Source organism: Cynocephalus volans, chromosome 13 (assembly GCF_027409185.1).
Source record: "Cynocephalus volans isolate mCynVol1 chromosome 13, mCynVol1.pri, whole genome shotgun sequence".
NCBI classification, from domain to species: Eukaryota; Metazoa; Chordata; class Mammalia; order Dermoptera; family Cynocephalidae; genus Cynocephalus; species Cynocephalus volans.
Window position 1 is genome coordinate 82796104 of NC_084472.1, and position 144179 is coordinate 82940282.

General features: G+C 37.6%; 1 protein-coding gene and 1 non-coding gene across 2 annotated transcripts; both read left to right on the plus strand.

Annotated features, from left to right (window-relative positions):
* Positions 1 to 45050: 45050 nt before the first annotated feature.
* On the plus strand, positions 45051 to 91551 carry NEIL3 (nei like DNA glycosylase 3). Its single transcript, XM_063077508.1, has 10 exons — positions 45051 to 45206; positions 54271 to 54398; positions 68349 to 68483; positions 69030 to 69243; positions 71475 to 71549; positions 73143 to 73309; positions 82247 to 82413; positions 83874 to 84294; positions 89711 to 89885; positions 91369 to 91551. Exons 1-10 carry the CDS (start codon positions 45051 to 45053, stop codon positions 91549 to 91551), a joined length of 1821 nt encoding a protein of 606 aa, XP_062933578.1.
* A 42143-nt stretch (positions 91552 to 133694) lies between these two features.
* Positions 133695 to 133769, plus strand: TRNAI-GAU (transfer RNA isoleucine (anticodon GAU)). The gene has a single exon. It is a non-coding gene; the product is annotated as a tRNA-Ile (tRNA).
* Positions 133770 to 144179: the final 10410 nt, after the last annotated feature.

Sequence of the window (144179 nt, forward strand, 5' to 3'; positions counted from 1 at the left end):
TTGCCAGTCACTGCCTGAGTGTCAAGACAGTATGAGGCTAACGATAAAAAGCTTTGAAAAGCTGTAAACATGGGGTGTATCTCATGTCACCAGGTGGGAAATGTGGGTTAAAGGCCAGAGGGTGAGGGATAAGAAGCAGAAGAGATTAGTGAAATATATTTGAGCTTTAATTTCCAACATAAGTGCTTTCCATCATTGAGAACAGTTTAAAAAAAAAAAAAAGCAGTTCCTTTATACTAAATTCTATAAAGAAAGGAAACATACAAGAAAGATATGCTAGATTTATTATAACTTTTTAAAGTTATAATAAAGTTTAAAGTCATTCAGATGTAATTATTAGAAATAAGAAAAATCATGACACCTATGAAATAGAAGGCACAATTATATTCAATAGCAGTCACATTCTGCAAATGTTCAGGTTCTTAGTGAATTGTTATTTAAGTGTGTGGGAGCATCAAGCTTTAACAAGTATTTGAGAAAATAAGTATGATACAGAAAAGCCATCTGCAATTGTAAAATACAGAGGAGAAACAGAGGATTCTAAAACTAGGAAATAAATGTGCAGTTTAGCAGAAATAATGCAAGAGGAGAATGAGGCTGATATGAATAAGTATGAAAATTATGAAAGCCCTTGAACAAAAGTAAGAAAGCATGTGTCAAACATAGTATCACAGTAGAAATTGCTACTAAAACTAAGAAGAGTTAAGAGCAAAGATAAATTATTGGAAAAACTATCATTATGATGGAGGACTCATTTATCAAGTAAGCAAGAAGAATAAAGATGTAAATATGTTCAGGGGGTATCAGCCATATTGAACAAGAATATAGGGTGATATTTCCACTATATTTAAATAACGTACTACATAATATACTTTGAAAAAAATAATAAACCTGGTTCCTGAATTCTGTTAGACGTTTTAAATACCTTCCTTTACCTTGTGAAAGCACTATTCTTCCTCATACACGGTAACCACTGATGTCAATAAAAGGTGTGAGTCCTTTAGAATACTCTACATTTAACTGAGCTCACTAATGAGGGCTGGGTTTTGTCACCTCTCGGCAAAATATTATAACATTTATTAAAGGACAATACACTGTAGTTGAAAGTTAATTAAACTAGAACCTTCAAAGGAAGATATATGAATGGCTAACCGATACATGAAAAAAATACTTGACATCACTCAATGTCTGGAAAATGCAAATCAAAACCACATTGAGATATCATCTCACTCCAGTTAGACTGGCTATTATCAAAAGACAAAGACTAGCAAATTATGGTGAGGATGCAGAGGAAGGGGAATGGTCCTACACTGTTGGGGGGACTGCAAATTGGTGCAACCATTATGGAAAATGGTATGGAGTTTCCTCAAACGACTACAGATAGAAGTGCCACACAACCCAGCCATCACTCTGCTGGGTGTATACCCAAAGGAATGGAAATCACCATGTCGAAGGGACACCTGTATGCCCATGTTTATTGCAGCTCTATTTACGACAGCCAAGAGTTGGAACCAACATAAATGTCCATTGTTGGAAGACTGGATAAGGAAAATGTGGTATATTTAAACAGTGGAATACTACCACATAAAAGAATGAAATACTGCCATTCGCAGCAACATGGATGAACTTATAGAAAATTATGTTATGTAAAATAAGCCAGAAACAGAAAAAGAAATACCACATCCACTTATGTCCTCACTTATATGTGGGAGCTAAAATAAACAAACAAAAAAACCCCAGGTAAATAAAAATAAAAAAAGAAAAATGCGACAATCACAATAATGCATTAAACTTTCAAGAGAACAGAACAGAACTGAAGTTACCAGAGATGGAAAATGGGGGTGTCGAGGAGGGAAGGAAGGAATTGGTAAAGGACCACGAAAATCAATTATATTGCATAATGAAAATTACACTAAAGTTCCTGATTTGAAAATCACATATTGCACACAGATATTGATATTCAATGCCCCACAGATATGTGCAATCAACTATGTTCCAATTTAAAAAACAAAACTAAACTAAACTAAAAAAAAAAAAAAAAAAAAAAAACAACCTAGGACCCAGGTTCAAATTCAGTTTTAATTTTTTACCAGTAGTTTGACTTTAGGCAACTAATCTATTTTCTTTTAGCATCAGCTACTTCATCTACAGAAATGTGTGTACTAGTTATTCTTTCAGAGGGATAACTTAAGAATTAAATATAAAGCATTTAGTATTATCCCCAGGAATGATAAATATCACTCCTCTTGCTTCTTCCTTCAAATCCTGATGGTTCTGGCAAATTATTGCTGAGATACATGATGAAGAAAATAATACTTACTAACAGGCATGTTGAGCAAAACTATTAATGATGAAAAAACTTACCTAAAAAGTGGTAGTGTCATTATTCATCATGATTCCTTTAGGGCATGTCCACAGTACAAAAAGCTTTAACTTTAGGTAGCTGACAACACTAGACAGTATTGTTTGCGATCAGAGATTAGCTCAGTGTGAACAGAACATCCAATGATTTGGAAGCAGAAATAGGACAGTAAACATTATGCAGAGTAGAATGCCATGCCCCTTTGGGTATTCGAAAATATAATCCACGGTGATTATGACAATGATGAACAGGCAACCAGGCCCCACAATCAGTGTCTAAAGCCATTAACGAAAAGCCACACACTTAGGAGGAGGGAGGCTGCTGCCTTTGCAGCTCTGGCTGAGTACATTTCCACGCACCAGGTTCCAGGGCAGGGATGTGAGAAGTGTAGGACTTTGAGAAAATAGGAAATGGTCTGTTTTGTGACCCGAATAAAATGCTGACAGTCTGTCATGAAACCACTTTCAATCTGATCTGAAGTCTTATTTACATTTTTTTTTAAGTTTTCATCTTAGAGATACTAAATTTTCCGAGGAAAAATGTTTTTGCAAGTTATTTGTATCAGAAAGCTAGAAGGGATAGTCTGAGTGCAGTTTTGTTTACAATTAATTGATCACAACCAGTGACAGACTTCGTTTCTTCTCTACTCCCACTGCTTCACTTGATTGGCCTTAGGTGGAAAAAAAAAAAGCTAGAACATAAGGACTTAGCTTGGAAGTTGCTTCAATTATCAGAGGTAAGGCCAAGAAAGGCACTCACTTCAAACAAGGTATTGACTGGAAGAAAGAGGAAAAAGGTTAAATAAATAAATGGAAGAAAAATAATTGAGATGCTTCTCTATTTTCTAATTTTTCTACAGTAAGCATATGGTAGAAACTTCTTGTCCCTTGCCACTATCTGTTCTCCCATTCCTCCTTGCTAATAGAACACCAGTTTTGTTGAAGGTGATCATAAATGTTCACAGCTTAATACGTAAATGTATCCACATCCTCAAAAGCCTTTGCAGCTAAAGGAAGCCATGTTGCCCAGTTCTGGCCAATAAGATATAGACAGACATGCCTGAGGACAGCCTCCCTTCTCAAGACAAGACAAAGTCCTGTGGGAAAGCTTTCTATACCTTTTCCTTTCTTTCTGCCTGGAATGTGAATGGAATGTCTGGAGAGGTAGCAGCCATCTTGCAAACATGAGCACTGTCTTAGTCTATTCAGCTGCTATAACAAAACACAGTAGACTGACTCACAGTTCTGGGGGCTGGAAAGTTCAAGATCAAGGCTCCATTAGATTCAGTATCTGGTGAGAGCCAGTTCCTCACAGATGGCACCTTCTATGTGTCCTCACATGGCTGGAGGAGCAAAAGAGTTCCTTTGAGCCTCTTTTATGAATGCGCTAATTCCATTTATGAGAGTAGAAGCCTTATGACCTAATCTCCTCCCAAAGTCTGCACCTCTTAATGGTGGATTAAGTTTCAATGTATGAATTTTAGGGGGACATATTCAGACCATAGCACGCACAAAGGCCAAACACTGAGGAAGGCAGAGTAGGAAAACAGGAGTTTGAATCCTTGATGGTTTTGCAGAGCTTCAGATACAGGCCTGAAATATCATTCTCCACACTGTAGTGCACATGAGAAAAATAATCACTTTCTTTGTTTAAGCTACTGTTTGTCAGGTTTTATATAGTTCAGAGTTAAACATGAAAAAGTGTAGAGTATGTATTATTAGCAGAATTGTTTTAAAGATTAAAATATGAAAGGCCTGGAAACCTAATTGGGATTGGATAAGTCCTAATGGAGTCTTTCACTTTGTCAAGATTCCAGTAAAAGGAGCCTGCCCAAAAGGTAAAAGACACGGAAAGTTCAAAGACCTCAGGAATTCGCCCTTATTCATTCCACAGGTGACTCTGAATCGAAAATCCACTTAAGGATATAGTGTTGTCCTCTCACGGAGATTAACTTAAAAACCCTTGCCTTATAAAGCCAAAAAGAGTCTATCTAGGCCTAACTGGAGAAAAACAATCTGAAACACCAAAGATAGAAAATGAAGAGGCATTTGTTTCAACTAACCGATGTAGTATGAAAACTAGTTCCTCCCTATGGTTGAGTACTGACACACAGCTCATTTGTCTGCAATTCCAGTCCTAATTTGATTAAGCCTCAACCTGGCCTTGTCTAGTCACCTTGCCTGACTTTCTTCCTGGAAAAGTCTGCATTGATGGCTGGCATTTGCCACTAACCTTGATTCTGCCAGTTTCTTGGCCTGTCTAAATATCTGCCTGCTCAACCACTTAACCACTTAAACCAGTCTGTGCCATCATGGCTTCAAGCTCCCGTGAAATGGATACGCTGTTCTCTTATTCATATTCTTAATTTCTTTCTTTTTTAGCTGAATAAGATGAAAGTTCAGGAGAGAAAAAGCAACACGATGTCTTAGCTGATAAATATAAAAAGGGGCAAATTAAGAGCTTTTTAAAAATTAAGCAGACTTTCAGGAAACTCCTTAAAATAATCACAAGGCTCAGTGCTGAAGAACCCAAAATAGCATTTCCAGAGTGTGTTTCTTGGAACAATTTTCAGTGAGCAAATAGATTTGGGAAACAGTGTTCCATACTTCCTCCGTGGAGATTCACAATGAATAACAGCTTATTAAGACCCTTAGAAGTCTACACAAAAGAAACTACTTTTATTTTTCTTTATTTAACCCAATGTTTTCTAAAAATCTATGTTTCTTGGAATACTATTTTCAAAGAACACCCTATGAAACACAATTTGGGAAACGCTAGCCTAATTTTAAAATAATTGAGGGAAGGGTGTCTTTTGATTTTAAGCAGGAGTTAAGATGAATTAACTCTACAGTGTACCCAACAACTAATGTCTGAACTAGATTAAAGCAGCTCAAAACTAGTAATAAAGATCCTGAATAAGACAGTACACATTTGTTTCCTAAACTCTTCTCTAAAACTTAAGGTTTAAAAGCAAAGTATGTGTTCGATGCTATTTAATTCTAGTTAGTTAAATATCACTTTTTAATGTGAAAATTTTTAAAATTCTATGGTTAAAAATCTGAATTTCAGAAGAAACACACTGTGACTAGTAGTTTGGTACTTGTGACCAATGTTCCTCTGTAATCTGGTAATACTATTCTAACAGCAGCAAACATAGGAAGAAAATGGCAGCAAAAGTAGTTTTTTAAGGACTGATGCTACACACTTATGATTGCAAAAGAATGCCACATTACTGTACTATTTATCAGTGTATAAATACACACACACACACACACACACACACACACACACACACACACATATGTGGGGTCTTCTAAAACTTCATGGAAAGATTTGTATTATCTTGTAATTCCATTTTTCCATAAATTTTTTGAAGTATCCTCATATATATGTACACAAACATTTCTTTAATGTGTACATGTTTCTAGATATTTACTTGATACTTGCATACACATATAAACACTCAGGTTTATTTGATTTGTTCACACCATCAAAGAGATATTTTTAAATAGGTATGAAAAAACACTATAGGATGAGCAATACAAATCTGAAACATTAAATAGGTATGTCAAGAAGTTAAAGATTCATGTATAATTTATGAATCATAGAGTGGGGGGACTGATGTTTTCAGGCCAAAAGCTTACCAAAGGAGTTTACTATGTCTTTAATTTCATGCTCTTCATTTTATTAAATAAAATAATCTAAGACTGTATTTTTCAAACCTCTTTAATTCATGATCATAGACACTTAAAATCATAAAGTTGGAGGGGACCTGAGAAATCACCTTGTCCAAACCCTCTGATTTCATGGGCATAGGCTGCAAAACATAGATGACCTGAGGTGCCAAAACATAGGTGATCAGTTTTCTGCTGAGAATACATCAATAGCTGAGCTGAAACTAAAGCCATTTTTTTCTAATTCACAATCAGGGCTCTTTGTCACCAGACATACGGTAGTCAGTGGATTTTCCAAGCTCAGAATCCCTCTCCTGCAATGCAATTCATTGCATGTATTGGCATCTGTCTGGGCCCATTGGGTTACCCCTGTAGAACTTGAGATTGAGGAGAATAGACACAAATATGTTGATAATAGTGTTTCTTGTTGTCTGTGAGCAATAAAGTCCTTTTTCTCTGACCCAAGAGTCTCATGTCTTCTACCAGGCTCTATGAAACAGTAACAAGCTAGGTTATCGACTTGTGAGTAGGCCTGACAAACCCTAGACCTGACAAATCCTAGACCTGACATAGACCTCATAGAAGAAGTTGGGAATTGTTAACCTCTTCTATTTTATGTGAAACTATCTGTAGGATTTGCAGTCTTTCTTTCTTTAATGTTTGATGGAATTTACCAGTAAAGCTATTTGAACTCAAATTTTATTTGTGGGACGATTTTGATAATAAATTCAACTCAATTATGAAGCTTTTTATATTTTCTATTGTATCAGTTTTGGTAATGTGTTTTTCAAAGAATTTGTCCATTTTATAAATTGTCATATACATTGGCAAAAAGTTGTTTGTAATATTCCTTCATTATCCCTTTAATATCCACATTATTTGAAAAAAAAAGCTCATTTCTTCTTGAAAATAATAGTTCTGGGGTTTTTTAAATTTTTTTTTTTGATCCTTATCAATCTAGCTATAGTTTTATAAATTTTATTAATCTTTTCAGATAATCAGCTTTTGGCTTTGTTGATTTTCTCCACGGTTTGTTTTCTATTTGATTTAAACTCTTATCTTTATTATTTTTGTCCTTACATATTTGTGTTTAAATGTTTGCCTTTGTCTGCCTTCTTAAGGTAGAAATTCAGTGTGATCTTTGTCCCGACCTGCGGGATATTCAATGCAGACCCTGGAGGGGGGAGTGGGAATTGGATGGGACAAGAGACAAGAGAAATGGAGACAAGACAGTATTCTGATCAAGTCTCGTTTATTAGCCAGAAGGTCACAGCTTATATAGCCAGCAGGAGGGAATCAGCAGATAAGGAAGTATGCAGATGTTTTCTGGGAAAAACCACAGGGCAAATCATTCTGGGAAACAGACCATTTCTCAGCTATCTAAAGCAATGCAGCGGTGATCTACGCCTAAGGCTGTGTAAGCAGTAAGAAGGAGAAAAGAGCAGAAAGGTCACAGCATTTATATCTTTAGTGCCAGAGGGCTATTGGCAGGGCTTCATGACCCTGGGCAGGCTATGACCAGGCTCTTTGGCCCCGGACAGGTCCCCCTTTTTTATTTTTTCAAGCCAAGAGAACCTCTCGGGAACTGTGCCTGTCTTAGGTTGGGGTAACCCATCCTGAGCACGGTACCTGCCATAGAAATGGGTTGCCATTAATGGCAGCCTTTTGCTTAGGGTGGTGCGGGGGACTTACCCTCTTACCGGTCTTTGGCTATCCAGTTCAGCTCACAGAGGCAGCATTGGTTAAGGTGAATGTGGTGGTATATAGGCACCACTTTGTTCTTGCATCTCAAGGCGTTGATAATGGACCTGTATAGGCCTTGCCTGAATAGCCTCAATTTGTTGTTTAACAAAGGCTGTGACTTTATTAAGTAAAAGGGATCCCAAAGAAAGCAAAAGAAGCAAGCCCACAAGCGGCCCGAAAAAGGGTAAGAGATAAGGCAGGAATCCATTAAGTCCAGTCCAAAGCGGGTTTTCTGCCAGTTGTTTTCTTCTCTTTTCTAAGTCATCTTGTAGTTGTTTGATACAGTCTCGAACTATCCCGGATTTGTTGGCATAGAAGCATCATCTTTCCTGTAGGGCTAAACAAACACCTCCTTGTTCTGCAGTTAGTAAATCGAGACCCCTTCTGTTTTGTAAGACTACTTCTGCCAGGGAATCTAATTGGTCTTGGAGGTCCTGTATAGTTTGGGAAAGGGCTTGCACATCCGAAATCAGCTGGGTAGACAATTTTGTATATTGAGATAGAGAATGGGTGAGACCGGCAGTTCCAGTAGCAACTGCTGCAGAAATTCCCAAACCAGCAAGTAAAGGAATAAGTTGTACAGCCCTTTTAGATCTTCCAGCTATATGCTCAAAAGCAGGGACAGGGACGGGTTCACTCCCAGATATAACATCTACACCGGGCAGAAGGAGAGCCAAAACACATAACCCTGTCCAGTTAGTGGGTAATTGGGTATAAGCCTTATTGCTACTGCAGACAAAAACTGAACTGTTATGGGAACACAAGGAAGTAGAAATGTTGATAAACGACTGACAATTTGCAAATGTAGCAAACCCAACATTGACCTCAAAACTATTATTAACTGAAGGGGAAATGAAACAAGTAGCATTATAAAACTGTAAAGGTTGTACCTGCAAAGGGAAAGTTAATGAACACTGATGACCATTAGAATAATTAAAAGACAAAGTGGGAAAAGCAACAGGGACAGGCTGTCTTACTATCAGACAGAGCCAACAATTTTGAGCAAGATCAGGATTGGTGGCATTAAGCAACTTATGAGTTGCATAAAGAAGGTTGGAGGTCTGAGGATCAAACTCTAAATCACCCCTGATCTTGGGCAGGGCCAGGGGGTGATAGGTAAGTTGAGGAAACAAAATGTCATGCATTTCTTGAATTTTTATTTCCACTTTTAGAATTCTAGTTTGGTCTTGAGGGCCTCCTCCATCAGATATGTGAACGAGGAGAGTGGTGGACCAACAAACAGGTTGACCTAGTGAACCTGTACAAGAGGCTTGGGCGTACTTATTCAAGGTAAGCCTGACAGCAGAAGGAGGACCTGCAAGATCCCCTCCAAAAGTCCCCACATAATTTTTAATCAGGGTGGCTGTAAAGTATGTTTGGTTTCCAGAAGTGCACAATTGGTATGAAGAATAACAAGTGCTATGCATAGATTCAGCAAACGTGCTGCAAGGACATGGCTTAAGGCTACCACCACTGCTGGCTATGAACTTAGGTTTTTCAACACAACTATAAGCGGGAGATGATGAGGACAAATAAGCTGAACGGGTGTCACAATCTACAACACATATGTATGATGTAGGAGGACTAGAAACGGTCCCACCCTTGCAATCACATGGTTTTCCATACTGTTTGTTCACCAATTGGCGAGTGAGTCCAGGATCTCCAAAGCCAGACTGGACCTTGGGCAGTTGACCAGACAAACCAACAATCAGGAAGCAAATGCTGGTTGCCATGGCCCCTGTGGAAAAGAAAAGAAAAAGGCATTCTCAGGGATCTACCGAATCCCTGGCTGAGAGGTTATGATCAACTTGTTTAACCAGCCATTCTGGAAGCCATCTGGCCGAGTTAAGAGTGCGAGAAAAAACACAGACTGAACCTCTACCCCAGATCAAAACTGGATCTGGGCCATTCCAGGAGTTATCTAGGGGGTCCTTCCATTTGACCATGGCAAATTGTGATTGGGACTCGGAATGCCAAAAACGGTCAGCTGCTGATTTGCTGTTGACATCAAGATTTAAAAAATTAAGGATGAAAAGGGCATGACTTAGTAAATTCCTGGGGGAGCCTCTTGTGGGGTACCATTCCCCCTTTTTTATTTTTTCAAGGCAAGTTTTTAGAGATAAGTGGGCTCTTTCAACAATTCCTTGGCCTTGAGGGTTATAGGGAATGCCTGTAATATGTTGAATTTGTAATCTAGCACAAAATCTTGGAAAGCCTTGGAGGTATAGCCAGGGCCATTGTCCGTTTTAATCTGTTTTGGGATTCCCAGGTTTGAAAAACAATGTAGCAAATGAGTAATAACACGTTTGGTTGCTTCTCCTGTCTGTAAAGTGGCAAGCAAAAACCCGCTGTAGGTGTCTATGGACACATGAACATATTTTAGATTACCAAATTCTGATAAATGAGTAACATCCATTTGCCAAAGCACATTTGGGACAAGTCCTCGAGGATTTACTCTCAAATGGGGAACAGGCAAGAGTGTAACACAGGAAGGACACTGTTTAACTATCTGTCTAGCTTGTTCTCTAGTGATTTGAAACATTAACCTAAGTGTGTGAGCATTAATATGATGAAGGGAGTGAGTAGTTTGTGCCTGTGTAACAGGATCAGTGGTAATGGTGGCTACTGTTTCAGTGGCCGCATCAGCCAATTTGTTTCCCATGATGAGAGGGCCTGGGAGGTTGGAATGTGCTCTAACATGACCTATAAAAAAGGGCTAACGTCTTTGTTGAATCAGTTTTTGGCATTGCAAAAAAAGCTCAGTGGCAGTGGAGGTATGTTTGATTTGGAGAACTGTTTCTAAAAGGGGGATAGAATTGGCTAAATAGGCACTATCAGTATAAAGATTGAGAGCCTGATTTGGGAAGGTTAAAAATACCTGAATAACAGCTTGTAACTCCACAAGTTGGGCAGAAGTATAACAAGTAGTAAAGCAGACTGTGTGATTATTAATGGTATAAGCTGTAGTCCCTGTGGATGAACCATCAGTAAAAACCAAAAGGGCATTAGTTACCGGCAAGTTCCGAGTAACTCGGGGAAAAACAAAAGTGTGTAAGTTACAAAACTGAATAAGTTTATTGGATGGATAATGATTGTCTATTGTGCCTTCATAATAGGCACAAGCCACTACCCAAGTATCAGAATTTTGTAAAAGCCAGTGGACCTGTTGTTGGGTGTAGGGCTGGATTAATTTGTGTGGTTCAAGCCCAAAGTACTTTCTACTATTTTCTCGACCTAATATAATTAAATCTGCAACAGCATCAAAGTAAGGAAGCAAGGCTTTTTTTGGTGATGAAGGTAAATGAACCTATATAATAGGGTTGTTCTGCCAAAATAGCTCAGTAGGGACAAGAGCCATATTGAATATAATAAACGTTAAGAGTTGGGTATAATCCAAGTAAGAGACAAACAGAGCTGCAATAGCATTTTCTACTTTTTGTAATGTAGTCAGTGCTTCTGGAGAGAGAGATCTGGAAGATTTAGGGTCAGGATTTCCTTTTAAAATATCAAATAAGGGCTTTAGGTCTCCAGTAGCAAGTTTTAAATATAGACGGAGCCAGTTTATATTGCCTAAAAGTTTTTGAAAATCATTAAAGGTTTGCAATTGATCTGTGCAGATGGAAGCCTTCTGGTTAGTAATTTTGCGTCCCGTCATATGAAACCCCAAAAAGGTATAGGGATCATGAAACTGTATCTTTTCTGGAGCTATTGGTAAACCTGATAAAGCTAACTGCTTTTCAAGCTGGATAAAACATTGTAAAACCCTATCTTTTGAATCGCCGGCAAGTAAAATGTCATCCATATAGTGTATAATGTACATATCTTTCCACAGATCTCTGATTGGTTGGATGACTGCAGCCACAAATTTTTGGCATAAGGTAGGACTATTGGCCATTCCCTGGGGCAGGACCTGCCATTGGTATTGTTTCATGGGTTCCTTCAAATTTATGGAGGGGAGACTAAAAGCAAAACGTTTTTGGTCACTAGCATGTAGGGGAATTGTGAAAAAGCAATCTTTGAGATCTATAACAATTTTAAAAGAGCCTGAAGGAATTGCCACTGGGGATGGCAAGCCAGGTTGTAAAGCGCCCATAACCACTATTGTGGCATTAACAGCTCTTAGGTCCTGAAGCAGTATCCATTTTCCAGATTTTTTTCTAATAACAAATATAGGAGTATTCCAGGGGGAGTTACTCTCAACAATGTGTCCTGCCAGTAACTGTTCCTGTACTAACTGTTGGGCGACACATAATTTTTCTGAGGTTAATGGCCACTGATCAACCCAAATGGGCTCGTTTGACTTCCAAATTATGGGGTTGGCATGCCTTTGGGGTACAGGCTTGTCAATGGCCGAAATCAAAAATTTCCAAAGCCCTGTTTGTTAAGTTGGTCTGTTGCCTGAATGGGTTGTAAAATACCTTGTTCCTGTTTTCCTAAACCTTTGCCTGGACTATATCCTTGAGCCAGCATCTATGCTGTAACTATTTCATTAGGGCTGCACATTATTATTTTCATTTGTGAGAGCAGATCCCTGCCCCAAAGATTGACAGGCAAGTAACAGATGACACACGGTTGAATAAGACCTGAATTATTTTCCTTATCTGTCCATGTAAGAAAATTAGAACTCTGTTTAGGATTGTGGCTTTGTCCAATTCCCTTTAGATTGATTAAGGTATCACAAAGGGGCCAAGTGGCAGGCCAGTCCTCTTGTGTAATGATAATAACATCAGCCCCAGTATCTATCAGGCCAGTGAATTGTTTACCATCCAACCATAAGGTAAGAGAGGGTTTTTGACGGGAAATCTGTTGGACCCGGTAAGCATCTGAGGATCCAAAATTGTCTGCACCTCTCACAGTATTATGGGCTTTATTATTTGTTTTAACTAGGGGAAGTAGGATAAGCTGGGCTACTCTTTCTCCTTGTGGAATCGTGACAATGTCAGTAGTTGCTTTGGCCAGAAGCTTAATTTCTCCAGTAAAATCATTATCAATTACTCTGGGAAAAATTTGTAGCCCTTTGAATATTGAACAGCCGCAACCTAGGACAAGTACAAAGTTACCAGGGGGCAATGGACCAAAGACCCCTGTATTTAAAATTTGAAGTCCCATTTCAGAAGTTAATACTGTGCAGGAAGTGGAACAGAGGTCCAGTCCTGCACTCCCTGGGGTTGCTCTAGTGAGGTTTGAAACGGATTGTTGTTGTTGGCTGGGACAAACTTGATAGCCCCACTTTGGTTCGGGGCCTGGGGCTGGCCCCTTTTCCCATTTCCCATTTCCCTGAGGGAGGGGTAAGGGATTTCCTTGAGCATCAGTTTTGGATCTACATTCATTTGCCCAATGTTTTCCTCTTTCACATTGTGGGCAAAGTCCAGGAGGCTTGGTGACTACAGCTTTTGTCTGGTTTTCCTGACAGTTTTTAGCAAAATGACCAGGCTTGCCATATTTAAAGCAACCTTTATTATTTTGGCCTTTATTAGCTAAAAAATCCTTTACTGTTTGTCCACTGAGGGCTGTGGCCATGGCTAGACATTGTTGATAAGAGAAGCCAATGTCCGAGCAAAGATGAATATATCCTTGAAGGTCAGTTTTATTTTTGCGCGGCCTAATGGCCGCCTTGCATGCACGATTAGCATTTTCAAAAGCCAATTGTTTTATTTAATCAAGATTGGCATCCACATTGGCTAACAACCTATCTGCTGTTGTCATTAGCCGGTTAACAAAATCCGAAAAAGGCTCTTCAGGCTCTTGTTTTACTCCTGTAAGTGAAGCACTTGAATCCCTCTTAGCTGGGACCCTTCTCCAAGCCTTTAAAGCGGCTGTTTGAATTTGGGAAAATAGACCTGGGTCATAGTTTTTTTGTTCCTCAATACTAGAATAGTCACCGGAGCCAGTCAACATATCAAGACCCCAATCTTTATCAGCCTGAAGGTTTTTTCTAGCAATGTCTTTGCAGTTTTCAAAAAATTTGGACTTCCTGAGTAAGTGATCACCCCCCGAGAGTGTGGCTCTGACAAGGGTGTTCCAATATATAGGAGTGAGCCAGCTTTCAGCCACAGATTCAAATATAGCAAGAGTATAAGGCGCTGTGGTCCCATTTTGGGAAATGGCGCTTTTTAGCTCTTTGATAACATTAAGTCGCAGCCTGTCATGTTTGCGGGTAATTCGTCCCACGTTATCCACAGATTCGGATACTGGGAAGGCCTCAAGTTGGTCAAAAAGACTTTGAACTACATGAATGGGAGCTCTTTCTGTGGGGGGGCGCTAACTTGTTGTTTAATGGAGGGCAATAGCCAGTCGCTTTAGTTTGACATGTTGTATTCTTATGTTTTGTTTGTAATTCTTGCAGTTTGGTCGTTAAGACCCGGAGTTTTTCCTCTAAGAGAATTTGTTTTTCTAATTGTTGAACTTTTGACTCTAAATTTTTTAAAGGATCTGATACTGTCACCACCGCAGGAGCGGAGGGCAAATTGTAAGGGGGAGAGTGCGACAAAGGCTGAGCCAAGAATGCATCATCTGATGCATGGTATTCAGCTGCCTCTGTGTCTAGATAGCTCCAATCCACCTCAGAGGGATCAGAATTTAGAGGTTTCTCTTTATTTTAAAGTTTCAATACCAGATATTTTGGGGGCATTTTGGGTTTAACAGCAGGTGTCGTGGCCTGTTCTGAATCATCCTCTAGAGATATGAGATCTATGTTTTCGTCAGGAGATGGAGAAGAAACTCAGATGTCTGTTTTGGAACCTGCCTTTAATATTTGTTCAGTCTGGACCGTAGTTTCAGAAACTTCGGGGAATTTATCTTTATCTTGGATCATATCTTTAATTAAATTCCAAAAAGAAAAGGCAGTTACAGGGACTTTTTCCGGCCCAATAGTTTCAAAATAATCTTGCAAGGCATCACTTACTCTAACCCATTATTTATAATTAATAGTTCCTTCCTCCAGAAACCAGGGACAAAGGTCCTTCACAAAAATCAAAGAATTTAAGCAAATCACTTGACTTAATCTTTACTCCTCGCATCTTTAAAGCCTTTTGTACCTGTCTTATGTAGACGTCATGACAACTTAATTCTTGTCCCATTATCGGGCGCGCTTACTCACCTTATCCTGATGCGGCAGATTCCCACGGTGGATGAAGGTTTTACTCTTTTGTTTTCAGTGGTCAACCCTCCGATGCACCATCTTCCTCATGGTATCCCCCGTATCCAGTGCCCCACGTTGGGCGCCAGAAATGTCCTGACCTGCGGGATATTCCACACAGACCCTGGAGGGGGAAGTGGGAATTGGATGGGACAAGAGACAAGAGAAATGGAGACAAGACAGTATTCTGATCAAGTCTCGTTTATTAGCCAGAAGGTCACAGCTTATATAGCCAGCAGGAGGGAATCAGCAGATAAGGAAGTATGCAGATGTTTTCTGGGAAAAACCACAGGGCAAATCGTTCTGGGAAATGGAACATTTCTCAGCTATCTAAAGCAATGCAGCAGTGATCTACACCTAAGGCTGTGCAAGCAGTAAGAAGGAGAAAAGGGCGGAAAGGTCACAGCATTTATATCTTTAGTGCCAGAGGGCTATTGGCAGGGCTTCATGACACTGGGCAGGCTATGACCGGGATCTTTGGCCTCGGACAGATCTTAAATCTTTTTTCTTTGTAATTTTAGAATGTTCTTTTAAATACGGCTTTAGCAGTGTTCCACAAATTTTCATAGGCTTTATTTTTAGTATAATTTACTCAAGTTTTCATTTTCTTTGTGATTTTTTTTTCTTTGACTTATTTGATATTTAGAAGGGAGGTTTTTTTAATTTTCAAATTGGTTATTGGTTTCTAATTTAAGTCTTTTATCAGTTGACACACTTTATAATATCAAGCTTTTTAAATTTATTGAACATGTTTCATTTCCCAACATATGGTTTATCTTGGAGATTGCCCAATATGCACTTGACAAAGGGTATTAAAATCTCCATTGGATTCGTCTATTCCTCCTATTAGTTCTATCAGTTTTTACTCTGAGTATTTTTTGTATCAACATAATATATCCTTTAGGTTTCAACTCTCAGCAATCACAGGAAGAATAATATCAGACTTGCTTTTAATTTTTTTTATCAGTGTTTCCAGTCTAGTGTACCTTCCTGCCCTTTTTGCATGTATGAATAATTATGTTTTTGTTATTGTTTTGGAGGACTGTGGAGGAACGAACACTTCAGTGACAAGCTCTCAGGATGTCTTTATTCCCTGAGAACATCAATTCTGTGCACTAGAAGTATTTTGCACAAAATCTACTTCTAGTCATGCAAAATAAGGATAAGAAGGTGTGATGTACAAAAGAACTAACAATCAGGATGTTACAGGCATCTACCAAAAGTCAGAATGGACAGTGGTAAATATGTTGAAGTACTTTGTGGCAGAACATGTTGACTGCCTGCCCAATATCCATTCCCTCCTTTATTTTTACTAAAAGAACCCCCATTTTATTTTTATTAGCAATACAGCCAAAACAAAACCTAAAGCCAGCACCTATTTCTCAGGCTTTATTGCACTAAAGACTATAAGATATAGTCTGGTCAATGAGATTAGCTGAACCCTGTCAGGAATTCCCATGTAGCTTTGTTTTCCTGACATAGGCACCAGCCCTTCCACCTCATGGCTTCCTTATTCCTCCTGCCCAGAAAAGAGAAGAGAGGCTAGTGGTAGAAAACACAATCCTGTAACCATGAAGTAACACTGAGGATGAAGGAGCAAAAGACAAATAACTCCAGGATGTTGATGAGATCATGAAGCTACTACACCAACCTTGCGTACCCAAGTCCAGACTTAACATCTGAGAAAAAGAAGCCCTTATTTGGTTAAGCCACCATACTGTGTTTCTGTTATACCTTCTTCAGCTGAACATGATCCCTAATATCAAAAGAGAAAGTCTTAGAAAATGTATGACTGTATCAGAACCAAATTCAAACTTCTGAATGAGAGTTATACTTTGATATTTTCTATTCTTCTAGAATAGTTCCCATAAAGAATACACTTTAGAAGTTTCTATGTTATGATGCAAAGAACTCAGTGTGGATTTGCTCCATTATGCATGATTTTAGTAATCCTCCAAGCAATGTTTTTCTCTCTTTGAAATATCGCTACTTTTAATAAAATGAAACATTAAATCCAGGCTATACTGAGGAAGAATGTTGACTGCCCTTTGGTGAAACAATTTAACATCTTACATAGTTTGAAACACATTCTCAAAGTGAAATTTGTACAAAATTATTTTCATATCTGTTATCTCTGCAAATGTCTTTCTGTAAATGCCTTGGCCTAGTCTATCTGAGCTGAAATCATGCTTAACTCTCCCTTTTCTTAGGGGGAGTTATTTTTTGTTTTTGTTTTTGTTTTTGTTTTGGTGACTAGCCAGTACAGGGATCGAACCCTGAACTTTGGTGTTATCAGCACCACACTCTAACCAACTGAGGTAACCAGCCAGTCCCTTAGGAGGAATTTTAAATTCCCAGTATGCAGTGCTAATCCCTTTTGTATTATCACTCAACTTCAGAAGCAAGTTCTAACATGCGTGTGCTGAGGAATTATCAAAGCCATTTATAATCAAGCTGTCACATAAATGTCTACTGAAGCTAACTTCTACATCTAAGATAGACAGTAATTCCAGCTGGCATTTAGGATATGGCTCTGGATGTCCTAGTTGAAAGTTAATACGTGAATAGAATGCAGTGTTTCTCAGCTTTGCTAATCTAAATTAGAATATTTCATAAAGGTGAGTGCTTATTTCTGAAGGACTGTAAAATATTGCTTTGCCTCCCATGGATTTGTCACCCCTTTTCCCCTGGGTGACGGCACTGCCAAAGATTACTTAAAGCCCATCTGTTTTGAACAGTGAGAAGCCCTAGAAAGGGGTTAATATCCCAAAACTTCTTCAAGCACTAGGAGTCATTTCTTCCATTTGAGAAATTAACCACGAATTGGGGTTCTCTTTCTGCATTTATTCTCCAGACCAAGAAGTTACAGGAAGAGACGTAGGTGGGGTTTTGCTAAGTACAGTTTAACACGTTTTAAAATAAAAGCTGGTAACATTCAGTAAAAACAAGTCAGATGACATTCTATTAGGCAATTAAGTGATCCACTAACAAAGGCTTGATTTAGCCAACATTCCTTTTCCCTGTAGCAGCTTTTTAGTAACTTTACATATCAATTAGTAACTTGTCTGTCTTAGAACCAGAAGTCTTGCTGTGTTACTATTCTTATCTTGCAACAGAGACTCAATGCCCTGGGGGAAATTTCCTGTCCTTTTCAAGGTCAATATTTGAAACTGCAAGGCTTTGGAAAACCAGTCCCTGTGAGGTACATTTGCTTTATTAATCCTCTACAGTAAAACATGTGCATGAGCATACACACAAACACACACACACACACACACACACACTCACACACACACTCACACACACACACACTCACACACACACTCCTTAGCATTTTCCTATTGCTTCACAAATGAAACCAGTGGAACAGGAAAAAAAAAAAAAAAAAGACCCAGGTGTCAGTATTTAGCAAGTAAGCAAAAACTCCAGAATTGTAAATGCTGGATAGGTTTGGATCTGACAAACCTTTCAAGTCCATGAGATTAATAATGGAAAATAGAGCCTATTGTGGCTTAATCACTAGTTTAAATTAGGTCCGAGCCAAATAAAAAATAATAATAAAATAAACGATTTCAAAATATTGTTTTTGTTTTTGTTTTTTAAATGGGTTCAATACATCTACAAATTACATACACTGAGTTTTTCTATTGACTTTGGTAGCTGATTAAAATTAATATGCTAAAAGTTTGGGCAAGAAGTGATCTTTAATTTGACTTCTGAAACTGACCTTTCCATTATATTAAGAATATAAATTCATTTTATTATATTATAACCATTGTGTTCTCATTAAGACATTAAATTCAATAGATTGGACTCAGTCACCTCCTAAGATTTCTACTTATTCTATTACATAGGTAGAGACGGATGTACACATAACTGACAAGTTATCTCCCAAGTGTATAACTATGATTGAAGAGGCTGGAGCATGCCCGACTGCCTTAACCAAGCATACTATATTTATATCTGACCTTTAGTTAATGACATAACCTGCTTCTGTATGGTCTGTCAACCTCAGGATTGAGTATTTTTGCTTAAACTTTGCACACCTTTGATTGCTTCATGCTAGCAAGGTCCATCTGTTGCTGTCATTTCACAGCTTTCAATTTCAGTGTTACCTTGCTTCAAATCATGCCTCTATACAATCAAGCTGAGCTGGGAATGTCCATAGAGTAGATAATGTGGCATGATGACATAATTCACACATTTCTTTTTCTTAAAACTGCAGGTCCATTTTTAGGTGCAAGACCTTTTCGGTGCTTTTTCATTTTTGTGGCAGTCAGGACTTACCTTAGTCTCTGCTCTTCCTGTCAGCTGCCACCTCCTACTCTGTCCTGAGCTTCCACTTCTTCAAATGCCTTGCTGTCCCTAAAAACAAACACAAAGTTTGTTTATGTCTTAGGAGTTTTCCAGTTATTCATTATGTGAAACTGGCAATCATTAAAAGTAGCAACAATAAATCTGCCTGTAAAAAGATTTCAAACCTCTTACAGTCTTGGTCTTTGATCTAAAAATGACTAAGTGCCTGCCTGAGATGCTAGCAGAAAGCTAGTAAGATTTCTGTTCTGAGCTTTTATTTCTTAAGGGGAGCTCCTCACTAAACCCTTTACCCACATTCAGAAACTCAATCTAGACAAATAATAGTTGCCTCTTTGCCTCAAGTGGAAATTCTGATTTTTAAAGAATGAGCACCTTGACATATCTTCTGACTAGAGCAAACGTGATCACCACCAGAAATCTAATTTTTATAGTAGTTACCTTCCAGGACCTGATCTCTTTTTGTCTTTCAATTTTCCCCAAAAACATAGCCTATGGTTACTGTGAGGAAAATAGGATAATTTAGTCAGTCTCCCTCAACATTTCTTGTATACAAGTTGTATGTGGGTGGAGTTGGTGTGCATGTGCACCCATGTACCTTTCTAGTTCTTGCTTTTATGTGTTCTGTAGTTTGTGAAGCAGGCTGGCCTAGAGAGCTCCAGTCTAACAATAGAGCATGTTTACTCTGCTGGCAGCTGCTCAGTTTCAGTTTTTCTTTGGACCTTGCTGGTAGCAATTGAGTTTCTGAGTTTCTCCCTTGTACCACCTAACTCTTAGTGTTGTGTATGCTGGGTAAAGACTATTCCTTCTTCAACCAAGGCTCCAAGAACCATTTTGTCTGGTTACCTAGCTCGTAGACCTGCACATGAAGGGTTTGTGAATGGGTTTGAGGGGTCTGTGAGCTTCAGACCCTCGCCCTAGCTCTACAATTGGTGTCATCGGCAGGATTATGCCACATTGACGTAGTTATTTACATTTTTTACATTATCTGACAGGGATTGTTGGGGAAACTGTCTTCTAAAACAGTTGGCACCCACAACAACAGTGTCAAATGAGGCAAATACACAAAAGTGCTAATGTTCTTAAACCTTTTAAAAATTTCCAAATACTATGAATTTTTAAATTCTGCTGTGAAACTTTATAGCTCACTCATGATGAATTACAGAAAATATCTAAATGACTAAATCAGCTTCCTCTACAAAATGTCATGACACAGCTTTGGTATCCCTCCGTTCTGCCTGTTCAGTAAAAATTACAGGAGCCATCGTTTTGGACTGAGTTTCTTCACTAGGCCCCAACACAATAGAATAAAAAGCAAAATGGAATCACTCACGCTAAAAGTTTCACATCACCAAACCCAAAATAAGTTGCTACCTGATCTTCTGAGAAATCAGGAGAGAGTGATAACAGCCAATTTCCTGAACATGCCAGTTTAAATCTTCAATAGGCACAGTAAGGAAGTTTTTTCTGTTTTAATCTGTACACAAAAGAAGTAACTTTGAGCAACCTAATGTTAACCAATTAATTATTTTTTCACTGTTCTGTCTCCCTGTTCCCTCCATTCAAGGAAAGTAACTTTGAAATGACCAATCGCTTTATGTTCTTTGTTCCTTTTTAATCCTTTCTCTGTCTATAGAGCCAGGCTCTTTTATTCAGCTCATTGGAACACATATTCTAGAAAACCCAAGAGAATGACTAAATCAGTGTATTTAATGAAAGTTACATGAAATTGCTGGATATAAGGTACATTTTTAAAATTAATGGCATTTTTCTACAACACTAGTCTCAAAATATTAGTTTCTCTAAAAGTTGATAAATAAAACTTAAAATTATACAATTCTTATTGTTAAAAAGCAAGACAATTGATTTTATGAGCCTGGTTTAACCCCATTATTTATTTATTTATAAGCTGCAATTATGTACTTCCCATACAACGTAGTATAGACACTAAGAGCAAGATTGCCTGGGTTCAAACATTGGTTGTGTCACTATCTGTGTGAATTTAGACACTCTCTGCCCTGGTTTTCTCATCTGCAAAATGAAAATGATAATAATACTTACCACTCAGGATATTATGAAGATTAAGTGAATTAATACTTGGGAAACACTTGAATAGTACCTACCACAAAGTCAGTGCTTCATAAATATTAGCTATTATTTTAATGATAAAACTAATGCGTTAACACATTAGGAACTATTTGCTTAAAAATTAAAATATTACAATAAAATTAAAAATAAGCATGTATAAAAGTGCTATATATGCTTAGGAAGTGCTCAGTTTCCCTGGGCTTGACTTTCAGGACACACTTCTGCATTTCAAGCCATTCTCCAACGTCTCAGGCCCCTCCCTTAGGCCCCCACTAAAAGGAAAGTTACTGTTGCTAATTAGACCTATTTTCAGCACCAACAGGGGAAAATGAGACCACAAAGGCCTGGCTTATGCAAATCCAGTGGCTGGGCATACTCCTAAAAAGGGGTTATATATCCCTGGTAGTTGGGCATGCTCAGTAAAGTGGAGCTTATCCTCTGACCTTCCACTAGAGGTGTTAGAGGCACAGAATATTCTTGAATATGCCTGATGCATGTGATAGGATTTGACCAATGAACATGCTCCAAGAAGAGACCAACTGAGCATGTGCAAGACTATTTTACATAACTGGGAACCACCCCTATAATTGAATATGCATTAGAAAAAGAAACTATAAAAGCCAAACCCCAGCAGAAGGCAGAGTTATTGCTCACTTTCCCAGGGCCAACCCACACTTTGCTGGTTGAGGTGTGTATACTTCACTTTGTATCCAACTTACTTTCACAGCAAGAGGCTGCTCACTCTCTCAAGCTAGCCTGCACTCTGTACTGAACTTAAGTGTATATTTCTTACATATGTATTAAACTTGGTGTGGGCCTTACCCAGTCTCTGGAGCTGTGCTGCACTCTCTCTGTTTTAGTCCATTTTGTGTTGCTATGATAGAAATACCTAAGACTGCATAATTTATAAAGGAAAGAGGTTTACTTGGCTTACAATTCTGGGACAGCTGCATCTGGCATGAACCTCAGGCTGCTTCTACTCATGGCAGAAAAATACAGCAGGCAGCTGGCGGCTACAAGCAGATCACATGGTGAGAGGAAGCAAGAGAGAGAGAGAGAGAGAGAGAGGAGGTGCCAGGGTCCTTTAAACAATCAGCTCTCGTGGGAACTAATAAGAGTGAGAACTCACTCACTACCCCTCCTCCCCCAGGGAGAGCATTAATCCATTCATGAAGGATCCACCTCCATGACTCAATCAGTTTCCAACACTGCCATTGATTGGAGATCAAATTTCCACATGAGTTTTGGAGGGGACAACACATCCAAACTCCATCATTCCACCCCTGGCCCCCCAAAACTCATGTTCCTCTCACATACAAAATACAATCATTCTATGCCAACAGTCCCAAAAGTCTTAGCTTGCTCCAGCACCAACTTAAAAGTCCAAAGTCTCATCTGAGAACAAAAGCAAAAGTCCTTCCAGCTGTGAACCTGAAAAACAAAACCAAATTTATCTACTGCCAAGATACAATGATGGAATAGACATTGGGTATACATTCCCATTCTAAAAGGGAGGAATAGGCCAAAAGAAAGGAAAAACAGGCCCCAATCAAGTCTGAAACCCAGCAAGGCCGACATTATGTCTTAAAACTCCAAAATAATGTTCTTTGACTCCAAGTCCTGAATCCTGGGCACAAGTGGGCATCTGGGCCCCCAAAGCATCAGGCAGCCTTGTTCCCACAGCTCTGCCAGGCACAGCTCAGTGGGCCACACTGGTGCCTGTGGCTTTTCTAGGCCTGCATTGCACATTACCAGTGTCCCTGAAGTTCTGGGGTCCTGGCGGCAGCCCTGCTGCATTGGCTCTACTAGACATTTCCCTGGTGGGGGCTCTCTGTGGGTGCTCAGACCCCACTTTCCTGCTTGGCATTGGTCTAGTAGATGCCTCTGCAGTGGCTCTGCCCCTGTGGCAAGTCTCTGCCTGGGCACCCAGGCTTTTCCATACATTCTCTGGAATCTGAGCGGAGGCTGCCATGCCTCCACTGCTCTCACATCCTGCCGGCCTGCGGGCTTAACACGATGTGGACGTCACCAAGGTTTCAGGCTTCTACTCTCCAGGACTGCTGCATGAACCACACTTGAGGCCACTCCAGATGGAGCAGCTGGGATGCAGGGAGCAGGATCCTGAGGGCAGCTGCACCCCAGGTCTGTCCTCCAGGATAACTCAGTCCTTCTAGGCCTCAGGGTCTCTGATGGGTGGGGTGCCCTTCCAGACTTCTGAAATGCCTTCGGGGCTTTCCTCTCATTTTCTCTGCTATTAGTATCTGGCTGCCTCACTGCCAAGATAATGTCTTTAGCAACCAGTTTATCTGCTTCACCCTTGCATTGTTCTCTGGCTCTCAGCTTTTTTACCACATGGCCAGGCTGCAAGTTTTCCAAATGTTTATGCTCTGCTTCCCTTTTAAATTCTGGCTTTATGTCATACCTTTGCTGCCATAACTCAGAGTAGGATGTTAGAAGCAACCACACAGCATCCTTAATACTTTGTTGCTTAGAAATTTCTTCTGCCAAATGCTCTGGTTCACAACTCTTAAGTCCCACCTTCCACAAAGTCCAAGGGCATGGACACAATGCAGCCAAATTCCTTGCTATGGTGTAGCAAGGGTGATCTTTTGTCCAATTCCCAATAAGTTCCTCATTTCTATCTGAGACCTCATCATCTGCATGGCCTTTACTGTCCACATTTCTATCAGCATTCTGCTCACCACCACATAAGTCTCCAAGATTTTCCAAACTTTCCCTCATCTTTTTCTCTTCTTCTAAGTCCTCCAAACTCCTCCAACCTTTGCACATTACCTAGCTCCAAAGATGCATCCACATTTTCAGGTATCTGTATAGCAGCACCCCACTCCTCAGTACCAATTTTCTGTTTTAGTCCATTTTGTGTTGCTATAACAGAAATACCTGAGACTGGGTAACTTATAAAGGAAAGAGGTTTATTTGGCTTACGATTCTGAGACAGCTGCATCTGGCATGGGCTTCAGGCTGCTTCTACTCATGGTGGGAAAAAACAGCAGGCAGCCGGCAGGGACAAGCACATCACATGGCAAGAGGAAGCAAGAGAGAGAGAGAGGAGGTGCCAGGGTCCTTTAAACAATCAGCTCTCACGGGAACTAATAGAGTGAGAACTCACTCACTACCCCTCCTCCCTCAGGGAGAGCATTAATCCATTCATGAGGGATCCGCCCTCATGACTCAATCAATTTCCAACACTGCCGCATTGGAGATCAAATTTCCACATGAGTTTTGGACAGGACAACACTTCCAAACTCCATCATTCTCTGTGGAACCTATATTTCTTATCTGCTACATTAGATCTAATCTCATTTTCTACTATGACTCTGCTCTTGAATTCTTTCCTGTGGCAGAGTCAAGAACCTGGTGACAGGATGGGGTGGGTTGAGGCCGACTAATGGGCCCCCCAGTCCCTACCTCGAACATCAGAAGTGCTAATATTTTTTTCTTCCCCAATTGGGTATATACATTTCACTTTGGAGTTCAGTGCCTTACACAGAAAAAACCAACTAAAAATAGAATAGAAAATAATATGCCATTCAAAACACCAATCCATACTAAATAACAGGGAATTAAGCCAGTAAAGAAAGCACAATATCTTTCTAGAGAAACTTATAAAATTTTTAAAGTTAATCAAATGAGGCTTTAATAAAAGATGACATGTTAACATTGTAAAGCTATTAATTTTACCCAAATTTATCTATACATTTAATGTATTTATAATTAAAATCTCAGCAGAATTTCAGGAGGAACATGAAACATTGATTCTAAATATATCTTGAAAGTTTAAACATTCAGAGAAACCTAATATAATTTTGAGAAGGAAGACTAAAAATGGGAATTCACCTTACAAAATACTAAGACATATTATAATACCACAGTAATAAATATAGTATAGAATTGAGGCAGGAACAGAAAGACCAATGAAACAAGAGAGAGACCAAACAGACATATATAAATGCAAACTTTGCCTATAACAACGATAGCTTCATAGATAATAGGCCTAGCTGTAAACATAAATGTTTTAGTCAAATTTTATTAGGTTATGCTGCATAACAAACCATCCCAAAGCCTCAATGGCTTCCAACAATAAACATTTTATTTCTCACTCACAAGTTTATGATCAGATAAGAGAATGCACATTCAATTGACCAAAGGTAGGCAAATGGCCTGTCCTGACAATGGTGTAGTGAAGTATATTCTAGAAGAAGACATGTCAAAGATGGGGTTAATAATACAGCTCTGAGGAAGCAAGTGGATAATTGGGTACAGTAATCAATCTGGCATAATAAAAGAATATATAGAAAAAATGTAGGAATATAGTTTTATGACATGGAGATGACCTTGGATTGTGGGAGAGACTAAAAAAGTCATAATATAAAATACTGATAAATTTGAATAAATCAAAAGTAAACATGTATTTTCAAAAGTAACATATAGATATTACATATGTATCCTGATATATGTTGGATTGGGAAAGAAAGTTGGCAATTCACAAGAGATTATTTTCTAGAGTATAACAAGAACTCATGAAAGTCACTACATTATAAACTTCAAGATAGCAGGAATTATTTTTTTCCTGCTTTTGTCAGTGTCTTATCTCTAGTGCTCCCATGAGCATGTGGCAGTACTGTTACTCATTACTGTTAAACCTCCTTACTACTTTTTGGGAAAATAGAATAATTTGGTCAGGGCCCTCGCCTTGGGTCCAGCTGGGTGTGGTTCAGCATCATTTGTAAGCAAATTGTGTGTGTGTGTGTGTGTGTGTGTGTGTGTGTGTGTGTGTGTGGGTGGGTGTGTGGAGTTAGTGCGCATGTGTGCCAGTGTATCTTTTTAGTTTTTTTGCTATTCTTCTGTTCTGAGAGAGAGAGAGAGGAGTTTTAGTAAAGCAGGCAGGCAGGCAGGCATCGGCCCTGGGTGTCCTATTGCTCTGTAACAAATTACCACAAATTCAGTGGCTTATAACAACACAGGTTTATTCTCTTACTCTTCTGGAGGTCAAAAGCCTGAAATCAGTCTCATGGACTGAAGTCAAGGTGTCAGCAGGGCTGGTTCCCTCTGGAGGCTCTAGGGAAGAATCTGTTTACTCGCCCTCTCTAGCTTCTAGAAGTCATCGACATTCCTTGGCTCCTTCCTCCTTTTCAAAGGCCTCAGCATCGCATCATCACATCTCCTCTGCTGACTCTGCTTCTGTGCTCACGTTACCTGTCTGTCTTTGACCTTACTGCCTCCCTCTTTGTTTTGTTTTCTTGGTTTTCTGTTGGATTTTTTTGCTGCTGGCTGGTACTGGGATCCGAACCCTTGACCTTGTGCTTGACCTTGGCATTACTAGGCTGTGCACTAACCAGCTGAGCCAACCAGCCACCGGGTAATGCAGGATAATCTCCCCTGTCTCAAAATCCATAACTTAATCACAACTGCAGAGTCCCTTTTGTCATGAAAGTTTTACCTTTTCACAGGTTCCAGAGATTAGGACACAAATGCTTTTAGGAGGCCATTACTCATCCTACCACACCAGGGTTTCTCAAACTTGGCATAACTGACATTTTTGGCTGGATAATCCTTTGCTATGGTGGCTCGTCCTATGCGTTGTAGGATATTATCAGCATCGCTGCACTCTGCCCATTAGATGCCAGCACACCCCTTTCCACCAGTTGTGACCAAAAGGGCAAATCCACCACCAGTTGAGAACCATTGCTTCACCCTGCTCTGGTGATTTTGTTGTTGTTGTTCAAAGCAAATCTAATCATGTTAATCTCCTGCACAGAATTCTTTATTCATTCTCATCTGATAAACTCTTATTTACTCCTTTTCAAAATCTATTTTCGATGTCCAGGAATCTAGGTCCCCTTCCTATGTGTGCTTTAAGCACTCTGAAACTCACCCTTTTTTAGAGAACTGGTGTTTATTTCCCTTCCCTTGCCTTAGTCTGTGAGTTGTTTAGATCTCTGACTGTTATCTGTATCCATGGGTCTAGCAGTCTTCTTGGAATACGTTAGTTGCCCAATAATTGTTTTTGAATGACTGAGTAAACAGCGAATTTCATGCCTCAACTTGAATACACTCTGCAGTGGCTAAGACTGGTAAAGAAGGTTGCTACAAGATATTAACAGAAGAAAACACTCTCTCACCCTCTCTCAAGGAGACAATCCCTCAAAAGAAATTATGTTGGCTATTCAGTTAGCATTTTTTCCCACAATTAAGGTTCATGATCAGAAGCTACTTTTACTTACTTAATATGTTTAAATTTAAAAAATAAACTACAAAAAAAATCCCTTCCACGGAGAATTTGGCAAAACAAAGCTAGAATTAAAACAAACACCACATAGATTTCACAACACTACGAAAAGGCTAGGTATGTCAGAGCAGTTTCCTGTATCAGGAGGGCATGGTTGATTTTGCTATTTAGATTTTGGCTTTTCAGGGAGAAAACTGTCACCTGGACACTTCCAGCCTTCACAATGTTACAAAACCAACTGATTTACAAAGTTTCAACATTTGGTATGAGTTTTAAACAATAAAAGTGTCAAAATGGTTTCTGTTGCTGTGCATTTTATTATTCTTCTGGTAGTCTAATGTTACTAGTTTCTCTTAATGTTTAGAAACTGGAGACTCTTTAGTAAATATCACCAAAAACACCTGCATATAATGCTTACTAACGACAGTTTCCTTGATTCAAAGCTCAAATTAAGAGGGTGTTGAGAGAGGCTGGATGCTATCTCTGTACGTGTTAAATATATTCAGGTAATTTATGTAAAGCAAAGAATTTAATTTCCCCCATGCTATATTTTTCTCATTCCAGTGAAAAATCTATGCACAGATCTTGTAAGGAGAATGGTATAAACAAAGTTTCATTATCCAAAATATGTCAAAACATAATATGCTAAATGAAGATTTTTAAATTGTCTTTAATTCCCATATAAGACTCACTAAAAGGTTTTCCTGTCCTCTAAACCAATATTTCTTAAGTTGCTGCTAGAAATATTTGGCTGAGAGCCAGTATAACATAATTGATGTTGCTGAAAACATTTGGCTGAGACTACCACTGGCTTGGTTGAATCCCAACTCTGTAACCTTGAGCAAGTTACTTGATCTCTCTGTGCCTTAGTTCCTCTCTTTGTAAAATGAGGATAACAATAATCCTTTCAACCTCAGAGGATTCCTGTAAGGATTAAAAGAGTCAATATTTGCAAAACACTTTGAACATTGCCTGGCACATGTACTAAGGTCTCTTCTTGGCATTTTGCAGGAAATGGTACTGTAGGGCTAGAGCTAGGGTCTGGAGCTCACAGACCCCTCAAGCCCATTCACAAACCCTTCACATGCAGGTCTATGAGCTAGGTAACCAGCAGAAAGGTCCTTGGAGCCTTGGCTAAAGTAGGAATAGTCTTTATTCAGCACACACAACACTAATACCTTGGCAGTCCAAGGAGAAACTCAGAAACTCAACTGCTACAGCGAAGTCCACTGAAAAACTGAGTGGCTGCCAGCAGAGTAAACATGCTCTATTTTTAGATGCAAGCTCTGACGGCCAGGCTCTGCTTCCCAAACTCAAGAACACACAATAGCAACAAAACTAAAAAGAAACATTCACGCACATGCACACTAACTCCACCCACACAACTTGTTTACAAAGAATTAAGAATGTGCTGCTCGATCCCCAACCAGACCTGAGCCTAGGGAGCCTGACTAAATTATCTTATTTTCCCCACAATCCACCCCTTCAGGGTCCCTCACTGTATAATCTACGCATTAAAAATCTCCTGGGATGCTCCCTTAGGGAGGATAAATGACTGTTTTGTTTATACAACCTATTGTCTGTTTGATATGGCTTAAGGCTTGTCCTTAGGGCTTGTCCTGTAGTTCTGTCCTTTAGTTGCACATGTCCAGTTAGTAGTCATCATTGGTGTGATTTTCCACGGGAATCTTGTAGTCATACTGATGTGAAGTTCAGTGCATATTCAGTAGATGATCACACCAATGTATGTATGTACCCAGTCAACTCTGCTGCAGTGCCTGCAGCCAGAACACTATGGGCAAAAAGACAGAAGGGTTATTGGTACCAATAGCGGAAGTTCTCGCCACTCTGGTAAGATACATGCCAGTTTGCCATCCTGAGAAAGGATGGTTGCAGGAATAGGTATCTTACCTGGTCTGGGGCCCCACAAGGCCATACAAACAGAAGGCCAGTAACTCTGACTTCAGCAGTGGTCTCTCAAGGTCCACCTGCCACCATGTCAGGGGCACCCTCACATGAGTTATCTGCCCATCAGGGGCACCCATCTGCTCATCAGGAGCACATCTGCCCATCAGGGGCATTTTTTCTCAGGTTTATGCAAGCCATCGACCACCTGGTCTTGCAGCCAGCATGCTGCATTCTCCAATGTAGCCACCCAGCTACATCAGCTGCTGGAGCTCTCTCCAGCCACCTTACCTTAGCCAGCGTATCAGCTTCATCATTGCCAACTCAACCTGAGGCCTCTGGTCCTTGCCTGCCCCCAAAAGGCAAGTACCTTGGCCTGATTCCTAGTCAGAATGGAACACTTCATCCGCCTCCTCGGGAGCAACCAAAAAATCCTTTAAATCCACTTAACATACCTTGCTACCTTTTTCCAGATGTTTAGTGAAAAGCTGTTCACAGTGCAATTGCTGACACAAGGCAAACGGAACTGCATTTGTCTGCTGGTCAATTTTCTTTTTATCAACCTTGCTGCAAGCAAGTCAAGCCACATCTGCTTACAGCTAGTCTTGCTTGGTCCCTTTGGGATAAAATCCCTAGCATTTCTTGGGGGTTTGGTCTTAGCCACCTTTCAAACCCCTTTTGCTTGTTTGCCATCCTCTACTTCACCTAGGCCGGCTATCGTGATCGTTACCTCATGTATAGGACGCCCAATGTATGGGGCCATTGTGGCCATCAGTGACCCAAAGGACGTTTTGGGGCATTCTGCAGCACTATGTCTCTCATGCTGCCTATAAAATTATTATCGTCCGAGCCATGGGTGTTCACATTAAACATGGACTGCCACACCCCCAGCTCAGCATATGTTTGCCATTTACTCACAATCTTGGGCAGTTCTCCAGCATTTGCCCACACGGTTCAGGCAGCTGCATTTACCCAGTCCATCAAGGAGTGATTACCTCACCCTTGTGCATATCTGTGGCTATTCTGCACCTGCTGCCTCAGGGACAGGTGCATGGTAATGGAGGCCAATTTCTCCATCTCCTCACCAGAGTACATCAGGCTATCCACCCCTAGGTCCCATAACTGCAACAGACAAACAGCCAGGGGCTCTCCCTGTTTCTGCCTGAGCTGTCTTCCCATGTCACCTAATTCAACCTGTGTATATGGGACATAGGTGGTAAATTGGGTCACCTGTGGATCGCCCACTTGTTGTCTGTCTGGTCCCATAGGCTGCTGTGTCTCAATTTCTCGTACACAGCGGGTCATGCCTGGAGACGCATGGTTTCCCCCAACTCACCACTGGGTTGGTCGTCTTCCCTGGTGTGAGAGGCAGGAGTGCCGTTGCTGCATGTCATCCTCCAAGATATTCATCCCTGCTTCCAATGACTCTGCTGTCTGCTGCAAATCTCAATCAATTTGCAGCACAGTGATCAGCAGCCAGGCTCCGGCCAGCAGAAAGGTGGCCACCAAGCACCACATGCTCAAGTATAGTCACATTTCCTCCCCCTCCCAAGGGGTTTTGCATTGTAGTACCTGGTCTGTGCAGCAACCAGATCCCAGTCAACAGGAAAGCAGCCATAGGGCAGAGCATATTCAAAAGTAGCCACATTTCCTCCTTCTTTCAAGAGCTTTTTGGCTCCTGTACCTGCCCATAATCCTGTCACAGACTATGCCAATTGTCAAGCTCTGGTTGTGTCTGGAGCTCACAGACCCATCAAGCCCATTCACAGACTAGGTCACAAAACCTACCCATGCCAGGCTGGGTCCCCAGACCCCTCACACACAGGTCTATGAGCTAGGTAACTGGCAAACAGGTCCTTGGAAGCCATAGGTTCGAGAGCATGGCCACATGGCATGGTGGACACCTGAGGCAGACACCAGCCAAGCTGCAGCACCATGCATGTGCACTAACTCCACCCCCCCACCCCAAACTTTACAGAGAATGTGCCACACCATCCCCAACTGTCCCTAAGGTGAGGGGGCCTAATTAAATTATTCTATTTTCCCAACAAATACAGTTCCTAGGAATCTTTCTAATGTTATCTATGATTACTCTCCTGCCTGAAACTTCAGCTTTAATAACTCTCAAATACATCACATATTTTCCTGTATTCACTTTGCTTGGAATTCCCATAATTTATCTTTCTACCTGCCTATGGTCCGCACTTCTTAAAGGACCCACTCAGTTCCCATCTTTTCTCTGAGCATGTTCTAGACTATATTATCCTGAGCAAACTATTTCTTGAATGAATCCCCCCCAGTATCTATATTCTTTTTTGTATATAGCATGGGATCTCTTTTGCTTTTCTTACGTTTTTTAATGCCTTAGTCTGTTTTATGCTCCTTGAATAGAACACCACAGACTGGGTAATTAATAATGAACAGAAATTTATTTGGCTCAAGGTTCTGGAGGTTAAATCCAAGATGGAGGAGGCTCATCTGATGAAAACCTTCTTGCTGCACCATAACATGGTGAAAGGCATCACATGGGTAAGACAGCATGTGTGCACACATGCACAAGTGTGCACAAGAGAGAGAAAGAGGAAGGGGCTGAACTCATCCTTTTATCAGGAACCCACTTCCATAATAATTAACCTACTCCAGTGATACCAACATCAATCCATTTATGAGGGCAGAGCCTTCATGACTTAATCACTTCTTAAAGGTTCCACCTCTCAACACTGTTGCACTGGGGATTTAGTTTCTAACACATGAACTATTAGAGACGCATTCAAACCATAGAAGCCAGTATCTCTAACTATATTATAATTTCTTTGTATGCAAAATCTCCTCTATGTCACTTTGAACCCCAGAGCCTGGTTCTGTGCCTCACGCAGAGCAAGTACTGAGTATGTTTTATATTAATGATGATTGTAGTAAGTAAAATTTACATTTATTTTTAGCTTTCATCTGTCTCCTTTTGGCAAATTCTTACCCCCTTTCAACACTTTTTTCACTAGCACTACATACCTATGTGCTGTATATTGGCTACTTGAGATCCTGAAGAAAGCTATCTTTTCCAAGGTCCTAGACATTTTTATTTCACGAACACTTACCTGTGTTGTTAGTGAAAGGAATATTCATCTAGGAGTCAGAAAATGTGGGTTCTCTTTCTGCATCTTCGTTGGTCTCCACATGTAATCATGGAAAACAATTGGATTGAAACTCAGTTTCTTCATCTGTAAAATATTAATGATAATATCTGTCCGACTACCATACAGGGTTATCATAAAGATAAATACATATAAATTAATGTCCACAAATGACTGCATATCGAGCTCTCTTACCTGCCTGTAATCCTGCTGATGACGCCAATTGTCGAGCTAGGGCTGGGTCTGGAGCTCACAGACCCCTCAAGCCCGTTTTCCAGACTGGGTCACAAACCCTTCACATGTGGGTCTATGAGCTAGGTAACTGGCAAAAAGGTCATTGGAGCCATAGGTTTGAGAGCATGGCCGCACAGAGCAGACACCCAAGGCAGTCAATGCCAGCCAAGTCGTGGCACCACACATGCGCACTAACTCTACCCACAGATAGCTTATTTACAAAGAAGGTGCCGCACCACCCCCAACCAGACCCAAGGCAAGGGGGCCTGATTAAATTATTCTATTTTCCCAACACTGCACATATGGTTGGTCTTATTTCCTCAGGAGAACATTGAGGTTACTGGCTTTCTAATTTAATTTTAAAATACCATAGGGTAACTTAATGTATTACTCATTTTTGATAACATTTATTTTAGAAGGGGCTTAAAAGAATGACACGATACACACATACACCTCTCTCTCTCTCTCTCTCTCTCTCTCTGTATATATATTTAACATGGCTAACAAAAATGGTATTTGGGGACAGAAAGGTCCAATTTTTTCAGTCTTAAATTAATAACTATAATTCAATTCAACAAATATCCATTGAATGTCTATTGCATGCAAAAGAACACCCTGGGTGCTATGGGAAGTATGAAGATGATCAGGACGCTCCCTCTCCTCTCTTTAAGGAATGAGATTCTAGTTAAGTAGGAGACAGCATGTAATTCTAACACAAGGTAGATTTGGTAAGGTCACTCAAGGGACTAACTTCAGAAGATAGGAGATTAACTCTGATTGTATCAGAAGGTTTTTTAGAGGACATGCATGCAACTGGGCTTTAAAAGTTGGGAAAACTTTAGTAAATGGAATGAAGAAGAGGTTTCAAACAGGTGAGAATAACAGCATGAGCCAAGACACAAAAAGTACAGAGTGCATTCTGGGAAGAGCAAGTACAGTTTATCTTAATTCTTTGAAATTGTACAGTGTTTCTAAAGTATTTTTAAAGTGTTTTCACATATCCTATATTATTGGGAATTAGAACAATTTAATGGAGATCTGCAGGAAAGGTATTCTTTATCGTACATATGAAGAAATAGAGTTTTAGAGAAAATGAATGACTTGTATAAAGTTATAAATTAGTAAATTGTGCTTAAGAGGAAACCATGACGATTACTCTGATAACAGCACGAAAGAGAAAGTGAACTGAAGAAGGCAATTCTGAGCTTACTGACTGTTGGGAAAATAGAATAATTTAATCAGGTCCCCTTTCCTTGGGCCTGGTTTGGGCTGGTGTGGCACATTCTTTGTAAGCAAATTGTGTGTAGGGGGGTGGAGTTAGTGCAAATGCATGGTGCCGTGGTCTTGGTTGGCATCTGCCTTGGACATCCGCACCACACAGCCGTGCTCTCCAATCTATGGCTTCCAAGGACCGGTTTGCCAGTTTCCAAGCTCATAGGCCTGCGTGTGATGGGTCTGGTGACCCAGCCTGGTGTGTGAAAGGTTTGGTGACCCAGCCTGGCATGTGAGAGGTCTGGGGACCCAGCCTAGCATGTGAAGGGTTTGTGACTCAGTCTGTGAATGGGCTTGAGAGGTCTGTGAGCTCCAGACGTAGCCCTAGCTCAACAATTGGCCCAGTCAGCAGGATTACAGGCAGGTAAAAGAGCATGACACTGACATAGTCTAAGTGAAAAGTACCAAGAGTCTGCACCGGAGTAGTTTGCTTGTAATCATGAGGGGACTCTTCTTATGGACATGGCAGATGCACAATGCATGCAGATTGGATGTAATGAGTGAGAATGAAGAGTTATACCAAAAGATGCAGAAGCTAGTCACATATAAACAAAATCTGACTCGGTCTTTTGGGTCACATCAAGGCAATCTCTTAATTTCTTCAGTGTCAGTCCCTATCTTTTACTCAGCTCTCTGAGAAACCTAATTCTTATTAAAAATCAAGATTACATTTGATCCAAGTGCGCACCAGTATACAACACCTAAAGAGAAATGAGAAATCCATGATGAATCTGATAAATGAAGGTTTTGATGGTTTTAAAATATGCTCACAGAAGATGGCGGAGGCTGCGGCGGCTGGCGCGGAGTAGCTGAGGTGTAAAAGGCGGCCACTGGGCCTCAGGCAGCTGGGAAACTTGTGGACCTTCCTCTCGCCATCTCTTAAGGGAGGACTACAGCTGCTGGCTGGTCGTGGGGGCTCAACGCCACTTTGCCCCCGGCAGGAGAGGCTGCCTCATTTACAGGCAACAGCTTTGAAGTGTGGAGCAGGAAAAGAACTGATTCTTAACTGCAAAAGCGAGTCTTGAAACGGAACACGGCGCCAGGGCTGCTGTGGATGCAGCCAGGATCCCGGAGGCCGGGGCCGCACTGAAGGCGGCCAGCTGCCCTATTCAGGATTCGAGGTTTCAGGCCGGCATTAAAGAAGATTCCTGGGAGCGCCCGAGCCGCGCCGCGACTGAACAGCCCGAGGCGGCAGCGCCGAGAACACGGAAGGCAACAAACCAGAGACAGAGAACGAACACCCAACCTGGCACAGCACCGTGAGTGACCCCTGGCACAGCTCTGTTCGGGGGGTGGATGCCCACGCGGCTCCCACCTGCACCACCAGGCCACTCACCGCCCCGGTGCTGCCTCCATTTTCCCAGGTACGGGCAGCTCCGCCCTGCTCGGCCGTCACTGAGCCCTCCCACTTGCTTGGCCTGGCAAGGGGCTTTCCGGAACCTGCAGACTGGCCTCCGCTATCACTCCCTCCACGGTTCTCTGGCGGGGCTGGGGGCGTGGGGCATCCCCGACCAGTGTTGGGAGGGCAAGGAAGTACGGGTGGGCCGACTGTCACTCCACCACACCCTGGACTCCGGCCCCGGTAAACTTCCTGTTACTGGGAGGCAGATACCATCTCTGCGACCACCAGTTTGGAAAAAAGCCTAACGAATTTCTGGTTGGGAATAGTGTGGTAGGAGAGTTCCCAGGTCCGCTTGAACCTGCCGGAGAGCAGGCTGCAGGCGGGCACTTGACTCGGTTTATACCGGGGGGATACAAAGGTGAACAAGACCCGAGAAAGATCTACACAGTGCTACAAAGTCACCCAGAGAGACCGGTCGTCTGTGCCTAGCAGAAACCTGGTAGACTTCCTGGGCGAGGCGGTGCTGAGCAGGGTCTTGAAGGCCCAGCTGATAGACGAGGGGTGCAGAAGACACACCCCAGCCCAGCACAGTGCGCACAGAGGGGGGAGACGTGCGGCCAGGGAGGCGGAGACTCGACAGAAACCACACACCCGGTGGGGTCGCCACTGCATGATCCAACAGCCTGGGCCAGAGCACACGGAACGGGGAGAAGTCCTGTACAGGAAGTGAAAGCTCAACAGAGATCACACACCCTGTGGTACGTGATCCACCAGCCCAGCAGAGTCCAAGCTGACCAGAAAGGTGGATCCCCGGAGAAGCCCAAGACCCGAGGCAACCACACACACAAGACACTAGAGGCCAACTGAGCAGTCACGGCGGGAGCCATACCAAATTGGCAACCACAGCAACATCCTAGTTAGTCATTAGTCTCAAACCGGTGGACTGTGAAACCCCCTGCCACAATGAATAAGCACCAAAAAAAAGATACCAGAAATACAAAAAATCAAGAAAGTACACCACCAAAAGTTAATAAACCTCATACTCTAGATCCTATAGAACAAGAAGCCCTTGAAATAACTGACAAGGAATTTCGAGTGATAATTCTAAGGAAACTGAATGAGATACAAGAAAACTCAGCTAGACATCATGATGAAATGAGGAAAAGTATACAGGATCTGAAAGAGGAAATATACAAGGAAATCAATGTCCTGAAAAAAAATGTAGCAGAACTTGCTGAACTGAAGAAGTTATTCAGCGAAATAAAAAACACAACGGAGAGTTTAACCAGCAGGCTTGTCAAAGTTGAAGAGAGAACCTCTGAACTTGAAGATGGGCTGTTTGAAATAACACAAGCAGACAAAAAGAAAGAAAAAAGAATCAAGGACATGGAAGAAAATCTGAGAGAGATATCAGACAACCTCAAGTGCTCAAATATCCGAGTCATGGGTATTCCAGAAGGGGAGGAAAATGGAGATTCCATTGAAAACATATTCAACAAAATAGTGGCAGAAAACTTCCCAGGTATAGGAAAAATCACAGATCTTCAGATCCAGGAAGCTCAATGATCTCCAAACGTATTCAACCCAAAAAGGCCTTCTCCAAGACATGTCATAGTCAAATTGGCAAAACTCAGAGACAAAGAGAGAATCTTAAAAGCTGCAAGAGAGAAGCGTCAAATCACCTATAAGGGAGCCCCAATCAGGTTAACATCAGACTTCTCATCACAAACCCTAAAAGCTAGAAAGGAATGGGATGATATTTTCAAAATACTAAAAGACAAAGATTGCCAGCCAAGAATACTCTACCCTGCAAGGCTATCCTTCCGAAATGAGGGGCAAATAGTATATTTCACAGACAAACAAAAACTGCGGGAGTTCACTACCACACGACCACCCTTACAAGAAATCCTCAAGGGAGTACTGGGTTTGGTTCCTGAAAAATAACTACCACTGCCATAAAAACCTAAGAAAAATCTAAACCCGCTAGTACAATAAAAATGGCATTCATGAAGAGAAAACAAGCTAACAAAAACACTATCTACAACCTAAGGAACCAACAAACACAGAAAACAAACAGTAAATCAGAAAGCAAGGAACAAAAGACACCTAAGACAACCAAACAACCAATAAAATGCTAGGAATAAATCAACACCTTTCAATAACAACTCTTAATGTTAAAGGCGTAAATTCCCCAATTAAAAGACACAGACTGGCTGACTGGATCAAAAAGCAGGACCCAACTATATGCTGCCTACAAGAGACCCACCTCACCCATAAAGATTCACACAGACTAAGAGTGAAAGGATGGAAAAAGATTTACCATGCAAACAGAAAAGAAAAACGAGCTGGAGTAGCTATTCTTATATCTGACAAAATAGACTTTAAACTAAAAACCATAAAAAGAGACAATGAGGGACACTACTTAATGATAAAAGGACTGATCCATCAAGAAGACATAACAATCATAAATATGTACGCACCCAATGTTGGAGCAGCCAGATTTATAAAACAAACTCTATTAGACCTAAAGAAGGAAATAGACACTAATACCATAGTAGCAGGGGACCTGAACACTCCACTGTCAATATTAGACTGATCATCTAGGCAAAGAATCAGTAGAAAAACACAAGATCTAAACAAGACTCTAGACCAATTGGAATTGGCAGATATCTACACAACATTCCACCCAACAACCTCAGAATATTCATTCTTCTCAGCAGCACATGGATCATTCTCCAGGATAGATCACATATTAGGTCACAAATCAAGTCTCAATAAATTCAAAAAAATTGGTTATCCCATGTATCTTCTCAGACCACAATGGATTAAAACTAGAAATTAATAACAAACAAAACTCTGGAAACTATACAAACACATGGAAATTAAACAGCATTCTACTTAATGACATATGGGTCCAAGAAGAAATCAAGCAGGAAATCAAAAAGTTTATTGAAACTAATGAAAACAATGATACATCATACCAAAACCTGTGGGATACTGCAAAAGCAGTATTGAGGGGAAAATTTATTGCATTAAATGCTCACTTCAGAAGAATAGAAAGTTGGCAAGTGAACAACCTAACACTTCACCTTAAAGAACTAGAAAAACAAGAACAATCCAAACCTAAAGTTAGCAGACGGAAAGAAATCATTAAGATCAGAGCAGAACTGAATGAAATTGAAAACCAAAAAACAATTCAAAAGATCAACGAATCAAAAAGTTGGTTTTTTGAAAAGATAAATAAAATAGACAAACCATTAGCATGGCTAACAAAAAAAAAGAAGAGAGAAGACTCAAATAACCAAAATTAGAAATGAAAAAGGCGATATTACAACGGATTCATCTGAAATACAAGGAATCATTCGAGACTACTATAAACAACTATATGCCAACAAATTTGAAAATCTGGAGGAAATGGATAAATTTCTGGACACACACAAGCTCCCAAAACTGAACCGTGAAGACATAGAAAATTTGAACAGACCAATAACAATAAAGGAGATTGAAGCTGTTATCAGAAGGCTCCCAACAAAGAAAAGCCCAGGACCAGATGGATTCACAGCAGAATTTTACCAAACATTCAAAGAGGAATTAACACCGATTCTTTACAAACTATTCCAAAAGATTGAAACGGACGCAAATCTCCCAAACTCATTCTATGAAGCAAACATCATACTGATACCAAAACCAGGTAAAAATATAATCAAAAAAGAAAACTACAGGCCGATATCCTTGATGAATATAGATGCAAAAATCCTCACTAAAATACTAGCAAACAGAATACAGCAACACATACGAAAAATTATTCATCACGATCAAGTGGGATTCATCCCAGGGATGCAAGGTTGGTTCAACATATGCAAATCAATAAATGTGATACACCATATTAATAAACTCAAACACAAGGACCATATGATCATCTCTATAAATGCTGAAAAAGCATTTGATAAAGTTCAGCACTCATTCATGACAAAGACCCTCTATAAGTTAGGTATAGAGGGAAAGTATCTCAACATAATTAAAGCCATATATGACAAACCCACTGCCAATATCATCCTGAATGGGGAAAAGCTGAAAGCTTTTCCTTTAAGAACAGGCACTAGACAAGGATGCCCACTCTCACCACTCCTATTCAACATAGTGTTGGAAGTACTAGCCAGAGCAATCAGAGAAGAGAAGGAAATAAAGGGCATCCAGATTGGAAAAGATGAAGTCAAACTGTCCCTGTTTGCAGATGACATGATCCTATATATCGAACAGCCTAAAACCTCTACAAAAAAACTCTTGGAATTGATAAATGATTTCAGTACAGTAGCAGGATACAAAATCAACACACAAAAATCAGTAGCATTTCTTTTCTCCAATAGTGAACATGCAGAAGGAGAAATCAAGAAAGCCTGCCCATTTACAATAGCCACCAATAAAATAAAATACTTAGGAATTGAGTTAACCAAGGATGTGAAAAATCTCTATAATGAGAACTACAAACCACTGCTGAGAGAAATTAGAGAGGATACAAGAAGATGGAAAGATATTCCATGCTCTTGGATTGGAAGAATCAACATAGTGAAAATGTCCATACTACCCAAAGTGATATAGAAATTCAACGCAATCACCATCAAAATTCCAAAGACATTTTTCTCAGAAATGGAAAAAACTATTCAGACATTTATATGGAACAATAAAAGACCACGAATAGCCAAAGCAATGCTCAGCAAAAAAAATAAAGCTGGAGGCATAACACTACCTGACTTTAAGCTATACTACAAAGTTATAATAACCAAAACAGTATGGTACTGGCATAAAAACAGACACACTGACCAATGGAATAGAATAGAGAATCCAGAAATCAACCCACACACTTACTGCTAGCTGATCTTTGACAAAGGCACCAAGCCTATTCACTGGGGAAGGGACTGCCTCTTCAGCAAGTGGTGCTGGGATAACTGGATATCCATATGCAGGAGAATGAAACTAGATCCATACCTCTCACCGTATACTAAAATCAACTCAAAATGGATTAAGGATTTAAATATACACCCTGAGACAATAAAACTTCTTAAAGAAAACATAGGGGAAACACTTCAGGAAATAGGACTGGGCACAGACTTCATGAATATGACCCCAAAAGCACGGGCAACCAAAGGAAAAATAAACAAATGGGATTATATCAAACTAAAAAGCTTCTGCACAGGAAAAGAAACAATTAAAAGAGTTGAAAGACAACCAACAGAGTGGGAGAAAATATTTGCAAAATATATATCTGACAAAGGATTAATATCCAGAATATATAAGGAACTCAAACCACTTTACAAGAAGAAAACAAGCAACCCAATTAAAAAATGGGCAAAAGAGCTAAGTAGGCATTTCTCTAAGGAAGATATCCAAATGGCCAACAGACATATGAAAAAATGCTCAACATCACTCAGCATCCGGGAAATGCAAATCAAAACCACATTGAGATACCATCTAACCCCAGTTAGGATGGCTAAAATCCAAAAGACTATGAACGATAAATGCTGGCGAGGCTGCGGAGAAAAAGGAACTCTCATACATTGTTGGTGGGACTGCAAAATGGTGCAGCCTCTATGGAAAATGGTTTGGAGGTTCCTTAAACAATTGCAAATAGATCTACCATATGACCCAGCTATCCCGCTGTTGGGAATATACCCAGAGGAATGGAAATCATCAAGTCGAAGGTATACCTGTTCCCCAATGTTCATCGCAGCACTCTTTACAATAGCCAAGAGTTGGAACCAGCCAAAATGCCCATCATCAGATGAGTGGATACGGAAAATGTGGTACATCTACACAATGGAATACTACTCAGCTATAAAAACGAATGAAATACTGCCATTTGCAACAACATGGATGGACCTCGAGAGAATTATATTAAGTGAAACAAGTCAGGCACAGAAAGAGAAATACCACATGTTCTCACTTATTGGTGGGAGCTAAAAATTAATATATAAATTCACACACACACACACACACACACACACACACACAAACCAGGGGGGGGGAAGAAGATATAACAACCACAATTATTTGAAGTTGATATGACAAGCAAACAGAAAGGACATTGTTGGGGGGGAGGGGGGGAGGGAGAAGGGAGGGAGGTTTTGGTGATGGGGAGCAATAATCAACTACAATGTATATCGACAAAATAAAATTAAAAAAAAAAAAAGAACTGTTATGGAATGAACATCTTATACTTGTTAAAGTTATTAGATACAATTTATCCAGTTTCCTCTCAAGTAAATTATCCTGGGGTACAAACTATGGTGTAATAACTTGGTCTTCAGTTTCTCTAATAAGAGTGTATTTTCTCAGCTTAACAACCAAAACAGATCACAGAGAACTTAAATAATGTTCAAAGGAGAGTCACAAAGATAATGGGAGGAACAAAAGACAAGATTTCTAAGGAAGGAAACAGAGATTATTCAATCAGAAAGGAGAAGGCAGAGACAGAACTTAAAAACAGGCTTCAAGGCCAAAAGAGCAGTTGAACCCCAAAATGAGATCAGTTATTTTTCCTTTCCAGAGAGGTTAGAATACAAAGAAATGGAAATACATTTCCACAGTTAATGTATAAGTTAGAAATTGTATTAAGGTTCAGAGAGAAAGAGATGGAGAGAAAAAGAAAAAAAGATTTATTTTTAGGAATTGGCTCACTTTACTGTGGGGGCTGACAAATCCAAAATACACAGGACAAGCCAACAGCCTGAAGATTCAGGTAAGATTGGATGTTGCAGTATCAAGTCCCAAGGCTGGAAACTCAGACAGGGTTTCTATGTTGCAATATGGAGGAAGAATTCCTTCTTCTTTGGGAAACCTCAGTCTTTGCTCTTAAAGACCTTCAACAGATTGGATGAAGCCCACCAATGTTATAGAGGTTAATCTACATTACTTAAAGCCACTGATTATAAATGTTAATCACATCTAAAGAACACCTTTACAACAACATCTAGACTTGTGTTTGAGCAAATAACTGGTCACCATAGTCTAGCCAAGTTGACACATAAAATTAACCCTCACAGAAATCAAGTAAAACCTCCTGAAAAGGGAAGTCACCACACTTCTGACTTGTATTTGCTTGGCTAGTTTAGAAGCAATTTCTTCAAAAGGATAAGAGAAGGGCCGGCCTGTGGCTCACCTGGGAGAGTGTGGTGCTGACAACACCCAGTCAAGGGTTAAGATCCCCTTACCGGTCATCTTTTAAAAAAAAAAGTACAAGAGAGAAATGTCAGTGAGGGTAGCAGTGATATTGTTGGTGAAAATGGATGTTTTTATAACCATTCTGTGAAGCATCTTGGCCATATGAATCAAATGTCTTATATCCAGGAATTAATCCTAAGAAAAATAAAAAGATAATTGTTAAAAAAAATAAAATAAAATAAAATATGCTCACACTGACAGTGTGGCCTTGTAACATAAAGGCCTTGTACTGGCCAGCCACCAAAAGAAAAAAAAAAAAAGAGAGAGAGAGTAAAAATATGCTCACAAATTCTTCCACACATCTACCTTTGAGAAATAAAGCTTAATTTCCCTCCCCTTGTGTACTGTATGACCTTAATGTACTTAATGGCCAGCTTCTAATGAAAGGAATAAGAAGTGATCATAATAGACTAAGTGCTATGGTTTAAAAGTTTTGTCCCCTCCAAAGTTCATGTTGAAATTTAATTTCCAATGTAATAATATTGGAAGGTGTGATCTTTAAGAGTTGATTCAGGATTGGGATTAGGTGCCCTTATAAACAGGCTTTAAGGAGAAAATTTGTCCCTTTTGCTCTTTGGCCTTCTGCCATTTGAGGACACAGCATTCCTCTTCTCTGGAGGATGTACAGTGTTCAAGCTGTCATCTTGGAAGCTGAGACTGGACCCTCACCATACAACCAACCTGCCTGTGCCTTGATCTTGAACTTCACCAGACCTGTGAGAAATAAATTTCTATTCCTTATAATCCAATCTCAAGTATTTTGTTATAGCAGCACAAAATGAACTGAGACACTAGGTAATAAAGGGCAATTAGGAAATAAAGGGCATTTTAGCTATCTCCTTCCCTTCTCTCTTGGATCTTACACTCTGGGGATGTCACTCTGGGGACATCATGAGAACAGCCAAGCAGCCCTTTGGAGAGATCAATAAGATGAGAAACTGAGGCCTCCTGCCAAAAGCCATGCAAGTGAGCCCTCTCAGAAGTGGGTCTTTCAGCTATAATAAAGCCTTTAGATGACTGCAGCCCTAGCAAACATCTTCACTGTACCCTTTTGAGAAATGGTGAGCCAGAACCACCCAGCTAGACCACTGCCAAATTCTGATCCATGGAAACTTTGAAATAACAAATTAGATAATTTGTTAGGTAGCAATAAATAATTAATGCAAAGGTAAAAGTGAAAAAGGTATATAGGACTTTCTACCATAAAAGGGCAGAGATTATGACTGAATTTGAGTTGCAGGGAACAGAATTCTTTCTTGATTATTTAGTAACTTGACCTAGAAGAGTAAATAAAAATTGAACAAGGGAATAAAGTACAAATAGTCCTGAACCTGATCCAGCCAACCTTGACCACTTATCTCTCTCCACAAGAAGAAAGATTTAATACTTCTCAAATTTTTAAATTCATGTCATTAGTAAATTCAAATCGCTAGTGTATATTTTCTTCTGCTTTAACTGAACTACAGTGATATGCTTATGAAATCAATTATAAATTGATGTTCTGTTTTAATGTGCTATGTTTCAATTCAAAAAGAAATAGATTCTTCATAATTTACAAAACTGTATGGAGTCACTAGCTTCATATATTTACATGTATGTGTGTATTCATCTTTGTTTAGGTTTGTGGGTAAATTTGGAAAGCTATGCATTGCCCTCAAATTTATATAGAGTCCTACCTTTCTCAAAGCGATTTCAAATAGCATTCATTTCAGTGCATCCCATAACAAAATGCATACATGGACTTAAGTGGGACTCATTAGCTATTTAAAAATGAGGAGGTTTTTAACACAGATACTAATGTATGTTAGGCATAAAGAACTACCTTTTTAAAGACATGCTAAAACTGTGAAAAAAAAATAAAGCTGTTTGTTCTAAAAACTCTATTTTCAGTCCCTCTCCTCCTACCCATGTCCAAATAGGGTATACAAAACACGCAAAGAGCCTGCCAGACTGTAACAACCTTAGATTTTAGGACAGGTTAAGAGGTCAGACAGTGTGCATGTACTGAGTAGCTCAAAGACAAGAACAAAACCTTAAAGCAAACAACATAAATTTAGAGCTTCTCAAAGTTCCAGTTTCCTCTACTCTTAAATTCAGCCTCGTTGGGCGGACTCCACTCATCCCGTATTTGCATTTTGTCCATAATAATCCCACGTGAAGACGGGGGTGAGCTATGGCGCATGCGCTGCAAGGGCGCGCCACGCCCCCTCGAAGGTGAAGTGGCTGATTTGGCGGGAGGTGGGCGGGGACTGGGCGGGGCTGCACGCGCGCGGGATTTGAACTTCCTCTCGCGGAGTCAGTCTCCGCGCAGAGGTTAAGGGCCTCAGCAGAGTTCCCATCAGGCCCTGCAACTGGGGGGCTACAGTGCCGGCTCAGGAGATGGTGGAAGGACCAGGCTGTACCCTGAATGGAGAGAAAATTCGGGCGCGGGTGCTTCCGGGTCAGGCGGTGACCGACGTGCGGGGAAGCGCCCTGCAGAGCCTGGCGGGCCCCGCCCTGCCGCGCGCGGCTCCTGGGGCTGGGGCCTCTTCCCAGGTGAGCTGCCCCTGTAACTGGCCATAGGTGGGATAAAGACCCCATCAGGTTTCTAAGGTCCAAAGTGTCATCTCTGCTCTGGCCCAGGTTCCCTGGGTTCCCGCTTTTCCCAAAGTTTATCTTCACTTTGCAGGAGGGAGAAGTGGGTCCTAGCGCGCCTGCGTAGCAGAGAACTACGGCAGCGCTGGACTGACAGTGACGGAGTCACTTTGCTTAACTAATTTATAACCCAGCAGAAGATGGTTTTCTTATGCCTGCAGCTGCATTTTCTACTGTTAAATATGATCAGATCTCTCCAACCTCTGATATGTTTTTTCCCATTTTTAAGATGATAAGCTTTTAGCATAAAATTCTGGCGACTAGCTTGCCTTCCTAATATTCTGCAATTTTAAGTATATCACAACTATTGTATAATTCTAAAATTGCCCAAAGAAAGTTTAGTTCCAACTTCCCACTCAGTACTGCTGTCTACTAAAGGGGCAGTGAAACTCAGTTCTGGTTCCCTTAAGTGAATTTATTTCCTTTTAAAGTAAATTGTAGCACAGCTTCTTGCCACTCAGGCATTCATTGCAGATGATGTGATATTTATTTGGTAAGAACTTAGAATTTGTACTAAAAATATTCTGATTAAGCCATCATGCTTTAAAAGCCCTTTAGATGTGTGGATGATTGTATTTCATGGATACATTCAATATTGTGCTGTACTTCAATTTCTCCTGCAAAGCGTCCTCATAGCCTTTGGTCCTGGAAGAAAAAGTTGCCTGCTATGAAATTTGCATATGCTTGCAACTTGAAAAAAATGAGGTTCTAAGTCTGAGACAACACATTTTCAAACTTAGAAAAAGAATAAGTTTTGCATTTTCTTCCAATTGCCCTTTTAGTTTTTTTGACTTGATATGTCAGTAAGTACTCTGTACCTACTGTAAAAGCTATAATAAAAATTATAGTGTTTCTCAAAATGGTTTGAGGGTACCATAGAGATGGATTTTAGATTGTTTCTTAAGAATATTAATGTTTATGGAAAGTACTCAGTCAACCAAATTTTGAATACTCAAGGCACATGGGGAACAAAACAAACACTTCCTTTTGTGGAGCTTATAGGTTAGTTGAGAAGATCCACTGATATTGAATAATAACAAAGAAATATAAATTTATAAGTTTGCTGAAAGAGAGATACATGGTTCTGTAAGGACTTATAGGAAGGATAGGAAAGGCTTCCCTGGGGAAGTAACAAAGCTGAGGTATGAAGGGCAAGAAGGAAATATGCAGCACCTGGGTGGAAGTCTGGCCTGTAGAAGAACACTTCAGGCAGGATGACAGCAAAGGAAGAGAGCTTCGAGCATATGAGGTACTGAAAAAAAACCAATGTGACTGCAAAAGGGAGAATGAGATAGAAGGAAGGTGGTTTGAAATAGGACTGGATTGGAGGAGACAGATCATGGAGAACTCTGTAGACCAGATTAGGGACTTTATATTTATTCTAGGAGTAATTGGGAGTCTTTGAAGTGTGATAAGATTCATTTACACCTCGAAAAGATCCCTCTGTCTTGGAAAGGAAAAAGAGAAGACTGGAGGAAACCAGAGTGGATACTGCTCCCTTGGGAGATGACTACAGTAATCCAGGTGACGAGTTTGGACTCGAGGACTGGTGGTAGAGATGAAGACAGGGAAGGAGAATCACTTTCAGAAGTAAAAGGCAATAGGGCTTAGCCATAGATATGATGTAAATATGCTTGTGACTATCATAATTTATATCATTCAACAATAATGTATTTTTAGGTTTTATACTAGTTCCTGGGCAAACAAAAATGCATTGGATGAGGTTTCTGCTGTGAGAATTCAACCGAATGTTCTAAATAAATACCTCATTGGTATTTAGGCAAAATAGCACAATGATTTACTTTTAAGTTTGTTGTAATTATCTCTGGTGGCAAGGCATGAAGTGCTTTTACATTTCATTCACTCATGAGAAAGAATAACCCTGTGAGAAAGGGTTAACCTGATGATACAGATGAGGAATGTGAGGCTCAGTGAGTTTAAATCAGTTGCCCAAAATCAGTGACTAGTAAGGGTTTGAACCAGAGTTTGATTTCCCTTCTTTCTGACTCCAAAGCCTACACTCTTAACCATGCTGTAGCTTCTTTTAATAATAAAAGATTCAGTAGGAAAGTGGCTAATACATATAATCGTAGGAACACCATCATGCTCAGTATGTAGTAGTTATTAACTAGAGCAGTGTGACCTTTGTGCGACCTTGGGTTTTTGGCTGTGTCTGCCACCACTTTTAGTTTTGTTTAATTTAGTCAATTCTTTTGTCTACTCTGATGATTCTTGTCTAATTGCTTCCATTCCCACGTTCAGATTGCACAAAAGTGTGCAGCCTGATAGTATATTATAAATGCTTCATTAGTGGTTTGGCAATTATCAATATCACTTTGTAGCAATACCCAATAAGCTGTTTCCCACAAATAAAAAGCCCTGCATTTAAAGCTATTATGTTTTGTACCTTGACAGAAATAGGTACTTAAAATCGGAACAGGCCTTTGTGATTGTGATTAGGAATCTGGTTCTATAGACATTGGATTTGAAAATCAGTATGAAATGAATAATCTCTTGGTGGCTATTGGTAAACTTGTAAATATTTTGCCATGGCTTCACTTTCTGGGCCTTTGGTCTAAAAATAATAAGATAACCTTTGTAAATATGACAGGTCTTTTGCATTGTAGAGTGATACTGGTTTCATAGTAAATTTCATTAAAGTATGGTAGGTTGTCAGAAACCTCTGGCAAGATCATTATCGTAACAGATGATCCCATGTTTCCGAGGCATTTAATGCGAGAGAGTTAAAGCTATTTAAATGTTTCTGCTCCTGGCGGGAAATGCTTAGTTTTTCACAAGGCAGCATTTAAAAATAATTTAATAACTGCATTCTATATTCTTTACAATCCAGTAAACGTGAAAAAAATTACAAAGGAGAGCTAAAGAAATATTAATTGGGCATTTAAAATAAAAGATTTGACCTTTAGATAATCACTGTACCAAAAAACAAAAAACCCTGCCTCAGTGCCTACTGCCATAATAAACCAGTTACTCTGTCATATGGCATTCCTCTTTGTTCCAGTTTAAAGTTCATAGAGAATACACTTGAATGCATGTCTCCCTGTGGCAACTGATCCTCATTTTGAAGAAGAAAGCCTAGCCATAGACGATCCCAGCATATGTTAGTCATGTATGCTCTATATTATTTCTCTGAATTTCGATCCACTGTCTCATCAACATAAAATTACGCGACTGTATAAGCACACTGCATAAAACTCTACTTGACCTTGTGGAACCTCATGGTAAGAAACAATGTTGGAATATAAATTAACATGTCTGGTTAATGAACTTTGAAGAGGCAATCCTCCAATTTTAATTGTTGGGTGGATAAAATATTTTAGTCAAATCACTATGTAATCTGCATGTGTTTTCAATCTCCTTTCACAAAACAGGATATGAAACAGTTTATTTATAAGCATTTATTTCATTTGAAACGTTAATCTGTAGTTGTTCCCATCACTCTTTAGGATTTGATATGTCTATTTAATATACTGGCTACCCATTCATCTTTATGCTTCACATTATCACTGTAGTGGATTAAATTATGTCCCCCCCAAACTCAGTGAAGCTTGAATTTTGTCCCCCAAGTTTTACATATTAGAAATTTAGCCCCCACTGTGACTGTTAAGAGGGTGGGAAATCCTATTATGGTAATTGAAAGGTGGAACCTTAAAGAGGTGGTTGGACTGTAGGACCGTGCAGTAGTGAATGGATTAAAAATGGTGGTCAGGGGCATGGTTCTGAGGGCTTTAAAAGAAGACAGTCTGTCTGTCTCTCTCTGCTCTCTCTGCTTCCACTATCTTGCAATGTGAGACCTCTGGGTCACCGTAGCCACCACCAGATGGACTTTGGACTTCCCAGCCTCAGAAACTAAACAATACATTTTGTGTTCTTGACAAATCACCCAGTTGCAGGTATTTTGTTATAAGCAACAGAAATGGACTAATACAGTCATGAACAGAATAAGCATTTAATAAAAGGTGAAGGGATGGAAAAGAGCGTTTTGAATATTGCAAAATGATTACGGAATTAAAAATAAATTGCATTTGAAATCTTTCATTATGAGTATGTATGTATTTTGTTGTGCATGTTATATGGAAATTCCTACTACATGAAAATAATGAAGCCAGATAGTAAAAGTTTTCCTCCTACCTTCCCCTTCTTCAAAGTGGTGAAAAAATTATAGTTCATTTTATTGCCCTTATTTGAAGGAATGAGCGAATCCACAGAGATTCATTTTCCAACTAAATGAAGCTAATTCCTCTAAGTACCTAAAGGGGTTTTCTAAATATTTTATAGAACATGCATTATGTACTTCCTTACCTTCTTAAATGGATACTGATAATGATTTCTCCTTAATGACTCAGGATCATCATTATCAGCATTCAGCATTTTATGGAATTGTGAAACAAGGATAACAGAGCAGATAACATTCTTACAGATGAGGAAACTAAGGGAGGTGATTTTTCATAGTCATTGTAGATTTTTATCCATTGCTAAAGTATTCAATATGCTGTAGAGAAAGGAACATCTGATCATCTTCATTTTGAATTCCCATTCCTTTGTTAGTCCCTCATCTGGAGATGCTTATACTCACATCTTAGTTTATTTGATCAGGATTAAATTAGAGGACATATACAACTCTTAGCTTAGTGCCTAGCAAAATAAGCATCCTGGCATTTGTTATTTTTCTCCTGGATCAGTGCTTTCTCACCAGACCCATTTATCTGAGGAACGCTGTATTTCCTTATGAAGGGTCTGTAAACATCTGGTGCCCCCAAATAAGTTACAAAATATTTAGTCTCTGGGTCAGTGCTTAAAGGTTTTGCATTTAGAAAATTGTAGAATATGTTGTGATGCGTGGACCTAAATACCTCTGTTTTAGTGCTTAGAGACCATTTTAAAATTAGGTTATTTGATGAGTTAGACTGGTAGATAAGTGACCTCTTATTAAGTAAAGTGTTGCTGTATTGGGGGAAAAAAGGCATTTGGGGGGAAAAAGGAGAGAATATGAAAGTAAGTATGGTATTTTCTCTGTGGGGAAAATATGTAACAGCACTCGAGTTGAAACGTTTATCTATGGAAAAGTCATATTCTGCTCTGAAAAGTTCATCTTTCTTGTTCACCCATGGATAGGCAGGATAAATGGTAATCAGCACCGTACATCATGTGCTGTCTCTAAAAATATATGTTGTTTTGAAGATTTCATATTATTAAGCCACTTGAAAATGGGAAGGTGAACCCTTCTCAATCATGCTTAAAATTGTGGCAAAGGAGATTTTCTTCTCTATTTCAGGAAAAAGAAAAAAAGGATGACATGTTCAAATCATACAGTAACAGGATTTTAAGGGTCAATTTGAGAAAGTCAAGTATATGGTGGGCAATTGTGTATAGTTATAGCAAACATAATAGGCTTGTGGAAATTAATTTTTGAATTTGTCTGTGCAGCAAAAGCTTGTAGAGAGAGGTGATAACCCTAGATTCTACAGTGGGACAAGTGAATATCTTATAAATCTTAGGTTTATTGCAAAAGCCTTGCTCAGTTGATATACAGTAGCTCTCAAAATAAGTGGAACAAACCATGACTGGTATACCAGAATTTCCTTTTAAGATGGGGTTTTAAAAAAACAGTGAAAAATACATGCAGGCACTTGTGATAGCCAATCATAAGTTGAAAATTTAATTTTGTCCCAAGTATATTATCTAGAGCAGATTATTTCAGAAATGGCAGTGTACCAGGAATGAACTGACCTAGGTGAAGCACCTGCATGATGGACAATTGAATAAAAACATCTTTACCTCCTGTTAGTTCCCTAAAAACAAAAATGGAATATAGAATAGATGTTTTTAAAGTAAGCATTCAAATGCTAAGTAAACATGTCAAGTAAAAACCATGTGCTCTAAGACTTGTTGTGAACGTATATCAATCTCTTTGTATACTTTCCTATACAGTTCTTTACACTTATATGGGAACTTCTGGTAAATACGGTGTTTTACTTCCATGTAGCTTTTTATAGTCATGAGAATTTGGTCTTCCTGTATTAAATGTCACTCCATTGCAAATAATTAGAAAATAAGAGACTGGGGTGTTAATAAGTTTTAAAAGGAGATAAAACATCTGGTAGAATAAAAGCTTTTGCAGGAAATCTTGGGAAAGGTAAAGCAAGATGGGGATAGTGGGTGGGGAGACAGTGAGCCTGTATTTTCAAACAATACTCAGTCTTAGGAAGGAAGAGAGGAAGGATCTGTTTAATTCCGCAGTTGTTTTCTGAACCCCAGGCATTGTGTAAAGCCCTCAAGGATATTAGCTATACATGAATTTCTGTCACCCAGGAGCTTATAGACAGATAGGGGAGAAATACAAGTTACAATACTTAATAGTAATTTAGTATTGTAAGTGCTATTGACAGTGGTTTTGAAAACACAGTGCTAAGTTTGGCAGGTAGAAAGCCTTGAAACTATTCTGCTACTCAGGTGGGGAACTCAGGTACCAGAGAAAATTATAAAATGTGAGCAAGGAAGAGGTTATCCTAACATTTCATTTGAATTCCCAAATACCCCATCGAGTATTAACTAATTCTTAAACATATTCAAGCCAAGGTCACACAGCATCTGTAGCTGGAAGAGTTTCTGCTGTTCTGAAGTCATTTGATAGTTTCAGGTCAGTATTTTTTTACAAGTGAATATTTCTCTGCCTGTGGTCATTCCTCCACTTGCCCTTCTGCTAACATTTGTGTTGTAATATTCATGTTCATCAGGCCATAAACATCTTTATTCAACATTTGTAGAGCCTTTAATTTCATAATTTTCAATTTTTCTTTTTGGATGTCATGTTGTGTATTGTTTTTCATTATGGGGAGCAGGGTAAAACACCTGTAGAGCAAGCAGGACATGAATTACACCTTTAAGGACTTGGTTTGAGGTTTTCTTTGAGGCTGTCAGGACAATGTTGACAGCTGTGTGAAGGTATATAATGGCTCATTTGAGAAAAAGGAAAAAGAACTCAGAAGTGAGGCTATTACTCTAGTTTAAGAGTTAATATGTATATGTATGTACCTATTTTATCTTATATACTAGTTATTTATTTCTAAATTTTAAGATTTTTATTAAATTTGAGTGCAAGTTAAATGTTTATAAAACATATCTAAAGAATAAAAAAGATATAAGGAACACCAATATACATAGTGCCCAGTTTAAGAAAAAGAGCATTACCAATATCTAAACAAAACCCTATTCCTCTTCTTCCCTCACAGAAGAACCTATACTTTATGTTTATGTTTTATGTTCATTTATGTTTATAATTTCCTTAATTTTCTTAAAGCAGCATTCAGTACATATATTGTACATTTATTGTAATCCTTATGATGCCAGAGGAAGGGTCTTCGGGGCCCAATAGGAGCCCTCAACCCACCCCATCCTCTTACCAAGGTCTTGACTCCACCATAGGAAAGAATTCAAGAGCAGAGTCACAGCAGGAAGTGAGAACAGGTTTAATGTAACAGATAGGAAATACAGATTCCACAGAGAGAGTGCAGCCTAGCTCCAGAGAATGAGCAGGGCCCACACCAAGTTTAATACAAAAGTAAGAAATACTTAAAGCACAGTACAGAGTGCCGGCTGGCTCAAGAGAGTGAGCAGCCACCAGCTAACAGTAAGCTTAACGTGAAAGTAGAACATACACACCTCAGCCAGCAAAGTGCGGGTTGGCAGAAAGTGAGCAACCACTCCACCTTCTGCTGGGATTTGGCTTTTATAGTTTCACTATGTAATACATATTCATGTGGTCTCATGAATATTCTTCAATTAAGGGGGTGGTTCCCAGTAATGTAACAATGCACATACTCAGTTGGTCTCTTCTTGAAGCATGTTCATTGGTCAAATCCTATCATGTGCACCAGACATATTCAAGAATATTCTGTGCTCTTTAGCACCCCTAGTGGAAGGTCATTCAAAGGATAAACTTCTTTTCACTAAGCATGCTTGGCTACCTGGGTTATATAACCCTTTTCTACTGAGCATGCCCAGCCACTGTATTTGCATAAGCTAACTGCATGAGGTCCCAATTTCCCCCTGTTGGTTCCGAAATTAGGTCTAACTAGGAAGAGTAACTTTCCTAGTGGAGGGGCCTGGGACCTTGAGGAATGGCTAGAAACCTAGAGGTGCATCCTGAAACCCAAACCCAGGAAAACTGAGCATCTCCTGTCTCACTAACAATGTAATGTTTGGTTTTACAAGGCTGATGGGGGAAAAGGAACATGAATTTCCTTTTTCTTTATTAACATTGTGACTGGAGTGGGACAGGTCTTGATTTCTCTACTCAAGAGACCGCAGGCTTTATCTCATTCTCTATACTCCTACAAGACCATGAAAATTGAAGCTCTTATTTCTTACGGCCAGTAAATGCCCTTAGGGTAAAAGCTCACTTCAGGGCTCTGCTTACCTACCTCTCAGGGTTCTCTCCTATGTCTACTTGATTTTTGACCTCTTATTATTCCTTACTTGCTTAAAAATTAGTCAATGTGGTTAAATATATTTCTGTTTTCATATTTTATCTATCATTTTTACCTGTTTTTATCAGAATACTCTTTTGGGGAACTTGGATATACTTCTGGACTTGGAAGAATCTATATTCCACTTTTTTTTTTTTTTAAACACTCACATTATTTTCATGTACTTTCTTTTTCATATGCACAGAACTATATGGTCCTGGAAGAAACTCATTTTGATTGTCTGCCAATTACTTTTTTTCATTTAATTTTTTTGGCCGCTCTGTTTTTAGATGACTGCATAGTAATTTGACAAAATGTATGTAAACAGCTGATTACATTACTTGACTTGTTGGAGATTATTCTTCTCATTGGAATGCACCTGGGCATGAAGTATTATAAATACATTTTAGAATTAAATTATAATTTTGCTTAGAATTTGTGTGTGTGTTTATGTGTGTGTATGTGTTTTCTACTAGGCAGCTGCACTGAATGATAATAGAGAAGCCAACCAGAATTTCTTGAGACTGTTTAATGGATACGTTTACAGTGGCGTGGAAACTTTGGGGAAGGAGCTCTTTATGTTCTTTGGGCCAAAAGCCTTACGGTAAGGTAAACCTGTACAATACATCTTATCTCTCTATTTTTAAAGATATGTAGGCTTTTTTTGCAGTTTGCTGGGTGTCACATTTAATCATGTAGAAAGTAGTCTATTTTTAAGAGAGCTCTAATATAGGATGCTGAGATTCTATCGTGGAAAGCAATAAGAAGAGGAGGAATAAATTGTGATGTCATCATTAGCTGGAGGCTAGTCAATTTATTTCTCTTAAAAAAAAAATTGATAGGCTAGCAAACTTCCCAAGATGTATTAGAGCAACACATCTCTGTTTTTGTTATTCCCCAAACTCCCTGCACTGCTAGTCTGTCTTCTTGTTTTCACCAAATGTTTATTGCATTCAGTGACATCAGTTACTTTATATTTGCGACAGGCCCTAGTTTGGTTTAAATGTATCACGAGATTTTTACATTTTTCTGTCTTCCTTCCTCTGAAGCCTTGAACAGAATTCAGATACTTACTTATAGAATTCAAAAACTTCCACGGAGTTAACAGGTTCTCCATTGCTACACAGTTCTTATGGAAATTCATGGCTAATATATTGGCAAAGAAGGACAAGCATCTACTACGTTGGTTGACTTAATGATAAAAAGAAAGTCAAAATTAATGTAATGTGATGCAGTTTAAACACCTATTTAATCACCTATTTAATTTTTGCAGGAAATTGAAAAGATCCATGAGTTAATATGTTTATCAAATCTCAGTTTGTCTTTCCAAGTTTAGCCTAAGCTTTTGTAAACTGTAAAGATTGGTACTGCTTCTTTGAATCTTTTTAGTGTTTAAGATATTGAATCATTATCACCTTCTTAAAAGAAAATACCTGTTACTGGGCTCTGTTCTTCTAACTGAAGGTGAATAATGGTCACAAAAAGATGATATGACTATGTAATTGTTATTTATTGCATCTCATTTACCACGTATTTAGAGACTTCAGGGTTTATGTAATTGATTTTCCTTTGAGGTGTTCTTTCTTCATTGTCTGCAGCTGCTGTCCTTGGACAACATTGTCACTTCATAGTTTTTCTTAGTCTGGAATTGATAACATCAGCATATGCCTACTGGTTCATGCACGAGTGATGTATTGCAGGTTACATTACTGCTGTGATTGATATGATTGAAAACTCACAGCTCTAAACAGAGTAGTACACAATGGAATCCATGCACAATAGTTGAAAACATTGATATGCTATTGATTCTCTGGTGTTAGGTGCAGATTTATTTCTGTAGGATGAGAGGGAGGTTTTTATCAAGTGTTCTTCACCAGACTAATAAGGGGGGAATCATTTCTCGGGACAGAGCTGTCAGTAAGTGTTCTATGAAGTTCTAAACAAGGGCAATTGTTTCTTCAAACTAAGTGAACTAGTACCATCCCTGGAGAGTACCTATTTCAGTATATGTGTAGGAAAAAAAAATTCAGTGGCTTATTTCCTTTCAATTTCCTGCAGACTTAAGAACTATTGGATGTAACAATTCAGGGTCAGTGGCAGAGCATCTGTTGGAACCTGAACTGAGCAACCTAAAATCAACTGTATCCCCTTTCACAATGTAACATTAGTTCAAAAAATGAACTCCCAACCTTGCTGCTTAGAGGAATCGATGACTCTGTCAAAGAAATGTGATCTTTTTGTGAGGCTGCATGTCTGTGAGCATGACGTAGAAATGTAGTCTTCATTTTTGACTTCTATTTTCTATACACCAGGCTAGTCTGCATTTTAAAGAGCATTAAAGCAGGAAGCGTGCTTAACAGCTGCTTACAGTTTTCCCTTAATATCCAGCTTTTTACAATAAAAATTGCTCACAGATTTTAGTTATAATAGGTGTGCATCTCACAGAGCAGGCCGTGAAATGTTCTAGGTTTCATTTGTTAATGACATTAAGTAGAATACAGGTGTAGCCTGCTGTAAAGAATCTGACAGGTAAAAATCCACACTTCAGAAAGACACAAATTAGAGCGTGATTATTTCTGTTACTAAGTGATGTATCAAAGTGCTCATGCATTCATAATAGTGCCATAGAATACTAAAAATTATTTGATATGTATTCATTTTAGGAGCACAGTTGTTGTGGTGTGTGATTAACACCTATACTATTGAACACTTTACTACAGTCCATCAGCTAAAACAAGACAAAAATCATCTTTAATTTTTTGCTATAAATATAACAGATACTTGTAACTCATTAGTGCAATCTGAGAAATAATGAAAAAATAAGTATAAAATAATACATTTGCATTCCCACTGCCAAATATAATCTTTCTTAACTTTAGATGCATACTTTGCTAGTATAGTGTGTGCATTTACTCATATGTCTGTTCACCCAAACACACCCATCCTACAGGAAGCTGTCATTTTCAATCAGAATGGACACAGCTGTTTACATTCTGGACCAACATTTAAAAAATACTTTTTTAATGAATATCTCTTTCCAAAACACTTTGCTATTTCTGACTTCTGGTTTATATGACTTTGACTGCAATTATCATACGTTCTCAGAGACCAGAAACTATATCGGGAATATTTTAGAGGCTTTGCTATTTTAGAAAAGATTTATATATAATCAATTTTTTGGAATTTAAGTGGTTTAATTTCTAATCAGATATGCAAGAGATAATATAACAATTCCTTTTAGTTTGCTAAAACATCTTCATGGAATCCATCATATACTACTTATAAAAGGGTTTTCCAGTTTAGACGTGGTTCTTGTAATCTGTCACATAACACGTTAAGGGTAAAGTGTGATAAAAATTCTAAACTAAATTACATACTTTAGAGTAGTAAATACCTCCTGTTTGCTCAGTATACTCACTTGTCTGTTAGGGACATCATTCCTTTTGGGAGCTGGTTATCTGGCCACAATCATCACATAGTTCAAGTTGGGTTGAGCGTAATTAATCTTACATAATCTTATCTCTCATACACAGTTGATTGTGTTAGTCTGAGTTCTTCATGGAACTTTCTCATCTGCAGCTGAGGAGGGCTAGGCCCTCTGTGATGTTGGTAAGCTGGGGATAAGAGGCCTTAGAACTTGTAGATGGCCGTGTTACTTGGCTTATCAAAAAAGACAGTGTGAGGTGATAGAAAGTAAAGCCAGCCTTCATAAAGCCTAGAGAGAATCCCAGAGGCACTTTAGTCCCTTATTCCACCTGTTTCTGAGATCCAGCTGCATTCCCACCTTTCCTGCACTTTGATTGGTCATTTCCTAAGATTCTGTGAGCTACTAAATATCCCTTAATACTTAGGCCTTTCTGAGTTGGGTCTTTGTCGCTTGCAATTTAAGAAAACTGACCATTAAAATAATCTACAGGTAAAAATTAAATATTTTTAGTTGTTACGGTAACTTTTAAAAATTATTTTAATCACCATAATATTTTCCTATATAACTGGAGAATATATGGAAATCTTCACCTTATTCACTTACTTTTCCTTCTGCACCTGGCAGCCTGCAGGACCACTAGTTCTGCTGCCTTCCTTTTCTCATTTTGTTTCATAATACACATCGTTTTATTGCAATTTGTTTCTTATTTGAACAATAATATATAAGCTAATTGTAAAATATTAAGATAGTTCCAAAAGTATAAAGGAAAAAGTAAATACCACCTATAATACTACCACCCAAAAAAGTAAGTGCTCTTAACATTTTTTACAAATATTAAATACAATATAAATTGTTATATACTATATATTATACATAATTTATATTCATATGCATGAATTATAATTATGTATTATAATTTTATATAAGTGGGAAATTTAATTTATGTTTGGCTTTTTTACATAATATGCATATTGCATTTTTCAGTGTCAAAATATACATTATTATTTTTAACATGTGCAGTGTTCCATTATGTGGATATATCATTTTTTAATCAATCACTGATTAGCATTTTCCCCAATTTTTTACTCTAATAAATAACCCCACAACTAACATCCTTGAGCACATATCTTTTACCATTTTGACGTTTTCTTAGGATAAATTCCTGGATGTGGATTTGTTGGATCTTGGTTGGTGGTACTTTTTTATAACCATTTTAAAGGGATATAGAAATCTGTGGTTAAAAAGCAAAGGTATCAGCAACTGGTTGCACAGTGGAGAATGACTTGCATGGCCTGCCTTGGCTCTTGACTATGCTGTATTTATCCACACCTCTGTGCAACTTTATAAAATCCCATAAACATGTTAACATAAAATCCATGTGCAGCACTATAATACTTGTAGAAGGTTGGGGCCTTTATCATAGCAGACACACCACCATGGTTTTCTCAAGGCACCTACTTCTTGCAGTTCAATAGTTTTATTTCAGTGTTTCTCCTTCTCAGATCCCTTCCCCCTCCCCTGCTTTATGTTTATTGAGATGTAATTTGGTTATTGGATAACTCATCATTTTTGAGAGTATAGTGTGCTATATTTTGAGTAACCATGACCACAATTAAAATATAGAATATTTCCCAAAACATTACTTTGTGTTCCTTTGCAGTCAGTCCCTTTTTTTATTTCCTCCTGGTAACTGCTGACCTGATTTCTGTCACTACAGTTTTGTCATTTCTAGAATTTTGTATACATTGAATTATGTGCTTTGGAACCTCTCCTACCTGCCCCCTATTACTTTGTGTGATACTTTGAGATTCATTAGTATTATTTGAAGTTTCAGAAGTATATTATTTCCTATCACTGAGTAGTCTTCCATTGTATGAATATACCATATTTTGTTAATTCATCAGGTGATGGACATTTGGATTGTTTCAAGTTTTTAGCATTATGAATAAAATTGGTATGGATAGTCACGTATATGTGTGCACATATATTTTTATTACTCTTAGGTAAATACATTGGAGTAGAATTTCTGAGTCATCGGAAAAGAAATATTTGAGTTTGAGTTATTGCCAAATTGTTCTTAAAAGTTGCTGTACCATTTTGCATTTCTACCTGTAATGTGTGAGAATTCCAGTTACTCTACATCCTTATCAGCACTTGTTATTGTCAGTCTTTTTAATTTTAGTTATTCAAATAGGTATATCGTGTGTCTCAATTATGGTTTTAATTTTCTTTTCCCTAATGACTAATCGTGTCTGATGCAATGTGGCTATTTGCCATTTTTATATTTTATAATAAAGGGTGAAGTGTCTATTGATTTTTTTTTTACCTTTAATTGGCTTATAAATCTTTGTATTATTGAATTATAAGTATATAAATTCTTTATATATTCTGGATAGAAGTCCTTTATCAGATACATGTTTTATGAGTACTTGTTCCCAATCTGTGGTTTTTCTCTTCATTTTCTTAACTGTGTCTTTTGAAGATCAAAAACTTTCAATTTTGATGAATTCTGATTTACGAAATTTTTCTGTTATGGTTCATACTTTTTGTAACCAGTCGGAGAAAGGTTTGCCTTTTGCAGATATATCAAGATTTTCTCCTTTGTTTTCTTCTGAAAGTTTTATTGTCTTAGCTCTTCAAGATTATGATCCATTTTGAGTTAATTTTTGCATATGGCAAGAGTTGAAGTTCATTTTATTGCATGTGTATATCCCATTGTTCCAGCACCTGTGTTGAAGAGATTATCCTTTCTCCATTGAATTTCCCTGCACCTTTGCTGAAAATCAGTTCACCATATACATGTCTACTTCTGAACTCTCCATGTCCTTTGATTGATCTATGTATCTATCCTTTTACCAGTAATACACTGTCTTAGTTAAAGTAGCTTTAAAGTAAGTTTAAATTAGATAGTATGAGTCCTCTGACTTTATTCTTTTTTTTTTTTTTCAAATTGTTTTTGCTATTTTAGTTCTCTTTTGCCTTTCCAAATTGTAAACTCAGCTTGTTGATTTCTACAAACTACTTTCTGGGGTTTTGATTGGCCTTACATTGGATCTATGAATCAATTATGTGATAATTCACATGTTAGCAATATTGTCTTCCACTCCGTGAACACAGTATATATCCACATTTATTTAGGTCTTCTTTCAGTTTTTTTATCAGCATATAGTAGCTTTTTTTGTGTATACAACTTTAGTATTTTCTTTGTAGACAATCATGTCAACTGCAAATTGAGGCTGTTTTATTTCTTCTTTTCCAATCTGTTTGTCTCTTATTTCTCTTTCTTGCCTGATTGCACTGGCTAGGAACCCCAGTGTGATATTGAGTAGAAACCGTGAGAGCAGAAAGCTTTGGCTTGTTCTCTATGATTTTAGCTTTAATTTTTTTGTTTTCTAGATGTCTTTTATTAGATTGAAAAGTTCCATTTTATTCCTAATTTGTTGAGAATTTATATCATGAATGAATATTTTTTTCCATGTATTTTTCTGCATCTACTGAGATCATACTGCTTTTCTTATTCAATTTTGTTTATATGATGAATTATACTGATTGATTTTTAAATTTTGAATGAACCTTGCGTTACCAAGATATGCTCTACTTTGTTATATCTTTTCTATATGTTACTGGTTTGATTTGCTAATATTTATTAAGGATTTTTGCATTTCTCTTCGTGAGAGATACTGGCCTATAGTTTCATTTTCTTTTTTAGTGTCTTTGTCTTATTTTGTTGTTAGAGTAATGCTGGCCTCCAAATGAGTTGTGAAATTTTCCCTTCTATTTGATTTTCTGGAAGAGTTTGTGTAGATTTGGTATTGGTGCAGTGTCAACTATTCTAATGTGTTTGGAGTTCTAGGAAGAGAAAAGAGAGAGAACAGAGCAGAAGATATTTTTTAAAGAAGTAATGGCCAAGAGTTGTCCAGAATTAATAAAGCTGTGGAACAAGGTCAAATGGCCTATTATGCTTATAACTGGAATCCTAGAAGAAAGAAAGAACAGGGAAAAAGGTGTTTTTAGAGAGTTAAATGGCCAAGAATTTTCTAAACAAATCACAGATCCAAAAAGCTCAAAGAACCTCAAACAAAAACAAACATCACTTATACATACCTACCCAATGAGCAAAAAACCAAAAATAAGGAGAAAATGCTGGAAGCAAGGCAGAGAAAGAGAAACATTACATACAAAGGAACAAAGTTAAAAAATACATTGGACTCATCAGAAACCATGTGAGACAGAAGACAACAGAGCAACATCTTTAAATTGCCAAAGAAAAATAAATCTCTCTACTCAGAAGTCTAAACCCACCAAAAATATCTATTAAAAATGAAGGCGCAATAAAGAATTTTTCAAACAAACCAACCAAAAAAGCTAAGAGAATACAGCACCAGAAGTCCTGCAATGCAATCTATCCAGCATAAAGAACATAATTACAGAAATTTGAATCAATGGAAAGAAAAGAATACTGGGAATGCGAAACATGAGAGTAAATATAAAGGATATTTTTTTCTTATATTCTATGTCTGAAGCAAACATAGTTGTAGGTGTTGTAATATACGTAGAAATAAAATGTATTGCATCAATAGCACAAACAATGGGATGGGGAAATGGAAGTACATTACTTTAAGGTTGTTGCAGTGTATATGTTGCATATCATTTGAAGTTAAACTGTGACAAGTTAAAGATGTATATTATAAACCCTAGAGCAACTATTAAAAAACAAATTCAAAAAGTGGTATAAGTAATAAGCTAATGATATTATAAAAAATACTCGATCCAAAAGAAGGCATTAAAGGAAAAAAAGAAAGAACAACAGATGGAACAAAGAGAAAACAAATAATAGTATGGTATATTCAAATCAAAGCGTATGAGTAATTACATTACATGTAAATAATTCAGCCATCCCATTTATTTGGCAGAGATTCACTGAATAAAAAAGCAAGACCCAACTATAAGATGTCTACAAGAAAACCACTGGAAATATAAAGACACATACAGGTTAAAATAAAAGGGTAGAAAGAGTAATCTAAAGAAAGCTGGAGTAGTAGAGTAATATCAAAGTAGTTTTGAAGTCAAGGAATATCACTGGGGGTAAAGGAGGACATTAAATAACGATAAAGGTCAGTCCATCAAGAAAATATAACAATCCTAACAGAACTTTAAAATACATAAAACAAGAACTGATAGACTGGAAAGGAGAAAGAAACAAACCAATAAATTTTGTTGGATAATTCAACACTCTCTTCTCAGTAATTGATAGAAGTGTGCAAAAGTCAGTAAGGATAAAAGATCTGAGCAACCCCACCAACTATCTTGACCTAATTGACATGTAGAGAACATTCTGCCCAACCCCACATGCTTTTCAAGTGTACATGGAACACGACCATATTCTGGACTACAAAACAAATCTCAACAAATTTAAAAGTATCGATATCATAAAAGAATGCTCTCTGACTACAGAATAATTAAAGTGGAAATCATTAAGAGATATCTAGGAAAACCTCAAATATTTGGAAACTAAACAATGGGATTCCTAAACTGATGTATCAGTTGGATGGAAATTAGAACGTATTTTGAACTGAATAAAAATAAAAACACTATACAGATGCTCCTTGAATTACCGTGGGTATGTATTCGAATACCCCCATTGTGAGTTTGAAATTCATAATCCCGTGGTGAATCAAGAAACATACTGAATGTGTATCGCTTTCGTGCAATAGTAAAGTCGAAAAATCATAAGTTGAACCATTGAAGTTGGCACCTTCCTGTATCAAAATTTTAGGACACAGCTAAAGCAGTGCTTCAGAGAATGTTATAGCATTAAATGCTTATTAGAAATGAATAAAATTCACTAAGATCCTAAGATCAAAGCTTCTGCTTAAAAAAAAAAAGAAGAAAAATCAAGAGCACGTTAAACCCAAAGCAGAGAGAAGGAACAAAATAATAAAGATAAGAACAGAAATCAATGGAACCAAAAAATGAAAAACAATAGAGAAAAAATTAATGAAACAAATAAGTGGTTCTCTGAAAAGCATAATAAAAATGAATGGAAATCAAAAGTTGATTCTTCAAAAAAAATAATAAAAATGATAAATTTTTAGCTCAGTGCTGTTGAATATAAACAGGGGATCCACATATAAAGTTTTTAAAATTCCAGTAGCCACATGAACAAAAACAGTAAGAAACAGGTGAAATTATTTTTAATCATATATTTTATTAACCTATCCAAAATATTTCATTTCAACATGTAAACCATATAAACAATTATTGATGAGATATGTAACATTCTTTTTTTTTTGTGCTGTCTTCAAAATTTACTGTGTATTTTACATTTACAGTACATATTAATTTGAACTAATCACATTTTAAGTTCTCAATTGCCACATGTGGCTAGTGGCTGCCAAATTGGATAGTGCAGCTCTAGCATAATCAACAGAAAGGAGAGAAGACACAAATTAACACTATCAGGAATGACAGAGGGAACATTGCTGCTGCTCCTAAAGTTATTACTTTAATAAAAAGAGAATATTACATGTTATGTAACAAATTTATGTCAGTGAATTCAACACCTAAAAGAAATGGTCAAATTCCTTGAAAGACACAAGCTACCAAAGCTCACTCTAGAAAGAAATAAATAACCTGAGTTATCTTCTGTGTTTTTAAAGAAATTGAACTTATAGTTAAAAACTTCTAAAGAAAGAAAAATCCAGGCATATTTAAGAAACAAGCTCTATTTTATCTTTTTCTCTCTTTTTAGACTTTGGGTAGTTTCTACTAATCTATATTCACTTATTCTTTCCTTTGCTATGTGCAATCTGCTGACCTGCTGACTGAAGGATTCTTTATCTCTGATATCAAGTTTTTTTAATTTCTCTGCTGAAATTTCCTACCATTCATGTGCCTTTATACTAGATGTTTTCATATGTTACTCATAGATAATATAAAGTTGACTAATAATTAATATTTTACTCTTTATTTTTAAATTAATTTTAAATTAATTTTAAATCTTCTCTCATGGTTCCAACATCTGGGGCATCTTTGAGTCTGGTTCTGTTCACTGCTTTATCTCTTGATATTGGGCTTTTTAATGTGCATGTGTTATAATTTTTTGAATAACAGACATCATGTATAGAAGAGCCTGAGCTAAATAATATTTAAGCCCAGAAATGGTAATGCCTCTTCTATCAGGTCTTTAGTCAAGGGATTGAGTGAGTCTAGTAGTTAGTTGAGTTAGTTTGAATTGTGTTGCATTTGGCTTCAGTGCACCAACAACTTCAAAACTTCAGCTGCTGCTGCTACTTTATGCCTGGTATGTAGCCTAGTGTGGCTGTGAATAGTTTCTCCATGCTTCTGCTCCATTTTCTGCTTTCAGCAGACCCTGCATGTTTGTGTCACAGAGGAGTCTGTCCACACCCTTGCTCCTCCCCTGTGGTAGACCTCTATTGTTGTTACTCAGTGAGAGGCTCGTGATGGGTACAGTGAGGGTTATAATGGACTAGCCTTAGCCTTGGGCAGGCCCTGTGCACATGGACCTCAGGGTTGCAGTTTCTGAAGGTCACTATCTCTCTCCTCCCCTTGGCAGCCATACTCTGCCTTGCATCTGTGGGTGTTCTGAGGTCAGAGATTTTCTCTTTCTCCCAGTGGGAGCACAGGCCTCTTTATATCATTTCAGGGTTTGTGCCAAAGCTAATTTCCTGCCTCACCCCAAGGGAGAGATGGTTTTTACTTCTACCTCACCCTCAGCAGCAGTGTACATTTGCCTGGGCTTGGTGGCAGAAGAGTTTCCTCCCCTCCCCTACGGCGCACAGCTTATGCTTGCTATTCAGTGCAAGACTTACTGTGTGAGCAGAGGAGGTTTCCTGTTCTTCATTCAGGGACAGATGGCTTTTTGTTTCTCTCTCTCTCTCCCTTGGGTACAGCCACTTAAGACTTTATAAGACTTTTGTTTCATATGAAAGAAGTATTCAAGAAGTAGACAGGGTTTCATGAAGACAGGTGTCATGCCACCAAGGGCAGCTCTTTCTGGTCATCTGCCATGACTCACATCTTTCCAATGTGCAACTAAGCTGTGGACACCCATGAGTGCAGACTCACCTTGTGTCTGGGGCCACAGGCATTCTAAACTATCATACCAGTCCACACTTGGTATTTGAAAGTTTGTTGAAAATTTTTGCTGTTTTCTTCTCACCTGTTTATGGAAGCCATCTCTTCCTCCCATGCTCTGCCGTAGGTGAAACAATTTGCATGGTCTGACTTTCCTTAGAGGGGCTTGCCACTCTGGAATTTAGCTTACCTGGTTGCTGTGCAACCTCATGTTTCTCATGAATTTCAGAAAATGTATGATTTTGTAAATAATGTGATTCTTTTTTCTCATTAGAGTAGGAGCTATGTTCACTTTCAGCTTTCTGTGTCCTAAGTAGAAACAGAACTCTCTTTTAGCTTTTTAGCATGGTAAAAACCATATCTTTTCATGATCTCTTTTTTTGAATTCCCAGTATAGGTTTTACAATTATTAAACTATTTCACACTCTTTATTATCCTTAGGACACTTCTGACCACTTGATACTTTTCATAAGCAATTGCCTTATTTGTATTGTGTAGTTGTCATTGACATGAACCTTTGACAATAGTGTTTTTTGATTGTGCTCTTTATGCTTGCTCAAGTATATTTAGATTATGCTGATAGTGATAGCCTGAAAGAGTATGGCCGATGTTTAAAATAGGATCAGGGCCTTATTTATTAGTTTGTTTTAGGAAGCTATTTCTTGTTTTGTTTTGTTTTGTTTGTTTTTATTTATGGCACCTGGCCAGTGCAGGGATCGACTGGACTGTGGTGTTTTCAGCACCATGCTCTAATCAACTGAGCTAACTGGTCAGCCCTAAGAAGCTATTTCTAACTAGAGTAATTTTCTTACTATCAATTCAGTTTTTAATTTGGGCATCATTTTTATATTAGAACTTGGTTACAAGTGACAAAGCCCACCTCAACCAAGTAAATAATTATTTACTTTAAGAATAAGGTATATCTTATGAAACCTGAAGATAATCCAAGTGGGCTTCAGGGAGAACTAGAAGCAAAGACCAAAAGCCATTAGGACTCTCTTCATTTCTTGACTGCTCCCCACCAAAATTAGCTACTGTTTTCCTCTCTGCAGACAGACCTTCCTTGTCTTCTCTGGTGCCCATGTTGAGAATCACTCCTATAGACAGCTCCCATATTAGATCTCCCAATACTAACAAGAAACTGATCTCTCTGTGTCCTAAATCTATAAATCCATCACGAGAACTGTTGAATCCAGCTTGGATACTGATAGATACAGCTTAGGACAGGTGTCCATTCCTGAATCAGTTGTATCAAAGGCTTGCAGAAAACAGTCCAGGTTGAGCCTAGTACCCACCCTTGGACTAGGCAGCTGCGGGTGGCAGGCAGAGTTCTATTAAGCATAGTAAATGGTCTCAGGTAGTCATTTGGATTGGGGGTAGAAAGGGTTTGGGGAGGATCAAGGGATAGAAGTAGGGATCTAATAAAATTTTCCTAAACTTGCTTAATTGTGAATCTTGAAAAGCAAATGAAACTCTTAAAATCTCTTTCCTGACTATAAGATGGGCCTATGTCCTGGTCTGTGAAAGAACAGTATGTCAATTGTTTACTCTGCCTTGAAAATTTTAGTGATACCCTGTAGTGATATATTTCTCATAGTTTAAGATAAAATTTACTTAACAATAAACATGCAAAATTTGTTGCTTTATTGGGGCCCAATTATAATATTTAGCTATTTAATATAAATAAAATGAAAACTAAGTTATTTTTATGCACATTTTCCACTAAATTGAATAGATTTATAAGACAAAGTCACACTCATTTGATTTAAGGCTGTTATTAGGGCTACTTCTGCATTTGAATCGGGTCTTAACCTTTGAGATTTTTGATGTGGATGTGGTTTCATTATAGAAGGTGATTTAGAATCCACTTTATGAGCCATGCAGCCAAAAAGATGTTAGATACGATGACTTCTGGGCATGACAGTTGTACACCTTTCACTGGGGTTGAATCTCGTAAGCTAAATTATGAAGTACTTACAGGCCCACATTTCTCCTGTCAAGAACTATGGGGCATGTAAAATGCATTTATGATTGATAGTAGGGCACACAGAGTTTAAAACCCACATTTTTAAAGTTAGACTGGTTAACCTTGTACAATACTATAACATGGTGCTTCAGAATTAGAAGCACAGAGCAGTAACATTTTCTGCCAAAAGAGCCATATTTATTAACTCAACAAAGCTATAAGGAGAAGGATTTCAAAAGCAGAAGACAATATTTCATCTTGAGAATCATTTTTGATCTTCATCATCAGAGGTCTCACAGAACTACTTTTATTTTTTTACTGGACATGCTAATACTATAAAATCGGAAAGGTTATGAATTTTTCATCACTGAATTGTGACTTTAAAGTTAACTGTAAATATTTATAAATCCTCTCTTCTCAATACACATAAAGATTAAAGAAAGCAAAAAGAATTGAAGACAATAGCATTTTGACTTTTTTTCTTTTGATTTTTAGATACATAAGATTTTACAAAAAATTGTCTCATTGCTTAGCCCAAAGCAGGGGGGAAGAAAAGAGTGTCTTAAACTATAGACATTATTTTGCAATAGGTAAACATTTCCAATCCATTGTGGCTAGAAATAAGGAATTGGAGTATTAGTAGGTTTGTAGAACTTATAAAAACACAAACTATAGGCAATTTAAATTTGACGTTATCTCACCCAAAGCCTTTGAATCTGAGGAAATGCTGAGAGATGCTAAACTTTTGTGAATAAAAGATACTTCATCTGATAAGAAAAGAAGAACAGAAGTATGTTTATTTAGGCTTATTGTCAGGGCCTTATTATTTCTCTAGGAAGTTATTTTATTTGTGAGTTGAAAAACATTGTTATGTCTTCTAGCTTTATAAGGATACAAAGCTGTAAGAGAAAAATATATAATATTAGCTACCATTTTTTACCTTTTAAAAGTGTTTATCCTGACTAACATTTGTTTTTCTATAATATAAAAAATGAAGTAAAGGAAAAAAATTTGATACGTGATATATTTTTTGCCACTCAAAAATGGGTTTGATTTCGCTTCAGGATTCATTTTGGAATGAATGGCTCCATCATGATTAATCCACTTCAGTATAAAAATAAAAATGGAGTTCCTCCTGTTTTTGAAATGCAACTCACCAAGGATTTGATTTGTTTCTTTGACTCTTCATTAGAACTCAGGTAAAAAAATAAAATACTTCAGATGCAAAACTACTGAGCTTGGATCTGTAATTTGGTTTGGGATGTCACATGTGTTAGTATAAATAAGTAATTTATAATTGATGAAACCTCATTTTATTTTATTTTATTTTATTTATTTATTTTTTGCAGTTGGCCAGTATGTGGATTCCAACCCTTGACTGTGGCGTTACAAGGTGGCACTCTAACCAACTGGGCTAACTAGTCAGCTCAAAACCTCATTCTAGGGGAACTTTCAAGTAATATGATTTGTTAGGGTCTTCATTGTTTGCCTATATAACTCTTATGCCCTGATTAACATAAAGTGTTTATATTTTTATCAAAACATATTTTATCTTATTTTGTTTTTTATTTCATGTTTGGGGAGCAGCTGGCAAGTACAGAGATTAAACCCAGGGCCTTGGTGTTTTCAGTACCACACTGTAACCAACTGAGATAACTGGCCAGCTCTCATAGCTTATTTTAAATGACACTTTGTGAAATTGTAACCAGACTTATGATTAATGTGTTTTGTATTCTTTCCCATAGAAACTCAGTAGAAAGCCAACAGAGAATAAGAATGATGGAAGAATTAGATGTATGTTCACCTAAATTTAATTTCCCAAGAGCAGAAAGTGAAGTTAAAAAGCAGAAAGGCCGGATGCTATGTGATGTGTTAATGGATCAGAGAGTGTTGCCCGGAGTAGGGAACATCATCAAAAATGAAGCTCTCTTTGACAGTGGTTTCCACCCAGCTGTTAAAGTAGGTTATAAGTTTGTTTGTTTGTTTAACTATTTCTCTATTTTTAAATGCTGTTAAGGGACCAATGTGGAACACTTAAATTTGCATTATAACACATTCTCCTCAGGCCTCAGGTGTCCTCCCTCAAGTCTTTGTTCATGTTAACTTCTCAATGTAGCCAACTCTCACTACCTTACTTAAAATTTCAGTATGCGTCCTCTCCTCCCATTTCACATTCCCAGTTTTCCTTAACTTGCTTTGCTTTTTTTTTTTCTCTATACTGCTTATCACTTTCAAATATAATATTTCCTTATTATATTTACCGTTTAAAATCTGTCTTCTGCTAGAATGAAATCTCTAAGGAGGACAGGGTATCTGTTTTGTTGACTGATGTATTCATACATCTACAGTATGTTGTCTGGCATTGAATGGTGAGCATTGAAGAGCTATTTGTGGAATGTGTGATTGAACTAAACTCCCTTTCTTTTCTTGTCTTGTATATTAAATACATACTCTACACACACTCATATATTCCTATTTATAGCTATTGGTGACATTAAAAAATGCTGTTTCAGTGGATTGGTAAGAATGGAAATCAAGGAGCAGAGACTACAGAACAGGTGATCAGTGAGGAATGAAAACAAACTTTAGAGTCCTTGTTCAAAGATTGTAGTGAAAGGAAAAATATTAGACTGCTAGGAGAGGAATAACAGGACAAGGAAATGGATTTGTTGTTTTTTCTTGTTCTTCAACTGAAGAGACTTAAATTTATTTATATGCTGCAGAAAAAAGAAAAAAAACCTGGTAGAGAAGGAGAAGTTAAAATTGTAGAAAAGAGAATGGTGCTTTATAGGGCAAGATTCTGACAAGGTCGGAGAGGTTGAAACCCAAACCCAATTGGAATACATATATTTTTGTTTCCAAGGAAGAACTCTACATTAGGGCTTTTATCTAGATCTGTTACTATTAACTAAATTACTTTGAACTCTATTAACTAAATTATTTTTATTAACAAAATTTTTTTGCATAATAATTAACTAAATTTATGTAGATACTTATAGTTCGGGCAAAATCCAAATCAGTAGGAATTAAGTTTTAAAAGAAACCAGTTCATGGTAGTTCTAGATTAGGTTCTGCTCTTTGACACTTGGAACAAGCTAGTTCAATATGGGAATACTGAAACAGAATTGTAACAAGATTGAGCTTTTAAAAATCATTGAAACCTCTTTGGAAAATGTTTTTGAAAAAAAAGAGCCCAGGGTACTGTTATCTGTGATGAACTGAAAATTTACTTTTTATCTGTACATGCAGGCAAGCCATTCATCTAGTGAAAGATTATTTATCCATAATGTCTGGGGGGTTAAATATTAATGATATTTCTGAAGTTTATTAGCATCCTAACATGCACAATTATTGAAAAAGTACAGTTTAACATTTCAAGGTGTGATTTAATGTAGTATATAAGATATGATAAAAAATAAATGGTTTAGACATGTGTGGTTTTAAACTTTAAACAATTGAAAAACAGTTTTAATACTTTTTGAATGATTATGTTGATTAGATGATTTTCATTTTTATAGTTGCTGATAAATTATTTACTATTGTTTATGTGTCTGCATTCATATACATACAAGGGTAAAACATTAGACAGAGTTTCTTCTGGAGTTACCATTGAAAGTACATGTGCCAAATAATAGTTAATTCTTCAAGAGTAATACTGAGATTTATGCCAGACTTTGTCACACAAAAATTCTTCAGTAAGATCTGTTTCTGAGTTCTTCCATGTGTTAACAAATACTTTGATATTAATGCATATATATAAATTCATATTTTTTTAAAGCTTGATAATGACCTGATGGTCATCTAGTCCTGTGATTATTTTTTCATTCCTTCATTTTTTTTTTTTTTTCTTTTTTCTTTTTTTCTCCAAATCCAGCAGACTTTTCAAGATGGCTAATAGACAGTGCAGGGACTTTGAAGATGTCTGATGCAGAATAAATATTCAATAAATACTTGAATTTGGAATTAAAATTTATAGATAGGAATGATATTTTTTATCAGTAGTAGTATAAATTAAAAATAAAACTATCATTAGTGACATTAAATGTGTATATAAGAAATAGAGTTCTAGAAGATACACATATATTTTAAATCTATTTACAGTTCTCTTTAACAGAATTGGCAAGTAGTATTAGTTTGTTACAGGAATGAGCAAATTATGAAATTATGCTTACTTGTTTTTCCATTTTAAGATTTGTCAGTTAACAGATGAACAGACCCATCACCTTGTGAAAATGATACGTGATTTCAGCATTCTGTTTTATAGGGTAGGTAAGAGCAAAATTTTTCCACTATGTCAAATGTCAGTGGTTTGCCTTTTGATTGCACTAAAAATGTTAACGCTGTATGTAGCCATCTGTGGTAACAGTATAGAGATGCAATAAGGGAGAATGACATTTTATGGGCATAATTAACACCTTGAAATTCTTTGTCATAGGTCAGTCAAACTTGTCTATGTATAATTATATTAAATTATCTTTATACTAAGTTGGGGAGAAGCTATGTTTGCATTTTACCTAGATTCTTGTTCTATTTTTGGATACATAAAAGATGGAAAGGATGGAGAAATAGACCTAATACTTTAGGACAAATAGACCTTAGTTCAATTAGCCTTTGTCACTTTCTGTGATGTTTAGATTACATAGATAACTTTAATTTTAGTTTCATCACCTATACAATGGGATAATAATATTTCTCTACCACAAAGACTGTTTTGAGAATGAAATAAGTATTTGCTAAAATGTAAGTTTGAAAGTTGTATACTGTATATGCATATGTAGAATTCAGTAAACACATTTTATCTTTCAAACAAGGTATCATAAACATGTCCGTTTTTCCTCCACAATCCCTTTTCTGTCTTCAAAATTCTTATTTCTACTATGTTCAGAAAGGTAGGTATTATAGCATTCTTCATTAATTGGCCTAAAGTGTTAATGAACTTCTTGCTTTACATACCTGCCTTGAGTAACTGTGGCTATTTTTAAATTATATGTGTTCACTTATTCTTCAAAATAGAAATTACTATAGAACCTGCCCATTTTCTACCCAGATTAAATTGGGCATTTTAGTACTTTGCTTAAAGTAATATAAATTGTGTAATTTTCAGCTCATACATGGTGAGCCATAATTCTGGGCTTTTAAATTTTCACATTGTTTATGTAAACCCCAAATACTCTCTTTGTGGGAGCTTTAAATGTTTACGAGTAGAATAAAACCATGACAGAAAATATCAAAATATCTTTTAAAATAAAACTTACACAAAAATGGAACGTTCTCTGCTAGAATGTTATTTGAATTTTTATTTTCTTTTTTAATGACTCTGTAAGGTTAAAGAAGAAAAATTGTCTTTTCTCAGGATAACAAAGAAGTTGCTTTTGTTAAATTTTGTCCCCTAGAAATAGGTTTTTTGGCTGTTGAAACTGAGTGAGCAGCTCTACAGTTGTAAAAAAAAAATCAAATTTAAAGCTTATCTAGTCTTTTTCTTATAACCATGAATTATGTTTAATTTTTAAAAACTTAAAAGCCATAAAAGACATTTTAAAATATAGAACTTTTATATCTCATTTAGACAAGAGGGTAAAGCTATGTAAAGAACAATCTTGAGTACTAATATCATAAAATAATGACTTAATTCTTTATACAAATTTTATTTGGCAAATATTACTGAACCTTGCCAATACCCTTTACTCAGATGAAAGAAAAGATTATATGGACATATATACAAACATGTAAATTTTTAACAGATTATTTTCAGAGATGACTTTCAAGAATATATTTTTGGCTCCTTAGCAACACTGTTGTGTAGATAACATTATAATTATTGGGGTTTTTCTTGTTTTTTTTTTTTTTTTTTTTTTTAGTGCCGTAAAGCAGGATCTGCTGTCTCTAAACATTATAAAGTTTACAAGCGTCCTAATTGTGGTCAGTGCCACTGCAAAATAACTGTGTGTCGCTTAGGGGAGAATAACAGAATGACATATTTCTGTCCTCACTGTCAAAAAGAAAATCCTCAACATGTTGACATATGGTAAGATATCTATCTTAATGGAATACTATTTGCCCAAATTAACTAGCTAAAAGGCTAATAATCAGAAAATATAACTGAATAAGTGGCAGGTTATTCATAAGAGAAAATAACTCAAAAATACTTGAACCCTAGGAAGGAAATAGTAAATAGCATCATCAAAATAACAGAAGGAACCCTAACTGATTTATGGACCACTTCTGAATTCAGGTAGAAAACCTGTAGCTCAGGTGGTAATACCCAGCCTTTAGCTTTAATCTAGTTTGTAAAATGAGTAGCAGGAGGTGTCAATAATTGGAAAAAATGCAACTATCTTCAAAAGTCTTTGCTTCGTTTAGAAATAATATTATAAAAACATAAGCAAGATCTTTTTACAGAATTTATATCTTATTGGTGAAACAACAGACTACTTATTAAACATATATGTGGTGACTCTGCCAGTCTGTGAGTATCTCTTTTCCAATTGTGCATTCCAGAACTGAGGAAATAACCACTGTGAGATGAACTTGGTTAGAGCTCCATTGGTCACCTGACCTAACTTGTAGACCACAGTGATGTTTTGGGTCTCCTGGAATTAGTGACAGTGCAGAAGCAATGTCCAGTAATCCCCCCAAATTCTGTTTATTTCCTTCTCCCCAGTGCACAGTCACTTTGGTAAATGGCCATAGGTCGTTCTAGGGAGGGCAGGAGAAAGATTAACAGTATAAAGCAGCTGCACAGCAGTATGTGTGATTACAGTATAAGCCAGCATTACCAGTACAGATATGACACCGATTAAATGCTGCAAGAGTTCAGGAACATTAGAGGTTTACATATTCCAGAAGGTTGGGAAGATCTCACAAAGAAAGTGTAATTTGAAACTTACTTAAAAAAAAAAACTGAACTTTTTAGAAAGCAAACATTATTTAATTGAAAAAAGGAGCATGGCCACAATCCTTGAATCATGAATAAGCGTGGCATGTTGGAGGGATGATGAGAGTACTGGTCCAGCCAAATGAAGCTCCAAGTTGTTGAACAGGAAAAGCTCATTTTACAGGTAGGATGGGATCAAATAGTCAGGATCCTTATCGTTCTGGGGATGGTTGATGTCTTGCCTAAATCATTGGATTAAGGACTTTGATTATAGCGTGGTTAAGAAGGAAATGAGGAGATTGAACACATGTGAGAAGGTAGTGCAGAGGAATGGGCGAGAGGTGGTTACCAGGCCTGGAGTCAAGACACTGGAAATGGTCTAATTAAAAATATTTTAGAGTCAACAAGAATTGTACCAGATTTGATATGTGAGATGATACAAAAAGTTTCAGAACCAAATACTAGAAATTTTCACTTTATGGTTCTGGGACAGTTGGGATAGAACGGTAAAGATAAATTCAGTGTTAGATATGTGAAGTAATGGTGGAATATTCCAGAAGAGTTGTCTTATGGGCCACCTTAGAAGGTGAGAGAGAATGGCAAGAAGGTTATCAGCACAGTGTTAGTTGAAGCATTAAAACTTTCTCAGTTTACAGAGAAAGAGTAAAGAAATGAACCAAGATCTGAGCTTCAGGGAATATCTGTAACTACAGAGTAGGAAGAAAAGAGTAAGCAAAAGGAACAGAATGATGTGATTGGAAGTAGGAAGAGCAGCAGGACACTAGTTGGCTGTGTGGAAGCCCAGGAGGACAGAGGGGTTAAAGTGTCTGAAGAGCTCAGGGTGGGGTGGAGATGTGTGCAGTGCAGATCCCAGCTTATGTCTTCACGAATATATCTGCAGTTGCTACTTTTCCCATCTTGTCCCTGTGTTTTATTTTCTGCATCACTCCTCTTTTTCTCAACTACTTTTCTCTAAACCACTCCATATCCCCTTCCTTTCTGCAGAAGCACTTCATTTTACTATCATAGAAGTTAATTATATTTATTGTACAGGTTAATGGCTTTCTTTTTTATTTTATTTAATTTTATTTATTATTTTTTATTTTAACCTCTCAATGTACATTGTAGTTGATTTTCGTGTCCCTTTACCCATTCCTCTTCCCCCCTCCCTTTCTCCCCTCCCTGCCGACATCATATCTGTTCACTTGCCTTAAAAAGTTCAAGGAATTGTTGTGTCCTCTTCTCCCCCCCTTATTTGTTTGTGTGTTTGTTTATTTATTTATTTTTAGTTCCCACAGATAAGTGAGAACATATGGTGTTTCTCTTTCTGTGCCTTACTTGTTTCACTTAATATAATTCTCTCTAGGTCCATCCATGCTGTTGCAAATGGTAGTATTTCGTTCTTTTTTTATAGCAGAGTAGTATTCCATTGTGTAGATATACCACAGTTTCCATATCCACTCATCAGATGAAGGACATTTGGGCTGGTTCCAACTTTTGGCTATTGTAAATAGTGCTGCAGTAAACATTGGAGTACAGGTATCCTTTCGGCATGATGATTTCCATTCCTTTGGGTATATTCCCAGCAGTGGGATAGCTGGGTCATATGGTAGATCTATCTGTAATTGTTTGAGGAACCTCCATACCATTTTCCATAAAGATTTTCTTATTTTTTTGAATCAAAACTATTTTTCATGGCATAGGTGTACATTTATTTGACCAAATGCATTTAACACAGTATCTGGCAGATAGAAGACCATCAATATATATTTGTCTACTGGATAATAATTAGTATCTGTATTTGTTTCCTATGAATTGATAGCTTTTGAGATTAAAAAAAATTCTTATTCTTCCAATTCATCAAATAGAGGTGTTATTTATCAAATGAATACAATAATTGTCAATTCCAAAATTTTTGAAACTCAGTTTTAAAAGTCCAAGAGTTTCCTGAAAGCGACTTGGGATTGCCCATGAGTTAGGGAAGGCCACGCTATGCAGAAAATGTCTGGGGCCTTGTAATCCCTCCTCCCTCCTAACCTAATTCTGTTTTATACATTGGCATTCAACTTAAGACTTTGTTTGGAAAACCAAACTATACACTACAAAATAAATGCATACGTAATTTTTAAAAAGCTTGAGAAACAGTACTAATTACCTTATTAGATTTTCTGTGCTTAAATATATTCCATTCATCTTCTGGATGAGTATTTGAGCACTTTTTATGTTGACTATACTTTCTCATTTTAGTTTAAAGTCACTTCATCTTAACTTGAAGAAGTCCAAAAGGCATGATCTAAATTCTCTGTTCCCTTAGAACAGTCAAAATTCCTTAACTTTGCTTATTAACTCTTTCATGAAGTTCTCCCCAAATTTTCCAGTTTCTTTGATCACATCACACTTTAAATACCTATACCGTTTATTTTGGCTCTTAATTCTATCCTAGCTAGTATAATATATACTATATAAATACACACACACACACACACACACACACACACACACACACACACACACACACACACACACACACACACTTAGCATAATATATTCTAGCTAACATAATTTTTACATGTGAATATTTTTTCCTTTAGGGGAAACTAAGTTATTCTTTTTCTTTATTAGACCTTTCTTTTTTACTTTAAAATTTTTTTATTTATTATTTACTTTCATACTATATGTCAGGTACTGGAAATACAAAGACAGAATAGAATACAGCCCCTGAAAGTGCTCCAGGTCTCATGTGGGAAGTAAATAATTTAAATACCATGACAGAAGTACTGTAAAAGGATATGTTTATACTAATGGCAATGGAAATACAGACAAGAAACACTTAAATCTGTGTGGTAAGGACAAGGAAAGAGGTGACATTTGAGCTTAGTGTGGAAGGAAGTAGGAATTCATCAAAGGCAAGAGGTAGGAAAAGGGTTTCCTAGAAGCAAAAACAGATAGCATTTGGGAAAGTGACAGGGGAAACACCTAATACAGTTGGAGAACTGCACAAGGCGGAGGCTGTTTTGTTCCTTTAAGATGTTTTCAGGTTTCTAAAAACCATCTTGTTTGGAAATGTGCAGATAGTTGGTTGCTCATTAATGAGATTTTAGTGCTGTTTGCTGTTTGCAAACCAGTTCTTAAGGCAGGTTTGACCTAACAGAGGTTTTTGAGGGAGGGAGCCATTAGAGGTCATATGGGAGACATAAGAAAACAATAGGTTGGCCTTGATAGGATAAGTTTGTTTTGGAAAGAGTTTGATTCATAGTTGCTATGTTTAAAACAATTTAAAAGGGATTCTTTTGACTACAATGAAAGAAATACAACTCAAATTATTATAAACTAAAATGGGACTTTATGGATCATAATAACGAAAATGAATATTGGGATGATTCAAGAATTAATGGAAGAACTGTAGGAACCAAAGCCTTGGGGACTGGAACCCCTGAAGGTGACCTTGCCTGGGGTCTCCACAGGTAGAACAAGTAGAAAGAATAAAGGCAGGTCTAAGCTGCTTCCTCCTTAAGTCTCTTACCTCAAGCCTCATGATATATTCTTCTGGTTTCAGCAGAAGAAATCCATTCTGGAGGGCTTCCAAGAAATGTCAGTGCTCCAGTAATAAGGATTCAGAAGAGACTGAATGAAATCGCAATTGATATAATTGGAATAGAAGTTAGGCAGCAGCTTGGAAGTTCTTTTTGTTCAAACCTTTATGTGCTACTTTATTTTGCATAACTTTCTTTTAGTTTTATTAACACATTGGTATTTAAAAAAAAAAAATAGTGTTTTGTTTGGACAAAGAAAAATCAGTTGCTTCCCATGCAACTTGTCTCCATCGAGAAGTGCAAAGATACCTCAGAGCCACAGTCATCCTTCACTTGCATTTCATATCCCTCCCCGTTCAGCACCTGGGGGTAATCTAAGATGATAGTTGAATTTGGTAGTATTGCAGTTGCTGAGAGAATGCACAGAGAAAAGAGAGGAAGATCCAGTAGAGAGCCTTGCAATTACCTTAACTTTGGTGATCAAAAGGAGAAAAGGAACCCATGAAAGACAGGTGGAAGAAGCAATGCCAGAGGAACCAAGATACAAAGAAACATCAGCCATAGTAGAGTATAGTGACAGGGAAGGTTCATTTTTGATGTGGGCAGATAAAGTCCCTGAGGAGAAAATTGTGGAAAAGATCTGATGATTTCTAAAGATCTGGGGGTGGGGGAGAACTTTTCAGAGAAGGTAGCCTCGAAAGTATGAAGCCTCTGACTTGTTCAAGGAAGAGAAGGAAAGTATGTGTGACTGACCAGAGCAGAAGGAATGAGGGGAAGAGGGACTCACTCTGTTTGGCAGGGACCAGACAGCATGCAGAGCCTGCTTGGCCATGAAAAGAAGTTTCCATCTTATCCTGGGTGTAATGGGAAGTCTTTGGAGAGTTTAGAACAGGCGTGAAATGACTGATTTAAAAGATCACTGTAGCTGACATGAGAGTATTGACTTTGAGTGAGCTGGGAAGCCATCAGAAGGTTTTGAGCAGAGGGGCGGCGTGCACTGACTTGTGTTTACTGAGGATTATTCAGGCTGCTGCTTGGAAAAGTGAGTGCAGTGTAACACAGTGAAGCAGCAACATCAGGCGCGCTCAGCACTGGTGCAGCTGGTGAATAAAGGTGACTAGGGAGACAGTAGGGTGGTAAGAAATGGTTGAATTTAGGGTATTTTTGAAAGTTGAGGTAAGATTAAGATGTGAAACTTAATACGACTTATAGGACTTTATGAAAAAGAAAAAATTTTGAATACAAAGTTAGATCCCAAGGTGAATCTTTAAAATGAGAAATCAAAACAAATTATGATTTTTAAATACCACAAACATCAGAAAAATATTATTAGTTCACTGCCTGACACAATCATGTGATTTCATTCTTCTATGTTTTGGCTGCATACTCCTTGGTTGCTTTGACACAGGATCACCAACAACATCATTACATTTTTTATTATTGATCAGAAAATTGTCTTTTAGCTTCACAATTAGCTGTTAGTAATGACAGATCTCTACCTTCCCCTATATTTTGCTCAAGCACTACTTGTTTGTAAGGAAGCCATTAGAGCAGTGGTTTTCAAACTTTAGTGTGCACCCGAATTTCCTGAAGAGCTTGTTAAAACGTGGATTTCTAGGCCCTACCCCCAGAGTTTCTGATTCAGGAGATCTGGGGAGGGGCCTGAGAATCTGCATGTCTAACAAGTTCTCCGTGATGCTGATGATGCTGGCCTGAGGACCTCACCTTGAGAACCCAGCCCTTTGATGTCCCTCAGCTGCCTTAGATTTCCAACCTCTACCAGGTGGTTCCTGGGGTAGGGGAGGGGTAGTGCGTGGGTTGAGTGGCCTTGCAGCTTGGGTCATCCTGGCCCATGAACAAAGAATGGAGCAAGGAAAGGACCTCTTGTTCAGATCCTTCTCAAGATTAAAGTCAGAGTCCACCTGCTCCTTGAGTTTACCAGGGCACATTGTCCTAGGGCACTGAACAAATGTGATGTGGGTCTGACAGCACAGGGGCCTCGCCTAGAACCCGAGGACAGCTTCCACTGGCTATGCTCCTGTCCTCCACTCTCTGTGCTCCCCACCCTGCTCTGTCAAAGACACACCAGGCCCTGGATGGTTAAACTTCATTAGCTTCATGGTAAATTTGCCTCTGCAGCAGACCCTGCAGGATTTGCTGATGGACTGGATGTTAGGATGTGAGGGAAAGAAGTGTTAAGGATTACTTCTAGGTTTTTGGCCTCCTCAACTAAGTGCATGCCGATGCCATTCATTGAAATGAGGCAAACTAGTAGAGCTGCAGATTGGAGGATCATGTGTTTTATTTGTGCTAGTTTCTTGTGACTGCTCTAACAAATTATCACAAACTGAAAGCAGCAGGAATTTATTTGATCAAATCTGGAAGTTCAACATCAGATTCATTGGACCAAAACTAAGGTGTAGGTGGGGCTGTGCTACCTCTGAAGTCTCTAGGGGAGAAATCATTCTTTGCCTCTTCAAACTTCTGGACGCCACCATCATTCTCTGAAGTGTGGCCCTATCATTCCAATCTCTGTTTCTGTGGTCACATCACCTCCTGTGTGTATCAAATTTCCCTCTTTTTCTTATAAGGACTCTTGTGATTGTTAAGGGACCACCCGGTTAATCCAGGACAATCTTCCTATGTCAAGATCCTTAATTATATCTGCAAAGATCCTCTTCTTTATAAAGTAACATTTATAGATTCCTAAAATTATGACCTAGTGTTTTTGGGAGGCCATTGTTCATTTTATTACAACATGTAAAGTTTGAAATTCCTGTTCTCCTCAAATAGAGATCAGAAAGAATTTATTAGTGGGTGATTAACAAATGGAGAAGGAAAGAATGCCTCCAAAGCCTCCATATGTAACATTAAACATTCCCTTACGATTACTGAAATGTATAGGACAGAAGAAGATGAAAATAGGGAAAAGTTGGAGCACATTGAAAATTTGAAGGTCATTTAAATTGGGTTTATTTATTTATGAATAAATGCATCGTGCTGCCGTTCAGAGTAAGTCAGTACAGGGCAGGGATTAGGTCAAGTAAACAAATTCTGTAGAAGGTCTGGTGTTCCACAGGTATAAGAAATAGTGAGTGGCATTGAAAGTCAAGGTAAGTGAAGATAAAAGAATCATAATGAGATGTATCTTACTTTCAGATTTTCTTATGCTATTTGTTATTTTACCAGACAAGCCTGAATTTTAAAACTGGTGTAATTATATGTAAGGAGCAAAATGTTACAGAAGACAAGGCTGCCTTTGAAAGTCAAAGAACTCATGTTCTGAAATGTAAGATACATAGCCTTTGTCTGGAAGAGGTTTTTTCGGTATTGATGTGTGGAATCATGAATATAGTCCACGACACTGCCATGGTTGCTTAACCATGTGATGTGCTCCACAGACCTATAGGTGTGCATCAGAGAGCAGGACTATATCAGAGCTTTAGAAAGGCATTTTGTGTAACAATAAATGGTCAATGAAGAATTCCGGGTAGAGAATTATGATTTACATTTGTGGCCAAAAATCAGGGTTGGTTATATTGCTTGCTTTCTAATGTAATAATTAGATATCTAATAATGGTAGATATTAGATTTGAAACAGGTTTATATGAAGGCAAATGTATTAGTCCATTTTGTGTTGCTATAAAACAGAATACCTGAGACTGGGTAATTTATAAAGAACAGAGGTTTATTTGGCTTACGATCTGGGACAGCTGCATCTGGGACTGGCCTCAGGCTGCTGCTACTCATGGAAAGCTGCAGGCAGCCAGCAGGTACAAGCAGATCACATGGTGAGAGGAGCAAGAGAGAGAGCGGGGGGAGGTGCCAGGGTCTTTTAAACAACCAGCTCTCCCAGGAACTAATAGAGTGAGATCTCAATGACACCCTATGGTGAGCATTAACCCATTCATGAGGGATCCGCCCCCATGACTCAATTTGCTCCCAACATTTCCAAGTTGGGGATCAGATTCCACATGAGGTTTAGACGGGGGCAAGACATCAACCTCTATCAGCAAATAACACAAGGGTATCTTTTTTCGTCATTATAGATCAACTAATTGATATAATGCTTAGCAGATACTATAGAGAAATTCTAGAGTTTCTAGAGGTTTTTTTTCCAAGACACATGAAGTAAATGTGAAATGCTCTCTGTTTACTTTCATTCCTCTAATTTCTGCATAATTCTTTTCTTCCTGATTTGGTTGAATAAAGACATTTTAGTTTTGCTTTGAAAAAGTACCACTTACTTAAAATATTATTTGAAAAATACTTCCTCTTGGTTATGTTAAATATTTTTAATTGGTTTTTTAAAAAGCACACAATTCTTTGATTCTAAATAAAACCTTTTATTTGTTATTTCTGACTTGATCAGCCATCAGCAGGGCCCAAGTGAATACATTTTACCCTAAGATGCATACAGTTATAACTTCTATGCAATACTACAGGTAGCATTGGGGTATTAATGGTCCTATAATAGTTTCTAAAATACCCAGAATGTGTAAAAGCAAGATAATGATAATAATCTTAATGATTAATTTTTAAAATTATTTTATAGCAAGCTGCCAACTAGAAATACTTTAATCAGTTGGATGTCTAGCAGGGGAGATCTTATGGATTCTGTGGCTCGGAAATCTGAAGAGCAGTGGACCTGTGTGGTCTGTACACTGATAAATAAGCCCTCTTCTCAGGCATGTGATGCTTGCTTAACCTCAAGGCCTATTGGTAAGACTGAATTTTGATTTGGAGTTTGTTACATTTTTAAGAGGATTAACTATACAAAGTCAGGTATATGTCTTGCTCCATCTTGATATTCCATAACTAAGTAAAAGGCTTTCTTCTCAGAGACTTAAAGGAATTGCCAGCCTTTGCATGTAAACCATCCTAATATTCTGTTGAGTTTTTTTTTTTTTAAAGAGGGAAAACATGCTTTTGCTAAAACAGTATGTGTCTTTGTATTTCAAAAAACGGAGATGATCACATCTGTTCTCTACTGTTTCTAATGAATTATTCAATAAAGCTTTGTTTTATGCAGATTTCAGCAACTTTTGAGTTTGTTATTCAGTCCAAGTGTTTCATAAATTGAAAGGGAGGATTTCTGTAAGAATATCTTTGCAGGTGGGATAGAAAAATGCTGAATTTTTTCTCTTCTTTATCCTTCCTACCCCTTGTTATTAAAATCTTTATCCAGACAATTGTACTGATTTCATTGAATCCTTCAAAATAACTCTTCATAGCTCACAATTTCATGCGTTCAGAGAATGTAAAACCTCAGAGGAAACCTGTGATTAAGAACCATCTCGTTGCTGCAGCTTCTATTGTGTTCTCAAAGTGTTATTTCTTTCTTCAATTAGAGCTGAGAAAGTTCATTCTTGACTTATAGACCCCTACATTGTGCTAGCTGTCTTACTGTGTTTTGTTCCTTGGGCCAGAAAGGCAGGCCTCTCCCCTTGCACAGCTCTGCTAATAGCAGAAGGGACTGCGCCTCCTCCTATTTCTATCCCCCCTTCAGTGTCATTTGACAGAGAGAGAGACCTCAGGAAACCACAATCTTAAGTTTTCACATTTACTCCAACATTCTGAAATTCCTTCACACATCTTGTTAACTATTTTCTTTTTAATTTTTCTGAGTATGAACGACCTATGTCTTAACTACAATTTAGAATGTTTTATAGTACAGATACCAAACTGTTAGGATACTTAGTTGTAACACTGTATTTAATAAATGTTAAGTCTTTCAATGTATCTTTACTTATTTCAAATAAGCCTTTCACTTTGTCTTGTCATTCACAGAAGCATTCTTAGTAGTCTAGATATAGGCCTCCAACTGTTGACCTAGAGCTTTATGGGATATCATCTCTTAATTATTACTGCTTTAGTACTTTGCTTGATGTTAACAAAACTGATAGCCGAATAACCTTTAAATACTTAAACATAACACAAAGCAAATATAAATCTTTGCTGAACCCTCTCTGTGTGCTTATAAGTTGTTGACATTTTGCATTTTAAATAACATTTTATTTCCTAACCAGAAGATTATTAATTCTGACTTGCCCAAGCTAACTTTGTATTATTAGTTCTATAATAAAGTGAACTAACTTTTTTAATCAAATAAAAAAGTCTTTCAAATAGTCAGTATGTTGTATTTATAGGAATATTGCAGAATTACTTCTCTCTCTTTCCAGATTCAGTGCTCAAGAATGAAGAAAATTCTATTGCCTTTAACAACTTGGTGAAGTACCCTTGTAATAACTTTGCAAAACCACATACAGAAGTGAAGATTAACAGGAAAACTGCATTTGGAACTACAACCCTTGTCTTGACTGATTTTAGCAATAAATCCAGTACTTTGGAAAGAAAAAAAACCCAAGATCAGATACAAGATGGGGAAATTCAAAACTTTCCTCCTAGTAACGTGTGTTTTGGTGATACACAGCACTCCCACAAGGAGAGAAGAAATTACATAGCTAAACTATCTGACAAAGTAAATGTATCACCTATGATCTGCTCTCAGTCTAAATTATTTAGTCCAGAACTTAAAAAATTGAAAACAACCCACTACTCATCACCAGATCTGAAAAGTTGCAACACTGGATTTTCTAACAGGTATGATGCTTCTAATCTGGTCTTTAAAGTATTTGAATTAAGTTTTAAGGAAGTGGAAAAACCATCCATTGCTAAGGAAGTTGAATTGAAATGAAAGACAAGTAGTAATTTGTCTCCTTTGCCTTCTCCAACTTATAATGTTAGAGAAGGGAAGGAAATAAAAATAGAATTTCCTACATCTACAAAAAGTGATTTTTTTCAAATCCTAATCATATACATGCTCAGTACACAATATTTGGAAAATGTTAGAAAGTAAAAAGAAAAATATTTAAATCACCCGTAATCATACGGGTTATCAATGACCATTGTTAGCATTTTAAAAAATATTTCCTTTCAATGAAAGGTGGTTTTTCTGAAAAGGAAACTGTCATTTGTAAAAGTTTAGTAAGGGTCCTCTATTCTAAAGCAAGGGAACTGAGATACTTTAGTGACATTTTTGTTAAAGAACATGGCTGCATCCCAAACAGCCATGTGGGAAGATGTTCTTTATTTCAACAAAAAGTTCCAAACAGCATGCATGCAACTTTTGTATCTGAAATTAAAAAGTTGTAATTCCAATTTATAATATTTCCAAGCTAGATACATTTTATGAGATACCAGCTTATATGTTGCAAAGAAGACCCTCAGTTCCTGTCACCAGAGATGCAGAAGTTTTAATGTACAATATCATCCCCTTGGCAGCTCCTGAAACAATCTGTTGACCGTTCTTCCCCCACCTGGTTTAGTCCCTTTGTCTGGATTTCCTAATTATTATCACATCCTGATATTATGCCTACATCAGAGAAACATTTCTCCACCATTTTTCTAAGCTGAGTTTGCCATTCCCCGCTCCTTCAGAAAGCCGGTACTTTACCTCCAAAATCTTTTAATGAAGTGAATAATATATAACATGAATGAAGGGTCTTCTTCCATGTGTGTTTGTTCCTCCCAATGGGAGACAGGCAGTTAAAGATTTACTTTGGGTGGGATCTGAAGTAATCTTAGATGCAATTCTGATTGCCAACTTTCCTTCTGATTAGCTATGCCTCTGCTGATAGGGATAGTCCTCCTCTGGGCAGTGGGAGGAGAGACCACCTTGTCCCAACCTCCAGAATCCAACCTCCTAGACCAACCTCTGAGAATCCTTACAGCTTATTTCATAACAATTCTCAGACAGTTTTTGCTCAATAGATACATTTATCTCAGGTTCTAATCCCAGCTCTAAATTTACCATTACTTAATCCTGATGATTTATCCTTGACTGATTTTTAAAAATATTTTGTTCATAATCATTTATAATAACTGATTTAAACTTGGTCCATGATACTCACATTTGAATTAAGTTATGGGGGCTGAGCTTTTAACTGACTGGATAAATACACCATCTTTTCACTTTAATCCTAATTAATGTCTCATGATGCAAGCTCATGAAGAAGTTAGTGAAGAGTGTCTGAGCTGGGAGGCTGTCCTGTAGGAGAAAATCATTTTTGAATAGCCTATTCTTTTCTGTAGCTTAAGTGGAAAGAAGTAGAAGTGATCATTTAAAAATATTGTGACATTCGCACCCAGATGAAATATCTTGGCATATTTTTATTTCCTTAGTGCTTTTCAGAAAATCTCAGACAATTTAACTAATGAATTAGGGATTTAAAAAAACATTAATGTAACTTTAAAATTTAAGTGATTTCTTCATAAGCCATTAGTAATAGGATCATATGATTAATCACGGTGCACAGAATTACTTAGAAATGCTGCAGCCTGTGTATATGTTGAATATAAGAACACCAGGACTGAGACTCCACAATCAATCAAGATCAACTAGCAGAATAAAAGTCAAGTGATGAAATAAATTCACCCAGCAGCCCTTCTGCACACAGCTACTTTACAAGGAATAAATTGCAAATTACTGTCATTTATTTCATTTTTCTCCTTGTCTGGCAGTTACAGTGTTCATCTTGTGGACAAGATGCCTAGCAGAAGCTCACAATGTAATACTGTTAAAGCAGGTGGTCCACTGGGAATTTATAGCCAGTTAATTTTTTTCTTTAGTAATTATATGGTAATTAATTTGATTTTTGTTCTCTTAATTACCGATCTCATCATCACACAATATATGTTTGTGTTGAAACATATTTTTGGATTGATCTTTAGGTATATGTGAATTTTATCCAGCTACTGGATTTTAAATTAGATGGAACCAATTTTCAAGCAGTTAAGAGTAACTACTAGAAAAAGTTTTAAGTCTTTGATCCAATTACTGTAAACACAGAGCAAAACATAGTGATTCATTTTCAAAGAATGCATGTGTTTTTTCAGGTTGAAATTTTTCCTGAGTTGATGCAAAGGCTCACATAGAAGAGTGAGATAATACTAACAAAATCATTAATATTTTCTCATGTCTGGTGCCGTCAGGGGTGCTGAAGGTCTACCTCTAATCACCAGTGCAAGCCTAGACACCTTATACTTGTTTCTGGGTCACCATTTTTTTTGTTGTACCTGATCAGTGACTGGGTTACCTTCCTCAGCCCCTAAGCATTTCAGAACCACATGGGACCATTCAGGATGAGTCATTTAACTTATGCTTGTTTCAATCCTTGAAATAATCCTGGATGACAAAATCTACATTCAGTGAAACTGATTAATTCAAAAAACTTTCAGACAGTATTTTTTATTATAAATGAATCATCCTATCTGTAAAATAAACCATGACAAATTGATCATTGAAAAAATAATATTCACTTTAAAATTACAAACCTGTGCTTGGTAATGTCTTACTTCTTCCTTGACAGTTTTTATCTGATCTCTGTTCAATTTTATTTCTTTATTTATTAATAAGTATTTATTTAGAAGTTCTTATGCCTAAAGCTTTGTTCTTGGTTCTAATGACATCTACATCAGTGAAGTACAGCCAGCAGGGCCAAATCCAGCCTGCCACCTGTTTGTGTGAATAAAATTTTATTTCCATTTGTTTATATATTTCCTATGGCTGCTTTTTATGGTACAAACAGCAGAATTGAGTAGTTGCAACTGAAACCGTAAAACCCATAAGCCCAGAATATGTGTTATGTGAAATGGTTTACCAACCTCTGATCTGTTATATTAATAGATCATTTGTAACCCAGTATTAATCTTCAATATGGTGGTCTTAATCATCAAAATAAGTTAAACTATTTTGTGTGCTAAATTTACCTAAGAAATTGCTCTGCTACATCTTAGGAAGTTTTTAAATAATATTAGAATAATATTAGAGGAACCAAGATTCCTCAATTAATCCGAACATTTAATTATCCTGGATAATGTTTTCTACTGTAAGATTAAGATTAGCTGTGCATATTTAAAGCCAATGTGAACACAGGTGGCATCTGTATCTTGGTTACACTAATTCAGTCAGTGCTTCACAACTTATTGTGCATATGAATCACCTGGGAATCTTGTTGACATGCAGATTCTTATGTAGGCGATCTGGAGTAGGGGCAGAATAAGGGGCAGATTATTCTGTATTTCTGACGAGCTCCTGGGTGATGGTAGTACTTCTGGACAGTGGACCACACTTAGTGTCAAGGATAAGACAGCATATGGCTTTTTCCTTAACCTTACACCAAGGAAGAAACGAAATGGAAGACAGACATGAACCAGAGGAAAGACATTGAGGCCTTTCCTTCCCACCTCAATCCTACCTTCCAATTTTGCCCCTCTACCCAGAAAAATTTTAATAGTGAGAGAATCTAGACCTCTCTCTGGATATGTGGAACCCTGGAAAACCCTAGGTTGAAACAGGTGGGCTAGAAAATGTTTAACTAATTGTTATCTAAGATAGCCACCTTTAAAAAACAAAACTATGTTGTTATATGTGCATATTTTTAAATAAAAAGCATAATTTCATTTGTTTCTGTTAATATACTTAACCTCATTCTTTCTTTCTTTTTTTAAACCGCTTGCTTCCATTTTGAAATCTCTTGACTTCCCTGCAATTATCCAGAAATTTAGTTTCTCTTGAAGTTAGTTTTAAGATTGCCTCTTTTGAAGGGGTTGATGAAACGGAAAGTAGTGGAAAAGCCCATTGTCTCTCAGCTTTCCTATTTCTGATTTGGTATTACCCCTAATTCTAAAATATAAGCCTCCACCCCATCCACTGAAAAAGGTACCAACAAAATAGTTGCTGGTGAAATATTATGATTTCCTTAGCAATGCCTACAGCTACTTTCGTCTTACAAATGGCTGCTGTATGAACAGCATCAAAAACTGCCCTCAGAATGTTTGAGTCCATCTCAGCAAACGTTTTTTAAGAAGTATATTTAAGCTAAACATCTGTTTTATAAACAAGTTTAAATCAATTTCATCCCCACAAAAAGATCGCATTCTCTGAACATTTCAATTTCTAGGCATCATTACAGAACCAAGTATGTGAAAAATGCAGCTTAGGAAGCAAAGAAAGAGGGAAAATATCTCTGATTTTTAAGTATTTAAAAAATTATTTAAGAATGATATTTTGTTCTTCAGAAATTTATTTGAAAATGAGAGAGGATAAATTTTTATCATTAAAAAGTTTTAAAAATAGAGATATTAAGGGGAGGGACTTCTGATTTTAATTAATGTGAACATTTTTCTCTTCGACTGGTTTATTAAAAGACTAAGTCTTAAAAAGACATTATTAAAATATTCACGATATAGAAAACTTAAAATAATAATGAAGCTCCTTTTCAAAGAGAAAATTCTGCTTATACAGCTACAGTAGAAGACCAGCTTCTAGCCTTTGTACACTGTACACAGGCATATCTAAATACTCCTGATTCTAATTGTGGGGAAGAATAAAGCTTCTCTACAAGCTTTACAAAATACGCATTTCTGTTCCGCCAGGCAGCCTGCTTCTTGCTGGAATATGAGTGTAACTATTATAGCAGCCTTGATCAAAGGAAAGCATAGCTTAAAATACAATTAGAGACAGTATAGAGACAGCACAGAGACTGATCTCCTAAGGCCCTGTTGGAGGCATTGGTGAGAGTTTGCTATTGATGAGAAAATAGAGAAGACTGGGACTCTAGTTACTTTGGGTGGTGGGGGCAGCTGGACTTGAGAATATTTTAGAGGATATAAAAGTGGCCACCCTGTAATATTTGGTAAGAGAAGAACCCAGTATCACAACTGAAAACTTAAAAAAATGTGAGGGATTGGATGCACAATTTAGCTGTTTTTATTCTTTGGAAATTTAAATTATGTGTTTTAGGTACTTAGGTGGCTTTGGAAGTAAATTAGAATTACCTGGGAAAACAATGAGTTAAAAAGCCAGTAGTTTGTATAATTACCTAAAGAAGATCACAGTCCATTCTTTGATGTAATTTCTTTGTATAAGCAGAATTCTGAAGTGTGGGGGTGAAGTGGTGTGAATGATCCCTATGGCACTATTATACTATAGTTACTTTGTAACTTCTCATTACAGTGAACTTCAAATTAATATGACAGATGGTCCTTGTACCTTAGATGCTGGCAGTCCTCGCTGCAGTAAACACAACCGCCTCTGCGTTCTCCGAGTTGTGAGGAAGGGTGGTGCAAACAAGGGCAGGCAGTTTTATGCTTGTCCTCTATCTGGAGAAGCACGGTGTGGATTTTTTGAAGTATGTGTAAAATTTATCAAACTTACTATCGTATAATTGAATACTTTGGTTATTAAAATGTAACAAATAGCAATGCTTTTCCAGTTTTACCTTTAAATTTGAAATAGCCATATTAGTATTGAGTCTGAAGCTTGAATGTTAAATAACTTAAAATTCAAAGAGGTTCAACAAAAAATAATTCAGTAAAATAATATATATTAGATTGTTAGAGTATATCATATTTGTAACCACAAGTGTAGAAAGTTTTGCCCTTGGTTTATAAAGATAGAAAGGTATTGAGTGACTAGTAAGTATTAGTAGTACTCAGGTGGCTAGTAATGCAAGATAAGAATTTGCTCATCCTGACTTCAGTGCTACATCAAAACCTTGGGTTAATGTATTGGATAGAGGTACACGAGAAAAAAAATTTGCATGCCTTGGATTTAAAATAGCATTTGTGAATCCTACTACACAAGCTTGACCATAAAAATGATGGCACGATAACAATTTAGCTATGAGTGATTCCTCACGCCTTTCCGGTCTCTGGGTGTGTCGCTGATATAATCTGAAATTGGAAATGAAATGAATGTGAAATAGGAAAAAAGGATCTTGGGGGGCTTTTAGTCAGTCTTCCTTTCTGCATTCCTCAAAGTGTGAGCATCTTACCATGCTGAGTGTGATTCTAATGTTTAAAAATATATGTTTTTCCAAATTACACTTCATCTGTAATATAACTGAAAAAAAGCAATATTGAACTGTTTCAGTGCTGGAACAAAAATTTTCTGGTAAAAGTTATTGAAAGAGAAAATATCTGTTTTCAATGTGATACCTTCTTAAGGAATTTCCCAGGGAAAATTTGGTATTGATTTTAGATCTCAACCTGAATAAAATGTGACTATCCTACTAAATTCACAGATTTCCTCCTTAAGAAACTTTTAAAGGTTTAATGGGGAAAATATTATTTGGAATACTTATAATATTGCTAAAAATATAATAGCCTGCTTCATACCTCTCTTGAGCTTAAAATTAATAAGAATAAGAATAATATAATGGAATCTGTCTGATTTAGCTCAAGTAGGTTTCTATTGGATTCTTTCTTTTCCTAAGAGACTAAAGGAAGTTTGGTGTTTGAATCGTGACAAATCTTTGATCTTGTAGTTTTGACTAAAATAGACCTATAGCAGACACAAGTGATTACAGCAAGATTCAGGTAGTTTTCAACTATTCTTAAAGTGAAGGAACTTCGGTAAATATACCTTTAGGAAAAGAGAAGCTCAGAATTATGGCATTTTTTATGTGATTTAAACAAATTTGTAAGAAAGATGCTTCTTATAGGATATAAGCTTTTTTTAAGGGAAGCAACTCGTGACTGATGTCTATTGTACAGTGTCAAATTAATAGTAACAGCAGTGAAGATGATATGGCAGTAATCAAATGAGCCTAGGCTTAGCCTGTACATCACTGTAGCTTCATATCAATTTTACAACCTTATTTTTCCCCCTAGTGGGCAGATTTGTCCTTCCCGTTCTGCAACCATGGCAAACGCTCCATCATGAGAACAGTGTTGAAGATTGGACCTAACAATGGAAAGAATTTTTTTGTATGTCCTCTTGGGAAGGAAAAACAGTGCAGTTTTTTCCAGTGGGCAGAAAATGGGCCAGGAATAAAAATTATTCCAGGATGCTAATATTTTCTCCTGTGGAATATCTAGCATTTGATCTCTTCAAATTGTGTGCATATAATATTTGGTCCCCTTTGTCTAATAGAAATGTTGAATATCTGTGGTCTGTTGTAGAGTTACTGCAACATTTGAGAACAGTACTTTTTTTTTTATGTATGCCATTTTTTCATCTTATGGCTATGTGTTTTATTACATTTTGACTTTGATGAATGCTTTGTGCACCTTATAGATTTATAGAATATTTCATGTAGAATCTATATTTAATGCATTTATTAATGCTAATAAAGTATTTTTAGCATGCTCTTGCTCTTTGTAACTTCTTTGGGGAAGCATTTTTTTGTTTTTTTTAAGAAGAGGATTATGCAGCACAATAAAATAAGTAGATATTCTGTCTGTAATGAATACTTTTCTCAGATGCTACCATTATTTACAGTATATGATTAGGTATTTCTTGTTTTCTTAAATGAGATCTCCTTTATGAAATAGAATATTTTTTAAAATTCTATTCAATGATAATTAAGTTACTGTTTAATTCTAGGGATATGCCAAACCCTTGTATAATGTCTAGTGTGTTTTCATGGAATGTTATGGGAATTCAGACTATAAAAGTAACATTTAAGAATAGAAGTCATATGTGTCTGTCTAAAAGAGAAATTGATTTATATTTTCTAATCTTGATTTTAACATCTGTTACCTTCACTTTTAAAAATGTCAATTATTAAAAAAGTTAATTTCAAAAGCCTAATTTTTAAAAAAAATTTCTTGTTTTATTTCATTTTAACCCCCATCCTTTTATTTTCAAAATTTAGACCAGGTAACTGTATGATTGTTTCCCAAAAGAAAACATCAATCTTAAGGTATTTCTGCATGTTTGTGGAAAATTCCTTTCAAAGCTGGCTCAATCTATTTAAAAAACAAAAACAAACAAACAAAAAAAACCCAGGATAGCATGGAAGATGGTTTAAACCCTTTTCCCCTTCTCCCACTAAAATGTCCATGCAGAACTATAGAAGTTAACAGTGTATGAAATTATCAGCAAGGACAGAGCATATTTTATAGTCTTATAAGTGCTTTAAATTTTACACTGAAAAGACAGAATTAGAACTATAACCTAACATCAGCGATCTTAATCCAAAGACCTCAGCAAGGCAGCAACTCTACAGGGTAGACCAGGAAGGAACTGGACCAGACAACAGACAGTCTTAGCTGACCTGATATGAAGTACGCAGGATGTGCATTAAGAAAGAAACTGCAAATTAATTGTGCAACCAGGAGAGAAAAAGCCCATTGCAAAAAGGACTTCATAAAATCCAATCTCTAAAAATGTGCAAGTTAATTACAAGGAAATACAGACAAATGAAACACATAGGTTTTAATACGATAAATTTAGCTCCTTGTCTAATAATAAATATGCAGGATCTGTATGAAGAAAATTTTACTGAAAAGCACCAAAGAAACAGATGGATAGAAATGATAAGGGAAAATAGCACTATAAGAAAAGTGCTTAAGGGTACAGGGAAGGAAAGTTCACATCTGGTTCTTGACCTAGAGGAGCTTCAGGAAAGAGATAGAAGTTGGAATTTCACCTTGGTTAAGATCTGCATATGGAGAAGGACATTTCAGGCAGTAGGCACAGCATAAACAAAGATACCTAAGAGCAGCAATACAAGGAATGTGTCAGGAATAGCAAATAGTCTTGTTTAGCTAGACCATAGGGTATGTGAAGGAAAACAAATAAATGTGTAAAGGAAGAATCAATTCCCATTTCATGGCTATAAATGGGGCTCCTGAGAGGGCCAGTTTTGTGTTCTGAGGATATAAAAATAAATAAATCACTGACTCCCCTTAAGGAGACCATTGGCAGATAAGTAAGCAGGTGCACACAGAACACATGCTAGACTAATGATGCAAATGGAGGGCCGTTCGAACAAATGAAAAAGGGTTCTATTCTGCCAGTTTCTAAGATTCTGAAAAAAGACTGAGTTTTGGAGTCAGACTGCTAGCTCAAAGACCTGCACCACCCCTTACCTTAACCTTGACTGTGTGACCTTGATCACAATATTTTACTAAGTTTTGGCTACTGTATGCTAAGCCTGTCACCTCATCTATTAGATGATGACAATAATGGTATGATTCTCACAGGGCTGTTGTCAAGATAAAGTCTGATATTCACATAAAGAGTTTGGCACAGTCCCTGGCAATTAAAGTGCTTGAATTAATCTTATTATCTTTATCATAAATAACACTGCTACAATTACCTATCATAACTATACTCAGGGAATGTTTCAGGGAGGAAATAGCAATGGTAATAACCTTAAAGAAGGATTTGAATTTCACCAAATGGAGAAAGGGACAAAGGGTCAAGGGGACCAGTATGAAAGCGTGGAAGCATGTGTTTGGGAACAGAATCTGGAACTTTAAAAAAGAGGGTATGGGGAAGAAGATGCTGGGGTGAGTTCTATGGCTCCAATGAGACATCAAAAATCTAGAAACAAAACATGGAAGAACTAATGAAAGCCTTTAATTCATAAAGAATAGAGAGATCCAAAGCTTCAGAGTGATTCAGGCATGTATTACATTCTTGATAAAAGTTATATATCAGAACAATGAGTATAAATCATTATCGAACAAAATTCTAATCCCATTCTCTATTTCTTCGCAGCAGAGATTCTGGCTTTAAGCCATAAGCACATGGAAACACTGAATGAATAGTGTTTGTGAAGAAGCAGGTCACAGGATCGCACAGTTTCACTCACAGTGATGTGCCCAAACAGTTATTCACTGTAATCTATCCAAAAGGGTGAATCCAATGCTAGAAGAGACAGAGCAGAGCAAGGCCTGGGGAATAGCAGAGAATGGAAGAGCCCCATTGTTCTTGGAAGTTGTAGAAAGCAAGCCAAGGGTTTTGGGATTGAAATATTCTATTATTTGAATCCTATTGGCTTCTCTACTAAAAGAGTAGTGAAGAAGGAAAAAGACAGTTAAAAAGAGATGAAATGAAAAAGTGATGGCAGGAAAAAAAAATGATCTGTGAACAGAAAGGGAAGGATGAACAAACACCTAGAGCATGAGCAGAGGTACTTTGCATTCATTTTTTGGTCATCAGAAGCACAAATACATGGAGTCAATGAAAGAAGAGCCTTCTACATTTTTGAGACTACGTACTACCGTTTTGTACTAAATGCTGTCATAACATAAAAAACTGCAAAACAAATGAACGGTCTCATTACAACAGTTCCGTATCTACCTTCCATGTTAACATATCTGTGCTACTCGCAATCGCTAGCTTAAGCATCTTTGTTTACATGTTAATAAATACTTGTCTACTTTTAATATGCATGTATCTCATTATTATTGCATTGAGCTTGTTGGGCACCATTGAAAAGAATTTATTTTGCTATGAATAGCAGAAAACAATTTAGGAAACTGAACAGAGCAGGAAAAATGTTAAATCTATGTATTCGAGTTGGTTATTGACTCATTAGTTTAATAACTCGTTTTCTCAAACTTGAATAATTTAAATGCATTAGAAATGATACAGTATTAAAAACTGCATTCTTAAAATGCCAAACACTGGATCTAGGATCTGAGTTTGTAGTTATTACTTATTTAAAATAATCAAGCAAATTCCATTGAGATATGGTCTCATTTTCAGGAATGGCCTATTAGCAGGCAGCAGTGAGCACAACAATTAACCATATCAGAACATTAAAGCCTGATGTGTAAACTCAACATAGCAGCAAACACACATCCTACTATGGCCGATTAAGTAATCAGAAATGATTGCAGATAATTAGCTCGTGAACAGCTGCATAAACTCAACTATTCCATTTTTTATCAGACATGGAGGCTTCAAGTGGAAGGGAGGTTTATCCGCTATGTCTTGAACTGGGTGGGAGTGTCATCATGAAACAAAATTAGGGACAGATTCTAACATTTGATGGCATATTGCCATTTTAAATTTTCTTGTGATTGTACCTCTATTATTCACACAAATATAGTTCTATAAGTAAAAAATATGGAAACAAGAAGATCCCAGTGACCAAAATTGGAAATTGAAATAGGATAATATGCAGAAATCAGTAAAGTTCCTGTAATGAATGTGTCTTGTTCATACTCGTTTGTATTTTTAGTTCAAATTTGATTTATACATTTCCATATATTCTTTCTAAATGATATTATGTACAGCACAAATGGTAAATATACAGTTGCATTTGAATTAATAAATGTACTTGGCAAGCATTTCTTTTTTTAGATAAAGAAATGTTTTCTTTTTTTCTATCCTTGTTTTTACTAAGGAAAACATACTAGACAGAATGTGACAACTATCTTTAGAAATCTGAGGGACTGGGCCGAGCCCGTGGCGCACTCGGGAGAGTGCGGCGCTGGGAGCGCGGCAACGCTCCCGCTGCGGGTTCGGATCCTATATGGGAATGGCCGGTGCACTCACTGGCTGAGTGCCAGTCACGAAAAAGACAAAAAAAAAAAAAAAAAAAAAATTCTGAGGGACTGATAGGAAAAAGAAAGTATTATGTTTCTTCCATAAATGCCCAGAAAAACAGAACTAAAAGACATGAGTTTGATAAAAAATAAAATTCCCAAAATTAGAATTCTTAAAACAGAAATGGGTACACTGTGAGGTGTTTAGCTCCTGCCAGCAATGTCATCAAACAAACTCAGTGATCGACCTTCTGCAAGGGTGGATGTGGTTAGAAGGGACCTCAGTTTCTATCAAAGGTTTCTTCCCATTGTAAGACTCTAGGAACTAAAACTCCAAAGGAAGTCAGTCGCTCAGCAATAAATAAATATACTACCATTGATAGTGCTAAACCTGTGGACAGTAATTTCTGAGTACTTGCAGTGAAGATTTTGTATTATAAAATTACACTTAGCACATGTTTATTGGTTTCTGACATAAAGTGGGCATATATATGTAAAATTAAAAACCATGAATTTCACTCATAGCATTATTTCTATTATATGTATTTTATGTTTGTTTTCTCTCGAGTTATCCTCATTTTTATAAGCATTCTGTCAACAAATATTTATGTTTTTGGTGCTATGCTAGTCACTGTGAAAGCATAAAGAATAGTGCCTCAAGTAGTTTCAAGACTTTGGGGGAAATAAACATGCAAAGTAACAGTTACAGTGCAATGTGACATGGGCTACAGTGGAGAGAGATGGGGTGCAAAGAGAAAATAGGAAAAAGAACTGTGGTGCTAGGGGTTAAGTGTGTCCCCCAAAGGGTTATGTGTTGGAAACTTAATCTACATTGTAACAGTGTTAAGAGGGTAGGAAATCCTATTATGGTAATTGAAAGGTGGGGCCTTTAAGAGGTTTAGATTGTGAAGACTGAACCCTCATGAATTAATTCACTGATGGTTTCATGGATTGTAGTGGGCATGGTTCTGACTGCTTTATAAGGATAGTGAGCTGTCTCTTGCTCAAGCCATTCACCGTGTGATACCCTGTGTCACTGTAGAGCGTCATGACCCACAAGAAGTTCCTCACCAGATGTGTTCCTTGAACTTTGAACTTCCCACCCTCCAAAACTGTAAGAAATAAATGTGGTTTCTTTATAAATTACCCAGACCTAGATATTCTGTTATAAGCAACAGAAAGAGACTAATATGCATGGCACTGACACTAGGAAGGCTTCACAAAGGACGTAACACTGGAGATGGGTAGTTTGCCAGCTGCAGACAAAGTTTAGAAGGAGCCTGTAGGCAAAATTTGTAAAAGGCTGTTAAGTATGGAAAGAGTATCCTGTATTAAAAATATGAAAGATAACTAGATCTAAAATCAACCAACTCTGGTAACAGTAATTATTTTCATGCTGTTCATTCATTGCAAATTATTAATTGCTCTCACCCAATTTACCGAGTGTTCTTACTGTAACTACCGCCTATTTCCTAGAGCAGCACCAGTAAAAGTGCTAATAAGGACGTGGACCAACAACATCAGCATCACCTCAGAGCTCGCTAGACAATTCAGGATTAGGGTTCAGGACTGTTTGCTCAAGTTTGAGGACCACTATTCTAGAGCAGAGTATTTACATGTGTTTTAGACAACATTTTAATCTACTGTATTAGAATAGACACATAATACTTCTTTTTTGAAATGTGTTATAATAATTAGGTAAATTTATTTAAAAAGTGGAATGAAATGTGAGGTTGAGAAAAGAGCAGTGAGGAGTCAGGTGACCTGGTGTCTAATTCCAGGTCTGCCACTAAATGATAATGATGATGATAATAATAACCACTACTGAATAATGTGTAACTCTGCCAGAATACAGAACTTCTCTTGGACCTTGGAGTCTTCACCCATAAAACAAAGAAGTTGTAGTAGAAGATCTCTAAAACCCTTTCGAAATCTAAAATATTGTGGTTCTCAATAGGTTTTAACAGTAGTTATTTGCATAATTAAATAATATCCTCATCCCCAGTCTCTTTGCGGATTCCCTTAAATTGTGTTCAGCTTCTTGTGTCTTTTCTAAGCTTTATTTCCCTTGCTCACTGTTGGGTTTCGTGTCCATTCCTTTTAAACCAGCTTTTTGTCCTGCCTTCCCTCTTTTGGGTCAGTGGTTAGTTCACCACACAATTGTTTAAAATGAGATATTCTTACTTTTAAACATACCAACTCCCCATGAACACTCCTTGATTAAAACTCCCCAGTAGATTTTTAGAAGAAAACAAAATGAATAGCACTCATCTCAGAGTGTGAAGCATCCTGTCTTGAATGTCAATTGAACAATTCACAGAGGTTGGGAAGTAAGAAAAAAAAAACAATAACAACAATGTTTCATTGAATTTAAGATAGGGAAGAGAAGATTAGAGAAGCTAGAGATCCAGGGAAAAAATTTAACCCTTGTTTATATACAATGCCTTAGAATTTCCCTTTCTCTTATTTCCCTTCCTTCCTTCCTTCCTTTTCTCTCTCTCTCTCTCTTTTTTTTTTTTTTGCACTGATTTTCTATCTGTTGAATTGCTTTCTTATTGAATTTTGCATATATATAAGCTTCCAAGAGACAGGCTACATTAACCCCTGTAACATCTAACGTAACACCACAAAACAAATAATTTCTCAATTAAAGCTAAAGAAATACATACTTAAAGAAGTTTATGCTTAATACTATATAATCCTGGCCACAATAAACTAATTGGTTTTCTTTACAATCATTGGAGCTTCTTCCCCAATATTTTATCTGTATTTCTGCAAGGAGCTAAATCTTTTCGATTCACCTATATGCTGCTTCGTCTGCTCCTGCTCCCTTTCTGTTATGATCTGTGACTGGGAAGCTAACATATGCTAGCACTTCCCTTATAACTCACACAATGTGGTGTTTTAGCACTCCATATTTTATGTCCTGGCACTCCAACTCCTAAAACGTTCCCAGGTAATGCAGCTTCTGCCTGAGTGCCCTTGAGATCCACTTAGAGCCTGTGCATGGTTGATCTAAAACTTTTCAATAACCCTTCTCCGCCTCAGATAGGAGATTTCAGGAGAATGCTCTATTTCAGCATCACTTTGCAATCGCTCTACCTTTATGCCTTAAGGTCTTGCATCAACAAATTGGTCTTACTTGCTGTAGCTGATTGTCCAGTGCTTTACAATGGTGCTGCAACCGTAACACGTTTCTAGCACCCTCATTTTGTTTCAGGAGTGAACATAGATAATATTGATCCATGGTCAACTCCAGTTGTGTAAAATCTTCAAAGCCATTATCTTTTCTAAAAATATCAGAAGTAATTCATTTCTAAATAGTATGTCGTGTTTGGAATGTGGATTACTACTTAAGCCTCTCTTGGTGCCACTCTTAAAGGAAGATTAAAGCAATAGTCTTTCTAAATAGTCTCTTTGTGAATAATTGTTCTGTCACAGTTAATTTTTGAACTACTTATTGGCACCCATCTTATTCACAGTGTTAGCTTAATTTTACTCCCTCAACTTGTATTTATTCCTGTTGTACTCTTTTCCCTTTAACAAGATGTGCATAAATCAACCAAAAGGAGTCTTAGAAAAGCTTTCTCCAAACTTCAGATTAGTTCAGAGGCTGCTGTAATTTTTTCAGTTCAGGTAAAATCCTGTATATTTTCTTCCCAGAAATAATCATAACTGTAATGAAATAACTTAATGTTCAATCAGCTGTTTAATATCTGTCTTCCTTTTTGAAATGAATGCTCCATAAAGGGCATAGATTTTCTCTTATTCAACACCGAATCCTCAGCTCCTAGGCAGGTGGCTTGAGTATAGTAGGCATTCCACAGATGGTTGTTGAATGAATATGTACCCTATTCCTTTATTAATTTCAATAACTTCTTCTTAGCTGTTATTATAATTCTAAAAATGCAGTGCTTTGACCTCAAAACTGATAAGGACTGCTGCTTTGCTGTTAAGTGCACTCTTTCCTTGTAAGTAAATCTACATGTCAATAAAGTTTGAAATCCAAATTACTATGGAAACAGCTCTTGGTTCTCTCTGCTTGCTAAGTGGAGAGCTTTGGCTGCACTTCTTACACTGGAGGGAGCTGGAGTCACAGACTAATTCTGGTTTTGGGGGCTCCCAATTTCTTTAAAGACACCCCCACCCCCTTCAGTTAGTACATTCTTTCTTCAGGTGGGTAACAATACAAATGATTGTGATTAGAGCACTTAATCTATTCACTATAACTGATTAAGTTACTGCTTGATTATGTTACAGCTTCATCCATTTACTGTGATTAGATTGTTGCTGGAAATATATGGATACAATCAAGCTTCTGCTATTGTCAAATTCCTCAGGGTGTTTCTAAATTTCTTCACATAATCTTTTTGGCTATTCCTTAGGGTATGTCATGTCTACAGATAACTAATCTCAGCCATTATGTTTTGAATCTTCCTGATTTTATTCTTGGAGGACAGTTTTATCTCAAACTTCTGGGGTGACTTTTCTGCCCTCCCCAGTACTAACCATGCCTGGTAACTAGTGGGGTGCAAACCACATCCCCTCTTTCTTTTCTTTTCCTACTGTCTGTTTCTTCATCTCAGAGGAGTAGTGGTGGTGGACACATGTATCTCCCAACAAAGAGTAAGAGAGCTTTTTGTGAATTTTTCATCAGGAGCCTGGAATGTAAGTTTATGGCAATGTCTTCAATATATTAAAGGAGCATATTTAACAAAAGCACAGTTTGTTAAAAAAAAATAATAATAATTTTCTGACTGCTTAGTGTGACACATTAACACACACACACACACACACACACACACACACACACACACACACAACTTAGCTTATAACCAACCCCCTTTTATTGGGCTCACTTTTCTAGGGTCAAGTGAGGTTAGGTGATAGCTCCAAATACACCCTCTTCCATCTTTCCTGGCCAAGGCGACAAGAGCTCAGAGACAGACTTGGCAACATTACAAATCTGAGGCCATTTGGCTCACTACATTTGTTGTTACAGGAGGTCCACAGATCAATAGGGCAGGTTGTATGTGTTTGTATATTTGACTTTACAGAGCTTTCTCCACTGGATGAACAGTGGAAAGCTTCCTTTTGGTATTCTTAGAAACCAAGTATCAAAGACGTCCCTATGTCTCCTCCAGAAGTATTCTAGTATAGCTAAGTATTGTCTAAAAAATGGTTTCTTTTCAAAAGACTCCAATGCACAGAAAATCTCATGGTAAATATTAATTAGTAATTAAAATTCTTTTAGTCTACAAATAATGATTGTGTTAGCCTTATATTCCATTTATGCTGGTAAATTACTTTAAAAGCTCAGGAGTCCTAGTTTTTCAGCATTTCTGCTATCTCTTTCATTTGTACAGGCAGATCCACTCCCATGCTCTGTCTTCAAGACTGCACCTAATTGCTTTCAGGAGAAAGAAGAGAAGTGTGAGTTTACAAATTTAAATATATACAAAACACAACTTTGCTTTATTTCTTCACCTACAGGAAATGTAATCTCTTAACACATAAGCAAAAGAACTTTACTAGAAATGGAAAAACAGGACTACAAATAACTCTCTATTTTTTTAATTTCAAATGACATCATTCCCAAAGGCTTTGAGTCATTCTCTTCATCTAATGAGTGGCCATGTTAAAGACACATCAGATGCTGAATAAAATTTTCACATACCTTGAGATACCTCACTCACAGATTTAATAACATCTATGTTTTAAACCCATGTATTCAACAGTCTCATAAGTAGAACACTGTAGGGTAAGCAAACACACTTTTGACACAATAAAATATAGGTCCCCAAATCCAGGCACTACATTTCTACAAGTTGTTTTGAGGTGAACTCCTACCACCTTAAAGATGAGAATCAGATTCTAAGCCTACTTACTCTTTGTGCATTATTTTCATAAAATTGATTGGTATCCAGACTTCAGGAGATAAAAGTAGAAATGGGAAATAGGTTGACAATTTGTTTATCAGTATCCACACTGATAAAAACAAGAAAACACAGAGAAATGTTGGAAGCTACAAAAAACAGAGATTAAGAATTCAAAATGGGACAGTAGGTACCAAAAAAATAAAATACCTGGGAATAAATTTAACCAAAGAGGTGGAAGATCTGTACAATGAGAACTATAATATACTGCTGAAGGAAATTAAAGAGGACACAAAATGTTGGAAAGACATTCGATATTCATGTATTGAAAGAGTTAATGTTGTGAAAATATCCATACTATGCAAAGTGATCTACATATTCAATGCAATCCCCATCAAAATACCAATGACATTCTTCACAGAAATAGGAAAAAAAATCCTAAAATTCATATTGAACAAAAGACCTCGAATAGCCAAAGTAATCCTGAGCAAAACAAAACAAAACAAAAAAACCCCATAAAGCTAGAGGAATTATTCTACCTGACTTCAAATTATACTGCAAAGCTATAGTAACCAAAACAGCATGGTACTGGCATAAAAACAGACACTTGCAAATGAAATAGAACAGAGAATCCAGAAATCAGTCCAAATACTTACAGCCAACTGATCTTCAACAAAGGCACCAAGAACATACATTGAGGAAAGGACAGCCTCTTCAATAAATGGTGCTGAGAAAACTGAATATTCATGTGTAAAAGAATGAAACTAGACCTGTACCTCTGGCCATATACCAAAATCAACTCAAAAATGGATTAAAGACTTAAATAGAAGACATAAAACTATAAAACTCCCAGAAGAAAACATAGGGGAAACACTTCAGGATGTAGTACTAGGCAAAGACTTTATGAATAAGATCTCAAAAGCACAGACAACAAAAGAAAAAAATAAACAAATAGGGTTATATAAACTAAAAAGCTTCTGCACAGCAAAGAAAACAATCAACAAAGTGAAAAGACAAACTACAGAATGGGAGAAAATATTTTCAAACTATACATCTCACAAGGGATTAATATCCAGAATATACAAGGAACTCAAAAAACTCAATAGTAAAAAAAACCAAATAATCTGATTAAAAAATGGGCAAAGCAGCTGAATAGACATTTCTCAAAAGAATACATACAAATGGCCAGCAGATACATGAAAAAAAACTCAACATCACTAATCATCAGGGTAATGCAAGCCAAAACCACAATGAGATATCTCAACCCACTTAGACTGTCTATTATCAAAAGGACAGAGAATGACAAATGTTGAAAAGAATCCAGAGAAAGGGGAACACTTATACACTGTTGGTGGGACTGCAAATAGTACAGCCATTGTGAAAAACAGTATGGAGTTTCCTCAAACAACTACAGATAGAAGTACCATATGATCCAGCAATCCCACTACGGGATGTATACCCAAAGGAATGGAAGTCACCATACCAAAAGGGTACCTGCACTCCTATGTTTATTGCAGTTCTATTTACAATAGGCAACAGATGGAATCATCCTAAAATGTCTATCAGTGGATGACTGGATAAGGAAAATGTGGTATACATACACAATGGAGTACTACTCAGCCATATAAAAGAATGAAATTCTGCCATTCACAGAAGCATGGATGAGTTTGGAGAAAATTACGTTAAGTGAAATAATCCAGACACAGTAAGAGAAATACCGCATATCCTCACTCACAAATGGGAGCTATAAAATTAATAAATAATAAAGAAAAAGAGAGGTAGAGAGAGAAAGGAAGGAAAGAAGGAAGGAAGGACAGACAATCACAATAATAATACTTTGAACTTTCAGAAGAAGAGATTAGAACCATGGTTACTAGAGGTGGGAAAGGGGAAGGATGAAGAGGGTCATTGAGAAATTGCTTAATGGATACAAAGAATGAGTATGTTTGGTAATGATTAATATGCTAATTATCCTGATTTAATCATCACACACTGTATGCCGGTATTGATATTTAACTCGTTATTTATAATCAATTATGTTTCAATAAAAATATCCACAGTGGGGATAGGGCCTTCCTATCCCATTCAGGTTTAAAGTCATCCCTTTATTGTAGCATAGAATAGTAATTTATGGTCATAATGACAGCATTGAATGATCACTTCAGTAAACATATAGTGATAGGTACCTTGTCTACAGCCCAACACTTTATATTCAGCTCCCAACACATTTTCTGGCATATACTCAGGAGTTCGATAGGTATATGTTGAATGATACTGTGAAAATAAATTTTGAAGAAACACAACAGAAATTGGGTACCCTATATTATCATTTTTTAATGGCACTATTTCAAGAGAAGGGTATGGGAAAGTTTAGGTATTAAGAGTAAAGCAAGTGAGCTGGTAACTGAGAGTTAAAAAATGGATGAAGAAGCTATCGGAGATTATAGAAAAGGTCAGGACTATAGAGCTTTGAAAAATGGAGAGGTAACGTAGTGTAGCAGCAGAATTCTAGATCTTCTGAAACTTACAGATTAAAGTTTTAAGAAGGCTATAAATGAGGTGGAGGTAGGATTTGATTTGGAAAATGATTAAGATATAAATAAGAATCTCAGCATAGGCAAGAATCTGGTAAAGGCATATATTAGAAATGTTTGGGAATGAATGACAGATGAAAAGGCACACAGAAAGAAATGGCAAATTTAAGTCAAAGACAACTATTTTTGGTCTTGGGTGCAATATACAATGAGAAGATTGAAGGAAAAAATAGAGCAGCGCTCAATTGTTGTCTGGCCTAACTAAAAGGTAGACTGCATTCTTTAAAGAATGAAGAATGAATTGACGTAAAGTTCAAGAAGGTAACATTAAAACTATAGGACAAAAGCGGGAGATAATTTAGAATAGGTTAGAGACCAACATAATTGTTAGATATTGTTTGTCATCAGAAACTGGGAGATACAAAATCAGGCTTAACTGCACTCATTAAAGAAGCAATGAGCTAAGACTGGGAAATATTTTGTAAAATATAGAAAGATCCACCAGAAAAGATACTTGTGCTTTGGAAATAGCATATAATATGACCCAAACAGAATCTTATTATTGGTGGCTCACTTCACTATCAAAGTGTCTGTAACTCAGCTTTTAATAAGTATACTTCTTCCCATCTAATTAAAGTGTGTTCACGAAAAAGAGAATACTTAAGGACTTTGACAAAATTTTAAGAATACATTGCATTCACTCTTGTCTTACTGATTAGAATTATTTTTCCAGATCTTCTCATTAATTAGAAAAATGAAAATCATTGTACTTGGGTGTTACAATAAATATTCAAGCAACTAGAGCTATAAAATATAGCCTGGCAATTTAAGTGATTTATTACAGCAGCATAACTCTGGAGACATTCCTATTAGCTGAAAACATGAAATATTTCGAGTAAAATATTTTAAGTAAAATATCTAAAGAAAAAAAGGTATCTTTAGAGTTAAGTAAAACCATAGCACTTATAGTTGAAAAGAGTAGATTCTTCCCCTTCTCTCTCTCACAAAAATATCAGGATAACCTTTCACCTTATTCTGTTATATAAATAACACAACTTTGTATACTATTATATATAAAAAGATTAGGAAAAATCAGGAACTGCTTACTGTATTACTTCCAGTCATTAAAAGAAATTCTTTTTATCATAATTGTTATTTTTAAGTTCCCTAGATTTGTTATTAAGTGATATGTGTGAGTATATGTGTAATATTGTTCTAAGAAACGAAAAGTGAGCAAAATGAAATAAATTGGTAAGATGAACATTTTAAAATATAAATTTTTCCTCCCAAAGATGTTATTAAATTATATGTAATTTCCAATTCATTAGTTTATTTGTGGTATCCAATTAACTCCCTTTAGTGGAAAAGTACTATAGCATGAGAAATCACAGACTTTTCAAACTTCATTTATATTTTGTCCTCATTTTTGAGAGGAGATATAGCTGATCTGGTAATTCTCCTTAGTTAAAAAGAATACAACAAAGCCAGACATAATTTTGCATGAGGCTAAAATCAAAGTGTTTTAGAATTTGTAGATTTAATTTTACCCAATCTAACAATATCAGGCACAGTTCTCAACTACAGGGGGAAAAGGTAAGAACCCTGTTTCTGTACATAGGCAGAAAATGGCCCCCTTTTTATAAGAACGTCTTATTAGAGTCTTACAATGTAAACTGCATTGTACATATGTTATGATATTGATTTAAATGACACAGTCTTGACAAAAGAAGAGATGGGTCAAAGAAACCAATAGAGTCACATCCTATACTCCTATTTAGGAGTATAAAGTTTCAGCTAATTGTGCACATGTATCTGAAGTGAGCAGTTGCAAATCCAGCCTGCAAGTAAGTGCTTTTTGGCCAACCCAGTTTTGTATTGCAGCATATTTTAAATTATTTGTCAGCATTTAAAATTGGAAGATATCACCTTAGAAGTCCAGATTTAAGGATTCTCCTTAAAAACCCAGTCTTAAAACAGTGGATCCACATTTCCACATGGGCTGCTTCATTCTCTAAGGTATTTGCTTACATTTGTCCCAGCCCTCACTATTCCCTATTGTCTTTCCAACTCTGAGAGACCATCAGTTGTTCTTAAACATCTTACTCACTTACACCCATTTCACGTCTCTCATTCATATCACCTGCCTGGCAGTGCATTTGTGTTTGAAGCCCACTTTATAAGAGCATGGAGGTTTAATCTCGTCATGCCATCTTCCTGGTCCTTTAGTCACTTCCTAAAGTCCAAGCCTCCATTATCTTCCAGAATATCATCCCTTAGTGCTTGTGGTAACTTCAAAGATTTTCTCTCTGTCCTTTGTGTTATGTGTCACTGTAATATGAGAAGGTGTGCGTTTATTTTCATTCAGCTTTTCAGCTAATGTACTTATATTTTTAATGTCTTTATGTTCTACATTGGAGATGAATTTCTTTTAAATTAATACAGATGCTCCTCAACTTACAGTGGGGGTTATATCCCAATAAACTCATCATAAGTTGAAAATATTGTCAAGTCAAAAATTCATTTAACACAACTAACCTCCCAAATGCCATAGCTTAGCCTAGCCTACCTTAAACGTGCTCAGAACACTTACGTTAGCCTATAGTTGGGCGAAATCATCTAACAAAAAATCTGTTCTCTAATAAAGTGTTAAATATCTCCTGTAATTTATTGGATACTCTACTGAGAGTGCAAAACAGAATGGTTGTATACATACTCTAAGCATGGCTTCTACTGAATGAATGAAGTTGAAAAATCAGAAGACAAACCCTTGCAAGTCAGGGGCCGTCTGTATAGAAAAAGAAACAGACAAGAAGAAATAGTACATCTTAGAGATCATACACATCAAAACCTGATGAGCCCCCTCATTTTAATGTAACTATAATATTCCGTCATAGGGTTTTACTTAGTTCGCTTCTGCGGGGTGCGCCTGGGGTCCTCCCGCAGACCCAGAAGGAGAAGGAGCCGACAGGATTAGCCCCCGGTGCTGGGACCGAGGTATCTCGGGGAAAAGTGAGCCTGCTGCCCGCCAACCCAGCCCTGCGAAAGAGACACTCAGACGCGGCAGGGGTTCTGTCAGGGCAGTTCCACTTTATTGCCGTTACACTGCAATTTATATAAGCAAGCAAGTAGGGGCTTTCCATGAACTAACCAATCAATTAAAGGATCATGTGGGCATGCATTTTGTACTAACATGTTGAGCATAGCGATCACGCAGGGTTCACGAGTGCAGAAATACTGGAGGACCCATAAAAACCTTTTGGAGCTATCTTGGGTTAGGCCTCCCCTACTTCCCGCGGGCGCCATCTTCACCCTCCACCCATAGGCACCATGTGGCTCACAGATAATGTTTGCTCCTAAAAATGGGCCCAACATATTTCATATTAATATACATGTAGTCTACAATGAATCACCTCATATATGTGATAATAAATGTGGGATAAATTTTTTTAAGTAGAATTGTTAGGTCAAAGGTATGGATATTTTTTTTACTTAGGTAGATGTTTTATGTAGCTCCCCTTAAAGGTTATACCAATTAACCTTTCTACCAGCAAAAATAAATGACAACTTTTCCCGTAGCCTCACAAAAATATTGGGTTATCAAACATTTTGATTTTGCCAGTCTGATAGAGGATAAGAGTTAAAATTTAATTTACATTTCTCTCATGACCAGTGATGCTCAGTATATTTTCATATTTGAAATTTATATTTTCTTTTGAGTAAGTCTCTATAACCTTTTCCTATATTTGTATATATACATATATATATTGGCATTTTCTTTTAACTGAAGGGTACTGTTTACATATTAGCTTAATTGGTTCATACTGTTGTTAAGGGTTAGAAATATTTTTCTCCAGTTTTTTATTTGTCTTTTGTCGTTGCACACAATGCTTTTGCACCTGCAAGAATTTTCCATTTTAATGTATTTAAATATAACACTTTTTCATTTTATGGTTTTTATTTTTTGTGACGTTTAGAAAAGCTTTGGTCTCAGATTATTTATACTAATATGGTTTTATTATTTATATCAATATTTTATTAATTGGAATCTATTCATATGTAACTCAATTGGAATGATGATGTTTAGTGGTCATCATTTATTAAATTATCCATCTTTTCCCCAGTTGAATGTGCCACTGTTATCAAATACTAAATATCCATTATTTTGGAATATTTCTAGCATTTTTATTCTGTCCCTACAATTTCAATGTTTATTCATGCTTTTGTACAAAAAATGTTAATTATTTTAACATTGATATATTTTTATTTTTCCGTAAAAATTCTGGATTAAATTTGTTAGTTTTGAAAACTATGCTGTTTTTATAGGTAGTGCATGAAATATACAATTTGAGTTAGGAAAAAATCTAAATCTGTTAAATATTTCTTTAAGAATACATGGTATACCTGTACATTTATTTCAGATTTTTAGTACCTAAAACTTTCTTCCCATTGATCACGGATATATATTTTTGTTCTATTTTGAGTTATTACGTTGTATTTTTGAGTAGTTTTAGGTTTATAGAAAAATTGTAAAAATAGTATAGAAAACTCCCATAAACGCTGCACCCAGGTTCTCCTATTAGTAATTTCTTCCATTAGTGTAGTACATTTGTTACAACTAATGAACCAATACTAACACATTATTACTAATTCAAGTTCAGACCTTATCAAATTTCTTTAGTTTTTACCTGAAGTCCTTTAAATGTTCGAAATCTGTTTAGGAACCACACTACATTTACTCATCTGTCTCCTTAGTTTCCTCTTGCCTGTGACAGTTTCTCAAACTTCTCTTTTTTTTTTTATGACCTTGATATTTTTGAGAATTACTGGTCAGTTATTTTGTAGAATGTCCCTCAATTGAGATTTGTCTGACAGTTTTCTTATGATGAGACAAGGATTACCTGTTTTGGGAGGAAGATCACAGAAGTGAAGTGTCACTTTTGTGACCTCATAAAGGGTTTGTTCTATCAACATGACTAATCACTGCTGATGCTGACTTCGATTACCTGACTGGGATAGCATTTGGCAGATTTCTCCACTATAAAGTTGCATTTTTTCTCTTTCCACACTGTACTCTTTTAAGTTGGCTTCTTTGTTTCTGTGATATATTGTCACCATTCTGAGAGTTTGGGGGTTTTGGTTTTGGGAGATTTTTTTTTTTTTTTTATCAGTTCCTTACTTTCTGGCACTACAAATGCTCCAGGCTTATCTTGTGTATTTCCTGCCCCAGTCCTAGAATTAGTCATTTCTCCAAGGATCCCTGATTCCTTGTATTATAGAATGGTATTAGTGCCAAGATCTTAGGCCCTTGGATTTGATACCCTACTGGGGTGTCAGTGAGTCTAGTCTCTCTCAACACACAGAACAAGAAAATACATATATTGTCTTAATTGCTTTTCTGTCACTTAGAACACCTGAAACTGGGTAATTTATAAAGAAACCGAATTTATTCCTTACCGTTTTGGAGGCTAAGAAGTCCAGGGCCAAGGGGGTATATCTGGTAAGAACCTTCTTCCTGGTGGGGACTCTGCAGTGTCATGAGATGGCACAGGGCACCACGAGGTGAGAGGGAGAGTGTGCTCACATGCTAACTCAGGTCTCTAGCTCAGGTCTCTTCCTCTTTTTATAAAGCAACCAGTTTCACTCCCATGATAACCCATTAATCCATGAATGGATTAATTCATTCATGATGGTTTAGACCTCATGATCCAATCACCTCTCACAGGCTCCACCTTTCAAATAGTACAGTCAGATTTCCCATGCTTTAATACTGTTACAATCGGAATTAAGTTTAAACAAGAAATTTGGAGAAGACATTCAAATCATAACATTTATATATTAACCCATGCATACAGACATATCTATAGATATTTCTGTATGTGTTTTTGTATCTATATTAAGCTAAACATGAGTTCATACTAATGTCTCCAACTTTAATCCATTACCACTATTCTTCTAGCTTCTCTCCCTTGCTTATCTGTGCCATTGTGTTAGTCCATTGCTCTTGCTTATAACAAAATACCTGAAACTGGATAATTTATAAGGAAACAATATTTATTGCTTACAGTTTTGGAGGCTGGGATGTCCAAAGTCCAGGGTCACATATGGTGAGAGTCTTGTTGGTGGGTAGTGACTCTTCACAGCAAAGCAGGGTGTCACATGTTGAATGGCATAAGCAGAGAGAGAGAGCTAACTCCTCACTACTTCTTTTAAAGCCCTCAGAACCACACCCATGACCACCATTAAACCATTAATGTATCAATCCATTTACTAGGGCATGATCCTCACAATCTAATCACCTCTTCAAGGCCCCACCTTTCAACTACCACAATAGGATTTTCAACCCTCTTAAACTGTCACAGTGGGGACCAATGAGTTTGGGGGGACATCCAATCCACAGCATTCCACCCCTGGCCCCCCCAAACTTACTTATGTCCTTTTCACATACAAATACGTTTGTTTTATCCCCCAAATCTTAACTTGTTTCAAGTCAAAAGTCCAATCTCCCAAGTCCCATCTGTGAAATCAAAACAAGTTATCTAATTTCAGGGTACAATGGCAAAACAAACATAGAATACATATTCCTGTTCCAAAAGGGAGAGATAGGCCAAAAGAAAGGGGTAACAGGCCTTCCTAAGTAAGTCCAAAACCGAATAGGGCAGGCATTAAATCTAAAGCTGGTGAATTACGTACCTTGACTCCAAGTTTGGCAGCCTCTGCACAATGGTGTGGAAGATGGGTCCCCAAATCCTTGGGCAGCCTGCTTCTGCGTCTTTCCTGGTATCTGGCTACACTTTAGTTCTACCAGGCTGGTGTTTCACTCTGGCAGCCCCACGAGTCTGGAGTCTCCATAGCAGTCCTGCTCCCATTGCTCCACTAGCCTGTCTCTGATGGGGTTTCTCTGCTGCATCTCCAACCTCCTGTTTCCACTCAGCATTGCTCTTGTGGAGGCTGTCTGTGGTTATTCTTCCCCTGTGAAAGATATTTTCCAGGGTCCTCAGGCTTTTCCATACACCCTTTGAAATTTGGGTGGCACAGCTCTGGCATTCCGGGAGCCTGCAGGTTTAACACCACATAGATGTTGCCAAGGCTTCTGGCTTGTATCTTCTGAAGCTGTGGGTCTGGTCACACCTCTGGCCAATTTAGTCACAGCTGGAACAACTGGGTTACAGAAAGCAGTATTCAGAGGCTGCACACAACAGTGGCAAGCTGGGTCTAACCCTGGGAGCAATTTGGTCCTCTTAGGCCTCTGGGCCTGTGATGGGAAGTGAGGCTTGGAAGACTTTTGAAATGCCTTTGGGGCCTTTCTCTTGTTGTCTTATTAGCTATTAGCACAAGGCTGCCTCATAACCATGTTAATCTCCCTCGCAACCAGTCCTTCTGCCACACACTTGAATTTTTCTCCTGAAAATGCTCTCTCATTCTCTACCACAGGGCCAGGCTGAGAATGCTCCCATTTTTTTCCCACCACTTTCTTTTGACTTATAAATCCTGGCTTTATTTCATGCCTTTTCTGCCATAACTCAGCACAGGCTGTTGTGAGTAGCCATGCAGCTTCCTGAATGCTTTGCTGCTTAGAAATTTCTTCCACTGAGCATCCTGGTTCAGAAACTTTGAGTTCCACATTCCATAAAACTTTTGGGTATGTGTCGGGTCCACCACCGGCCGACCCGAACGGCCCTTAGCCTCGTTCCTTTCGGTGGGCGAGCGAACGGCCCGGGATTCCTCTTTCCCTCCTGTCCCCTTTGGAAGGAGACAGGGGAAGAGAGCCGTGAAGAGAGGTGAGAACACTACCAGCCCCCAAAAAACAGCCGGGTTAAAGGACACTCAGACGCGGCAGGGGTTCTGTCGAGCAGTTCCGTTTATTACCACACAAGCACTTGCTTTTATAGGCAGATAGGGAGGGGAGGTTTTAACATAATCCAATCAGCTTAAAGGTCAAGGGCATGCATCCTGTCTCAATGCCTAGCTATTGCAACCACGCAGTGTTCATGAGTACAGAAGCACGTATATGGCCAATAAGAGCTAAGGCAAGGTTCCTGCAGACACCCCCACCCTACTTGCTCCTGGCGCCGTCTTAGGCTGCCACGTTAATACGCTCTTGTGGGCCTATAATGGCGCCACTTGCAATGTCACTTAAGGTGGCGTTAGTTTTTCAGGCCCGACAGGTATGAATAGAATACAGCCAAGTTTCTTGCAAGTTCATAACAAGGGTGATCATTGCCCCAATTTCTAATAAACTTCTTCTTTCTATCTGGGACATCCTTAGAATGGTCTTTACAGTCCATATTTCTATCAACATTCTTGACACCACCACTTAACCAGTCTCTAAAGCATTCCAAACTTTCCCAAGTTTTCTTGTCTTCTAAACTCTCACCTGCAGCTAGTCTTTTTCTAGCCTGTGCCTTCAAATTCTTCCAGCCTCTCCCTAATACCCAGTTCCAAAGCGGCTTCCACATTTTCAAGTATTTGTTATAAGCAACACCCACATCTCTAGTACCAATTTTCTGTATTAGTGCATTTCTGTTTCTTATAACAAAATACCTTAAACTGGATAATTTATAAAGAAACAATGTTTATTGCTTACAGTTTCAGAGGCTGGGAAGTCCAAAGTCCAGGGAACTCATCTGGTGAGAGCTTTGAAGGGTAGTGACTCTTCACATCAAAGCAGGGTGTCACATGGTGGATGGCACAAGCAGGGAGAGAGCTGACTCCTCACTACTTCACCTTTTAAAGCCCTCGGAACCACACCCACGACCACCATTAAACCATCAATGGGCTAATATACTTACTAGGGCATGGTCCTCATAATCTAATCACCTCTTCAAGGCCCCAACTTTCAGCTACCTCAGTAGGTTTCCTACCCTCTTAATGCTGTCACTGTGGGGATCAAGCTTCCATGAGTTTGGGGGAACATCCAATCCACAGCAGCCATTAATTTAGTTAATTGTTCAATTCAAGTGTGTGTATGTGTGTGTGTGTGTGTGTGTGTGTGTATGTATATATATCAGTATCAGAATTGCTAACCTGTACCCTCATGGGAAACAATTTTATCAGCTAAAGTATAGTACTTATGTATAGTTTTTTTTGTATAGTTTTTATATATAGTCTTTTGCCTTTAGTCTTCCAGACTCCACTTATTGCTTGGATATATATTTATTGCATTCTTAGGTACAAATTTTTGTTTCTAATATAAATTAGATCTTTTCTTTCATTATGCCTTCTATTAAATTAATATGTAAATATAAATTCAAAACTATGTGTGAACATGTCTGTAAATGAAAGACTTTTAGGAACTGCCAAGGACCAATTTTTTATCTAAGAAATTATTTTAGCAGGACATACCTAGTCTCTATACATTGCTTATCGTAAATAAAACTAAAATTTATGAAGATATGGGATGCAGTTGGCCGAAAAAGTAAATTATTCTTATATCTCTATTACCTATGTGACCAGGAAAATATAAAAGCTGAGAGACTCCAAAACACAGTGGCCCCCTGCACACACCATTAGTGCTCACCACTCTAAACCCAAGCCCATCCTCATGTGTTAAAGGGTGCTGCATTTGGTGGTATTGGAGCCTCCCAGACATCATGTGGCTACTGCATCTTTCTTGCTTGCTCAGTTTATCATTAGCTAATCTTGCTTCTGGATAAGACTTGTGTTTTGTGTGAATCTGATTGGCAATTCAGCCATGTGTGATTGTGGAAAGGTAAATAGATGACTTTCAAAAGAAGTAATAAAAACACCCAGTAAAAGTGCAGTGTTACAAGGAGACAAAAATTATAAATTGGGTCCTGATGTGAATATTAGCTGGTATAAAGTATTGTTCAGTGAAGTATAGCCAATGTATTAGACAAGAGAATAAAATGACATATGTATTGAGAAAAGCAGAAAAAATGGCCTGACCTTTAATTCACAGCCACAGTTAACTTAGCACATTTTATTACTGAGTAGTACTGCGAGTAAAATTGTAAAATGCAACTAAAAAAAATGTAAATTTGATTAAATAGAAAGACAGAAATACCAAGTTCTTAGAAAGGAAATCTCCAACTTGTAAATGTGTCAATTCTTTCTAAATTCACCTAAAATGTCCATGTAATTACAATCAAAATCTTCAAGGCCTTCTGCAGGAAAAAAAAAAAAAAAAAACTTAATAAAACAATTCTATAATTTATCTGGAAGAACCAAAATGTAAGAACAGGTAGGATATCTTTTAATGGAGAAAAGGAGAAATCAGGGAGAATTATCTATTTGTATGAAAAAATACTGAACACTCTTCTTCAGTTCTCAGATCAAAATAACTTCCAAATGGATCAAATTTTTAAATACTGAAAAATGAAGGCATCAAATTAGATTTTTAAGATATGCCCAATCATTTTTGTAAACTTGGTATGGATACATTTTTCTAATTGTGATAAATAATCAAAACAAAGCAAAGAGGGATTAATTTATATAAAATAAGTCTTTTCTTTATCAAAGTACACCATAAGAAAGGCTAAAGACAAATGACACGTTGAGAAATATTCCAATTCTCCCTGTCTGTCCAGATTACTCTCTCTAGTTCCTCAATTCCAACAATACTTCTAATCAACCAAGACCTAAACTTAATTGAACCTACTATGTTTTCACTTTCATGCATCACCTTTTCCTATACTGACTCTTCTTATTCAACTAAAGTTCATGGTCAATCCTAATAATCACCTTGCATGCTTGGCAAAATCATAACCTGGATACATCCATCCATCATGTGTCAAACATTTCTGAATCTACTTTGATTGAAGAAAAACTCTCAAACACATAGTAGGGCTCACTTTAAATTTATAATTACTAGTATCGAGTGGACACTTAATGCCTTCCAGCAATCATGATCTATTTTCTTAGTTCATTCTCTTTAGACTCTCGTCAATGTTATTTCACATCTTCTCTTCTCTCTTCAGACATCAAACCTCTAAAAACCTTCCACATCCTCACTTTCCTCTGATTATCTTATTTCCTTGGTCACTAAAGAAACAGAAGCAATCAGAAGAGAATTTCCACAGGCTTCCTTTGCCACAATCTACCTACCTGCATCGAGCAAGTTAAATATTCTTATCAGTGTGCATCCTCCAGAGAAATCCTTCAGTGACAGTCACTAGTCATTAACAGTGCTTTTAAATTGTGTAATAAAGTCTTTACTGATGATCTGAAAAAATCTTACAGTAAATAATTTGGAAAAGCAACCTTTTATCATCTCATAAAATTTTATTATTCCACCATAAATGCTATTATTTCAGATCTTTGCCATCACTGATAAATCAATTAAGTAAACATCATAGTATATTGCAAAGTTAAAATGTTAGTAGTTTCCTGGGTCCATGATATTGTCTTCAGCATTATCTTTCTCAGAAAATTATTGAATGGACTGTATTGACCTCATTGATCTTGATATATCTACAACATGATTTCAGGGATGCATATCTTTGTAGCTGATTTGAAATTACTTCCCTTCAAATGGCATCACAGAATGAAACTGATATTAAGAAATGTATGTCATTAAGTAAATTTCTTGAAGACTGACTTTTTATATTCATCCCTCAAGAAGTGGAGTGCATGTTCTTTTTCTAGCAGCCACACATAGCAACCTGTGCACATCTGATGACCCATAACTGTACTCATGGCTACTTTCCACAATCTAATGAGCACAAAGGGATGGGAAGCAAAATTATAAATGGGTAGTCGGGGAAATATTGCCTTAGTTCTGAGACTATAGGCGATCTCTTCAGCCGTACCTGGAGATGTGAATAGTATCTCTGGATAAAGAAGTGTTTAGTCAAGGGGAGAGGTGGGCTTTTATTTTATTTTTTATTTTTATTTTTTCATACTGTCTGTGGTCTGAATGGGCTCTTTTATTTTTCAAGAATAATCTATGATGGGCCGGCCCGTGGCTCACTCGGGAGAGTGTGGTGCTGAGAACACCAAGGCTCCGGGTTCGGATCCCATATACGGATGGCCGGTTCGCTCACTGGCTGAGTGTAGTGCTCACAACACCAAGTCAAGGGTTAAGATCCCCTTACCGGTCATCTTTAAAAAAAAAAAAAAAAAAGAATAATCTATGATAACTTACTTTGGCATTCTCTCCACAAGAGCAAAAATTCAGTAGCAATATCAAGCTGGTTGCTTATTGCTCTTCTGTGAATAGCATACCCTGACCAATCTATTTCAAAGGACAATACTCCAGGCATAACATACGATGCAAATGTAATGTGGCAATTTGATTTTCAAGTAGCACTTCACAGGAAGCATGGGTAAGCAAGAGCAGCATGCCACAGTCAGCCCTTGTAAATGTATTATATCAAGTCTACTTAACTATCACAGAGTAAAGTAACAATCTTAACTTTCTAAAAAAAGCAGATCATATCTTCAATGTTTGTTCTCTATAACCTTTAACTCATAGTTTAATTCTCTGACCTTGCTGAGTATGGTTTGATGCCCTTAGACCCCAAGTTGAAGATGGAGTCCTTTTTTCATGGCATCAAACTCCACCTAAGAAATTCATGGCAGGTGTCTCAGACTGTTCCTGGTACTATAAAAAAAAAAAAAAACCCTTAGATTGGGTAATTTATAAACAACAGAAATTTACTGCTCACAGTTCTGGAAGCTAGGAAGTCCAAGACCAAGGTACCAGCAAATTCAGTGTCTGGTGAGGGTCTGGTCTCTGCTTCCAAGATGGCACCTCACATGGTGGAAGGGCAAGGCAGCTCCCTTCAACCTCTTTTATAAGGGCATTAATCCCATTCATGTGGGTGGAACCTTCTTGACGTAGTCACTTCACAAAAGGCCTCACCTCTTAATATTAATAGGTTCTGACGTATAAATTTGGGGGGACACCAATATTCAGACCATAGCAACAGGTTTTCTCTCACTCTTCCGGATGTCAAACCTGGTAATATACATTGTATGACACATCCAAGATCAACAGGTGTATTATTCAGTTTCTGTTGCTTATAACAAAATACCTGAAACTGGGCAATTTATAAAGAACACAGAATTTATTGCTTACAATTTCAGAGGCTGAGAAGTCCAAAGTCCAGTGAACACAGCTAGTGAAGACCTTGGTGGTGGTGACAGTGACCCAGGCGTCTCACATGGCAGAAAAAGGAGAAGCAGAGAGAGAGAGAGATAGCTCCTCACGTACTCTCCTTTTAAAGTCCTCAGAAACACACCCATGACCACCATTTTTAATCCATTCACTAAGCATGGTCCTCAGAATGTAATCACCTCTTCAAGGCCCCACCTTTCAATTACCATGTGTAGTATACTAATATTTATAAAGCAAATGTATTTCACAGGGCCTAGTTTCCAAAGCCCTGTAGTTTCAGGTTTAACCTAACCTTGTAAAATTACCTATAGAAATGTTAACCTTGCAAAAGACAGAAAACTTTCACCAGGCTAAAGTCTCTGTTGTGGATACAGAATTGTAACACAGCCAAGTTGGTGGCTGTCAAGGACAAATGTCCTTGGAGTGGGTTAACCTACCAATTGATATGTAAAAATACCGGGGAAATTGCTATAGGGAAAGAAAATGTTTGCTAAGAACAAGCTTTTGTTGGTGGATCAACTTAACCTTTTACAAATTGCATTATGGAATGTCAGTTTGTTATTTCACTGATGTTACCAGATTCTATTGTTAAACTGTACTTAACCATAACTCCACCTATGTTCTTTTTCTGTAACTTTCTGGCCTGGAGAATAAATACTGAGACAGAACCCCAGTTCAGTGTGAATTTCCCAAAGGAGGAATGCTTCTCTCTTGAGGGTTCCAGGAAGTTAACCCCTTTCGGGTGTCTCACAGCTCAGAGGAAATGGGCTTTCAGTAATCCTTTTTGCATCTCCATCACCCCATGTGAGGCAAAGCAACATTACCATCATAGGATTCCCCATCCTCTTAACAGTCACAGTGGAGATCAAGCTACTAATACATAAAACTTGGGGGACACAATCCATATCGATAGGATAAACTGAACTAAACAGGTGTATTCAGAGATCCTCACACAGTGTGTCAAATACTTCAAAGACAAAAATCAGCTAAGTTATTACAGAGAAGTTTTGAGCAAGCAATGACTGTACCACAGCAAAGTATGATTTACTTTGTAATGCTCCTCCTCAAGATCTAGCCTTCTCCCAACCCCTTAACTGTCATCATATGTGTAGTCACCCAAAGACAACATCTCCCAATTCTAAATTAGAATTGGCATAATTTCCTCTGGAGGAGTCAAAATATTTGCTGCACCCTCTTTTCAGATCAGAATCAATATCTGGTTCACGTCACAGTCATCTTATACCTAGACCACTGTAATTTTCTCCACTGTGAAAACCATCTCTTTGGTCTTTAAGTTGTGCTTGACTGTTTCATGTAGTTTCCTGGCTTCCTTTGAACTTTTGTATTAAATTCTACGTCAGCTTCTTCGGTTTCCTTCTGTTTACTCTTAGCTACATTACAGGATTTACCTAACCAGGCCTTGTTTCCTGCCCCTTTGGTTTAGTGCAACAGTTCTCAAATGCTTTGATCTCAGGACCCCATTACATTCAAAAATTATTGAGAACCATGATGTCTATGTGAATTATGTATACCAATATTTAGCATATTTAAAATTAAAATGGAGACATTATAAAAACATCTATTTATAAACCCATTACATGTTGATACAGAATTTTTTGTGAAACATAACTGCGTTTTTCAAAGAAAAAATAAATTTAGTAAGAAAAGTGATATTATACATTTCCATAAATCTCTTTAATGGTGACTTAAGAGTGTTGGATTTTCATTTCTGCTTCTGAATTCAATGTTGCAGTGTATTCTTTTGGTTGAAGTTCCTAAAGAAAATTTGGCCTCACACAACTATGCAGTTGGAAAAGGGAAGAGTATTTTAATTGTCTTTTCAGGTAATTTTGGATTGTCATCTTTGATACTATACCAAAACTTGACAAGTGGTACTTTCTTAAAGGTTATATGAAATGTAGAAACTGAAACCATATCGATGAGCTTGTTTTACTGTGTTGCATTGAAATCCACTGGTCTGTCTTTTACTTGAATGAGTCTTTTACCCATGCATAATATTGTAACTGGACATTGGAAAATGGTGACTGACTGATTAAGCAGCTCCTACAAATGTTGGTGATTTCATTATACAAAATAAAACAATAGCACTTATTTTTTAAAATTTTTAATTAATTAATTATTATTATTTTTTGTTTACATTCTAAGATGTTGTGGAGCAGTTGGAGAGAGGGGGAGAGGGGTAGGGAGAGAGTGATAGGATAAGAGGAAAAGGAAGGGGGGGATGGTTGAGGCTTGAGTCATACCCCTCATTCCAGCAGGGCAGCCCAGGGGACTTCCAGTGGCAGCTCAGTCATGGCTTGACTGGATGTGAACTTTGAGGGGACATGGCTGAGGCCCTCACCCCCACTGCGGCAGCTCGGGAGTCCAGGTTGCTTTGGTGGCAGCCTGGTGGTCGTCACTGGGCTGGATCAATAATGCTTATTATTACAGCTACTGATCTCATGAGAAAAGTCTCTAAGTAAGGGGAAGCTAAGTCTCATAGTTGTGAATTAAAGTGTCCCAAAATCTAATTTTCACATGAAAACTCAAATTTTACCATTGACAACACATATTGACACGTATTCCCCTTGAAGTATCAGACTTACTTCATTTGTTTTCAATAAAATGCCTGCTAAATACCCAAATCTGTATAAGTATAGTTTGCATATTAGTCATTCTTTTAAATAAAAATGGTGTTTTATGAAAGCTAATTTTATCTCACAACTCAATCACAAGTGTTTTTCCTCAAGAAATTATACTTTAATATGCAGCAGATATACTTTGTGTGTAATTCGCATTTTGTCATAGAATATTAAAAAGACATAAAGTCAAGCATTGACATTTAATGAAATTAATACTATTTTTTGCTTCATCAAGGACCTTTTTTTTAAGGAAAACTGAAAATTATTTTTAACCATGAGTGTGTAGCTGTAAAAAATACAATGACAATTAGTACAATTTGGTGCCACTGTTTTGATTAGTGTTAAGGTACCAGCAATTTTACTATCATTGCTTTTACACTATTATTGCAAATGTCATCACAGGGAAAAGGAAAATAATGCCTTAGTACTACTATAAAAAGTGTTATAATTTCATGGACTACAGAGAGAGTCTCAGGAACCCCCAGCACATGATCCACCACACTTGGAGGAGTGCTGGCCCGGTGCAGGGGATTCATAAACCCTGGTTGCAAATTAAAAGTATGTGCAAAGCTTTTAAAAACACCTATTCTCGGGCCCCAAGCCAGATCAATTAAAGCAGAACCACTGAGTGTGGGACTCAGGCATCAGTATTTTTTGAAAGCTTCCCAGGTTGTTTCTGCTATGAACAAGATTGGGAAATGCTGGTCTGGTCTCTATGGTATTTGAACCTGTTTTCAAATCTGTTTCCTTCTTTCTTATTTTATTATTCTGACTTTTCCCAAATTCTTTGATGTGCTAAGAGTACCTCCCCTGTGACCCTTATAACTCATTCATATCTTATATTCTGTAAAAAATCTTTTCAGGCTGTAAATGGAGATGGTGATAAAAATAAAACATTAACGCACCATAAGCTAACCTACTCAATTAACTGGGAATTTTTTTTTTTTACAGTATTTCATTGCTTTCTACTGAAAGACAAATACCAGAATAAAAATTTTACCTTATTTTTTTCTTTAATAAAAAATATCAAGGCACCATCCTGGAGTAGGTACTGATTTCAATCATTCTCTCTTAATCAGTCACATGAGACTGACCTTCAAAAGGTACGTCCTCAGAAGCAAAAATATCTAAATCACAAAGATGATACAAAGGTACCTTTAAAAGTTTGTGGAAAAATAGAATTTTTTTTCTATTTTTCTATTAAGTTTTTAAATTACCTTCATATATTGCTCTCTACATAGAGGTACTAATACAACTAAAAAAAATAACAAGTCTAACAATGGATAAATTTCAAAATGTTTTCTTAGTTCATCACAGTACTTTGCCTTGAAGCCATTTGGTTGATTGAAGATTTATCCTATTGTTTTCTTTGTTTTTTAAAATGATTATTCATTAGTACATGAACTTGTTCTTGGGAAAGAATATACCCTTTTTTTTTTTGTATTTGCTAATAGAACAAAGAAAATTATATCACAGTTTATTAAATTCCTTCTTATACAAAGCAATTTGCTGGTTTTGAATTTTACTGGGTAGGATACTTTGGCATCAGGTGGACAAGAATTAAGCTTGTTAATATAAATTACACAATAACTCTCTGTAAGTGACCGAATTTCCTATTAGACCATAAAGCAAAGGTTAATGCTGAGTATTAAAAAAAATGGAGTTTTCTATTTATGATACCTTTTCCTATGAAAAACTCAAAACCCTTGTAAAGATAGGCTATTTCTTTTTTTTTATGCTAACCCTCTAACATCTGAGCAAATTTTTTCTACCCTTAAAAAATAAAAAAGGCCAAGAGTCTCAGTTGACTAATGACGTTGAGAGAGCTGGTGTCACAAATCCAGCTTATGGGCGACAGTGCACTAGCCCTCTAGCCTGGTTGATAAAACTATTCCCAGTGATAACACTATTCACAAGATATCATTTGAACACTTTACTGTATGGAACTTAAGATAAGAATGGGGTGAGGGGGTTGTTTTTCTCCCTTCATGTAGACCATAGTTCTGAGCTGTTATCAGGTTGTCTGATATAATACAAGAGAGTGACTGCTGCTCAGAGTCTGAAAGAGAAGGAGAGAATTACTGCAGGTCAGAAAAAGAGGATAATGATTTTTTAAGAGCATATCAAGAGATTGATGACATGAAGAGGAATTTCAGGCAGGCAAAGAAATGACTGGAAATAGATGTCTCGAGCATAACTGGTTTTCCACAGTTCCATAGCTGCCACAGGGAACAACTTCATAGCCTTATTGACCATGAAACAGTTCAAGTTTCCATTAAAATTTGCTAAATTAACTCTCTGGGTGCTTTCAGACAAGTAGTAAAAGGTCAGGCCTGATGTTTAACTGATATAGTAATATCTGCTTTTCTTTTATGTATTACCATTGTTTTCACTTTTCTTATTATCATTGTTTCAAATACATTACTTAAACTATCAATACATGAGACTTTTATGAGATAGGGAAGCAATATTAAACCAGTCCAATCTTGCTGCTCCTTTCCAGAACCATTTTAACATCTAATTGCAGGCTTTCTATTCTAGTCAAGGATTTTTATTTTCTTACTGGACCACTGAGCTGGAATATCTAGGGGTGTAAATCTGAGCTCACTACACCTTTATCTGTGACAGTGCCTATTGCCACTTTGGGAATATTTTGAAAAAGTTACATCTGCACATAATTTTGTATCTCGTCTTTTCTTCCTTGCAGATGGTTACCTAATGACATATTAACTTGTCAGATTATTTGGTTACTTTCTGTTCCAATCATCTCTACTAATTTAATTTTTCACATCTACTTTTCATGTTAACTGAGCAATTTCGATGTTCAGTTGATTTGACTTTCCTTACACTACAAATTTCTTGTGAAATATTCTGGCTTATTTCCAGTTTTGTTTTTTGGTTTTTTTTAAAATCCTTTTTTTCTTTCCCCTCCTCCTCCCTCTCTTCCTTCCTTCTTTCCTTCTTTCTTTTTTCCTCCTTACCTGCTCTCTTGCTTTTCTTCTTTATTTCAAAATTATAGGGAAAGCTCCTAGATTTCTAGCAATTATTCAATGCTTACCACATTTTATGTGTGTGTGTGTTGTGTGTGTGTGTGTGTGTGTGTGTCTGTGTATATACAGTTTTCACAGCCATACTCTAAGGCAGAAATTATTATTTCTCCTATTTTGAACCTCAGGCTTAGACAGGACACATAAATTGACCACATTATTAAGTGGCAGAGTCATAATGGAATCAAGCAACATTGCCTTTCCCTATAGGGTGATACTCTTAACTCTTCTGCCTAAGATTCTCTCTCTAAACAGCCACAGAGTGCCCTGGAAAAAAGAAAGAAAAATACAATAATATTAACCTCAAAAGAATTAAAGTGTATTCCAAGTTCAGAAGCTTCCCTTAATAGTAGTATACAAGGACATTTTCTGTAAATTTATCCAAAGCCATCTTAAAGTCATTTGTTTTTAATACTTAGAATCTGAAGGAACACATTTTTCCACAAGTTTATGTTCATCTTATTAAACTACTCTTCCTTTTAGACCCTGGAAAGTTCTCCCACTCATCATTCCTGTCTTCTAATATTATTGGCTTCTGTGATATCTTTTCTCAGCTTTGACTTTCTGGAGTCCTAACTCAGTCTGTTATCACACTGTTGTCTTTTCTTCCTCTTGATTTCTTTAATTGTTCTCCTTTGCACCCTTTTCCCATTCATTTTATTCTTCTGAAAGTACAGATCAAATAGATTTCAAAAGTTATCTCAGGTATAAAAGCTTTGCTTGGGAAAATTACTTTGGAACTGCTGTGAAGGATAGGTTGACAGCAGCAGGTGATGAGACTGAAAGTAGGAAAGTTCTTGCAATAATGTAGGTATGAGGTGATGAGATCCACTGGGGGTAAAATTGGGCTACAGTAAAAGGAATGCAAACACACATGGTTTAAGACCCAACTTTTAGCACTTGCCAGCTCTACAGCCTTGGGCAAACCATCTTCAAGTCTTAGTGCTTTCATTTTTCCAAGATGAGGACTGTAATGTCAACCTTACTTGTTTCAAGCGTCTTTATATAAATAAATATATTTATTTTGGTTATAGAAGTGCTCCAGAAGTTGTAGTTATTATGATCTAGATTTGGAGCAACGAGGTTGATAAAGGAAATACAAGGAGTGAAAGAGAGAGTAAAAGAACTCCTGTAGGTTCCGCTCGAGACACTGAGATAATAGTAATATATCTTGAGTCATTTCTGGCCCTCTAGATTCCTAATTTGTCCCTAACCTGCCATGATATATGGGTTTTTGGTTCTCATTTGGACAAATTTACCATCTTTGAAAGGATCTGTTTTTGACAAAACTGGTGGATTATTTGCCAGTTAACTGTGTGCTATTTGTGAGTTTCTTATAGAAAGCTGGGGCAGAGGGGGCGGTGACTGGCAGAATTGAAAAGAGGCAGAGGAAGGCAGAAAGGTGGGAAGTAGAAAGATGGGAGTGGGGGTGGTAGAGGCAAAGAATTACACAATCATTCTTTTTGATTCATAATATACACTTTTCCTGAGCTTGCTGTAGGGTGTTTTCAAATAGTGTACAGATTTCCTGCTGATTATCGACTCTGCTTTACAATACCTGTATTTTGTCATAGTTTGTTTTCTAAACTTGAACCAAGAGTAAGCAAGTGATGAATTTTCTTAAAGTGTTCACTCTCCAAGAAGACATTGATTTCTGTTATATTGTGGCTTAATCCATAGATACTTCCAGCAAGGATTTCTGTTCACTGCTCAGGGCTGTGTCTATAGTCACTTATCCTTCCCTAAATTATTCTTGTTCAAAGGAGATATTTCATCAATATAGTATGCATAGAGTGTTACATTGTAAACAATTACTACATTTTTAAGTTTGCTTTTCTTCCTATCACTACCAATACTTCCAGCTTAGCATAATTTAACCTTGCAAATTTCCGTAATAAATTTTATTACCAATTTTTAAAAAAATATTGCATGGACTAATACAAAATATATACTCTACACAGTAAGATTTTGATAACATGATGGTACCTGCTTTTCCCCGCACAATGCTATTCCTTCTCTCATCTTTTTGTATTCTTCCTATAGACTCTGTAACCTGATGCTCTATATCCCCTTTTTAATTTTTTCTTTCTTTCTTTTTTCTTTTTTTTGGTGGCTGTCCTGTACAGGGATCTGAACCCTTGACCTTGGAGTTACCAACACCATACTCTAATCAAGTGAGCTACCCAGCCAGCGCCATTTGTCCCCTTTCATCTTTCAAGCTTCTCACATTTAAATTGTAGCCAGGTTTTCATTTGCTGTCATGCATCTTATTCATTCTTCAATTTATTTTGATTGGGGCCTTTAATATTTATTTTGAAAAATTTACACAGTCTTACTTGGCTTTATTCTTTCCTGCCACAGTACAATTGACTGATATAATAAACAATTTAATCCTTCCTATTTTCCATAAATGTATGTATGTAATTCCCTCATTACTCATAAATCTTACATTTTCTTAAAAATCGGCTTTCCAGAATTTTCAATTCAAAAATTATTTTCCTATTTTTAATTTATTGGGGAGGTTGGCTAAATTTAATCTTGCTCAGGGTAAAATAATCCTTCCTTAATTAGTATAGTGATTACATAGATTTTCTGAATATTCTTGCCATCCATGCATTAAAACTTCTAGTTGCATTTGTTTTGCATTTATAAAATGGTGTCTCAGGAAAGTTTCTTCATGTCTTGGATTTAATTCTTCAATCTATTAACCAAACTGTCATTTTTATTTAAATGACAACTGTTCACTGTGTCTCCCCCATAATGTTCGGATAAATTTGTACCTGGTAGGGAAATCACATCCTTCAGATTTCATAGTTATTATAGTTCTAATCGTTTGTCATTCTATAATCTCTCCTTTTGTATACATTTGTATCTCAGAATTCCTTTCCCTAATTAATGTGGAAGCATTAGTTAGAAGGTAAGTGATATAAAAATATCTGTCTTCTTCCTTGTCATGTGGAGGTCACCCTGACTATCATATTTCCCCTGAAACTCTGAGTGATTGTTATATGTGCTTCTGTTTGATTCTCTCAAACATTCTGTCGGGAAATAGAATAACTTAATCAGGGCCCTCTCACTTTAGGTCTGGGTAGGGGTGGTGCAGCTCATTTTTTGTAAATAAGTTGTGTGTAAATGGAGTTAGGAGGCAGGGGTGGCACCGCCACCTGGGCTGGCGTCTGTTGCCTCCGGCATCTGCTGCGCATAGCCCTGCTCTCGAACCTCTGGCTCCAAGGACCCTTTTGGCTGGTTACCTAGTTCATAGACCTGCGTGTGAGGGGTCTGGTGACCCAGCCTGGCATGTGAAGGATTTGTGACCCAGTCTGGACCATGGGCTTTAGGAGTCTGTGAGCTCCAGACCCAGCCCTAGCTCGACAATTGGCCCAGTCAGCAGGATTTCAGGCAGGGAAAATAGCTTAACACAATCTCATATTAAAAAAAGCATGCCGTGTCATTCTGATATAAATGTACAAAATTCTGTAATCAGAAATGATTCATGTTTTCCTGAGGTTGAAATCATAGACCATAGCAAACATAAAGCTTTATTTTATATCACTGAAGTATATTGGCTATCATCAGATTAAAAGTATCTTTGGTGAATTTTTCTGATTATTGAAAATGGAGAAGGAAAGGGGGGGGGTTGGCAACAGTAGACCCCTGAAAGACAAAATTACACCAAAGCTACACCCACAAGGAGCTACTTGCAAAGGTGTGGTTAAGTGCAAGTAGGTAGAGATGAGGATGGACTTTTCAATTTGTTTCTACTTTACTCTCAAGGCCTCCTCTGATCTACTTGGATAGTCTGCTATAATAGGTATGACTTGGCTGTGGGGACCTGTTGAAATTCATTAGATATTTTAACTAATTATATTTTCATTTTCACTGTCCAAATACAGCCTGGGAGGAGTTACTCATATTTCATAATACAGAATTTGATTTTAATAAAACAACCAGAACTCAGTGTAAAGAGTTATTTAATACTGACATAATGTATTATCAGAAATGCTGTAGGGATTCAGAAAAAGAACACATTGATACGAGGTAAAATTTTCCGAACAATCTTCACAAAACAGATAGGATGCTGTGACACCTAAAGGAAATGTAAGCTCTGGATTGGTAAGATGTTATTTCCAGGCAAGGGAGATCATTGAAACAAAGGCACAGAGAGCGGGCACCTTCTGGATGAGATGCAGAAGATAGGGAGGAAACTGCCTGGGCAGATGGAGGCCAGAATTTGAGGGCAGTGGGACATCGGACTGCACGTTAGAGGGTGAACAAAACCAATGCTATTTTGTACCCTGCCGGCCGTATTGACTTCTGTTTAACCTCATTCTCTTGGTTCACTGATGAATTATATCTCAACCTTAGAGCAAGCTGTAAAAGGAACATAGGGTTCAAGGAGTGAATGATTTACTACAGCAGGTGGTGTCAGTGGTCTGAATGCTAACATCGCAAGACCCTGCTACCTCGTGAATCACAAGAAATCACCAGATACCTGGTGAATGATGTTATCAACTTATTTTTTTTTGAGATGTTTCCTTGAAGTTATTTTTAGTAACAGGGGCTTTTCCTATATAAGCACCGTCTAACCTGCAGAGAGTGAGAGGTCTTATCTGCTGACGTCTGATTCTTTGTTGTGTGCAACTTTCCTGTGTTTAAGTCACCTCATTAATAAACATCTTTGTTTATCTCTGAATGCACCTACCTGTTTCCTTCTTCAGTCTTAAAGTACCTTCTCAGTTTGGAGGGCGTTATACTTTAGCCCCCTCCTTGAACAACAGTGAATGGAAAATTGATGTAGGATCTTGAATATGAAACTGAGGTGTTGGGATGAAATTCAACTGTCTAAAGAACTAGATCCAAACTTATGGAAGACTAATGAACATTTTTAGTAGAGAAGATGTGTTTTATGAAGGTTAGTCCGTAAGAAGTTGGCTTTATGGAGTGAAATAGGAAAAAATAGGAATATTTGCAATAATTTGATCATGAGGCAATAATCAGGTTTTAGACTAGAGTGCTTACTATGGTAATAAAAATAATGAGGTAGGATATGCACTACAAAAGAAAAAGTCAACTCCACTTGGTGCCTGCCTAGATGTAGAGAGACAAGAAGTTTGAGAAGAGATAATTCTAAGGAAATAAGAAAGAGTTCCCTAATATCATGTTTAATACATCTTTTTTTCCTCCTTCAGTCCCATTATAAATTTTGACATTGGAGTAAAATTGAAATGATAAAAATTATGCCATACCATCCTGGAGAACTGTATGTGATTAAAATGTCAATAACTGTAAGACGTGGATCCTGTTTTTATTCTATAACTCAAGATCCACTTGTAAAATTTGATCAATGATACAGTGTTATTTGTGTATTGAGTAACATTTTTTTGTGATCTGTATATTGACAAATTACAATAAGCTTAGTCTAGTGTTTATTTATTTGTCATCAGAGTTAGTCCATCATTTTCATTAACTATTTTTGATATCAACTAAAAACACAGCAGTATTCTATTTTGCTTTTACTGCACTAATTTAGGACAAATTCCTTGTTTTTCTTTTTTCTTCTCATGTTAAAATGAAGGGTCTGATTCCCTTTTTCACAACACCTGATATAACTGACTTTCTGACAAGGGTCTTTATGAATACCTATGACTCTACTGATTCTGGGATGAGAAGAGGTTTTAGATGTAGCGTTAGCTTTAAGAGGAAAAGTCATCTTCCAGGATGTTTACTACCTGGAAGATTCGATTTGCTCAGAATTATTATTATTTTTTTTTCTGTAAAATACTTTCCTGTCACTCACTATCAGATATTTACATTACTGGACAAGAGGTGTTAATGGCTACCGGCCAGCTGTCTTACTATTTCATGTCAATTTAAATATAGGTAGTAAACATAATTATATCCCTAGGTCCATGGCTACCATCTTGACCAACACTATGGAGGACATTACAAATAGTGCTGCCATTCTGATTATCACAAAACCATGCATGAGTCCAGAGCTGCTTTAAAAACTGCTTTTTCTTTCCATTTATTCTCCCAAGTTCAACTGAACAAAGTATGTATTTAAATATTAAAAATATTGCCTATAAACACATGGCATATAATAGGGGTTTCAAACTTTTGGATATCCCTTACTACCTTCAAACATTAAGAATTATCTTATTTGGATGATAACAATAACTAACACTTATATAGCATTTATTATGTACCACTATTCTAAATATTTGTAATATGTTACCTCCTTTAACTCTCACAATAACCCTATGAAGTAGATATTTTATTATTGCCATTACGCAGATGACGAAACTGAAGCCCATAGAAATTAAGTAACTTTTCCAAGTGAAGTGTCAGAGTGAGATTTGAATCCAGATAATCTGGTTCAAGAGTCAGCACTCATAACTCACATCAAAACTCATAACTCATATCAAATAACTCATAATTCATGTCTGTGGAGCTCTTAATCCTGCCCTTACTATGCCAATTGTGGTGCTACTGCTAATGTCTGGAATGCTGCCCACAGTGCCAATTGTCTAGCTCTGAATCCTGTTCATGATGCCAATTGTAAAGCTACTCGACCACGCCAGTTGTTGTGGCTCTTTTACCTGCTGGTAATCCTGCACCAACGGGGCCAATTGTCGATCTAAGGCTGGGTCTGGAGCCCACAGACCCCTTAAGCCCATTCACAGACTGGGTCACAAACCCTTCACGTGTCAGGCTGGGTCACCAGACCCCTTACATGCAGGTTTATGAGCTAGGTAACTGGCCAAAAGGTCCTTGGAGCCATAGGTTGGAAAGCATGGCCACACAGGGCAGATGCCCAAGGCAGACGCCCACCCATCTGCTTCACTAAAACTCCCCTCTCTCTCTCTCTCTGAAGAACACAAGAATAGCAACAAAACTAAAAAGATACATTGGCATGCATGCACACCACCTCCACACACACACACACACACACACAAAACCTGTTCAGAAAGGATGCACTAAAACCACACCCAACTGGACCCCAGGCAAGGTCCCTGACCAAACTATTTCATTTTCCCAACAATTCACCCCTTCAGGGTCCTTGCCATACAATCTACGTGTTCAGAATCTTCCTCGATGTTCCCTTAGTGAGGATAAATTGCCCTTACATTCACATATTACACATTCCTTCCCAGTCCCAATAGTCTTTAGCTTGTTGCAGCACCAAATCAAAAGTCCAAAGTCCAAAGTATCCTCTGAGACCAAAAGCAAAATCCTTCCAGCCGTGAACCTGTAAAGAGTCAAAAACAAGTTTATCTACTTCCAAGATACAGTGGGACAGACATTGGGTACATATTCCCATTCCAGAAGGGAGGAAAAGAAAGGAAAACAGTCCCCAAACAAATCCAAAACCCAAACAGGGCGAATGTTAAGCACACTGGAGCATCTGGACCCCTAAAGCATTGGGCAGCCTTGCTACTACAGCTCTGCCAAGTGCAGACCATTGAGCTGCCCTGGTGTCTGCAGCTTTTCCAGGCTGGTGCTGCACACTGCCAGCATCCCCATGGTTCTGGGCTCCTGGTGGCAGCCCCACCATCCTGGCTCCACTAGACATTTCCTCAGTGGAGGTTCTCTGTGGGGGCTCTGACCCCACTTATCTGCTCCACATTGCTCCATAGGTGACCTCTGCAGTGGCTCCACCCCTGCAGCAGGTCTCTGCCTGAGTCCCCCAGCTTTTCCATACATCTTCCGAAATCTAGGTGGAGGCTTCCACCTCTCCACTGCTCTCACATACTGTTGGCCTGCAAACTTAATACAACATGAATGCCACCAAGGTTTTTGGCTTTTTTCCTTCAGAGGTACTGAGGCAGGATTGCTCCAGCCAGAGTAGCTGGGATGCAGGGAGCAGTTTGCTGAGGACAATGACACCTCAGGTCTGCCCTCCAGGACAAACTCAGTTCTCCTAGGATGGGAGGGCCACTCTCCCAAACTTCTCAAACACCCTCAGGGCCTGTGATGGGTGGGGCACCCATTCAGACCTATCAAATGCATTTAGGGCTTTTTTCCCCATTGTCTTGGTTCTTAGCATCTGGCTGCTTTACCTCCAAGATAATATCTTTAGCAAACAGTTTATCTGCTTCACCCTTGAGTTTTTCTCCTGCTCTCCACTTCTGTACTGTATGGCCAGGCTGCAAATTTTCCAAATCTTTACGCTCTGCTTCCCTTTTAAATTCTGGCTTTACATTCTGGCTTTTGAATTACTTCAATCAGCTCAGCTTACACTGGCTACTCACTCAGTCTCAGGCAGTTTTTTGCAGTGTCCACCCCCAGTTCAAACAGCTGCATTCACCCAGTCCATCAAGGAGTGGCTGCCTTGCCCTTGTGCATATCTGCGGCTCTTTCTGTAACCGCTGCCTCAGAGACAGGCATGTAGTAACAGAGACTATCTTTTCCACCTTTTCACCAGGTAAAAACATACTTGAAATTCTGCAGGGGCACCCATTCTAGCATGATCTGCCCATCTGCATGTGGCACTCTTTTCTCGGGTTTTATGGCACCCAGCTGGCCATTGGGTTTAAGTGGCGCCCTCTGAGCCTTTTGCCTTCAGACAAACACAATGTGTGTTTACTACATAATCTCTAGAGCGTGTTACCCCATCCCCTGTCCCCCCCCCCCAGGTCTCATAGCTTGAGCTGCCAAGGGCTCTCCCTATTTCTGCTGCTTTACTGTCTCAATTTCTCGTGCACAACAGGTCGTGCCTGGAGACGCATGGTTTCCCCAACTCATCACTATGTTGGTTGTTTTCCCTGGTGTTAAGAGGCAAGAGTGGCCATTGCTGCACAACATCCTCCAGGACATTTATCCATGCTTCCAACAACTCTGCTTTTTGATGCAAATCTCAATCAGTTTGCAGCATAGTGATCAGCAGCCAGGCTCTGATCAGCACAAAAGTGGCCTCCAGGCACCATATGCTCAAGGATAGCCACATTTCCTCTCCCTCCCAAGGGATTTTGCACTGTAGTACCCCGTCTATGCTGCCCTGTAATGCAATGTGCAGCAACCAGATCCCAGTCAACATGAAGGTGGCCGTAGGGCACAGTATATTCAAAAGTAGCCACATTTCTTCCTCCTTTTAAGGGCTTTTGGCTCCTGTACCTGTTCAGAATCCTGTCACAGACTATGCCAGTTGTGGAGCCACTGCTAAGCTATGGCTAAGGCTAATGTCTGGTATCCTGCTCACAGTTCTCATTACTGTTTGTGACACCAATTGTAAAGCTACTCGACCACGCCAGTTGTCGGGCTCTTTTACCTGCTGGTAATCCTGTACCAACTGGGCTGATTGTCGATCTAAGGCTGGGTCTGGAGCCCACAGACCCCTCAAGCCCATTCACAGACTGCATCAAAAACCCTTCAAATGCTAGCCTGGGCCACCAGACCCCTTACACACAGGTCTATGAGCTAGGTAACCAGCAAACAGGTCCTTGGAGCCATAGGTTGGAAAGCATGGCCACACAGGGCGGACGCCTGAGGCAGATGCCTACCTGCCTGCTTCACTAAAAGTCCTCTCTCTCTTTCTCTCTCTCTCTGAAGAACCCAAGAATAGCAACAAAACTAAAAAGATACATTGGCACACATGCACACCAACTCCACACACACACACACACAATCTGCTCACAAAGGATGCACTAAAACCATACCCAGCTGGACCTGAGGCGAGGGCCCTGACCAAACTATTCTATTTTCCCAACAATGTCAAAATCATTATAAGTTCTATCAAGACTCAATTTTGATAGTTCAGGCTAGTCTACTCTACTTATGCAGTACCAATTTTTTTGCCATCTAAATGTATTAAAAATGTGATTTTTAGATAAGTATTTTAAAGTTTATTCATTCATTCATTTACGTCTACAAATAATTATTGTGCTTCATATGTTCACTGTGCTTAGTGCTGAAGATCCTGTGAGCAACATGGCAGACCTGGAACCACAGTCTGATGGAGAAGAAATGATGGTTAAACAAGAACTTGGAAGAAATTGTACCAGTGGTATGGTAGGAGAATAATTGGAACATCATCGAGGGCCCTATAAATAATCACTTAATAAAAGAAGACACTATGGGTGGTAAAATGCCACTGAAAAGTTTTGAGTAGGAAATCTCATCCTATATTCTTTTTAGTAAGTTAAATCTGCCTTCAATGAGGAAGATGCACTGGAAGGAAGCAACATTGGGGGCAGGAAGACAGCTTTGACAATCATCCCAGACAAGAGTTCACAGTGGCCTCTACTAAACTGATGGCAGTAAAGACAGAGACTAGAAGATAGATTCAGGAGAAGGAAGAGGTAGAACAACCTAGAGTTTACACGTAGTAAGTTAAGAAGGAGTAAGCAGAGACTCTAGGTTAAGGCTTAGCCCGTGGCGCACTCGAGAGAGTGCAGCGCTGGGAGCGCAGCAACGCTCCCGCCGCGGGTTCAGATCCTATATAGGAATGGCCGGTGCACTCAGTGGCTGAGTGCCGGTCACGAAAAAGACAAAAAAAAAAAAAAAAAAAAGGCTTAAAAGATTGAGTAGGGGCTGGCCGGTTAGCTCAGTTGGTTAAGAGTGTGGTGCTGATAACACCAAGGTCCAAGGTTCAATCCCTGCACTGGCCAGCTACCAAAAAAACCACCACCACCACCAATAATAACAACAAAAAACTGGGTGAGAGTGTCATTTACTGAACTAGGGACCACTTTAAAAGGATTGAACTGGTAGGTGAAGCTCATAAAAGAGGAATTCAAGCAGGAGATAATACAATGCAATGAGTACTTTTGCAATGATTCCCCCCAAAAATAATATAAGAAGCTGAGAAACAAAACACACAAATATTTTGTAGGTCACTACAATGTATTGAAACCATAGAATATGTGTTCAGACATTTAATCTTTACCACTATGGCCAAAAGGTTAAAATCAAGAAGACATTTGTATTCCGGATAAGGGCACTATGGCAGCAGACTAACAAGAGTCACAGGTTTAAACAGCAGAGGAATAGGGAAATCCTGTAGGAACCCCTCCAGTAAGAATGATATGGAAAACACAAAGCTAGACTGGGGCAGTCTGGACTAAGAGAGAGGCTGTAAATCGGGTGAAGCAAAGCCATCAGTGCTGTTTGTAGCTCTCCTATTTATCATCTAATAGGCCACCTGTCCCCCGCCCTTCCCCTCCTGCCCTTGGGCTACCCAAGTCTTAACACTGACCCCCACTCCTCTTCTGCCCACACCTCACCACAATCAAATATCTCTATTCCAACAATTAAGGAGGGCATTGATCTGACTCGAATATTAACACTAGGGATGGATGAGGCTTAATCCCTTCAAAGATAATATCCATTTTAATGCTGTAAAAACTAAGAAAGGGTGTGTTGGGAAAGAAATGGTCAGATCTTGCATTTGGATCTTCTACCTACTTTTCAAGAGGGCTAAGAAATGTAACTTATTTTGGCTGTGTACTTTACTGATATATAGATTTGAATTTCTACTCTCCTTTTGCTCTTGCTTACTTTTGCCAAGCAGATAACCAGACCTTTGTGCCCCTTGCACAAGGGAAGGTTTGTGCAGAAGAGGGAGAGCAGGAGTGGTTTGTGGTCAACCCTCCCTACTGGCCCGTGTTTCCAAGAATCCTGAGTTCCTTGAGGGATTTATACCAGTGCAGAAGGTGGGGAGACCTCTGCCTTTGAGCACAGTGCTCTGGAAGGAAATGGCTGCAAGATGAGCTTAGGGAGACTGGATCTAGTCACAGGGTTCTCAGGCAACAAAGCTGATCCTCGGGGGACAATGTGGGTCTGGAACATGAACACATTCAAGGTATCCAGGTAGACAGGTGCCAGGAAGTGTGTCATCATATGGTCAGCTCTGAGTGAGGCTCCCCACACCCAAGGAACTTTGAGGACCCTGGAACAGAATTGGTACCAGCAACAGGCTGCTCTATCACACTAAACAAATCACCCAAAAGTCCAAAAGTTGGTGCAAGGACTGGAAGCTTTGTTCAGATAACCGGCATCTGGGAGATGACCAGGCTAAAATCATCCTGCCTTCTGATGCCTATTCTGGGATTTATACAGGGGAAGAGGCTGGAGGTGAGGTAAGGTTTTGTCCTGCAGGCAAAGGAGGAGGCTGGTCATGGGATCAGCAGAGGGTCTGAATCAGATGTCAGGATCCCATGATGGACTGAGTGCTTTGGCCTTGTGGAGTCTGCAGTTGATGGACTGGTCAGCCTACAACCCTTGATGTTATTTTTTCCTAGGGAGAGCTCAAAGACAATAACCTCAGTCAAGCATCACTGGAATATTAAAATACTTGACTTGTATCTCTAATTAATGTGGATGTAATTTTCCTTTAAGCAAAAAGGTGAGTTAATAATCAGCTAGGGTGCTTTGCCTTTCTTTTAGAATTCCTTTGTGGTTGATTAGAAAGGTAAGGAAAACAAGAAAACAGTTTCAATTCTTAATTGTCAGTTTGCTATGTCTAAAGTAAATCAACATAAGAGGGTGTAATGGGAGATAAACAGAAATTCAACTTTTGAGGCGGATCCTTTTAGGGCATGATTTCATCTCTGGGCAGTTTCAGCCGTAAGTTCAGTTTTCCAATTCCTCTGCTAATCTCGAGGAATTGATGATTATTAGTTCCTAAGTTAGTGGCTAACTGAAAATTTCTGCTTGGTGTTAGTTACCCCAAAGATGACCATTTTCTGGGTAAGTTCCCTTTCAGAAGGACACCAATAATGACTGAGACTGAGTTCCCCACTAGGCAGTTAGAACAGGCCTCAGAGACAAATTTAATGTCTTCAAATAATGACATTTCTTAGCACACAGGGGTTTGTGGATTCAAATTATGCTCAATAAGAATCAACTTTAGAGCCACATAAAACCCACTTTTCCATCACCTATTTATAAATAATCACACACAAAAAAAGTAAAGCAAAACTCCTAAGTAATCATTTAGGAAGCAGTGCATATGTGTTGTTACACCTTCACAGTCCCCAGTTTCTCTATCTCATCACTTTACTCAAAACTAGACTTTGAGGAATCAATCAGGTTTATTTTAAAGCTGAAAATCCAATATGTTAGCAACAATTAAAAATAACAATATGTATCCCAAGGGTCCTAAATGCCGCAAGTACTTCAATTTTGATCTGTTACTTTTTGCCTGCATAATTTTCAGGTATTTGCAATTATGTCTTGCAGAATGTTCCATTTCTTTCTCAAAGTCTATGAGGGTTAATGCAGCAAATAACCTTCCAAACTTGAGAAGAACAGATAGAAGATATTTATTAATTAATTAGATCCAGAAAATTCAAGAGGAAAAAATAGGAGTCACCTGTTCGTCATATGCTACACAAACACGGGTTAATGAAAGATTTTAGAGCATATCACTGGTTATTTGTATGTTTTCAATTCATAGACTAATGCTTCTTCCTTTCTTTCTTCCTTTTCTTTCCTTTCCCTCCCTCCCTCTTTCCTTTTCTTTCTTTTTCTCACTTTCTTTCATTCCTTCCTTCTTTCCCTTCTTTTCTTTTCTCTCTCTCTCTGTCTCTCTCTGTCTCTGTCTCTCTCTCTCTCTCTCTCTCCTACCACATGTTTTCTTTCCTGGAACACCTTGGGTTCTCCAAATAATCTGGAATTGTGAAATAGCTTAGACCTATTCTGGCCAAGTAACCAAACCTACAAAATTCTTCTTCTGTATTGTCCTTTTTGCTTCTCCCACATTTGTAGATTGATGGAAAGGGCACTGGATGAATCAGGCCCTGGTTTCCATCCTTCCTCCATCTACTCTTAGGAGCTTTGTGTGCATGTCATTGGAATTTACAAATCTTATTTGGTTATCATTAAAATGTGAATTATAAATTCTGATCCTATCCACCTCACAAGGTTTTTGTGAGGATCAAAATAATGAGATCTGGGAAAACACTTCAAAAACTTTAACACAGAATACAAATGTCAACTATTACATAGGGCCAAATTAGATATCTTAAATTTAATTGCACTGGCTTTTCCCATCTATCACTTCTAAGCAGCTCAACTGAGTGTAAGAAATAATGGATACATGGGATGGCATGTTTTATGTGCGTACTATTCTGGCCACACAGCAGACTGAGACAGGCAATATTATAATTCGCTGCAGAGTACCATTAGTTAGAGGAAATGCTTTGAATCCACCCGGGTGAGCTACTTTCTTCCCACTCAGTTTTAGAAAAAGGAACTAAACTGCCATTAAGAAAATAAATAAATAACTATTTTATAAACTTCACAGAAGTTTATTCCATTATCTTTTGTCACTTACACAGAAGTCAGGTTTCTCTCACAGAAAGCACTGAGTTGACTTACTTGAACAAGCTGAGTGATTCCGTTGTCTCTCTTATTTTTGGAATCACCACTTTTCTCCTGTGGTTATCCTCTGTGGACCTGACTGATTTTAGAATAGCATTTTCTGAATCAAAATTGTTTTATTTTGAACATAAAGGTAAATTAAGCAGCGCTTTTATCTTAAAATTGCTTGATGGAATCACATAGAATTTATCTTACCTCCAAAGAAATGGATTGGTTTGGTGTTTGAGTTTTATTAGAAAATGCATTATAAACACCAGTCTGATTTAAATATATATATAAATAAATAACATATATATAAATATATATAAATGTTATATTTGGTTTAAATGAAATCAAAGGGGAAAAGTGACTTTAGAGAGGTAGTGGTTAAAAAATAAAAGGCCTCAGTTGGCTAGATTGTGATGCTGTTAACATCAAGGTCCAGGGTTCAGTCCCTGTACTGGCCCAGCTGCTAAATAAATAAATAAATAGCCACAAATTACTTGACACCCCGGACATTGAAAAGAACTTGGGATTGCTTTAAGAAATGCAGTGCAGTGGAAGAGATGCCATGTGATTTCCTAAGACATATCATAAAAGGTTGTGCCCCCTGCCCCATTCTCTTGAGATGCTCTCTTCAAGGAAAGCTGGACATCGTGTCCTACTACACTGAGACATCATATTGGAAAGGCCTCTTTTAGGGGCTCTAGAGATAGCCCCAATTGAGCTCCCAACCAATAGCCAGTCTCCTGCAATGAAGCCATGTAAGTGACCCTCTGGGACACCTAGCCCAGCTGAGTCCTTAGATAACTGCAGCCCCAGCTGACATCTGGGCTGCAGCTATGTGAGAGGCCCCAGTGAGAACCACCTAGCCAAACCCTTCCTAGACTCCTGACCCACAAAATCGTGAGCAAAATAAAACAAAACACCTCTAAGTGTGAAGACCACTTTTTACACAGCAATATTAACTGGAACAGTGACACAAAAATTAATTTATGTGGATGTCAGGTAGTTGGTAAGCTAATGAGAATTTTTCAAATGACCAAAATTTCTACTCCTGATTTTATCATTCATTCACCTGTAAGCCAGCCAAAGTACCATTTTAATGCCTTCATTCCTTTTTCTATAAAATGGGAATATATATTACTTAGAGTTATTATAAAGTTCGAATGAGAATACAGGTAAAAATCCCTTCAAGAGGGAGTATGTGGAAAGCATTATCATTACTCTAGATTTAACTGATAAACAAAAATTGCACTGTTAATATCTTATAATAGAGATTTTGTATTTTTTTTACAAATCAAATTTTCAAATAAATTTTTAAGATATTTTCTTATTTTCCAGAATAATATTTATTGTTAGATTGAGAAAGTGGATGGAAAGAATATAAATTCAAGTCAAAATACACAAAAGCATATGCCTATTTAAAGTTTCATTTTCTTTCCCATTCTTATTGTTCAGAATGATGTATTATGGGCTTTAGGGGTGATTTGTATTCATCATAAAATTTTCACTCAGTATTATTAGAGCCCATTGTGGGATGCTTGGGACTGTCTGAAAGTCATTTGTCATTCAGAATTTATGATAAAACCACTGTTAGGCAGCTTCTAGACACTCAGTCATATTTACACGTCTGAAAAGGAACATAGCAAAAGAACATTTAGGAAGTGACCTTGATGCCTTCATATTGTGCCATTGTGGTAAATATCATTAATGCTAGAACTTTTTAAACATCAATCCTATCAAGAATCAATTGCTAAAATATCTTAAAAGCTATATTCCTACATTCTGTTTCTGAATATTTTTCTCGATTGTAAATGAGCTCTTTCTAGCAAGCATGGTCCTTGATGTGGCATTGAAGTGTACTTTTTAAATCATTGACATTTACTAACATCTTTCAAGAGGTGAAGGCTACATTCTTCAGACTGCATTTCTGGGAATGATGTGCAATATTTAGCTGGATTACTTTTTCTATGCAAGGAGGAGACTTGCTGGGCAAAGAAATTGGGATGCCTCCTTGAATAAGCCTCATTGATCTGAAAGTTTGCTCAGGAAGAGCAGGTGTGCTTCTCTACCCAGACAGGTATTTGTCATTTTCTAGAGTCATAGATTACATAGGCCAGAAAGGAGATGCTCCAAATTCTTATTGTCCCAGTGATACTGCCTGTCTTACATCCAAGTCGGTGGTGAATAGCACAGTGAATCTGTAGTCCTAGTGTGCATGCCTTCTCTTTCTTAAAGCAATAAAGAAAAAACAATCAAAACCACCCTTTGTCTTGAAACTTTAAGACAATGCCAACACTCATTCTTAAAGAATAGAAATTAAGTGTTATTGCCTTTCAGCATTAAAGCCAATTCTTCAGTACAAAGTATTTAGATTGTGAAAGTTTCTTGTAAAAAAAAAAAACAAACAAAAACTTCCATGCCTCTAATGAAGAAAAAAGGAAAAATTACACAGCATTTCAAGTCTCCCCTAAGTTGGATGCTATCTACTTTTCCAGGCTTATTTCTCTCTCTTCTCTTCTGCTGACCTTACTTACCCACCAGTGTAACTGGCCTCTCATTACCAAACATGTGCCTAGACGTTACTCAAACTGTTCTTACTACTAGGAATGCCCTTCCTGATATTCCTTGGGTTGAAGTCCTATTCTTCCTTTAATGCCCCTTTCAAATTCTAATTTCTAAGTCTTCCCATATGTTCTCCAACCAAAATCAACTGTCCCTCAGACAGTTGTTTATATGTCTGTTAATGGTCTATTGCTAACTGTATTTTATTATTCATTATATAATGTGTTTAAATTTTAAAATAGGCAGCATGTTAGTTGTCAAAAGAGTCTGAGATTTCATCCAAATGTAAGCTAACACATTTTCATAACAGATTCATGAATGCTGGCAGAAGACACAAAACTCCTGGGTCAGAGACAAAGGACTTTATTATGCAAAGATATAGCAGTAGACAGAATACGGGCATTTGCACTAGTTCTCTGAACTCCATTTCTCACAAGATGACACAAAGAAGGCCAGATGGTGCCTGCGTTAAGTATTGGGTTGCATCATCAAGAGGAATCCTGAGCTCAGGGAACTGAAATTCCTTATGATGAGCAGTAAGCCTGCCTGAATATTGCCCCCAGGGGGACATTACCTTTATTATACTGAACAGTAAACAGACCTGTCCCTTGCTCCAGAGGCAGTTCCCTTTGCTATCTTCCAAGTCTGCTCACTATACAAACATCCTTGGAATGATAGCCAGAAACAAAGGCAGTCAGCATCTCTACTCACAAGACTGAAGAAATGTTATAGACCCATGGCATATTGTCTTCCAACATTAGTTTCCTCTATGCATCCTACATTTCCCCTAGATTATAAACCTATGGAGGGGAAAGAGAATATCTTACTGATATTTCTCAAAGATCTTACAGAATATGAAAGTTTGTTCAAGGAAGTTCATCAGATCTTCTGAGTAAATAGAATGACATACCAGAAATCTTAATAATTTTCTATGTCAACTCCCTATTTTTAGAGAAACAGCTCTGCCCATGGCTGCATAGAAACCAATGAGAATATGTATTCACTTTGACAAAACAGTCTTTCTGTTCTACATAGGTTTTTCTCTTTGGGGATGACTAAGTCTCAGGCCTTCCAATTCCTATTTCATTTCATTCTCTGCCACAAACACAGTGTCCTCATACTCTCTTTTTTCCTGCCTTCATCAAGACCAGATCCCAGGAAAGGAGTAAGATTCATTTGCACCAGAGTAAACATGACTGATTACAGCTTTAGTATTACCCATCTGACAGTGGCTTAAGTTAAATAAGAATGAAGAAACCATCATAAATAGAATATTTTGACTTTTTCTGCAGTCATACATTCAAAATACATTGATGAACATCTACCCTGCCTACATGTAAGAGTAAGTGTGAGTAATGAGTACTAATATTACAGTGAAATTATTTAATATGTTAAGTAGTCTGAGAGTAGAAATATAGCATTTCAGTTATCACTTAAGATATAGCTCTGCTATTTGAAAGCTAACACAAAGCAACACAAAATGGTTTTGAGCCATAGACCAGAAAAAATACTTGTTCCTGCCAAGACAAACATTTAGTATACACTTTGTCTAAAGAAAACTTCTTCCATAGCCTAATTTTTTTTTCAAATTAATACTCCCTCTAAACACTGAGAATATCAAGAGAGTTTAAAGGGAACAAGAATTAATATTGAAAGACCAAAGGGGAAGGTGATTATCTTAATATAAGAAATATCCCTGAGTATGAGTAGTGACTAGATGGATTTTATAAAAATTTCAAAGAATGCCTAGGGGAAACACTGCATTGTATTTAATTCAGCATTTGAATGGAAGTTGCCAGAACTCTCAGAAATAATACTTTAGTAGTATGTCATTTGAAACTACGCATAGAGGTCATTATGGTAATCGTGGGACAATTATGCTAGTTGATATTCATTGTAAAATATCAGACCCCATATTTTCCATGCCTGGCACCACCCTAAATATTCAGGTCTTGGTGCAGAGTTATCACCTCAGAGAGGACTTCTTTGATGACCAATCCATCTATGCATCCATATCCCACCAGTCAGCCTGAAATGATCTCATTGGTGTATTTGTCTATTGATAACTTTCCTGTTTCTTCCCCCACTATATGAGATTTATGGGAGCAAGGGCCCTGTCTGTTTCTTTGTAGCTGTATCCCCTGGGCCTAGAGCAGTGTCTGAGACATGGAAAAATCAATAAATAATCAAAGAAAGAATGGATCCTTGTTTTACTCTTTTAGGGATGTAGCTGGGGCTGAGCTTTCCGTCCTCTTAGCATCCACAGGTTTCTCGGTAATTGTCAACTGTTCTCAGCAGTGTGCTGGCCAAGCTTGTTTTCTTAAAACTCATAGGTCACAGGTAAAATACTCATGGTTTAGTTAAAGAGGAAGAAGGCCCTTCCAGCCTTTCTCTCATGATTATTGTGGTTTCCTGTTCCTCATCTTCTTGCTTCTTTTTATTTGAGATTTGATGATATTACTTGAGTGTGTTCCCCAAAGTTTCATGTATTAGAGACTTAATCCCCATCGTGACAGTGTTAAGAGGACAAGGAATCCTATTATGGTAATTGAGAGGTGTAGCCTTTAAGAGGTGACTAGATAGTGAGGATTGTACCCTTGTGAATGGATTCATCTATTCATGGAGTAACGGGCATGGTTGTGATGGATTTATAAGGAGAGCGAGTGAGAAGCTGAGCTTGCTCTCTCTTGCCCAAGCCATTCACCATGTGACACCACCCTGTGTTGCTGTGAAGAGTCACCACCCACCAACAAAGCCCTCACCAGACGTGTTCCCTGGACTTTGGACTTCCCAGCCTCCAAAACTGTAAGCAATAAATAAATATTGTTTATTTTCAAATTACCCAGTTTTAGGTATTTTTTCATAAGCAACAGAGATGGACTATATATTTGGGTTTTGTTTTGCTTTTTCTTGGGTACAGAGTGAGTCATTCCTGGTAACTCTTGCATGTTTTAGCAGTTCACCCAGTTCACAAACCATCTTCCCTTCAACTCCCCTCTCACCACATCACACAGCCTCCAGAAATTTGTGGGTGATGTCTGTCTACAACCATATTATGCATGTGTACCTGTGTGTGTAACACAGGTTATGCACATTTTGGTCTGATAAATACACAGAAAGTAATAAAACAGGTGCAGAGAGAAGAATGCAGAACTATGGATTCTCACTTTTTAAAAGCAAATACTCATTTTATAAGGGTGATTTCAGAAAATAAACGAAACTCTTCTATTTAGAATTGGTCTAGGTCCTATAAAATTTGAGTCACATCCAATTTCAGATTATTTAGGTCACATCAAGTTTCAGATTAGTCTGCCCTCTGAGCCTAGGCAGAATTCTAGTAAATATTTCCAGGAAAAAAATGCATGTATCCCTCTAATCAACCGCCAAAACATATGTATTTTTTTTTTAGGATTATTTCTAACACAAAACATACTTCCATTCACCCTTCTCCCTCACCTGTTCCTAAAATCTTGCTCATCTCAAATTTTCTACAGAAGCAGATTTCCTGAAGGAAAAATCAGGGAGCTAGCAACTGCTATCAGAACAGGAGCTGACCTAGAGAGGAGGTATAATCCATTTCTCTGTAGATAATTGTCTGTTTCCCTCTGTGTCCCTAGGGTTTTCCTAATTTATCATGCAGATCAAATCTGGTTATTCAGAGCCTGGGGTATATTTGTGAAGGACAGAGAAGGGTGTATTTAGGGGGAATGCCTGCTAACATGTACAGAAAAAAGTTACTTAGTGCTGGCCGATCTTTCTTCATTTTCCCACAAGCTTTTCTTCTTTTCTTTATTTACCTACATTATTTCTTTCTGTCTTGTTCTAACATTAAAGAAAGTACTATTGGCTTCCTTGCTCTGTTTTCCTCTTTCTACTGACTCAGTATTATCTCCTTTTTCTGTTCACTGAACCTAAAGCAATAAAATTCTCATGTAGTCTCTACATGACTCCAGTAAAGGCTCTGTTGATTGCTCATTAGATTGAGGAGATTGGGTTGCAAAAAGGAAAACATCTTGAGAATGATTAGGAAGTTTTCTTCTTCTGGCAGTGCTCAAGTACTGAGCTGAAGAAAATTGAGGACCAGAGTGGCTGATTCATCCCTATTTAATTGTTACAGACCAAATAAATACTAAAAGGAAGGCAAGACA

Bases quoted from the DNA above. Each gene is read 5' to 3' on its own strand.
- NEIL3 (XM_063077508.1), top strand. From the start codon at position 45,051: ATGGTGGAAGGACCAGGCTGTACCCTGAATGGAGAGAAAATTCGGGCG. The intron at 69,244-71,474 runs GTAGGTTATAAG...TTCCATTTTAAG, and splicing joins GTTTCCACCCAGCTGTTAAA to ATTTGTCAGTTAACAGATGA. The intron at 82,414-83,873 runs GTAAGACTGAAT...CTCTCTTTCCAG, and splicing joins CTTAACCTCAAGGCCTATTG to ATTCAGTGCTCAAGAATGAA.